This window comes from Coloeus monedula, assembly GCF_965178545.1.
Source record: "Coloeus monedula genome assembly, chromosome: 4".
Lineage (NCBI taxonomy): Eukaryota > Metazoa > Chordata > Aves > Passeriformes > Corvidae > Coloeus > Coloeus monedula.
In genome coordinates, this window is record NC_138784.1 from 19,283,404 (window position 1) to 19,388,373 (window position 104,970).

Sequence of the window (104,970 nt, forward strand, 5' to 3'; positions counted from 1 at the left end):
CAACCTTAAGCATGATGGCTTGTTGCAAGAGGCTGTTTTGGACTTCAGTGGAGACGCTGATTTATTCCTGCTGATGTACTGGCTGTTTTCTTACAAACTGAGCACAATGATAATCAGAGACTCATGTAGAAAATATTTCAGTGAAAGCTCTGCATAGACTGCCAGATTGTAGTACAATAGCATCTGGTTTTGACGTATTTACATTTTCTGCTGTAGATGCCTAAACATAACCTTGGGCATAATTCAGTTCACCAAACGTGTAGTCTATGTTAAGTCACTTAAGAGAAGCAGGTGCACCAAAAGGTGGTTTAAAGCAGGTAACCTACCGTGTAACCAATTATTTGCAACTTTCCACCCTGTTTCAAACAATTAGTTCCTTTTCTCACTCTCTGCTGCTGCACACCAGTGACTATAGCTACTGTCAGGGTAAGCTCTGGGTGCTGAGAACATCTGTGTTGATGGATAAATGGCTTTGTGGGACAGAAAACCTATCAGAGGGTTACAGCTGCAGAGGAGGAAGCTCCTCTGGGAACACTGGGAAGGCATCTTCAGACGGATGTGAAACAAAATCAGGAGGCAAAATCCTGGGTGGAAAGCCCTCCCGTACTTCACCTGGATCAGCTATCACAGTGACAAGTGTGACATCTGCTAAAACACCTGCCTGCATTATAAAGGTGCTTTATAGAGAATTGTATTGAAATATGAGAGAAACATGGCATAGGACAAGAAGATATTTTGTTGGAGGTCACCAATGGACAGGGAGCAGATCCATGATCTCCAAAGCCTGAGCTGGGTGTCCAGTGCTGCTGTTAAAGCATGCAACGGCGAATTGTTTGCTTTTGTGTAGTGCTGCATGAAGAGTAATTTTATTCTGATTTGTACAATTTTAAAGTCTCTCTGTCACTTCTACAACACTGAGCATGAGACCTGCTTTATGAGCAGATGACTGGGTACAATTCAGTCCCAGTGACCAAAAAGTTACAGCTCTTCTGAAGTCGTATAAAAACTTCATTTCAATACAATGTAAGAAAAAGGGAAACTCCTCCTAAATGGTTTTTGTATCATTTAACTTAGTTTTTTAGGTTGTCCAGATCAGGGGTAAGAGCAGTCTGCCATGTCTTCTGCAGACCTGGTCCTGCAAGTGTCAACATCAGAGACACAATTAACTCCCTTTTGGTTCTTGTTTTTTGTCTCCTTCCCCTGCACATCTGTCCAGGAGAAGGAAAGGGAGCACATGTCCAGCTCCTGTCCACTTCCACTTTCTCAGACACTGGAAGTTGCACCAGGGAACTGCTGCTGGCTTCCTCCATGTAAACAATCTACAGTAAACAAACACAAAACCCATGCTCCTTTTCAGGATAACTATATGTAGGGTTTGTAAAGCTGTTGGAGGTATCTAAATGGTCATGATGGCCATCATGTAGTCAACCTAGCCTTTTCAGCAAACCCTATTTTGCTCTTTGGTGGCGTTTCCATTGGAAATTTCATGTTTGTGTTTACCTGCAGCAGCTTTGAATTCCATTAATGAAGAACAGGTAGGTTAACAGTTGTGGGTCTATAGGGAACTTACACATTCTGGGAGGACAAAAAGGTACACAGAACCCTTGTGTACTCCAAATCCCAAGTGTACTAGAAATGAATGTGACACTAACATTTCCTGCCATCTGTCATCATGAATTTAGGTTTTGCATCTCTTTTCTATTTATTAGTGAGAGTTATTTGGAGAATAGTTTCTACTGTACCTGAGAGAGAGGTTATCACTACGGGAGTGTGGGACATCTAATCGCCATCGCCTCCGGCGCAGCAGAAAATTGACTGGAAAGGGGCAGACTGCCCAGGCGTCCTAACCCTCAGTTCTGGGCACGGGAAGGGACAGCTCATGATCCTGCTCAGCCCTCACCCTCACCGTTGATGTCTCATCACCACAGTCAGTGTCATGCCTCAACTGAGAACTGGGCCCCCCACTTCCCTGCAGAAGCCAGAGGATGGGAGAGCACTGGAAATGGACGGGGAAACATGCCGTAGGTGATACTTCTTGGAAAGGAATAGGGGAATCGGGCTGCAAAGAAGGGTGGCACGGGTGGCCCTTACTGCCGACCTCTACAGCACGGCCTGGCGATAGCGGGGAGCCCCCGGGCGTTCATGAGGGGGTTGGAAACCTCGGGCCCCGCGGGAGCCATCGGGGCCGCTTTGCGCCACTCCCGGAGGCCGCCAGGTGGCGCTGGCCCGGGCCGGTGCTGGGCGCAGGGGCAGTGCCCGGTCCCGGCTGCGCTCACGGCGCCCTGGCCATTCCCGGCTGCGGCCACGGCATCCCTGGCATGCCCGGCCGGAGCCGCAGCGTCCTGGGCATCCCCGGCTGCAGTCTCAGTGTCCCTTTCCCGGCTGCAGTTCCGGCGCAGCCCCGGGATCGAGCTGTGAGTTGCCGCGGCTCAGGCATCGCCAGCAGCGCTCGGCTCTCCGCACTGCACCGGCACGGCCGGCCCCGCTCTCCAGCCACAAAACCCGAGCACAGACCTCATCTCCGCCCTTCCTTGCTCAAAAGCGCAGGAAACTGGGGCTTTAATTGCTTTAATTTCATCTCGTCAAAGAGTTAATGGACACCAAAAATAAAAATTTAAAAAAAAAGTAGTTTTTACCTGGGCAAACACAAGTAATACCAGAAGTGGTCATGCTTGTCAGCCCGAGTAAATTAGTGTCATTGTCTCATCCAAGCCAGGTGGCACCAGATTTGGCCCAGTAAAAGTATTTGGAGACTATAAGAGATGTGCAGAGGACCTGCTGCCAGCGGGATCCCTTAGCAGGGAAAGCAGCTCAGTCAGTGGATGATGCACGCATCAGTCTGCTCTCATTGCTGCTGGAGCGCTGTGTGGTGATGTGAGAGCCGCAGCTACGCTCCTGGTGAACCTGGCCCGGGTGCTGCTGTTCTGAGGATGTGGCTGCCCTGCGAGGTTCTGAGAGCAGCTCTTTACTTGGCTGTCGTCCGCAGCAAAGTAGGGCACGGGCCCAGCACTGCTGCGGGCTGGGACACACAGCAGGCAATTTTCTTAGAAGCTGGGCTAGAGATGCTTCCCTGCTGCCAGATCTGTTCCCAAGAATTTAAACTGGGAAACAGCGTGATGCCCTCCTGGTTGGCAGTGCTGCACCTCATAAGTGTTTCACCTTCTGACATCTAGGAAGTAACTGCTTCCTGATTGCTCTGCCTGATCAAGGAGCTGGATCCTGGGTGTTTGCCTCCAAGTGATAATCTCTGAGCTCCTCTTCTGCCTGAAACGAGATGACCAGGCACCATGACCTCTTCCCCATCATATGTGACCGTAAGAGAAACAGATCTTATATCCACCTAGAGTCTTTTTTCAACTCTGCTTTAGGGAGAGCACACATCAGGTCACAAATCAGTAGGTGGGTTTTGCTGCTACATCGAGAGGCTCTGGAATTCTACGTAGCCCCATAGCTGCTGGTATGCCTTCTGTGATTTTTATCTACAAGAAATGGAAGTGCAGGACATGCACGAGGCACCCATGGCATCTATTACTTGCAGAGCACAGTAAGTATCAAGGGCCAAATCCTGCTCAAAGATGCAGACCACTGCAATTGAGTCAAAAGGCCCTGAGAACAGGTGCAAATCAAATGGCTGCGAATTTTACAGCTGATTTCCAGACACTACGTAATCAGAGTCAACAACTTCTGTTCCGCTCCAACGAGATTTCACATCCATGTGCTTCTGCTGCTCATTAACATTGCCTTAATTAGGCCATGGCATTCCACAGCAGTTTGGTCCTGTGGCAGAGTTCTGATCTAGTGGGAGGAGGTCTTCCACCTGCTTGAGAAACCTCACTAAGTAACTGGCAAAATGCAGTGGATTGAATCCAGGTGAAGCATCACAGGTCAGTCACTAATGGCTCCCACAAGGATTGCTTTCATGGCAAGGCTGCCTAGTGAGGAATTGGAGAGCAAACCCCAGCCTTTACAGAACCCTTTACAGAAAGGCTGCCACCTGGTAATGGTGACACAGGGAGAGTTCCTGAGGACCTAATTAGATCTATTGTAAATTATTAACAGTGAATGCAGCCTTTTAATGTCTGATTTATCAAAATGCCCATGGTCCAGCCCTTTCACACCCTGGGGCTCAGGGGACTCTGTGCCAAAGAACCCTGCTGGGGGCCTTGGCAGGGGTTGCAGTGCTGGGCAGGATGGCTGCAGTGCCATGTGTGTCAGTGTGCCAGGGAGGGATGCTCCATGTGTGCACAATTCGGTGTGCCTGGGGCACAGCAGTGGCATGTGTGCCCTGGTGCCACACATCCAGTCCATGGGCTCCTGCTGAGCCAGCCAGAGGGACAGAAATAGCCGGGGAGGGAACAAGAGGGGCAATTTTTTCTGAAGCTGCTGTGGCATGGAGACTACTGCAGTTATCCTATCTTATGTCTTGAAGGGGCACCGGATTCATTGTCCCCCTTTATGTCTTACTGAAATAAAACAGGAAAATAGGAGCCTGTTTACTCCTTTTATTTTTTTTCTTTCTGTTATTTTTCATCTTCTAAAGTTACAGAGCTTCTAGAAATTTCAAAACAGTCCTGAACAGAGGTCAAGGTACTCTAGAAAGAAAAACTGAGTAAAACCTAACCAAGTTATATACTAACTCTCCTAAGCAACATCACCTGCTTAGTCTGATTCTGCCCTGTTTTCTCCCTTTCTCTCGGCTTTGTCTCTTTTAATGTTTCCATCATTTTTGTCTAGCCTGTTGGATACACTTTTGAAGTCTGAGTGATAACTAATCGTCCTGGGTTTGCTGCTGACTCTGCACCTTTGGGGGTAGATGGCAGTCCTGGCACGAGTTGAATGTTTGAAACAAAGATCACATGGAAAACGGGAACAGAGAGTATCCACATGGATTTCATAGGAAGAATTAGCAAATGTGCCTCTTAAAAAGAAACAGAAAGTTTTCTAAATGAAGGAAAATATGTTTTTTCTAACTGTAAACAGTAGTATAATGTATGCTCCTACTGCAAGTGAGGAATGTGCCTTTTAGGAAGGGTCTGAGAGGATATGGAGATATGGGGGAATACTGAATAGAAGGAGAGCCGAGAAGCACCAGGACCCAAACAGCTCTTCAGCAGTGTTCACACACAGTAACCATCTGTTGTGTCTTGTGCTTCTGGAAGGTCCTGTCAGCAGCCAGGAGGCAGGAGCTTGCCCCCGTCTGCATCCGCAGCTTTCCATGGCAGACAGGCTGTTTGCTGGGCAGGCACTTTCCCCTGTGTGCAAGGCGGGCGAGTGAGGAGCCCACCCCCTCCGCAGCACCTCTGCTGGTTGACACAAGCTAACCCTCGGCTATTGTTGGTGCCGCTGTGAATAGCGCTCTGTGCAGCAGGAGCCGGCTCCCAGGCTGCCGTGGGAAGCTGCGGAGCTGCAGATGGCAGCCCGGGGACAGCGAGGGGCTCTGCCCAAGGCACGGATCCGCCGCAGGAGCAGCGCGGGCACAGCTGGCTTCCCACACTCCTCCCACGCTCCCTCGAGCGAAATCCCCATCCCCGGGGACCTGCGGACATTCCTCAGACCCAGTTTTACCTGCAGGCAAAACAGAAAGGAAGCGAAAACTAAACAGGGCTGATTTAATCTCCGTGCAGGAAAGTGTAGTGCAGAGCTTTGTAGGCTTTGAGGGGCAAGGGCGAGGGGGAGGTGGAATTTTTGCCATGTGGTTTGGAAGATGATTCTGGTGCTTGGATACATAGTGAGATTTGATTTTGATTTTCTAACACAAAAATCCCAGGAAAGTCATGCCTTCTCCTTTCACATTAGTGGCTTTACTATTTCCTACATCTCTTGAATTAGGTTAAAAGCAGCAATGTCTGTGAGCTGTGAACCATGAGGTAGATTTCTCCTAATTTTCTAATGTGGAGATGACATACCTATGAGCTGGCCAAAATAAAAGGGCAGTGTTTGTATAAGGGATTATGCTTTCTGGCTGCCTGTGGCTGCAGGGGAACCCACTCCATTGTCCAGGATGGGTGCCATCAGCTCTGTATTCTGTAATTAGTATGGAGAAGGTATTTTAAACTGTGTAAATTATTGCCAGCAGGAGATTAGAGGAGTTTGGCCAGTTACTGCCAAGTTATTGGCTACACCTAAGGAGAAGACAGTACAAAAATTATGCTGTCAGTTCTGCTTTTATCTCAACAAAAAAAGGTGAAAATTGCATCTTTTTGTTTCAGTCTTTTCTCTCATTTATAGTGTAGCAATAGTGTGTTATATGTGTATATGCATGAGATGGGGATTTACCCAGGCCCCTTGCTAACTTTAGAGTTGTCCCTTCCCCTTGGAATTTGCACCTAATTTCTATTTTTTTTAACTTCAGGTTTTTTTAAAAACACAAACAAACAAAAAACCAAACCAAACAACCCCACCAGAGCCAGACAACAAAACAAACATACAAATTAACTTGGATATTAGCTGACCATTACTGCTTGTTTTCAGCCATAGCCCTTATAAGAACACTAGTTATTGTGAGCCACCACCAAGCAACACAAAGGAAAATGAGATTTCTGTTTTTAGCACTGTCTTTCTGTCATCTCTGTAAGCTGTAAATTCATTTAAATTTTCAAGTTAGTTGAAAACTTATGTCCAACAGAATAAATGCAATGTTTGGCTTTATAAAACCCCACACATTAATCATCATTTCTACCTGCCTTAGTGTCTAGATAGAAATAAAAATAACAAATTATTCTGTCCTCAGTACATTCATTTAATAATTATAATCATTCACTGGGCTAAAAGGATTCAAAGGAAATTAAATGTGCAAGTAACAAGCCTCATGACTATGCAACAAAGTGTGAAATTTTCAAATCACGGTTTTAAAGCATGTGTATTAGTTCACTGTTCTCTATTATCTATTTAGAAATCACTGCCACAACTCTCTTATTAATGTATGAGGTAGAACCCAAATGTATAATAATTTCAATCAACTTCATAATTTTTTTCAAGCATTGCTTTAAAACTCTCCATTATCATATGCAAAACAGCAAAGTCAGTTCCACTTAATTTATTTCATATGTTATTCCAACAGCATCACAAACAGTTCATTGTTACGCATCTCTCCAAATAATGAGTTCAAGACATCCTTTCCTTCACACCACTTCATGCTGCACATTTCATCCTGTGTAATTGTCTGATGAAGAAGGGAAGCAGGTAGCCTGGGGCTAGGAGAAAGAAGCAGCATCAGTGACAAAGCGTTGGACACAGGTCTTACAGCCCCTAAGGACAATGGAATATTTGGAGGATAGATAAAAAAAGGAAACAGGATGAAACTAATCAACAGACGATTAAAAAACATAGTTTCACTTCCTTCCCTCATCAGAATGCTATCCATCATCACAGATGTTCTCTCCCAGGATGGGAAACTTCCAGACAACCACGAGATTCCCATAAAAGGTGCTGGATAAAATTAACTGAGCTCTGTCTGAATGCTGCACTTACAGTACTTGCTGGAACAATTAACGTGAGTCTAACAAACCACTTATTAGCTAATCAGTACACTTTTAAAAAGCCTAAAGAAACTAAAGCAAAAAATCACATAATGGTGTTAAATTAAATTGGAGTAAATTAATTTCTTTTGCACTTAAGTCTGTGCTTTGCTGGACTGGCAACATGCTAATCACATAAAATGCATCTACTTAGAAATACTCCCATTTCTTCTCAGTCTACAAAATGTAAACACCCACTGTTCCTACACACACACAGAGTGAAGCACATGTTCCTCTTCTCATGATTGTGATGCAAAAACATAGCAACTTCTTCTTCCTCTGTATATTTGGAGGGGCAGGCTGTTTGGAAGGTGGAGAAAGCATCTGGTCAATTTGCTGAAATTCAATCTGCTACTTGATGTATTTTTTTTATCCTTGATGCTGGTTTTCAAGGGAAGTTCCCATGTAAAGTTCTATTCAACTGCACCTGCTGCCTTGAATGGGTTCCTAATAGCAAGAGTAACATCATCTAAACAGGAAAAAAAGTTTAGAAATGTTTTGTAGCCCATTAAATTGCTATAATTTTTCCACTTGTAGTCTGTATATATAATTTCAGAGTAAATAATCACATAGTTATTTGGCTGTGAGAAGGGTCATTTGCTGTGAGGCTGGAAGGGCAGAAGTTTCATAAAAATATTTTCTCTAAGTTGCATTGGAAAGTTAGGCAACTAACTTTAGGTTCCACCCTAAGGTCATTCATAATTATTGGGGTTTGTTATATTGGATTTTCTCTGCTACATCCCACCATGTAAAGCAAAGAGCAAAAGAGGAGCTGAGCAGAGTTGTACTGCCCTGTGTAGAGCCATTTTATTCCTGGGAATGTTCCAGGTTTGTAGATCCCCTGTGTCACCTGAAAAAAACCCCAGAGCTACAAAGTAAGAGAGTCTGAGACTCAGCCTGAGATCCACTGAAGGAAGACAAATAATAACCGCCAAAAGAACAGATATAAATTATATTGGCCTTTCATATGGCCATCACACCTGAGTATCTTTATAAAATCAGGATGAGTAATGCAGTTTCTAGTGAATTTTCAAGATCCTCTGAGTTTTTACTGTATGTTGCCCTGCAGAGAGCAGAAACATCCACCTAACTGCAGTCAGGCACTGCTTGAAGGACTTTTCTGTGAGGATTCAATATACTTGAACTGCACAGCAAGAGAAACTTCTGACAGGAGCAAACTAAAATGCAAACCTGAAACTGGTAAACCTTTGGAAATGTGGAACTAACAGCAGCTTCGTGTGTAAGCATCATCACAAGGTAAGGGGGAACATGGATGGTTTTAATTTAAAATTTCTCCCATAAAATATATCCAAATATTCAGGGTGAGGGGTTTTTTGTTTGTTGGGTTTTGCTCATGTGTTTGTTTGTTTGCTTTGGTTTGGGGCTTTTTTGTGAGCACAGAAGTCAAATTTAGCTCTCCACTGAATATAAAAGTACAGTGAGAGTGAGGGGCAAAATACTGGCTGGCAAGAAGCCCACAGCAAAATTTCCAATGCCTTCAATGAAGGCTGGGTGATGTCTCATGGGACTACTTATGTACTTCGAGATAAACCTGTGTACAAATATGTACAGACCCCGGGGCTTTTGGTTTTGTTTTCAGAGTGGCTGGACCCTTCTGGTTACTACTGATGTCAGAGGGAGCTATAGGTGGTTCAGCATTTCTGGAAGTGGAGACTTTTGGCTATGGAGTTGTCTGCTTGGTCTAGGGCTACCTGGAGTCCTACCTACCCCAGAGGTCTGGAGGATGTTAAGATGGAATGGCTCCTGATTCTGCATCTGAGCTCTGATCCACTCACCAGTCACACATGGGAATTTTTTTCTCAGCTGGTGTTAGCAATCCTGTGTATCATCATGCTGCTGTCTCTTGAGTCAATCCAGGGCAGTTTAGTCTGTGAAACGAATACATATTTATTTATCATTGAAACATGAAGATAACCACATCTGTTCATGCTGCCTTTCAGCCTTACTGTAAGAGAAGGTTTGTGCTTTGTTGTGGTTTTTATAGTTTTCCTGCTAAGCTGTAGGATGGTCACTAAATCTCTGTCTCCCTCCCAGGCTCACTCCTGGCTCTTTGTTTTGTTATCAGCAGTGATAGTGGTGCAAGGCTGCTAGTCTAAGGATCTGAAGACACTCTGCTGCTGTTACCTTGTCTGGATGCTGAAGGTTCTCATTATTTCACAGGTTTTTATCTAGTGTGCGACCCACTGAAAACCAGGAAAATGTAATTATTCTCCTATATCCTGTCAAGTTTCAGAGATGGTTCTGGGATTTTTTTCACCAGAAAATGTTCCTGATATTCCATTGGCTCTAGGAGGTATAAGAGCAGTATGCTTTTGACAACATTTTTCATTGCTTTTTTATAACTACATGTCTGCATGCTCAAAGTGGTGCAGAAACACTAAGGTTTTATTTCTTTTTTTTTTCACTTTTAACAGGATCTCTGAACTGACCAGTATTCATAACCTCTAAAACACTGTCATACATATGCGTCTGAATTAGATGAATGAATAGTACCGAGAGTAAATAATTATTCATAAACACTCTAATTAAATTTCTTTCATGTAACTTTTTCATTACCATCCTAATACTGACCTGGAAAGCTGTCTAGATTTTTATCTCAAGGAAGCACTTGCTGCTTCCCTTTAAGAAGATGAACCATCTCACTAAGATCACAACTCTTGTGAGCAGGGAAAACAGCAAAGGCAAAAAACCCCATGCTTTTCAATATGAATTTTTAATAAAAATGAAACTTTTATATAGTCTTAATGAAGTCAGTGGGATTAGTCAATTGCTCAGAGTTAAACATGGGCTTATGCAGATGGTTAATGAGGGTCCTGAATAAAAAAAATAATTGGCAGATTCAGCTGCAGCTTATACCCCCTGTGGTTCCATGTTCTGACACTGGTGTGAATGACTGCACTTACATCAACACAGCCAACATAAAATACACAAAGCATTTCATCAAAAAGTATGAAGCATACTTAGATTTTAATCAAAGTTGTTCCAAGTGAAAGCTTCCTTCTTGTGGCAAAACTTAATAAAGTAAGAGAAAACCAGATTAGTTTCTATGCAGACATTTTAAGAGGGAGCTTTTTCTGTAACAGATATTGAGAGTAAATCAAAATGGGAGTTAGATGAGGCAGGGGTTTCAATCAGTGGCCACTACTGAATAATTTTAATAGCATAAAAAATACTAAGACCCAGCTTGTCAGAATCCCTGGACAAATGCATTCTGCTCTCTGAGAGCTTTATGAAATTGCTGGGATGGTTTCAGCCCTGTTAAAAGTTGTCAACAATATTCTTATTTCTCATAAAAATCGATGGCTTTTTTTTTAAACATACTGATAGATTTATGAGCAATTTATTTGCTGGTGAGTTTAAGAAAATAATGGTTGCAGGATAAGATCTTTTTAGAATATAAATTAATGAAGAGCCTGGATTTTTTTTAAAAGTAGAAAAATGAAGGGCTATTATCAAAATTGGTTTTCATACTTTGAATTCTGCAAGGAATCATTGGAAGTCTTGAAGAAAGACAGGGCCTATTCTATAAATTTTAAATGTGTTTATTTGCATTCATGTGATCAGTATTGTTTTATATTGTGACAAAATGGCCAAAATAAAATTAAACATATGCACTCACATATTTAGAAAACACTTCTCTGCTTTATGAAAGTACAAGAGAGATGTTTTGGGTCTCTGCTTTATGACTTTTCCCTATAATTTCTATTTACCATGCATGTTAAACTTTTTTTAACATCTTCCCCATATAAACACCACGTTATTTCATGTAAAATTTAAGTATTTACAGGAAGACAGATAAATGAAATAAGCTATCTGATAATAAAAATCTCTACAGTCTTCAAGCTTTGTTCACTAATAATTTTGGATGTTTTTTTTCCTCCTGAGTGAATCTCACAATAGCACTTTGTGAAATTGCTGAATGTTGCCCCTCTTTTTATTCAATTACATACAGATGCACAACATTTTGCATATTAAATTGCTCAGAACTTGAAGAAGGAAAAAAACGAAGCCGCAGAAATTGAGTCCTGAATTCAGGTCACAGAGAGATTTCAGGAATGTCAATTGTCTACCCCTCTTCCTTTCTTCCTAATGAGAAAAAAATATCAGAAAGTGGGGCCTATTTTTTTCTTTCCTCTCAACTTATTGCATAATGATGCAGAGGAAGCTACCAAATTGCAGAGATAGTCTGCAATGGTCTGAAATCAGACTTTTAAATTAAGTTTAATAGAGTCCCAGAATGCATCTGTGACATAGTAGGATTCAAAGGGAAACACAAGTGAAAACATTTTTCACAGGTCCACCTGAAAAGCCTGAGATCAAAGGTGTTTAGGTGGCAATGAGAAGGAAATAAATCTGTCATTAGCTTTTCCCTGGGAATAATAAAAATCCATTAGCTTCTCTGGAGGAGTCAGATTATTGGTTGTGGGATAAAAGACATGAAAACTGTCCAACTCATTACTATCTAAACCATACTTAAGATGATTAACTGGATAAAAACCCCAACCAAGTCAGGCTGTTATATTTTTAAGACTTATTTGACTTAAATATTTCTGACTCATGCACCGTGGCTGTAAGGGTACAGCCAGTCTGAAATTCATGTTTGTGAGATGCCAGGAGATCCCTGTTAGACAGAGACCAGAGTCATGAGCCATTAAGGATCCTGCAGCTGAGTCAGCAGACAAGCAAACCAAACTCTGTGAGAAGAAAATGTGATCGCATAAGAACTCAGAAATCTGAAAAAGAAGGACCTGAGAAATGTTTCTAAAAACAGTTGAGAAGCTACTTTAATGGAAGTGAAAACCAGAGCAAAAAAAAAAAAAAAATAGTGCTCTAGCAGGAAAATAATAACAGAGAAATATTTTAATGGAGACCTGCAGCATCGAAGGGCTCTTCAGGGCTGCGATGGAAGGGCAAGGACACCGAGCAATTCATAGCTACTTCTTGGGAAGCAAAGAATCCCTGGACTATCTGGGTCCTGCCAGAGGAGCAGATGAAGGTAACACACCCAGTATCTCAGTATCATGTGGTTAATCCCTGCGCAGAACTGTGAGGATTTGCAGTTCTATAGTTCCTCTTTTCAATAAACTCTTTCCACCACAAAACTCTCCTTTACTTTTAGGAAAAGAAAACATTTTTCCACAGACTAACAAAACTCAATAATAACAATCTGCTTTGGAGACAGTGTTGGTTTCAAATGGAGAAATACCCATGGCAGCTTTTTTGTCAGCATTCCTGTGAATGGTGGAGGTGGGATTATCCCCCTTTCCAACAGGCAAAGGTCACAGATGCTACTAACTTTGAGTGCATAATCCAATTCCTCAGTCTCCAGGAATTTGTATTCAAACGACCATAGTGTGCTCAAAGCATCCCCCTTGTTTATACCAGTTGCAGCTGTGAATGCTCTGTACCTACAAGCAGATCCTAATTCATCTAGAAAATGAAGAACACATGCATGTAAAGTTCTTCAGAAATTTGTAGCAGAGATAGCTTAGTTTAGCTTAGAGGTCAATGTTCACTTGCATTATCCATAAAAATATCTTTTCCTGCAGTTATTTTGCTCATTCACTGTAAATCTTCTAAATACTGCAAAACGTAAGAATGTATCCTGAACTCAACTGTTTTAATGCACAGGCCAGCTTTGTTCTAAGGCCATGTCCATGCCAGGCACAGAGAAAGGGGAGAGGAGAGGTGTTGTGGAGAACATAACACTCTACACGTGTTCAAATATCAACGTATCAAAATGCCATCAGTTAGACATAGAACGAACTGAATTAATACCAGCTTGAAAGGATAGTTTCCTTCTACTGTTTCCTAACTTTTCTGTGCCTGATTTTACAGGCTTACTAATATTTTAACGTGAAATTTCCAAGGTTTCTTAGTCTAACACTCCTCTTCTGTCCCATCTTCCTCCCTTTATCTCCCCTGCATCTGAGTTAAGCATCTTCTTGCCCATCTGCTTGGCAGCAGAAACACAGAAAAAGTAGAAGTATGGTTCCTGTCCTGAAAACGAGAGCGATCCCCACAGCAGAGCACGGTGGCCATCCAAAGCCTGGCAGTCTGCAGGTCCTCTGCTCATAGACTCTGGAGAGAGTTTAGCTGCCCAAAACCCCTGATAAGCACAGGTGTGAGTTGCAACTTCCAAGAGTAGGCAAACTCTTTTCATAGGGTCAATGAAAGAAATGCTTCTGACACAAATTAACAAATCCACTTTCATGGACTGGTCCCTATTGCAAAGCATTTACAGGAAAACAACTCTTTAATCTCACAGCTGGAAATTAGTGATTTTAAAAAGACTTTTTCCTCATGCACACACACAAAAAGAAATCCCATATGAATGCCTGCTCTGCAACATTTCCCCTTTTACAACTGAGGTTTGATTAACTCCTAAGCAAGGCCAGAGGCATTAACAGAGGCAGGTGCTGCTTGGATCACATCATCTCTCTGCTCAGCTGGGCCCTCTTACTATTAAGCTTTCCCAGCACTTTTAAAATTTGCTTTTGCTTTAACACTTTTTCAGTTCTAAATGAACTCTTTCATTCTGGGTGAGTGCTTCAGACTGAGTTGAGCTGCACTAGGATTTGGATTAAGTGATTTTCAGATGTCCCCCCCAACCCCATTCATTTGGTGATTCTGGGTGGGTTAATCTTTTTCCAGAATGGGACTGAAAAAACAAGCAGTTCATGGGATCCTTTTTGCACTTCCACTGAAATTCCAGAAACCCACAGCCTGGAAACAGGAATTTCAGCTTCTGTCAGGGAGCATAACTCCATTGCCTCGCCAATCTTATAGGTGTTAGCATGGACTTTAATTAAACACATGCTGTTTAGCCTGGAGCTACATAGGTGAAATTTGGCTAAGCTTGTAATGGCTGCTCCCAGGCACAGTAACTTTCTGTGAAATTTTGTTGCTCCCTTTCTTCTTTCCCTCGAAAATTTTGGGAGAATTTTTCTGATGCAAACACAGAAAGTGAGTGGAAAAAAAAAAAAAGGAAAGCAAAATGAGAGGAATGGAAAGGAATCAACAGAATCTAGAATTCTGGTGAGGCAAGAAGTGAGCAAGGAGGCTGGAACTGGCTGGGAATTGGAAAGGGTGCCTGGCACTGGTTGCACACAAAAAGCAAGAACAGGAACCAGTTTGCTGGGCAGGATTGAACATGGAGGCAAAAAAAGGAGAGAAAGTTTCTATACGAGGAAACTGAAACCAGTATCCTGTGAAGAAAACACAGAAGACAAGGAGCTGTAAAGGGAGAACTGTATGTTTAAGAAGCAGTTCTAAAGTTAGTTAGAAATCACTGAGAGCATTGCCTTACACTGCAGCAGCTTGTGTAAGGCAGTGCTGGACATTGAGTGGAGCACCCTTTCTCCAGATCCCTTGGCTCTGAACAGCAGGCAGGCGGCCATAGGGTTTATACGTGAAAAAACTCCTTGCAGCGTAAAACAGCCTTGTAGCAAGGTATTTCCTCCAGGTTCTTCCAATAAATCGGGTTTAATTCTGACTAACAGTCCTCATTGTGAGCCCTAATGTATTCACCCCATGTTGAATCCAGAATTCCTCAGCCTTCCTGTCTGAAATATGTTCCATGACTGAAGCAGGCTCCCCTAGTCCATCGGTGGACAATCTGCAACACCTTCACTGTCTGTCTTTCTCTCCTAAAGTTAACAAGCAGCTGATCTTATTCTACACATTGACTTTCTGGAGATTCACAATGCAGTAATAGAAGGGATGGCAGGGAATGAAAGTGGGAACCTGGTCTCAGTGTTCATCACAGCTGGCTGTGGGTTGGTTCACTGCAGCTGGAGGGAGGCAGCTAATGTTGGATGCCATTGGGATTAGGAAGCGGTTTAGTGGGCTGGATAAAGAGTCAGGGGTGGGAAGCTGGAAGTGGTTGGGCAAAGGGTTGGAATTGTGTGCAAAGGAGCTACTCACTAATTCTTCTCAAAGGAGCCTGTGACTTGGACAACATGCACACCTGGGAGGAAAGACTGAACCTGGGGTTCAGGAGTGGAAATAGGAATCTGAGAAAAATGAGAGCAGGATAAACTTCTGGGACTGGGAAAAATCAGGGCAGTCCCAGTGGGAGGTGATAAGAAGAATCAGTCAATCATGAAAAAAAGAACAGAACACTTTTTTTCAGCCATTAGAGTGTATTCCCCTTCTGATCCTGGAGTAAAAAGCACAGATCCCCAGACTGAGAATGCTGAGTGTCTAGGATTCCATGGCTACGATCAGTGTATGGATAGATTATCATAACCTATGATCATCTATTTAAAGTTGATCTCACAATGGATCTGCAAAATGGCATTAAACTAATTAATTTAGGCTGTGCTTAATCCTGGCATTTCCTAACTTCAGTGGGCTTGACCTCACCAAACTAATACACTCTTTGCAGTGCTCTAGAGACCACATATATACTATAAATGTATACAGCACTAGTCTCAATTAGCTACTCTCTATTTTTTCAGAAATGAAGTTAAAATATCCTTTGATTTTAAATATTAATTTGGCTTGTATGAATTTTCCCTTTGATTTTTTCCTCTTTTATACAAATAATTGTAAAAGTGCACTATAAAGCAATTTGTCAGCAGTAATTATGACTTACAGAATAGTCCCAGGTGTATGAACATTAATTATGACTTACTATTAATAAATGCATTAACTGATCGTTCATTTTATAATTAATTTTCAAGGATCTAGCCCATCAGTGTTAGCTTTGAAAAAAACACACAGAAATCTACCAGAAGGACTCTCAGGGCACACTGCTGATCTTAAACACAAGCTGTGTCTTATTCATTAGCATTTCTTTTTGGTCAAGAAAACTGCCTCACAAAGTGACCTCATTCTAGGAGCCAGGGCTTTAAAAAAATGAAGAATTTTGAGGTGATTAAAGAATTTGACACATTGAGAAGTGGCAAGATTGTGGATGCTACAGATAGTTGCATACAGCTGAATCTGGTTCTGTGATACTCCATTAATTCTCCTTATTGTTTGAATCACTTATCATTTGCTTGTTTTAAATGCAATCTTTCCTATGTATAAGCCTTTCTTCCCCAGTTCTCTCATCCATCCTGTGTACTACATAAACACTTCTTGTGTTCTGTAAAACCCGTTTTTGCAATCCCTCCTCACTGACTCACTTTTCTCTCTTTCAAAATGTCTCTATTTTTGTTACTTTCACAACCTTCAGGATTGCTATGAACTTGCCATATGGTTTATTTATTCTTGGTGGTAATGGCCACAAAAAGAGAAACACAGAAAACAGAATTCCAGCTTAGTCCTCTGATCTTTGGAAGGTCTATTTTCCCTAGTCTTCCAGCCTTTGATACCTTCCATGGCATTGATTGCTAGAGGTTATCGAAGTTTGTGATTACTTTATTGTGTCTATTCAATTAAGTGCTTTTCCTAGTTATCAAGAGTTTACATGGTTGGGTGGCATTGGGTTGTCCTATGGACAGTGGCTGAGGGAGCTGGGGATGTTCAGCCTGGAGAAAAGGAGGCCCCTTATCACTCTCTACAACCACCTGAAAGGAGGGTGTAGCCAGAGGGGAGTCGGGTTCTTCTCCCAGGTAACAAGGGATAGGATGAGAGGATAGTCCTAAACTGTGCCGGGGAGGTTTACGCTGGACATTAGGAAGAATTTCTTCACGAAAAGGGTGATTAGACATTGGAATGGACTGCCCAGGGAGGTGGTGGAGTCACCATCCCTGAAGGTGCTTAAGGAAGGACTGGACATGGCACTCAGTGCTTTGGTCTAATTGACATGGTAGGCTTCAGTCATAGGCTGGACTCCAATCTCATTGAGTCTGTGATTTTTAGAGGACATTCACATTTTTTGATATGTAAGGTGACGCACAGCCCTGCAAGTCTCCTCCAGGAACTTTGTACGGGCCCAGAGGAACCCTTCAGCTGGTTTACGGGCACAGACCAACACTTTTCCTTTCTTAAAGGAAAGTCAGGAGCCAAAGGGTGTGACTGAACAATGCGCTGTGAACCGGAGGAGGCCGAGGGGATCCCCTTGCGCTGGGGTGATGGAGCCCTTGTCGCGGGGCTGTTCAGGGAGAGCTGCCCAGCTGCCACAGGCTGACTGTCGTGAGAGGCTGCTGCGGTACCCGCGACGCCACAGCGCATCGGGGCTTCGCCAGAGCCTTGCGCCGAACCTCTCCCTCACGGGCGGCACATGGCCGAGAGCGACACACCTCACGTCCCTTCCCCACGAAGCGGGTGGCGGGGCCACCCTCCCCGGACGCCCCATTCCCCGCCAGGGCCGTCGCTCAGTTCTCTGCAGGAGCACCAGGTCCCACCCGAGTGACCTCCCACACCCTAGGAAACCCACATCCTCCCACACAGCGCTCGGGGGACACCCGGGCGGGACGCCCCGACCTTCACGGGAGCCGCCCCGCGGCCCCGCCCTCCGGCCCGGCGCAGGGCGGGCAGGTGAGGCGGCGCCGGCCATTGGGAGGCGGGCGGTGACCGGCGCGGGGCCGCCCCGCCCCGCCGCTATATGAGGCGGGGGGCGGGCGGTGGGGCGGGCCTGAGCGTGTGCGGGCACCGAGGTGAGTGGGGAGGCGGGAGCGAGCGAGCCGGTGCGGGGCTGGCGGACCGCGGGCCCCCGCAGCGCGGCGGGAGGCGGAGGAGGTGAATCACCCGGCAGGAAGGAGCCGCTGCTCCTCTTTTCCCCACTCCTCCGCCGCCGCCCCGCTCGGGGAGCGGCGGTGGCCGTGCCCTTCTCCTCCCGGGAGGAGCTTCCTGCTCATCCCTGGCAAGGACGCGATGGAGGGCCGCCCCCGGCTCCCCCGGCGGCGGGGGCTGTCCTGGGGAAAGGGAGGTTTTGCCCTGGTTGCCCGCCGGGGCGGTGCGGTGCGGCCTCCCCGGCGGCGGGCAGGCAGAATTGTGGTGTCATTGCTTTCCAGGAGCAGGTGTCCGTAAGTAGTTGAAGATGAGGGTGGCCGAGCATCTCTTGTAGAAACTCTCTGCTCAAGGTTACAGCCCCTCCCATGGAAGCTGGTGTCTTGCCGTGGCAGAGGCACGTCTTTTGGATGGGTATAGGCAGGGACCAGTTCCTCACGAGGAATGATGCTGTTGTAACTAAGCCGGCTTTTTGCTTTATCAAACGGGGCTTTTTTGTTTGTTTTTTTTTTTTTTTTTCTTTCTTTCTTTTTAAACTGAATTGTTTTTAAGTTCTCGGTTGGATTGCTGCGAAGGTTGTGAAAGGGTAAAACCGATTTAATGGGGGTGAGAAGAAGAGGGGCTATACCTTCAGGCATGCCACTTCGAAATCTTCATTCAGGCTGCAGCCCGGATGCCAGGCTGGCGGCGTGATTTGCAATTGCTTGCTTGCAGTTTTTTCCCCTGTGGGTGATGTGTGCAGGAAACCTGCCTAGTTTTATATGGTCACTATATTGGGTTTCTGGAATCATCCCCTGTGCTGTCTAATTCTGCCTATGTAAAGGATTTTTGCTGTCTGGATGGGTGGGGAGGCTTCGAACAATACGAAGTTTGCCTTGCTTTGAAATTCTTGCTGCAGATATTTTGAAAGGGAGGGAGGAGAGTGGAAAAATTGTGGTTGGTACCGAGGCTCAGTTTTGTGGCTACACGTTCTGAATATGTGATAAGAAAAGATGTAACTTGAAAAGGGGGAGCAGGGTGTGAGAGAGCTAAATGAAAGAGTTTCTTTGCAGCTCCATCCATTTCAATGGTGCAGCTTTCCCAAGCCCCTTTCCATCGTCCATCATCACCTTCAGGCCGGTCGGAGGAAGGGGAGGAGAAGAGGATGAAGGCGGCCAAGCAGCAGGTGACCCCGGCTGGGGAGAGCCCGGCTCCCGCCAGCCCCCTGCAGTCCGCGCTGAGCACGGCGGCCTCTCCTTCCCAGGCGTATGAGACCTACATCGACAACGGGCTCATCTGCCTCAAACACAAGATCAGGAACATCGAGAAAAAAAAGGTAACTCGGTTTTCTTGCCGATGGCACCTATTTAAGCTGTCGATAGTAAAGCTCATTGCCTTTTAAATAACATTTAATGTTATTTCCAGTATTTTTAATAGCTGGAATAAGGTTTTGTGTGTGTATATAGAGATGAAATATTTGTTGATCAAAACTGAAGATGCTTCTCTAGACCAAATTAGTTCAGAACAAACTTGGATCTGATTTAAACACGGTTTATAGTCTTGCAGAAATATTTCATCAATTAAATGCATCTGATATTAATTTAGATGTAAGTTGTTTGTAAAACTGCAAATTAGAAAAAGTGTTTCTTCTGACAGTGGAAATGTCAGATTATATTAAATATGTATTGCCCTTTACTTCGCATAAATATTTGACTTAAATATTTTAAATACAGGAAAATGTTACTGACTAGGAAAACTTTTATGCAGAAATCATCCAAAAGTTGATCTCTCATTTTGACCTGTTTTTCTGAGGCTGGGGGTACAGAACAGTGTTAGTAAGAATAATTGAGATAATGATACACCTAAAACATTGTGGCTGTGGCTAGTCAGACTTCAGTGTTCTAAGGCTTTTCAGTTGATTGGCAGGTGACTACAAGGCTTTGGGCTTGGTTTTTAATTGAGAGAATGTTATTTTCTGTAGGATAAAAGAAATAATGGTGCTGTTGCTTTCAGTGCTGGATCAGGATTACAAGTAAAGCAATTGTCTGACTATGTTGTGCTACTCTAAATGTCTGGAGAGCTTTTAGTTATGTCTGAAGGCAAGGGGAGAGAGTAGATCAGACATCTGGCCATGTGCTTAGGGGACTTGATCCTCCTGCAGGAGATGCAGTATTACTGCTGTCTCATGTCATGCATCATGCTGTAATTTTGAATAACATCAGACAAGCATGTTTTCTTTGTGTTATTAAACAACTTTGTATTGTATTCTAATTCTGTCCAAGGAAGCTTCTTCTTGTGAATTTCTCTGATACCTTTGATTTTCATGTGAATGATATTATGGCTTTATCAGCAAATAAGTGTGACTTACTAAAATGAGTATAAAGTATTCCTAGTCCTGTGCTCCTATAAGTGCTGTGTCAGTGAAGCTCTAGAGACACAAATGGAATAGTATTTACTTCATGGCAGTGAAGTCAACCTTTCTTTTCCCTAAAGAAGTTTGCAGTACCAAATAGCTTAGTCTTGTATTGTTTACATCAGCACTTAAAGACTGTTTTGGTATATTGGAAATAGATTTATTTCTTCCCTGAATATACTTGTCCACTTTCTTAGGGAACAGGGCTACAAGTTTTTGATACAACTGAAGCCAAATTTTGGAAAGATATAGCGAGGATTATTCAAAGATAATAAAACTAAATTCCAGCATTGACCTGGAAAAACTATACAAGCCTAACTTCAACAAGGACTCTGGATGTATTTGGAGCCCCTTAAAGAACTTAGATCAACGCATTAGCAGTTCTTACATGAAACAAAAGTAGCAAGTTAGAACTGAAAGATCAGCGGTAGGGAAAGGAAGTAGACAGTCCTGCAGACTGAAATTGCCAAATCAAAGGTATAGCAAAACTTTGTGTTCCTTCCTCCAGGAAAAAGAGGAAGTAGGAGATTTTCTATTCAATGTTACAGTATTTCACTCATACTCCTTATTTAATTTTTATATTGATTTTGGTATAATGTTTACTTTGAATTTTCTGCAGCTCAAACTGGAAGATTACAAAGATCGGCTGAAGAAGGGAGAAGCCCTCAATCAAGACCAGTTGGTAAGCTTGCTTTAAGCAAGAGTGGAGGGCCTCAAAACCTTGTGATGTGTCAGGAGGGATGGGTTGGTGAAGGAGATGAGGGTATTGTTTTTACAGAAGCAGTGCCTACAGGCTTGTAAAGGTATTTTTCACAAAATCAAATTAACAAATTATTGGTAATCAGGCCGATGTTGAGCCCACAAGCTCCATCTTCTGTTTTAACCTTCATGTTTCCTGAAGTAATAGAAGGTCCCTGTTTATCTTTGATCTGTATACTTTCAGCTTCAGTGCTCCTGGACCTGTTTCTTAATGAGGTGTCTGTGTGCAGCTGATCTATGTGGCAGTGCAGTGTTAGAACCCAAGCCTCAAGAATTGAGGTGGCTAATTAATCTTCCTGATTTCTTCATTAGCAGCTATTACTTGAAATTGCCTGTTGTCTGCACAGTGCTGTTGGTTACAAGTAGCTGTTAATATAACTGACAGTGCTGGCTTTTTTTTTTTTCTCTTGGGCTGGAATGAATTCTAGATCTGAAACCAAGCTTCTTTAACTTGAAAGTTTTAGCAGATCTGAGTAGCAGTGTCATATAATTCAAAGAGTTTATTGCTCTAGTAATCTAGGAGTCACATTTTTAAAAGGTGGTGGACACTTGCTAAAGAGTAACTGTCTGATGAGGACTACTGACACTTCAGTGATAGTGCTGATCCTACTAATGAACCAGCTGGAAAAATGTCATTGATTGCTAATTTTATCACAGTGCAGCAGTCTGAGAACACAAATTCTATTTTCTTACTGTGAATCATTTGTAAAAGAGTTAGACATAAATGGGATAAGATGGGAAAATGGTAATTTCTTAGAAGTAGAGTCAACCTGTTGGAGTAAATCATCATTTAGTGCTTAACTGCAAAATCTGGTGTGGTCTCTTTCCATTTCAAGTGCAAAAGTAAATGAATTAAATCTGATAGTTTGAAGTAGGTTGATGACCTTTCAATTCCTCAATCTGGAATCAGGTGGGCAAGAAACTTTTGTGTTTAGATCATAGGTGTTCTTTACAATCTGTTTGCTGCCATGAACAGTGAGACTATTGAACAATGTTCTGTAAGTTGGAGTGGTCTTAAATATATGGACTACTTCGGTATATACCCTGGACTGCAACAAGCTGTTAGGTGAAAGTGTTTGGAAAATGGCATTAACTTGCTTACTGGATTTTAGTATTCCTAGCTGGGCTTCACTTTTTAAATTTTAGTATCTTTATCCCAGTTTCTGGGTTTTCTTAGGCTACCAAAATGAAGAATTAGATTTAGTCTTCATAGTGAACTGACAAGTGGTAGTCAGATGGTCCAGGTGACTATTGTAGAAGCACATATATGCTCAGTATTTAATAGTGAAGTCCCCTGTTTCAGTGGTGAAGGTACAGAAATACTGCATTTGTAACTTTCAGATGCAAGTCTGTGGTGTGTATACAAACTGAAGCTGGAGTGGAGCTTAATAGATCTTAAAAGCTAAAGAAACCAACTGCCTGTAACACAGTGGTGCTCTAATACAGCTTGATGTTATCTATAGTTTTTATTTTCTCACACAGAGGAAGAAGTGCATGTCTGGTGATGAGCTAGTTTTGCAAGCAATTTGGATTAAGCTGTAATTACTCATGGTGCATGCCTGCCAGACCTAATGTGTGCACTAGCCTTGCTTTAGGAAACATTTGTTTCAAAAATGAGGAGCTTCCAGCAAGTTAAATGCTCTTACTGGCAGTATTGTGCTCTTTTGCAAGCTGAGCAGATTTTCCTCAGTACTGTTCTTCCAACATGCTGTTAATGAATGTTAATAACAGGTGTGACAGAAGAAAGCTATTGCTTTCCTGTGGGCTGAGTTACAGCTTGTCAGGAGAGCAGGGGTAGCTGTTTTTGATGTTTTCAGGTAGGCAGTTTTACTCTGCAATTTGTGTTGTTAAAAGCACAATTATTGTAACCTGACTGGTAAATTGTTGGTGTTAATTGTGAGTCTTCCTCAAATGTGTGGCTCTAGAGCCTTAGAAGTCATTCTCTCAAGTGTTAGGTGAATTGCTAAATAGTACTTCAAAGCTGCTTGGTAAATTGTGTGAAGACAACTTAAACTACCAGGTGAGTGCTTGCACTTTGTGTTGAGTGGCATTTAGTCCTGGTAGTGTCTAGTATAGCACAAACAAGTGAATAAAAGTAACTGAGCAATCAAACTGAACAAATGAATGTATAACTTGTTTTCCAGTTGCTTAGGAACACATGGAATTTGCAGATGTCCCAAGTCTTATTGGAACAGTAGATTAAGCTTTTGTCAGTGCACTGATGAAATGCTTAACACTGACACTGCTGTGAAAGAGCTTTATATTGGACTGATGGGCCTCTTCTAGAGAAACCTGTGATATCATGTCAGGAGCATAAACCAAACTGAGTGTAAAGCACACGTGAACAACTGGAATTAAGCTTGTTACTTCCCAGGCATGCCTTGTGGTATGAAGATATGGGCAGCATGTCTGAACTACAGCATTTTTCTGTCTTCAGAGATGTCAAGGGAACTTAGGGAAATTAACTGATTCATTAAAATGCAATTAATAATCTACTGCAATTAGTCTTTTTGAATACTAGCCAGTAAAATACTGGTTAAAGCCATTTATGAAGACAAGAATGTGGCTTCTTCTGTGGAAACTAAATTGGAAAGACTTTTTTCTGAAGGTATGGCTTGCCTTGTATATTTCTAAAGTTTGTACAAATTTTCTGTAAAGGCATTCAGTTAAGCATGAGGGTAGAAGATCTGTGCTGAACTTCTCCTGTATTCCTTCCAGGCTCTCAGACTGATTTTAAATAGCTCTTTGCCTCTGATTGCCAAGACCTATATAGGCAAACTTGTAGGATATCTGTCTGGTGGTGTGAGCTGGCTTTGAGCTGCATCAGAGACAGTCACGGGTGAATGGTATTTACAACTAAAGTTAAAGTACCAGCTACAGACATAGTATCTTTAAAAAGCTACAATTTCAGAAAAGGACACACTAAATGACTGCTTCACAATGAGAATTTAAGTACAAGGCAATTGAGTGCAATGAGTAGTCTTAAGTGTGAAAAATACATTTTTATCTATTGCTTTGTAGGAGGCAGTAGAGAAATATGATGAAGTAGTGCACAACCTGGAATTTGCCAAGGAGCTTCAGAAGACTTTTTCAGGACTTAGCCAAGATGTAAGTAACTGTTCTTCTCTGTATTGACAGGAGGTACCTTCAAAATTTGTGCTGCATCTTTAATGGCTACACTTCTATTCTAGTACACCCCATACTAAGAAGTTCCTGTCTTGTTTCTCTGGAGTAGTGAAGCCTATGCAGAGACTGAGGAGCAATAGATTAAGGAGAACTGATTATTGGTACTTGTTAACCAGTTTTCTGTTTCTGACTACTTGGTAGGCAAAGGGTGGAGAAGCTTCAGTGACTCCAGTGGTGGGTCTCTGAGTGGCTGGGGCCTGGAAAATGAGACCTGTGAGGAGAGCCTGGAACTACTGGGCTTGTTGGGCCTGGTGAAGTGAAGGCTTGCCAGGAGATGCACTATTATCCTTCAGATCCCAAATACTGAAAGGGTGGAGGTGGGACTTTTGCTGAGAGATGTGGTAGGAGAAGCAATGATCAGTAATTGAAATAGACTCCAACCAGGTAAGAGGAAATGGTCACTCGGTGGATGATTAAGCATTAGAAGCAGGCTGCCTAGGGAAGTGGTAAAATCTGTCCTTGGATTTCTTCAGCACCTGACTGTGCAAAGCTCCAAGCAATCTGGTCTTGATTCAGTGTAGCCTTTCTGGAGGCCTGGCTAGACAATGTTCCAAGATCCCTTCCCAAGTGAATTTTTAATGTTTCTGGTGAGGGAAAGTGCTGGTGTTAAATCACTTTGGCTTTGATGAGAAGTACATCCCTCAGTAAAATTTAACTGAAGCTTGTGGAGTTTGCTACTTAATCTGCTGTAGCTGTTTCTAATTGTGGCAAGTCACAGATTTAGGGCTTTATTTAGGTCTTTGTTCAGGATTTAAAGCACTATGTACATTATTTTTATGTAAGCAACTGTTTTGTCTTTGGAGAAACTGGTCTCTTGGCTCAAGCAAATTCTACACTTATGGAAGCTTTGATCCAAGGTAGTGGTAGGGATGCTAAACATGATTAGTCACTGCTCTGGCATTATTTCTCTGCCTCCTACAGAATGCTGAAGGACTGGTACCTTGTGACCCAGTGTATCTTTGAGCAGGTGTTTTTTGTAATCCAGCATTAACTTCTACCGGCTCATGTTTGTTCTTGGACTTGTGCTGCATTTAAAGGCTAACCCACCTTGTTTTTAACCTGGCTCTGCTTCTGCTGGTATGGATTCTATAGCCAATAGCCATTACTGGAACACTAGGGGCCATTCTGGCAACAGCATCCTTGCATCCTTTGCAGTGTCTTGTAGGAAAAAAAAATTCATAGATCTTGACACCTACTGAGGCATTTTAAATTCTGCAGTTACTTGGATAACTTCTGCTGGGTAGTTCTATTAGTGCATGATGAGAAACTTGAATGCATATTCTGTATGTGTTCTATAACTCCTGGTGTTGCTTATTTAATGAGAATTCAGTCTTCTGCCAACAGAAATAATTGTTGGAGTCTGCTGTATCCTTTAAGCTGGAGTATTTAAAAGTGAAGAGTAGTTGTCTTACTAGGAGGAAGTTGAGACAATTTCTGCATCTCTAACTTTGTGGCAAATGTTAAAGGTCAGCTGGGTTTGGATTTGTGCACTGGTATCGATTCTATCCATTTCTTTAAAAGCTGTTACAATAAAACAACTGAAAGTTAGATGTGTAGAGAATTAGTAGATAAATGGGGAGGTTTTCCAAAGGAAGAGCTTAAAAGATTCTGGATATCTGAAGAGTTAGGAGTTTGTTATCTAACCAAAATTAATAGTTGGTTTCTTCATTGTAGGATAACCAATACTAGAACTCAATGTTTTATCCTAGAATTTTGTTACTAAACAGGATTAAACACACTAAATTGTGTTTAATTGTTGAATTTGTGCATTAAAATAGCTGCTGAAAGCACAGAAGAAGGCTCAGCGGAGAGAGAGTCTACTGAAGCTTGAAGCAGAGAAGAAAAAGCTGCGTACAATACTTCAAGTCCAGTACGTGCTGCAGAACTTCACTCAAGAGCATGTTCAGAAAGATTTCAAAGGTGGTGTGAATGGTGCAATATACTTGCCTTCTAAAGAACTAGACTACCTCATAAGATTTGCAAAACTGACGTGTCCAGAAAGAAATGAGAACTTGAGGTAAGTTCAGGGGTTTTTGTCTAATTAGTATGCTTCATTCATTGTGCTAAATGTCTTTTGTTTGGCACTGCCATGTCTTTAAATACTGTGTTTTGGAACATTAATTAAAATTCTCTTCAATCCAATACCATCCTGAGCAGGGAGGCTGGGGATGTGCTGCTTCCCTGAGGTCTCACTGTTCATGAAGTGAAAAAAGTGCAGTAAAATCAGAACTCTTCTGTATTCCATTTACATTGATGATTCAGATGTGCATCTTTATTCCAGAGGAATGTAAGATGGTGCTACTGAGGTGCTCTTGCTATTAGCTTCGAAGTGGTTTTAAAAAATTGCCTGAAGTTTTTGGTACCTCAGCACTAAATGTCATGCATGTTACCTGGTTGTCAACAGAGATAATGTCAGCATCAGTGCTCATGTGGCACTGCTCTGGTGCTGCGATGGCTCATGCTTAGTGTGACAGCCTGTCTGGTAAGGTAGTGCAGTAAGAATTGTATTGGAATATGGAACAAGTAGTTATTATATGGCAAGCTGAAACCCTTTATCCATAAGTCATGTTTGAATATCGGCTAATTCTTTAAGTGCCTCAAAATTCCAGTCACTTGTCATACACTAGAATTGCCTAATCTTCGTTCTTTAGTTAACTTCCAAAGAACAGCTGCTTATAAAAAGCTACACAACAGGAGTGTCTCATCCCAATGAAGTCACGTCGTTTCTAGGTTACTCTTATGGTATTACTTCTACAAGAAGCATAATCCTTTCCTTTGGGATACTGTGTTTCATTGCAGTGGACTGCAAATTTGGTCTTCTGGAGGCGGTGGATCTTGGACTTCTGGCAAAGTTTCCCAGTAGCTGCTAGTTAGAGAATGGCAGCTGTTGTTGGTTGCACCTGTATGTGTTCATCCAGTAATTGTGACCAGCTGATTAAACAGCAATTGTTGCCCTGTTTGGGAATCCTGGCTTGGAATGAAGTTCAGCCATATGGTCTTGTGGGGCAGTGCTTAGGATCTTTATATTGACCAACAAAAGAAATTAGGTTTGCTAGGTTAAATCCTGTGCAAACAGAGATAAATTGCTTCCAGTGATCTCAGGGCTTGCATTCACTTGGTGTATGCAGCCTTGGTTTGGAAGGGTGGACATTAGTCAATGTCATAAAATGGGGGGTATTGGGATAGTGCAGCACTTGATCTTGGCTATGATTCTACCTGGTAAAACTGTCATTTGTTTTAGTGTTGAAGACCAGATGGAACAATCATCTCTCTACTTCTGGGACCTTCTAGAAGGAAGTGAGAAACCTGTGGTTGGAACAACATGTGAGTGTCTCATCTAGAGAAATAACTTAAAGTTGTAAAATTTGTGTGCTTGTTAAACATCTTAAAACCAGTGGATACACATGGAAGGCTTAAACACTTTCAAGAGATGTGTGTATCTTGATTATACAAGGATGAATAGCTGTTCCTGGTTCAGTTAAGTACAGGTCAATCACAATGCCACATGCTTTTGTTTTCCAGTCAAGACTTACTCTTCTACCAGTGTACTAGCATATTTTTGAGGAATAATGATGGTAGCAATTCAAAACCTGATGCATGAATACCTTACAGAACAGTGGGAAGGTTTTTGTATGGTTATGTGCAAATGGGTTAAGCTTAGAACAGTACCCAGCCACGAAATGCTTAGTTGGGTACACTGATGTATTACAAAGCTTCATTGGCCCTGGGCTGAAGGTCCCACGGCATTGAAGAGTCTGCTTTCTTTGTTGGAATTTTAGACTCATACCTGTTGTCTCCCTACAGTGCAGGATTCCACACTAGGGAAAAGGGTAGTCATTAATAGAACTTGCTGGGATCTCTCATCATGCACAGTGCAGTCTTTCTGTCTTTTTTTGATGTAATGCAAGTGTCCTTACTTTTCAAGCATACCAAAATCTGTGGGACTCTGTGGCATAGTTCCAAAATCCCTGGTTGTAAGCCAACATACACATTGTGTTCCTATTTACAACTTGTTTGTGAGGAAACTGTCCTTAATTGAGTTGTAGTGTCTTTCCTATTGCAAACAGCCCTTGCTTGTTGTGTTTATGCTGATCTTGTAGCAGCTGTGTGGCAGGAATCTTTCATTTGTTACTGACAACAGTGCTGAAACTGTTAGACCAGAGCATTAGAGTGCCCTGTCTAACTTCCACATATGGGTAGCTGAACTGAAAACTAGGTGTTAAATCTTTCCATGTAGTTCTGGACAAGCTGCAAGCTTGGATTGCTGCAGGCTGGTAACCTTAGCCTTGTATCTGTTGACATGAATAGATTGTTTATTAGTATCTCTATCCCTTTGGTGTCAGTCTTGGATCCCTTTCTATGCAAGCTAGATTTCAGATAAAGCTGTTAGGTTGTTTTATTGTTCATTGCCTTGGAAGACAGTTTTTTTATAGCCATATTAAATTCTAGCTACAATTCTTGTTTGTGTGGTTGTCACTAGTAGGAGTGATCTTTCACTGAATGTTCCTCCTGTTCTCAAGGCTGCCCTGTTTCCAGCTCCTCTGAAACAATTTCTAGAATCGCTGTTACTTCTGAGGTCTTACTCTCTACTCGAAGCTGCTGTCTCTTGTTTGCACAGAGGAGCAAACTGGACAGTGCTTCTCAGAGTACTGAGAGTACACAGATAAGCTTTTGTTCAACCATGTCAGCTTTGAATCTTTTCCAGCTTCAGAGGAGTAAGTTCAGTCTGCGAACAGTCCCTTGCATTTCCCTTGCTTGTTTCTGTAGTTCTTAACTTTTCCTTCTGAGACACCGTCCTGTTACCAGCAAGAGGGTCTTGTAGAGTAATTCCATTGTGGCTGTTTAGCTTTCCCTCTGTTGCAGTCTCACCTAATTTTAGTGTTGATGCTGGCTAGCTTTATACATGGTAAACAAAGCCCTTTCTAAGCATGTGGGAGACCAGGTGGCTCAGTGTTTACCTTGTGGACATTTAAACACAAGCTGCAGTCTTGCCCTGGGATTGCAAAGATGTTTTCAACTACATTAAATTAAGCAGTCTAATAAATAATTTCCTTTACTAAAACATTTTATTGCTATAGCTTGATAAGATGTGAGAAACTGTAGTTCATATAAAGGGAGGAAGTACCAAGTCTTAATCAGTAATTTGAATACCCCTTAATTTCAGGTTTTCCGATTTTAACTTTATGGACTTTTACTCTTTAGATAAACACATGAAGGACCTGTTATCCAAACTTCTAGACTCTGGCTACTTTGAAAGTATTCCGACTCCTCGCACCACTGTGCCAGTAAAAGAATTGGAAGAAGTAAATAGAAAACCTGAGAAAACAAGACAGATGTCAAAAGGAGAGTCTGTCAAAGAACCAGGTGGAATATTTCGGGGTTCAACTTTTATATCAGTGTTGGGAAAGGCTCGAACTGAGCACTGACTGTGCGTAGCTTGGTGCTAAATCTGATGCTGTGCTGTTGCTTACTTGCAAGGTAGTAACTGAAATGGAACCTGCAGGGCTTGCAACCCTATTCTAGCTAATAATGTAGAAAAAACATTAATTCATAACAATATAATGCTATTGCCCTCTGAGCAAGCTGAAGATCTGGGAACTGTCTGGTGTGTAGAGAATGTTACATATTAGGATAACAAAATTATGAAGACTATAAAATGTTTGTTTAAACTACTGAAACTGTAAAAGCTAGTCATAAAGTAAAAGCTTGTCTACAAATAGAATGGCAAGCTCAGCTTTCAGAATATCTGGTTTAGCAACTGGTACTACTATTTAAAATAGATTTAAGGAGTTGCTACTGTTTGATCTGCCTTTCTGCATTTGATCAGTTGAAACAAATTAACATCCTTTCTCTAGAATCCATTATGGAGCTTATGAAGTCTGAAATACAGCCACAGGAGGTAAGATACTCTACTGTTAATTGCTTGCCTTTAGTATTGTGATTTATCAGACACATAAATGCTGTTTTGCAGCCCTTTTTTAAACTTAAAAAGGGAGTCTGAACAGCAATCTAGGTGTTGCTGGATGTAGGAAGTGTTAAAGACTTGCTTACATTTCCATTTGTAACCCCAAATTTATGGCATCTGGGATATTTTGGGATAAATGGAGCAGGATTATATGAAGCAGTATAGTACTTTAATGCTCTGGCACTTTCCTGAATAAAACAAAGCATCAGCCTTTAGAGTGGAAACACTGATCTTTTGTGTACTGTGGAATAGAGAAAATACACATTTACTAAAGCTTTCCATAAAAGCTAAGCTTGTTGCAGTAGGCTTGATATTGGTGGGGTTGAGAATGATGCTGGTCTTACTCTGATTTGTCAGGAAGGTAGGAAACCCAAGACAGACTTGTGTGCACAGGTTGTGTAGACCTGTTTCAGCAGCTCTTCAGACTCCCGTACTCAAGCTTTGACTGTCAGTAGCATAGAAATCATTAGACCTGGTTCAAAAGGTGGGGAAGGGTGTCTTTTTTCCAAGTGGAAATACTGGTTCTTAAAATGCTGAATCCTTGTTTCCAAGGTGTCCCACTAGAGGGTGTACTCTAGAACAAGTCTTTGTAACTTACTGGTAGCACTGTTACCTAACACTCATCTGATGTCTAGTCAGAAAAAAGATCTCAGCCAGTGAGCCTTGTACATTCTTCACTTCATGTATTTATTTCCTGTTCATGACAAAGTGGTAACTTAGAAAAACTTAAGACATCATCACTGAACTCTCAGACTTACTGACACTAAACAGCCTGCAGTTGAAGTCCAGTGGTACTAAATCTGAGAATCTGGTGACATTTTAGTATTAAAACTCCACTAAGATTGAGGGTTATACTTGGTTACCGGGTCTAATATTTTGGGGCACTTAGCAGAATGTCTAATATAGTACCAAAGCTTTGTAGGTGCTTAGAAGGAGAGCTACCTTTATAAAAATCACAATTAAATATAGTATTGTCACTGTCTAGGAACATCAGGTAGCACTGAGAGTAAGGGCAGTAGATTCATTCAGCTGGGTTTTACTTGTGCTGTTCAGCACTGTTCCCTGTTTCTCTGTGGCATGCCAAGCAAAGCTAGTCTGCAGTGTTGCAGGATAAAGCCATGGCTGTCCACACGGTTTCTATGACTAGTGCTTAGACTGTCTAGGTTCTGCTTTTAGTCAGCAGTTTTCAGTAGCTGGGTGACCTAATTTAACTGACCTGAACTGTAGTAGCAAAATGTATTCTTGGGAGCCATTAAGTTTCTTTGGTCTATATAGTTTCTCAACAGGCGTTATTTGCCTGAGGCAGAATACTCTGTCAAGAAGAAGCCAGAAGAGCCCAGATCTTGGGAAGCCGAGTGTGCTAGAAAGCAAGAACCTCCAAAGTCCTGGGAGATGCTTGTTGATATTGAAGAGCAGGAACAGAAGCAGAAACAAGAGATCTTAAAGCCTTGGGAAGCTCGTGTTAGACAGCAAGAACTAAAAAGACCAGATTCTCCAAAGCCTTGGGAAGCTCGTGCTAAAGAGGAGGAACAGAAGCGTGAGTCTGCAAAGCCCTGGGAGACCCGTGGGGAGGAGGAACAACAGAAGAAGCTGGAAGCTCCAAAGGCATGGGTAGCACGTGTCCGAGAGGAGCAGGAGTCTCCCAAACCCTGGGTAGCAAAGGTTAGGGAAGAGCAGGACCAGAAGAAACAGGAATCACCTAAGCCATGGGTAACAAAAGTTAGGGAAGAGCAGGAGCAGAAAAAGCAGGAGTCCTCAAAACCTTGGGTAACCAAAGTTAAGGAAGAACCAGAAGAAAAGCAGGAATCTCCAAAACCTTGGGTAACCCAAACTAGGGAGCAACCAGAACAAAAGAAGCCAGACCCTATGAAAACATGGGAAGTGCCTGTTAGGGAAGAGCCAGAGCAAAAGAAGCAGGAGCCTGTGAAGGCTTGGGCTGCACATGTTAGGGAGGAGCCAGAACAAAAGAAGCAGGAGACTCGAGAGGCTTGGGAAAAAGCTGACAGGCAGCAGCAAGTGTCATCACCGCAGTTACAGAACCCTCCGAAGTCCTGGGCAGCTGCCAGTATGGGGCCAAAGGAACAGATGGGGCCAAAGAAGTTTGATATGGAACCCAAAGAAGTGAGTTGGCATATGTAGTATTATCTGTCATAAGCTTTTGACATTAGTGTATTGGAATAAAGCCACCTATACACCAAGCAGAGGTGTATAAGGTGTATTTTGTAGACCAATATTTAGACTCCCATTTCATTCTTTCTTGGGGGAAATAATTCTGGCGGATAAAGTTTATATTTGAATAGCAAGATGGTCTGCTTTGTTTTTTACATCAGCAAAGTATTGCTGTGTTTGAACCTTGAATAACTGCTTTATGCATAAGACAGAAGAATTAACTTCGTTCATCTGTAGCTATTGGCTCTGTCCACTGTTAGCAGTACAAAGCAGGTATGACTCATCCAGGGATCAAATACTTTGTGGCTGCATGCAAATAACACTTCAGTAATTTTTAGGCTTTTGATTAAAATAGCTGCTGATTCAAGAGAGATCTAATGTCTAGATCAAGCAATACCAACTGTACAGGGGCTTAAATATGTATTTCCAGATGAATGCATAAACCATACTGCTGTCCTGGGAGTCTAACAATAGCAGAGTGTTAGAAATGTAAAATGAAAGCCATTGCATGGCTTACAGCTGAGCAGGCTGCTACCCTTTGGGCACATTACCTTCTTTCTCACCTGAGCTTGGGTAGCATTGATGCTGATCACTGTAAAAACAGGTAACTGAGCTCTGCTATGTCTGCCTTAGACACTAAGAAGTGTTACTCTAAAGGTAGACTTGAGGAAGAAAATATGGGGAATTGAGCACTTCTTTGTGCACAGTGTTGTCACCACTACTATCTTCCTGCAAGAAAGCAGGAATCAGTATGTCCCATGTTTCTCATGGCAAATGATTAAGCTTGTATCTTGTCAGTAAACTTGACTTAACTGAAAAATGGATATTCTTGTGCCTAGAGGCGAGACCGCAAACAGAAGGTTGAACCCGAGATTAAAAGAGTATGTAACATGCAGCACTGGGTAACAGCATGGGATTATGGTGTTTCAGCTTGATCCATCTTTACACTAAGCTATGTAGAATCTTGTGTCCACTGGTGGTGGTGGTACAGGTAGAAAAGCTGGTTGCCTCACTAAGTAACTCTGAGCACAAATAGGTGTTGTGCACCCAACTATGCACAGTATTCCTGTAACTGAAACTAGGTATTGGAATAGTCTCAAGCACTTGTAAGGTGCCTTGGAATTTCTGGTGTCAGATTACCTTAAATGCAAGATGCTTCCTAATGAGAAGATACTTCCTCTTGTTTTTGTATGGGATGGATGGATGGCTTAAGTGGTTGAGAAAACTTTGCTGCAGCGAGTAAAAAAGGAGGGTTTCCAGTCATCTGAAGAAACTTGCAAACGGCTTCAGAATCTCCCTGGTAGTGTGCAGGTGTGCATATACTGGCAAAATTAAACGAAATGCTGGAATGTGAGGTCACTGAAGGGGGATTGCTGAATTAAGTAAACAAAGAGTGTTTTATAGTATTCAAACTTGGATTTACATAGACCATAGGAAAGCATCAGCTGGCTTTATTTTTGCTTAGTAGCTATTGAGAAATCCTAATATCAAAAGTATATTCAATAGAGTAGAGAACAGTGTACTGTCAACATAAATAGTTTCCATAACCAGCTTTTTAAAAAAGACATCTTTGACTTGAGGTCCATAAAAAGAACAATTAAAATCATGTTAAACTTTTCAGATAACGATTTTTCTTGCACTTGCTTATATAAAAAAGAGGCAATGCAGTGCTATAGTTGGATCTGTTTAACTCTGAGAATCTATAAATGCTCTTGTGCAAGGATGTAGGCATGTCAGATAAAAGACTTGTGCCACTGCTGCTGCCATCTGAGCTGAAACTGTTAGAGCTCCGAGGTCTTTAAAAAAACCTATGTTTTGAGGTATTTAAATATGCTTATTTAACTTAATGTACCTTAAGGTGCCATACCTAAGAAGCTGAGCCGAAGATAGAAGGGTGAGCTGATGTGCAGACCTGTTTAACTGTTGTTCTGTTTAAATGTTTGTGCAAACTTGGTTAGAGCTGAATTTGTGGCCTGCTACAGGAAAGCAAAACAGTGTGGCTTGTGCTGTCATCCAGTGTGTCATTTAATTCACACGTGCTGTGAATGCTGCTCTGAGTAGTAAGCAGATTTTAATTGTGTATCTACATGGCACAGCTAGCAATAACTGATTACAGCTTAGGTATTTCCACCTCATTTAGTACTCCATAACCAACAAACCTAAAGAGGAATTGAAGTCCTGTCTCACAGAATGAAGTTTTACTAGTAAGTGAGATGGTTGAAGTGGTATGTTAGTGGTGCATGTAAGCAGACCTTCAGTCTCTAAAAATTCCAGCTTTAACAGGAGTCCTTGGTATATTGGCGCTCTGACTAGCCAAATTCCAAAGTGGTCATTGGTTTATTTGCAATGGTTTAATGGGTCCTAAAACAAATTCTAGATGTTTCACCTCTACTTTCAGTCAATTCTCTGGATGTAAGGCAAGACACTTTTTGCTGAATGTATAAGTAGTGTTGAAGCTAGGTTTCAAAAACATTTCTTATGACAAATTAGACCCTCAATTTACCAGTGCTGTTAAACTCTAGTGGTTCAAGCAACATTCAGGTTAGTGTTAAGTGATCTTAGCATGTACAGGTTTGATCTGAGCCAGACTAGTAGGTCAGAATCTGCTGCTAGTTTTTAATGACTACCAGAAACAATAGTAGGCTAGAAAGAAAACTTGGTTTAAAACCATCTTAAATGTCAAGTGCCTGCTCTTCTTCAAAGCATCTCTTTATAAAAAGGCATAAAAACTGAAATACTTTAATTTCCTGATACCTTTCTGTATATGATCCTATATTGCACTTAAGTATTGTAGTTTTGAACTCCTAGGTACCAGCAGAGCAGCAAATCAATATGAGGCTGCTTCTGGCTGGTGTATTTTAATATATATATGAACTAGAAAATAACTTCTATGGAATGGAAAGTCTGTGTTTCAGTCCTGGTTTAAAGCCCTGATACCATATATGTAACCCTGCATTCTTGTACTTCTTGAAGTAAAGAATGCTACCAACATAATGCACAGAGTGTGAGCTGGGGAAGGAGATAAAAACTCTGACAAATTGTAGAAGCATACAGGAATTTTATCATCTTTGGAAGCAATGTCACTTTGAAAAGTGACAAGTCTTTTCTGCTTCTGTGCTCTTGGGGCTTTTTCAACTTTTTTTTGTTTAATGTACAAGTCTTACTTATGTAGTTAGTGGACTACCTTAAGAGCTTTAGACCCTGCCAGACTTGACCTAGTTAGGTGACTTAAAGGTGAAAGGCTTCTGTTACCCATTTTCAAACATACAGAGCCAGTTTGGTAGTGTCCTTGTGTCTTAGTAGAGATGGTAGTGAGGAGGAAGAGGGTAACAAAAGCATGAATCAGTTTGACCCATACTGGATTTACTATGACAGCGAGTGCTGTGAAATTAAGACTATTTGCAAGTGAGGACTGAAAGTGATGGACAAAAAGATTCAGATTGCCAGTAACTTAATCTATAACTCACTGAGATTAACTTTATTCAGCTGTGTCTTTTTTCCTACACTAATATCCTTAAAAGCTTTAGTTACTGTTCATTATTGGAAGCTGTAGCAGTATAAACTTGTATTTAACGGGTAGTCAAAGGTAGTGCTTGTGCAGCAGAATTTCTAATTAAGATAGAGCTGTACAAAGATGCACTCTGAACTGTAGAATGAAGTAAAACTTCTCACAGCTGATCACGCAGCTGTCATGTGGGCCACACAGATACTAGAGATGGAGTCCTCCCAAGTTAATCATGTGCTGTAAGCTTCTTGCCTGTGCGTGGTATTGGAATTTCTGCGAAGGCCAGAGATTAGTTTCAGATAACTATTAAAAAGGAAATGCAGGAGTGTTCTTAGGCTTGTCCTAAAAGTGGACAAAGAGCACTTCATCAGTTTGTTATGGATTTAGTGTGGCAATTGTCATAACACAAATAGCCTTCTGCTATATATTTTCCAATGACTTCATGCAAATGCTCACTAACATGCCTGTACAATATATTGAAGTAGTAACCTCCTGTTAGAAACACAGGTGTTGAAAATAAAGGCTTTCACATATTCCTGCGATCTCAACATTTGGGCCAGTTGAAATAATGCAACTAAATGTCTTCAGATTTGCCTCCCTCTAGCTGCACAGACAAACATAAGAACAGCAAAACTTTAGAGAACCACAAAAAGTTATTGGGTTAAAATACTTCTAACAAGCCTGCCTCTTCTCTGAGCTGCTTTCAAAAGATGTTAGACTATCTAGACAGTCTAAGATTATTGTCACCCTTTAAACAACAGGGCTTCTGCTACTTAAGGAGCTTACTATTATAATTTTTCTGTTACCTTAGACTGACTTGTTCTCTGACAAAGCATTTCCCTCTTTTAAAGTGGAGTGAGAACCAGTTGGGATGAACTCTTAAGGAACCAGCTGAAATACTCAAGGAGTGATAAAGCCCTGCAAAAGTCCGTGTTAGGTTCTTGTGTAGGAGCACAGGTATATTTGTGCCAAATTTGGATGTAATACTTTCTGCAGGAGCTGGTGCATTGAGATTATCTGGCTTTTTAGTAGAAACACTTTGGTCTCATCCCAAGTTACTTGCTTGCAGTATGTCTCTTAGGTACAGTTTTTACAGAATGTCTGGAAATGCCATCCTAATAAAAGATCTGTACTTACTGGTGTAGGCTCTCTTGGGAGGAAGTAAACCTTGAGTGATGCAGCTTTGATTTTTAAGTTTGCTCTGTCCTTCAAATTAAATGTGACTGTCCTTAGATGCAAGTGCCTAATTTTGCACTAGACGCAGGCAATTTTACATTAGACTATAAGAAATTGAAGTGAATTCATCTAGTGAAAGGTGTTCCTGCCCATGGCAGGGGGGTTGGAACTAGATAATCTTCAATCTCTCTTCCAACCCAAACCATTCTATAAAATATGTGGCTTAACTAGTTGTAGCAACAGGAAGATGACTTTTTTCTGATAAAGTGAAAGCTTGATTCAAGAAATATCAATAACAGCACAGAATTCCTTGGCCCACAGTGTCTGACACCTCTTGGTTGCTCTGGAAGTGTATTGGATAAGGGAGCTTGTCCTGCTTCCAGTATTAGCTTTAATATAATTTCTCCTTATTAGGTGCCTAAACCTGTACATCAGCCAGCTGCAGAATTTTGCTCTACTTCAACTCTTCCAAAAGATCCAGTATTGAGAAGGGAAAAACTTCAGGATCTGATGACTCAGATACAAGGGACTTACAACTTCATGCAAGTATGTTTTTCTGTGCTGTTGTAGCACAAAGCTCCAGTTCCTACTGGGTTAGGGAGAACAGTGCTGACAATGTGTGTTGGCGCTGAATGAATGAATTTACCTCTAATTAGCTAACAGCAGCTTGTCAAATGAGAATGTTTCATTTGTATCTAGACTTTAATTTTTTTTCTACCCAATGGTGATCTTTTTTTGAAAGGAGTCCATTCTGGATTTTGATAAAGCTTCACCAAGTGCCATTGGTTCATCTCAACCTCCTTCAGTTACTCCAGCAAGTAGTCCTGTAGGTAGGTGATATTATACGTGTAAATGGTATGTAAAACTTTGCAAGCACTAACAGGGTTTGCTTGGGCTGTAGATCAGAAGGCCTGGTGAAGACAGCTTCTTTAATTATAAAGAACAGACCATGCTAAAAGACTGGGTAGATCTTGGGCTGTAGATCTCAATTACCCAGTTTATTAATTTTTTTCTTAATCTGGAAAGTGGGTATCTCTTCTGTGGTAAAAATATTTTTATCATTGAATACCTGTCCTCTTTTACCAAAAACCTGAAGTTTTCAATTGGGTGTAGTTTGCTGATGCTAGGTTTAAATATTTGCAGTCCACGTGATAAAAATAGTTTGTATCTTCACATACCAAATATTTTAAAATAATAGAACTGCACACTGAAACTATTATGTAGTGTTTGAATTTAAAAGTAAATGTTGCTTAATGCATTCTACTTTTACAGCTTCAAAAGAGCAGAAACTGCCAAGTCAGAGTGATTTTCTTCAACAGCCCCTTCAGGTAAGTTGAAGTTAGGGCTGCTCTGAAGAGGCAGATAGAAGTTATTTACCAGCATGGACTTATACTTGAGTTGTTTTTCTTGTCAGTTGCTTTGTATTTCATACAAGGAAATAGCTTGTGAGTCTAAGATCACTCAAATGCTGACAAAGCTGGCAGCTCTTCTGGTTGAAAAGGGGCAATAAATGCTTGGAAATTCTTGAAGTATGTTGAAGACGTGCTGAAATAGCTTGCATATTTTACCTATAGATTCAGGTCATAGCTAGTAGTTGTGTGCAGAAGAACAGCTAGTTTCTTTCCTAGGTAGTGCATGTTTCCATTTTCAAGATCCTTACAGCAAAGATGGGTCTCAAGCTTTGGTAATTGTGGTTAAATGAACCTTAAATTGACTCGCTGTGCTTGCATGTCTTGTGACTTTTGCTTTTAAATGTTTCCTTGCCACTAACGAGAATTCCTAGAAAACTGACTAACTGGTCAAAACACTTTGGTCCCTGCCTTATTGTGAGGCTTACTTGGACGTGCTCATGGTGTGAGTCTTAGTGAAACCAAACATTTACATTTGATATTTTCGAAACCTTATTTCTGTCTTCTCTCTTTGCAAGCCTGCTGCTTCATCCATGGCACTGCATGGTTCAAACACTTCCCTAGCATCTGCTGATCATGCTCTTTCTGGCTCTGAAACTGAGGACTTGGTGACACCACAGGTACCATACCCTGGGGTTCACTGGCATTCAGATCTGTGTGACATCCAGCCCTAACAGAAAGCTGAGCTGGGGCCCTCCTGAGTAGCTGTACTTGAACAACATACAGGGACAGAATGCAAGTGGCAGCAGTAGTATAGCCTGCAATCTGGAATACTTAGATGGGTGGAAAAGTCTTGCTAGTACTGCATGAATGCAAAGTGAACAGTCTGCTTCTTGACACAGGAAGGGTGTGGGATGAAAAATGCTCACTAAAAAGTGTGGTGCACATTCTTGTGGGAACATGGGAGCAGCATAAATATTTGCTTTGGGTACAGTGTAGAATATTCCCTCTAATGATGACCAAGGTTGCATAAATTTGGGATGGGTACTGTCATGAAACAGCAGAACCTGTGTGTAACCTGAAGACTGAGATGTTCTCTCAAGCACTAACTGAAGAAATACTGGGAATCTGACTTCCTTATGTTCAGCTAAGACCTAAAACTTTGCTTGCTTAATTGCATTTATGTGCAGTTAAATCTTCAAATAACATTCAAATAGTGTTTAGAGCTGAGAAGTTTCAATTTATGAAGATAACTGTCTTAAAGATCTCTTGTGAGTTGTATTGCTGTGTTCAAGAACACAGCTGGCTCTTTCCTGTTGGACTCTAACTCAGAGTATGTAGATCATAATGGGAAATGTTCTCTTTACATTTTTTTTGCTGATGTACATGTTACCAGCATACTGTATATGTAGTACTTACTTTATTTCTCAATATTCTATATAGCTGAATATAATGCTCTGACAGGGCTATTAGTCTTGCTACCTCTTGAATCAGCAGTTTTGTCACAATTCTTGACACCTTCTCTCACTTCTACAGTGCCATGAGACTCCTTGTGCTGAGAAGAATTCAATGATTTTGCTGTTCAGTATGCATCCAGAAGGCTTGTGCTGTGCTATAAAGTAGAACATCTGATTTAGTAGAATGTTCTGAGATTTCTTGCAAACTTATTGTTTGGAATTTGGGTTGCTTGTGCCCAGCCTATCTCTAGTCCCTTCAGCTTGAAGTCTAGTGTGTCTTTCTTTCCAGGGAAAGCAGTAGATAAGTTTTTGTTCCAGCACAACCAGGGAATACACACCATGGCGACAGTGCTCCTCCTGGTGTGCAAGTACATCCCAGTGCTGTCTGAGGCACTGTGATGTGTACATGGTGAGCACAGGACTGGTAGTCTTTAGCCCTAGGCTCTGTATTTAAGTATTAAGCAACTCCTAAACTTTACAAGTGAGCTAACTACAGAACATGCAGGCTTTGCGAAGCCTTCTTTGACAGAGCTTACCAGAAGCTCAACATATCTTTCCATTTGATTCAGTGAGACAGGTGTGTGTTGCAGGCTTCACTGTAAGTGCTTGTAGTAATCTGCTGTTCTTAAAATGATCTGACTTTGCAGGGCTAGTTGTACAACCAGTTGTGTAAGAAGAGTAATCTAAATTTGGATCTCTAAAGGTAATTACTTGAAGCTTTGGTTAAGATGACTGTTTAGTACTTTGGCTTTGGACTTAATGTTTGTGCTGGTCTTTCAAAATCTATTTGTTTCAACTTTTCCACTGGTGTTTCGTAGCTTTACCAGAACTCTGTAGTGCTGCTTGTAATAGCAGGTGCATTATGGCTTCTTCTAGGCAGCAACATCACTTTCTCAAGAGAATGAGAAATACACTTCCCAGCCTCTATATCAGACAAGTTCACGTATTTCTGAGCCACTGATACCTAAAAAGATTGAAATTGCCCAGGTGAGCTATCACAAGTAAGGTAAATATTTAAGTTGCTGAAATGGTAAGGCTCTAGATGTGGTCCTTTTGACTCCTGACTGCCAAAAATATTGGTGTTCTAAATCAACATTTCATTTTGCCATCTGCACAGCTGAGGCCTAATGCTGGTTAATACTTTGTCTGGACAACTCAGCATTGTTTCTAATCTGAAGCATAATTAAGTGGGAAAGGGAAAAAAATCAGACCCTCTAAATTTCCTAAGTTCCTCCAGAAAAGAGAAGTAATTTTTAATATCAGCCAAAGAATCTTCTATTAATAAATGGAACAGAAAGCATTCTGTGTGTCCTTAGTGGTAGGGAAAAATACCTAATGTCTCTTTATTGTGATATTATGCCAAAGAATGGTATGTATAGTAGCTCATAGGCACATTTCACTTAATCAGCAGAGACTGCAATAGAAGTACTGTTTGCTGAGGATGCACAGCAAGATTTGAAATTGTAAGCAAAAGCTATTTTGTAGCTCTACTATGTCCAAATGTCATCCTGTAGAAACTGCTGACTTCTGTCAGGCTAGGCTTTAGAACAAATTAACTGCTTCTGTTACTGCCTGATGATTATCAAGTGACCTTTCATTACATTTGTTCTTCCCTCAGGCAACTATTCCCCTCCCAAGTGAGCCACAGTCACCATTGCCTACTTCAAGCACCCCCATGCCATCAGTGCCACCAGCGCAAAGCTTTCAGTCTCCTCCAGCAAGCAGCAGCTCTGTCACAATAACAGCAGCTCCCTTTCAGGCTATGCAGACTGTAAGTATGCAACACGCAGAAAGAATTGACAGTGATGTAACTTGGGACTAGCACTGAGGAACTGGCTCCTCTTGGAATAGTGCCAAACTCGATAGATCGTTTTGTTTCAACAATAAAACCTAGATTAGTCCTCTGGTTCTCTAATGCCTTCAGAACTTAAAACAGATCAGCTAAGAACAAAGATCCTGGAAAACAGATCAGCTAAGAACAAAGATGCTGGTTTTGTTCTGTATAGTCCCCAAAACACTAATACTAGGATATTTTAGTAGCCTCAAGGAACTAAGAGGGAGAAGTCAGTCCTGAAATTAACAGATTTATAACTATGCCCTAAAGTAAGGTTTGATGTTACAGTTTTCTTGGGAAAAGATTTCAAATTAAACAGACTTCACTGGAGAACAGGAATCCTGAAGTATATAGCTGTTAGGACAAAATGCTTTCAGAAGCCTGAGTTTGTCTTGCTGCTTTTTATAGTGTTTGTTTCAGTGGGGTAAAACTCAGTCCAATGGAATTATGGAAAATGTCTTTTTGGTAAAACTGGTGTTGCTCGTTATCCTAAGTTGTTAACAAGCAGTCAGTGTACATATCCAGGAAACAGACCAAACAGTCTGAGATGTTTGCTGAAAATATAGAGCATCAGTAATGGTATATGGCCTCAAAAAATAGTATCAAACATTGTTACTTCCTGGTAATCTGCAGTGCAGGCTTAGAGAGGTTCGGAGGAAGGCTCTTCATTTCATTAGGTTCAAGTTCAGAGAAGGTAACATTGTTTACTCCTCTGGTACGTTCTTCAGAAGATGATACAAACATTCATTTAATGTTTTCCTCAAAAGCAAGCTTTAGATTCTCCAAAGGCATTCTCCATTTTAACAGAAGTACCAGTGCAATTCACAACTTGCTGGATAATCTGTCTTGGAGTATGGGGACATATGTGGTAGGAGCTGGTGGAAGAAGGTAGCTAATAGCCTTTCAAATCACAGGAGTCAACAACTAAAACATCTGAGACATCCTGCTGTGGTCTGTAGTAAAACCACTGCATTGACTTTTTCTGCTTGGTTTTCTGTATTTGTAGAAGAGGTTCAAGTAGAACCTACCTCAGAGGCACAGAATTGTGATACACATTACAAATAAGTGGTAGGGAGGTGGGTTTTTTCTAAGCTAGATATGTTTAAGTTATGTGAAATGGCTAGGTGGTGATTTTCTCCTGAAAGTGGAGAAGTAGCAGCATGCTATGATTGAGGAATCCAGAGTCTTTTGGGGTCCCAGTCTATAAGGTAAGGGTCTGTCATGGTATAAATATGGAGTCTTGGTCTCAGTCATTCTGGTTATGTCGGAACTCGTCTGTGTTCAGAGTGCTTTGATCATAACAATACCACTGAAAGTTCACTTGAACTAATGCCATGTTTTCAGAGATGTTAAATGTCCAAGATTGCTCTTGGGATTTTTGGGTAAACCTGGCAAACATCTGTCACCAAGTCATGAAGATGTTCATTCCTCTTGTAGTGGTAGGAATCTTTAACTTTGCAGTGCAGGGTTCTCTTCTTCCCTACATTGCTTAGATTCTCATTGCTGCCAGGAAAACACAGCCATTGGACTTGAGTAGATAGCCAGGATAATTCCTTGCCAAATAGTGGTATCACAGTGACAGTAATGGAAGTATGATTACAGGTCTTCAAACATCCTATTGCTGCTCTTGTGCTTATGGAAGCTTAAAGGCAGACTTGGCCTGTAGCCCTAGTCCTTGATTTGAATTCCACCTGTAACCCTCACTGCAGGAAAAAGCAGACCACTTGCTACAAATACTTCAGCATGCGGGTGTTGACAGCCTGACTGCCCTGCGTTCTCAAATTTCTTTTAGAAAAAGGATTAGCTTTGGATCACTTTATTTACCAGATGAAGTGATCAAAATTTAAAAAAAAACCCAACCAAACAAAACAAACCACCAAAACCAACAAAGCCTGGTTTTTTTTACAGTGGTTCAAAATTTATGCTCAACACTTCAATATCATGAGGCATTTCCATGCTGCCTCTTAGAGGCAATACTGGGTTTCATGACCCTAGAAAAAGTATTCATTTCTTGCTTTTTAATTAAAGGGCATCAGCAAATGGGAAGAATTGTCAAGCTGTGAAGCTGTTTCTTGCATCGTGTAGCTGTGCCTTTTGCCCAAGTCTGTCTTCAGAGAGTTTATAGTCTTGGAAAATGGTCAGATACATGTGTAGACTCAGTACCAGTAGTGCTGACAGTTCTTTATGTGAAATTTAGAACCTTTTAATCAAAATAGACTTTGCCTATTTGATGTTGATACTAGTTGTCACTTTTAACAGCATTATTTCCGGTGATTGTGTTATTGGCTATAAAGTAATACAGTCACTGGAGTGACTGGAGTCTGGTTGATTAGATTTAACTAATATCTGCTCATCATTGTACTGCCCAGACTATAACATTTGAATGACAAAGCTCATGTAGGGTAAGTGTTTACTCTTGGGGAATTTTTAATGAGTAGAAAAGATGAAGTTGACTTTACTGCAGGGGCAAATGATGTCTAATATGGTGTCTGAGTGGATAGCAGTGTTACATCAGGTTCCAAGACACATATAAGCACCCAGGTTGTTCCTAAATGGGAATATCTCATCTCAATGTAAGCTGTCCCAGCTTCAGGTTGAGCTGTAGGACAGGTAGTCAGTGGATTTCCCACAGAAGGAAAATAGCTTGTTGTATGGTAATTCTTCTGCTGATAAGAGTACAGTAGCTCTGCTGATAGAGTACAGTAGCTATGGTCAATCAAGCTGTTCCTTGGGTACTAGCTACATAAACAGGAGTGTGTTCTGTGAGTTTACTGAGAGAGAAAAGGATGGGTTGATGTATGGTGTTCTTGATTATTTCTAAGAAACAGTTGGTGTTCTAGAAATGTTAAAAAGCATATGGATTTAAACCACAGCCTAGCAGGGTGGTGGCATAGGTAGAGACTTTAGCTGGTAGTGTTAAGCACTCGTTTTCAAATATGTTGTAGGTATTTAAAGTGAATGCACCACTGCCTCCACGTAAAGACCAGGAAATTAAAGAGGATTCTTCATATTCAGCAGGATATAACCAGAATTTCTCCACAGCAAGTACACAGACTCCTCCTCAATGCCAGTTGCAATCTTCTCATGTTGCAGAACAAACCTCTCTTTCACAAGAATCTCTGTCTTCAGGTGAGAACTGGACTTGGATCTGTATTTCAAGTAGTCTTTAAGTATGTTCTGTTTATATTAGTATTTAAATTCATTATCATGTGCTGTTGAGTTTTGAGTTCTTCTAACCCAGTGAAATTCTTAACAGGTGCTACATAAATGTCTAACATTAGGCATACATCAATTCTAATGTAGTTGATGGTATGTAAACTTAATTTCAAAACTGCTAGCAGGATGAAAGGCTGGTTCAAAGTTGTTTCTATATTAGATGAACAGACTGTTGTCACTTACATGCCTGAATTTCTCACCAGTAGGTGAGAAATTCAAGTATGTGGTGATACTTGCCAGTCAAACAATCATTTGCTTGGAATAGCAGCAATGATGAAATACTCTTATTTAGAACCATTAATCTGGTCTCTGGTAATAGTGCTGTCAGTGCTGGGAGCTGCTGAATGCTAAGTAAGAAAGCTGGGATAAGTTTTCAATCTGACCTGAGAAATACCAAACTAGTAAGTGGTCTTGAGCTGTTGCACTTAACACAAACCTGACCTACTTGACATTCAGGTAGTGCACCAGGTGGATTTGTATAGCTGGCACTAAATTTGACATGAAACTGGCCCCTAAATATCTTGAGGTTTTAGGATGACAGAAAGTGACATCTAGGGATCTGTATTCATAATGCTGTCTAATGAAATGGCTCAAGGTCATTTAAAACTGCTGTTTTTCTGCCAGAGTGATTTTCACAGGTCTTAGGCTAGAAACAGATTGATAGTGTATGAAGTGAATGAGACATTAAGAACTCAACAGTGTAAGAGTAGCAGTCAGGAAAGCATGTTTAGCTTCAATGCTCTTTCTCATCTCTGAGACTACAGGTGATAAGCATTCTGTACTTTTTTTACAGAAAATTGTGATTTTTTGATTAGCCTTGTGCAGTGACTCTGCACAGACTTCATGTGCAGAGTGTTTATGCTGTTGTTTTGGATCAATTTTAAGCTTTTTGGATTGAAATAAAGCATGGTCTTGTGGAAGTACATTCATGGTTGCAAGGTTTGTATTTAAAGCTAACCACTCACTCACCCCTGTGAGTGAAAAGCATTCTTTAATACATTTTGCTTGGAATTGAACTGCCTAATATGTGGTAGGAATGCCTGTTGAAGGGACTGAACCCAAGTATCTGCTTTCCGTAGCCATCATTGCTATCTAGCTGTGGTGGTTTGTCTCACTGTTTCAATGGATGTCAGTACTGAGGTGACCTAGTTTATCAGTGAAAATTCTTAATCAAATGTTATTTGATTTTAACCTAGATTGGGTTTTTTCATGCTGCTGGCAAGCTTGTTCTCACCTATGCTACTGACTCTTGTTGAATGCATTAGGGACTTACACTGAGAGCCTGAGCTGTCCACAGTAGACTTTAACAAGCATTACACTTTACAAAACCAAGGGAAGGATCCAATCACTTAAATGAAGTAATAAAGGGACAGAAGAACAGAATATTCAGAGCAGCTTAATTGGTCTCTGAATGTCCTAATGCTGCCCTTGCTTCTATGCACGGTAACTTACTGCAGTTATAAAAAGCTTTGAATTCATGTGTGCCTTCTGTTTTTAAGCAGTGAACTATCAACCTGATGGAGCTGTTCCTGTTAGCAATGGTAGCCTTGCCTTTTATCCAGCACAGGCTAATGTTATTCCCAGACCCCCTCAGCCTTATCTCAACAGTCGTGGGTCTGTCAGAGGATCTGCTAGAGGTGGAAGGTCGCTGGCTAACTCGTATCGCTCCCCTGGTGGATACAAAGGTATGTCTGTATTTACTATCATCCTGAAAAAGATCTAATGTACTACCGCTGGAACGTGATTTAACACAACACAGTATTAAATTCATGTTCTATATATACGAAACATCTCAAAACAAGGCTGTAAGGGCAATGTGCAGAGAACGGGGCCCTCTGTTGTAGAATTTAAGGAAGTTCATTCTGACTTTTATTTGTGTTCCCTGTACTTGAGATGTCAAGCCAAATGGCAGAGCAATTTCATAGCTTCCCTAAACATGAAGATAGGAACTTTCAGTGACAGGTTATTAGATTACTCATATGGACTTTTCTGTTGGCAATTTCACTTGCTGTTCTGAACTTTTTACCCACTTAATTCTTTCTCCTGGCATCTTGCTGACAAACTGGGCAGGCATCTTTCTTTTCAGATATCACTTGCAGTGTTTGCCCAAAATAAGGTATTTTTTGCTTAGCACTGCTCACTTTAATATTACCAGCAGAAACCAAGATGGGGGAGAGGTTTCCAATAGTGAAGAGCCCTTCTAGATGAATTACAAACTGAAGAGCTTTTTAAGAGGAGGCTTACTTGGTCTCTGCAGACCAGTTATTCTTTTGCTGCTAGCTGAAGTACTACAGAGAGTTTCAGCTGACTTTAAGCAGTTACTAAATTAAGGTTGTTGGTAGCTACCAGCTGCAGGTTGTGGCCTATTCCCCTTTGAAGTGGAAGGGCATTTAGTCTGTGATAGGTGCTTCAGTTGTTGGGCTGAGCCTGCTCAGTACCTTGTAGGAACATGTACCAGATGATGAGTTTTATAGTTGTGACTTAACAGCAGTCCAGGGTTTGGTGGGGTCTGGTATGGAATTGCTTGCAGCTCTGCTTTGGTAGTTAAATTATAGCTTAAGTTAGTAAGCTAATAGCTAAAAAGGCAAAAATTATAGTGACACCTAAATGTATAACAGTAATAGCTCAGTGTATGTAACAGCAAAAGAAAATGTTTCTTAATTCTACCTTAAATCCCATTTCTGGAGTTAGGAAGCTTTTCAGCTGTTCTGGGACATCCCATTAGTATCACAGGCAATGGATAGGGTCTGATATTAATATTTTTAAACATGCAATTTTGAGATAGCCAGTGTGTAAGTTATGAGTAGCTAATGAAATGCATTTGTTATAGGAGTAGCAAGGCCCCTATTCAATTCCAAATTTAAGAATCGCTGTGTTACTGCATAACTTAATGTACATAATTGCCAAAAAAAGAGTTATAGTTATATTCTGGACTTGTAATGTAAATCAAACAATGAATGATACTGAATAATCAACTCTATTTGAACAGGTTTTGATGCTTACAGAGGTTCACCTTCATTAGCTAATGGCAACTATGGCCAGTTACAATTTCCTGGTAGAGATTATGCTGGAATGCCATATTCTCAGAGGGTAAGTATTGACTTTATTTCCAGTAGCCTTCTGCTGTACAGGAGCCAAATCTTCTAACATGGTAGCCTTTCATTATCTTAACAGGTGAACTATTACTTACAAGCTAGAGGTTAGTTTTGTTTCATAGACAAACCCTTTTGTGGAATGGTAGACAGCAGCTGAAATAAGTCAGTTCAGAAAGGTAACATTGCTGTATAGCAGGTTGATTTTAGTCTGAAAGGAATCTTTGAAATGCAAACAGATGGTAAATAACATATTGTATGAGTCTATTATTTTAAAAGTTGGTTCACTAAAATGCCTCTGTAATGTAAAATAATGAACTCCTAAATGGACTGGCTGAGAATGTGGTTAGGCCAAAAAACATGTGCCCCCCCCCCCCCCCCCCCCCAAAAAAAAAAAAAAAAGTAGGAAGACAAAGGTTCCTGGTGTGAGGAGGGTCTGTCAGTGTCTTCTGTGCAGCCTCATGGACTTTGAACAGACATGAGATTTAAGGGTAGTGCTCATAACCTCAACTGAGTCCATAGTTCAGAAGCTAACTTGCTAAAACAGGCATCAAAGTAGATCTTTAATTTCATACAAACTACTATAAAAGTAAATTTTCCATAAGTAAAGCTGTTTATCTGCATCTTGTTTCTGAGCTCTGTCACTGTCTATGTAGAGATTTGAATAAATTGAGCAAAAAAAGTGTATTTGCCTCACTTGAGTTCAGATTTGCTTATAGCCATCTTCCTAACACTTCTCTTTAAGGATGTTAATTACCAGCAGTGCTATAAACGAGGTGGGATAAGCAGTGGTCCTCGAGCAAATTCAAGAGGTAAGGCCAACATCAGTGGTCCAGTATGTGCTTGGGCATTGCAGCTGGGGTGTTACTGGGAGCAGTGTGAAAAGCAGAATACCATCACTCACCTAACAGATGGAGCTTGGTGTAAGTTAACCAAGCTTAGGTGGAGGCTTGAGTGCGGTTCTTACACAGAATTGCACAGCAGAAGATTTAATTTTACTATTCTTAGTCTGGAGTCTTCATGACCAAGTTCTGACACAATGGTACCTTACTGAATGTCACAAATAACCTGATTAGGAAAATGCACTCAGGGCAGTTCCCTGTGTTCTAGTTGGAGTCCAAGCATGAATAGCATGTGTTTTGAAGAGCTGGAAACAAGATGATTTATTCCTATTCTGTGTGCTGGAAAAAGAGGGACTTCCAGTGCTACAGATGAGAAGTGAGATGAAGAGTAGCTCTAAAATTACTATTTTAGAGACTGAAGGGAAATTACGGCATATCGTGGAAGCTGTTTTAGGGTAAAGCAGGTCATATCCTAGTTTGAGGGATGATTCATAGAATATACTTCAGAAGAGAACTAAATATGAGATCATGGTGAATTAATAGCTGATAGAAGTACTCATTAGCATCAAGATCTCACAGCAACTTCACTTATTTTATAGTTTGTTTTAAGGTGTTGTTTCCCAGTGGAAATAACAATGGTTTGCAACTTGAGTGTGACTGCTCTAAATTTCTCAAATTTTTTAATTTTTTCATTATAGGCCCTTTTAACTTGAGTATTTGAAAAGATCAACAGCTTTAATTTGGGGAGTGAGGTGCAGAAAACTTAAAAGCAACTCTAGTTTGTCAGACTTTAAATATTCTAGCATCATAAGTTGGTAAGGTCTACTAGAAATGCAACTACAGTGAGTAACATGAAGTGAAAATTCAGATCTTGAAGGTGCTGTGGCTCTCACTTTGTCAGTATTTTTCAGCAATTACATTTTATTTCCCCTCAGAAGTTAGCATATGCTTTTTAAGATGACATATGTGACATACTAAAGCTAAAACGATTGCAACCTACTGCCCTCTCTTACTTAGAAGTATAAGAAGTAATTGTTCATTGCTCAGTTATGTCCCATCCTGCTCAATGCAAGTGTGATGAATGTAAGCCCACTTCACAGTTCTGTTCTCACTGGGGTCCTTTGACAACTTGCTGTGGCTGAAAGATCAATCTGCTGCAAAGCCTGTGTACTTGCTGCTTGAGATTATGCCTGCAGGCTTAAGGGTTTTAATACTTACCGCTGCTAATGGTTCTTAACAGCAGGGTGGAGTGACTCCTCTCAGGTGAGCAGCCCAGAACGAGACAATGAGACCTTTAACAGTGGGGACTCTGGGCAGGGAGACTCCCGCAGCATCACCCCTGTGGATATGCCAGTGACGAGCCAGGCTGCCACCATACTCCCAGTGCACGTCTACCCGCTCCCACAGCAGATGAGGGTTGCCTTCTCTGCTGCTCGAACATCCAACCTGGCCCCTGGAACTCTAGACCAGCCCATTGCGTTTGACCTGTTGCTCAACAACCTTGGAGAAACTTTTGATATCCAGCTTGGTAGGTTCAACTGTCCCGTGAATGGTACCTATGTCTTCATCTTCCACATGCTGAAACTGGCTGTCAATGTCCCGCTGTATGTGAATCTCATGAAGAATGAAGAGGTCCTTGTGTCAGCCTATGCAAATGATGGGGCTCCTGACCATGAAACAGCTAGCAACCATGCAGTCCTGCAGCTGTTCCAGGGAGATCAGATCTGGCTACGGCTGCATCGGGGAGCCATCTATGGAAGTAGCTGGAAATACTCCACCTTTTCGGGATACCTCCTTTATCAGGACTAAAATCCAGTGCGATGTTTACAAAAGAGCTGCTCCAAACACCTTGGTGAGGGGGGTGGGACTAGCTTTGCACTTACTACTGACTTTATAGAGGATATGTGGTTCCATTATTGGGGGGAAATGGTGGTCCTGTTTTGCAAGGTGAAATCATGGAGTTGGGGTACTGAATCAGCACTAATTTGGCACTTTATCAGTTGTGATGTAGCCTTGCTAATAAAGCTGTGAATGTATATTGTTTGCACTTACCCTAAACTGTATTAATGTCCAGCTTACTACACTATTGATTGCCTCAAGTATGGGCTATTCACAATGCCTTGTTGTGCCTCAATAAAACAAGTTAATATGCATTTTAGTATTAATTTTGCCCGTGGTTTTAATTTTAAGACATATCACTGACCTTTTTCCTGATTTGGTCTGTACATAACTATTACACAGAACTGGTGTCAAAGTTTCAATAATTTAGGGTAATTTGTATTTAACTGGGATTATTTGGTTTTGTTCTTGCTTAATGCCATTCTCAAGAGTGTTACCTTGATCAAAATGAATTCAGGATTTAGTTACCTTCTTTCTTTTCAACTGAAAGGTCAAGAAATTACAAGTGCAATGCTACATCCTTCATTAGGACTACTTCTTTTAAATACATACCCTGTCAAAATCTAGCATGGTCATAGCCTCAGTGCTTCAGTAGTGATGTAGTTGAAATTCTTAAACCTGAAAACAGTCACGGAAGGGGCTGGCTTACACTGTTATTCAGCTGCAATATATTTTAAAGTTAAAATTCAACTTTATGAAGCATAAATGTGTATGGCTTCCCCCTGCATGAGACCTGAATCAGATTTTTTTACAGGTTCTTTCCTCATTTTAGAGAACTGCTGAGGAACTTGGTATTTGTTGTTGAAGCCTGGTGCTTGCATTTTAAATGAAACCTGAATACAAATGCTAGGAAGCATTTCTGAAATCCCTTTCTTACAGCTCTTGGGCTGTTTGACCAGCCTTCAGTACTCTTGTGGCCTGAGAACTGAACAGCCATGATGTATGTCCTTGTCGAAGCTGCAGTGTCAAATACTATAAATAGTTTCAATGTTTAAAATGGTAATATGAACTAGTAAGAAGGTAGGTCACTGGCTCTCTCATTTCAAAAGCTTCAGTAGATTGTTTTAGCAGTATAAAGCACTTATCTGAGTGTACTAAATTAGCTGGTGCACAAGCCTGACTGGTATATCTAAGGCTGAAGCAGAACTATGCAAAGTGAAAGCAGCTGAGCTATCTGCTTATTTAAATAAAAGTAAAAACCTAAACTGAATAAACTTCAAGCCTAGTATAAAGCTGCTGTTTCTTGTTAAGTGGTTTCACACCTTCCAACTTCAGTTTGCCCTTACTACCATGCAGATGCCACAACAAGTCTGGCATGACTTCATAAAGTTACTGGCATAAAGATCTTGATTTGTTCCAAGCTCAGCTTTTTTTCCATACAGATTTTTAGAGGGTGATCATACTTCAAGTCTTGGTTTATTTCCTTTGGCAAATTTTGAGAGGAGAAGTTGAGGTAGGAGAAGCTTTGGGGGACCTAGTTTTTACCACTACAAAAATGTCAAGCCTTAACTATTGTACACTAAGCCTGTATTTTGTAATTTTAAAAATGGTAGTTCTGACTTTAGCCAACAAAGAGGTTTATTTCTAGAACACACACTACAGAATAAGTAGCAGTTTAACTAGATAGGAGGTAAACATTTCAATTTCAGAGCTGTGTCTTGTAGAAGAGATTTTAAATTCCTAGCTAAAAGGAATTGCAGCCAGAATTGTGCAGATAAGATGAAATATGAAATCTAATCATACAATTCCTTGACTGTAAATCATGTAGTGGATGGGTTTTTTTTTAAAGTGAAGGTTTTTAGGCTTTATCAGCCTGAATCACAATCTTCTCAGTAGTAGCTACTTTAAAATAAAATGTCTGGTTTTGTCCTGCTATTTTTTATTGAAAAGAACACACAACTTGGAGAAGTCTCATCCCTTAGAATAACTAAAAAATATGATTGATTTAATCCTGTGGGTTTCTCACATAGTGCCTTTTTAGCTAGAGCTGTTGGTTTTCACTGTTTCTAGCCACCTTGTGAACACAGGTTTTAGTAATCTCTGTTACAAAAAGGAGTATAAATACAACTGAACAGGTACTGTCCTAAAGAAGTTTTCAGACTAGAAGCAACTCAAAAGACTGTTACTGAACCTTAAATGCTAAGAGTGTGTTTAAAAAAAACACAATGCAGAAGACCAAGCAAAGCACCTTTTTGCCATAGCCATAGCTGGCCAAAATCCACTGATAGCAAATTGCTACTCTGATCTCCAAAATACCTAAAAATGTTATGTCATATGATTTTTCCATGATGATAAACACTAAGGTAGGGATATCTCATTATGCTTTTAGATTAATAATTGTTTTTGAAAGCTTCCCAATGTACTTCAGTATATTTCAGTGAATTTTCTACTGACACAGTTTTAGTCTAGTCAGTGTGTCCAGACTAATTACCTAGTTTTTTATTCTGCTTCTGGGCAAAGCATTTAACAGGTGAGTTTCACAACCTGGAAATACTTCACTGTGTAGTTTTCATGTAAATACTGTCTGATAGTGTAAGTTGTCTTTACACTTCTTTTTTCTCAGTGATTGTTAAATGAAGTTGATTGGATTGTTGCATTAGGAAAAATGCCTTAACTATATGAGGAATGTAATCAGGTCTAATTAAACATAGAAAGGGGTGTCATAGTTCTGCTACATTTCCTGTTGCTGTCTGCTGTGCACATTGGATACCACCTAAATTCTCTCTGATTTACTTCTCTCGTGCAGCCTGCTGAAGACAAACTTTAAGGGTAAGAAACACTATGTTTGCATTTAGAGTGAGTAAATTTCTGTGTTTCCTTCTCTCGACACCAGTGAAATACTAGAAGGACCCTGAAATGGGGGGATGTAATGGTTTGGCTGGGAGAGAGTTAATTCTAATCAGAGTAACTGGTATGGGGTTGTATAAAACTGTATAAACAGTGTTGATAACTCAGGGATGTTTTGGTTATTGCTGAGCAGGCCTTGCACAGAGTCAAGGCCTTTTCTGTCTCTCACTCTGCCCCACCAGTGAGTGGGCTGGGGGAGCACAAGGATTTGGGAAGGGTTAAAGCCAGGACAGCTGATCCCAACCAACCCAAGGGATACCCCAGACCAGATGACATTGTGCTTAGCAATCCAAGCTGGGGGAAGAAGGAGGAGAGGGGAACATTTGAGTTATGGTGTCGGAGATCTTAAGTCACCGTTACATGTGGTGGAGCCCTGCTTTCCTGGAAATGGCTGAGCACCTGCCTGCCCATAGGAAGTGGTGAATGAATTCTTTGCTTGAGTTTCTGCTTTACCTGTTAAACTACCTTTATCTGAACCCGTGGGTTTTCTCACTTTTGTCTTTCCAACTCTTTTCCCTGTCCCGTTGGAAGGAGAGAGTGAGTGGCTGTGTGGGGCTGAGCTGCCAGCTCAGAGGGGTTCAACTCTGACAAAGGGTTTCTTAAAGTTTTCAAAATTCTAATGGACTTGCGACTTTTGTGGGTTTTTCCCAGGTCATGGAAGTGAGGGGAGACAATGAATAATCTCCCACCACTGCCATGGCTGACTTCCTGTGGCTAAGGAAACCTCCATCCTGCAGGCTGCAGTGGTGGTGCAGAGAATGTCACTGCTCTGTGCTGCTGGTTCAGTTTAGACACCTTTTCCTCCCTAACTGCTTTGTTATCTACAGCTGCTCCAACAAAACAGTCAGTGGGGGGGACGGCTTCAGAATTTTAGCTCTGATGAAGAGCTTGTGTCTGGAGGACTGGAATACATTTATCTGCTGCAGATCATCCTTGCTAGTTCTTTATTAAACCTATACATGTCTTGTGAAGGATATGAAAAGCCTGTTGTGTATAATAATTGGAGAGATGCAGTATCATAACCAGGTAAAAATGAATTAATCCTAGTTACACACTTGTTCACAAGTCTCTGATCAACTTAATTTTCTCCCAAGTATAAACAATTCAATTAAGAATTTTAAAAACTTACACATTAGTATTTGTGGACTGAATGTTTCCTGGAAGCGTTGTACTTGAAAAAATAATATTGTGAAGTACTAATCTGGCTGGAAAGTATTATGGAAAGTATTAGTTCATACAGTTTTTGGGCCCTAGAGTAAGGTTTAAGATGTGGTTGGTACAGAATGAAGGCTTTATGCCAAGTACAGATCCAATCACTTTGTCATTAGTTTACTACAATGAAATAGGCACTACATTGAAAGCAGTGGTTTGCTGTTAGCCTGTAGCACATCACACAGAGGAGCGCCGCTTGCTTTCTTACGCTTTTTCAGGAGTGTCTCTTATTAACAACTTACAGCCAGGTGCTGTCCTAAAGGGACGTGGTTGGCATGATGAGAGAGGGGTTGTTCTCTGCCAGCAGTGTGTTACAGGCAGCTGAGACCCCACCAGACTGCATTTCAAAGCCACCAAAAGTCAAAGGACTTATTCCAAGTAACCTGCAACATGTGAGGCTTTTCAAGTTTTTCTACACCTCCTAAAGTTCTTGAACTTAATAGAGTTGTCTTGATTGCAACTTTGTAAAGAACCTGTTTAATTTTTGTTCAGGTCAAACTGGTTACTTTGAAAATCCTTGGTTTCACAGCTGAGTTTTAAAATAAGATTGTTTGTTCTAAATACTTTACAAAACTGTTATAGCACACCTGGAAAGCTTTGAAGCTTTAAAAAACCTCACATCTTTGCTTTGTATTATTTCCTTATCTCCCTGGTACTGTCATTCTTTTATTTTTCCTTACTTGCATGCTGGTGCAACTTTGATTTCATTTCTTTTAGTTTCTTAATATCTCACTAGTCCCTTCACATTGGATCTTCTGTCACCAGCAGTTAGAGAGCCAACAAGAAAAATCTCTGAATTTTACCTCAGATTCTTAATTTGCAGAGTAGCAGAACAGATTTAAGGAACCAAACCCAACCATTCATTCTAAGTAGATGAAACCCCAAATATTAACAGAATCTTTGCTCTAACAAAAAGGCATATTAGTTCTTGCTTATAAGTAGTTACTTTCATCCTGAAGTTTTTGAAGTCGCGTAAAAATATTTCAATTAATTATTTTTAGAGTAACATAGTCACTGGTATCTATGAAGGTTCATGTTGTCCAGAAAGAAGTGTCAGGCATCCAGCAAACCCAGCACACAGGTAAACTACAATGCTTGCAACACTAAAAGTACCATTGTAAGTGCAAAAAAAATCTGAGAAACATTTTAGAAAGATGTTATAATACCCTTTAGGTATATTTTGTTCTTTATTGATATGTTTTACATCATTAGCTCTACAAAAGTTCTTCAATGAATAAATTTAATAACTTTTAAGTTCACCTATCATGGATGAATACACAGAAATGGAATGAAACAGAACTGCTCTTAAACTGTCCATAACATGGAATTTGGGAAAAGGGAGTAGAGATACACCACTACAAATCCTTTAAAGCAATTTGGATTTACTATGATATGGAATCCAAGATTTTTTAAATGGGCAGTTTCCCCTGGACAATTTATTACCTTAATCAAAATGGGAAAGCAACAAAGAATTACCATAGTTAATAATATATACTTTTTACACTAACACTGTTTTGGTTTTTATTTTATGGTTACTGAGCATACTCTCATCTGCTTTTAAGAAGAAATGGAAAGGTCAATGAAAGTGTCTACAATTTCTTGCTAGATGCCGTAGAGCTGCATTACAGGAGAAAGGAAAGATAATGATCAGGTGTTCTGCAACATTTCAAAAGGTGATGAAAACCACAAGAGAGCGCACGATCTCCAAGTGCCAGGTAGGTGCAATTTGTTGTGACAGCTAGATTCCTTTTTAATTAGAGGCAAAGTTACTAAGGGACATTTTTTTATTATTATTAAATCACTAGTGCCAGGTGCTTTAACGTTCTGGTTTATACTGTAATTACAATGAACAAATGACATATTGTCCAACTGTATTCTTAAGGCACCTATATAATGGGATGATCTTGTAATTGCCCTTGTGTTTGACTCCTCCTTAGTGCAGCAAATAGTCTTTCTGTTCTTCCTACCACTTAATCACGTCTTTGGTTTGTAAATGTTATGTAAAACATCACCCGCAGAAGTAACCAAAGGATTTGGCTCACCAAAACCGTGTTAGTCATGAGGTTTTTCTGGTCTGTTTACTGAGAATTACACCTTTGACAGACATCTTTCTTACAGCTGCACGGATGCTTAAATCTTTGGTTCACTTGCATGTTCTAGGATTTAAGAGGGGAAATAATGGGCGAGAGGTGGCGAATCAGGGTGGGGCAAGTGTTTTGAGTTTTGAAGTGTTAGAGGTGGTGTTTGTATATTCCTGATAAGATGAGGGGTAAGCCTCTCCCACGCCCTTTCACACACAATCAGCATTAAGATAAGCAAACCCTCTTCAGGTTCTACTAATCTACATAGTGATGAAGACAAGTATCATACAGAAACCTGCTCAGATGCAGAGTAGGAATTACGACGTGTGACCCAACTGTGCATTTTAGTAAGCTCCTTGCAGCAAATTTCTGTCATCCTGTATGTTGTCAGTCGTTCTTGTGCAGGGCACATCCCGGAGGCACCTGGATAACTGTGACCAATGTCAGTTCCCCTCCATGGACCTCACCTCGCCACCTCATCCAGCCCCCGTGTTCTTGTGCGAATGACTCGCGGGGTAACAAATACGGAACACCCAAGCCTGGCGTGAAAGCCTAAAATGTACGTAGAAAAATCGAGCAAACCATTAAGAAATAAAAAATGGGATTTTAAAATCCTAATCTAAAAACAATCCATGCAGGGCGCGGCGGGAGCCACGCCCAGCGCTCCGTACGGGAACATGGCCGCCCCTGTGGTACCGCGGCCTGCAAACCGCACCCGCTGCGAGCCCTCCCGGCTGACTCCTATCCGTACAACAAGATGGCGGCCACCTCGCGCCTACCCCTTCCCGAAGCCAGAAGGCGGCGCCGCGGCCGTAAAGCAGCGCCCGTTTCCCGATATCCAGCTGTCGCAAACCGGTGAATGGCTGTGGAGAGGGACCGGGGGGGGTGGGGGACGCGGGCCCGCGCTTGTGGCACGGGGGGGCGGCGGCGCTAGCGGTGGCTCCTCCGCGTCCTGCCGCCCCGGGAAAGCGCTGCCTACCGGAGGGGGAAGGCCAAGATGGATCCCAATAGGATCATCCAGGCGCTGAAGGGCACCATAGACCCCAAGCTGCGCGTCGCCGCCGAGAACGAGCTCAACCAGGTGAGGGGGGACCCGCGGGCGGCCCGCCCCACGCGCGGCACGGGGGCGTCCGGCCCCGCCGGCAGGGGAGGGGGCGCTCCCTGCTCCGCGCCGGGACCGCCCGCCCGCGGCGGGGGCCGGGGCCGGGGGCCGGGGCACGGGCGGGTCGCTGCCCTCGCTCGGCGGTGAGCGCCGTGCTGTGACCCCCGGGTAGGCGCTCCGGAGTGCGGCAGCCCGGCCCTCGGCGTGGCCGGGGCGCTGCCGCTCGGGGTGGGAAGGGATGACATTGATGTGGCGCTGCGCGGGTCGCGCCCTGGCGCTCACAGGGGGCAGGCGGCAGTGACACTCCGGGGCGCGCTCTGTCCCGTTCCGGAGCGCGGCAAGTGAAAGTTGGAGGAAGGCGCGTTAGATTCCATGGACAGTATATGTCATGGCATCCTACAGTTAATCACAGAATTACAGAATATGAAGAGTTGGAAGGGACCCATCAGGATCATCGAGTTCAACTCCTGGCCCTGCCCAGCACCATCCTCAAGAATCCCACTGTGTGTCTGAGAGCGTTGTCCAAACACTTCTTGAACTCTGTCAGGCTGGTGCTGTGACTCCTTCCCCGGGGGGCCTTTTCCAGTGTCCAGTCACCCACTGGGGGGAAAAACCTTTTCCTAAAGTAGCGGCAGTATGCACTGAATGAAACTGTGACCCCAGGCTTTGAACGTCGAGAAAAGAGAAAGTTCTTTTGCACAGCACTAGTAAAGCTTTGCTTTCCATGCTTTGATAGAATATTTGATCAATTCTCTTTGAGGACTCAGGATTTTTTGGTTGTGTTGGTGTGTTAGCAAAACGGACAATAAGAATTGGCTGTCAGGAATTATGGTACTTCAGGATTGCTCCTCCAGCTTAGTTTTATATTTAGGCAACTTAAAACTCCTTCTGAATTAGATATAGCTAATCCTTGCTTTAGCAGTTGGTAAGTTCCTTTAGTAAATCAGTGGATTAAGTGCTGGACATTGAGAATGCTCTTGTGAATATTTAGATAAGGATGCAAGGCTTTTTTTCCCTTTTTGGCATAGTAACTTTAAAAATCCATCAGTATCTGTTTTTGTCCCTACTGTTAAGGGCTGAGAGGGAAATGACAAATATTTGTCAGCAGCCTGTTGCACAGGGGTCAAAACAACAATACAGAGTACTGCTACTACAGTGTTCTGTTCAGAGCAAAGAGGCAGCTTCTGGGCTCCTAGGTCCTGCTCCTAATGCTGTCATCACCAGTAAGTACTGTGAAGCTCAGGAAAAGTCTTGAAAGCATTGTAAGATTGAGAGCTGTAAAAAGTTCTAAGTTTAAGCGATGGATAGTGCAATTCTCATGAAAGACACAGGTTTTAGATTCAAGAGTGCAAGTCGACTTATTGAGAACAGTTTGAGATGCAGATTTTTCTTTTAAAATACTTCACATGTCTTCTTTTTTGTAACTATTATGAAGACTGAATCCTGAAATCAAGACATAGCTATTTTTGTGTAGGCTTCCTGTTACTAGGTGAAGCATGATGTATCTGACTGACATAATGTGCTGATGCAGTGCTGGGTTTGACATGACTCTTTGGATAAGAGGAACAAAAGTGCTCCTGAGCAATGTTGCTTAACGTGGGACTTTGACATCTTGAAGCTTTTAGGTGCTTTTGAAGCAAGGCTTCAAAGCAGCATGTCAGACTCCCCTCCCATGTATCTGATGGTAGTGTTGACATGTCCCTGTGTTCCTGCAAGTGCTGAAATCCAGGTGCTGTTCTAGCATTTATCTTGTTCTAGCAAAGGAACCAATCCACCAAGCAAACAGAAAACTCTCTGGCAATAAGTACCCGAAGTGGTGATGTAGCCCATGGCCAAACAGAACGAGGGTCACCTTTATTCTGTGTCATAGTTACAGGGATGCTGCTCTTGAGACAGGCTTGGGGTGCTGAGGTAAAACTTGGCTGTATTAGCTCAGCTGCAGTGTACACTGGCATTCAGCTTGGTATCCAGGTATTGCCATGAGCTTCCCAGACACTGCAAATCCTACTAGTGCACCAAGACAGTGCCTCTTTGTAGGCACCTCAGTGCTATACCAGTACAGAGAGTCCTTTAGAGCAGTGTCATGATAGTCCTGACGCCATAGTTTGCTTACAATGTAGAGAGTGGGGAGTAGGGTTTACGTGAATGAAAGTTTTTCTACCTGTGAGAAGAGCCAGCGTGTTTGAAAATGCTTCTTTCTCCTCTGTATGTTCCTGCAGCTGTGTGAAGATACACCCAAATCAATGAAATTGCTGTCTGCTTTCTGGATTATCACCTAACTGCATTCAGAAATGGAATCTGAATTCCTTTTTTTTTTTTTTTTTCCCTTTTTGTATCTATTGGAAGGCTGCTTGTGAATCTTCTTCCTCTTGCAGCTAGAAACAAGTGTTGGTTTTCAGTCAAAATTAGTTTATGGTCCATTTATATCCATTTGTGCCAATCTTACTTCTTAACTAGAACAGGTTTCTTGGTACCCTCTCTGAACAGATTTGTCAAAGGCTGATCCCCTAGAGGCCTGTTTTTCTAGCCTCAGCAGGCTATATTTCCTTTGCCATATCATAAAACTGAATTTATGAAATCTAATAATAGGAGCACAGCTCTTCTCTGCACTGGTTTCCCATTGAATTAATCTTTCTTGTTCAATCTGGTCATTTGTGTTTGCAGTGTTCCAGAAAGTCTCGTGCTCCATGCCACTAATACCTCATTAAATACTAAATCTTCAATTATCTTCTTTGTGTCCAACATCTACATGGTTCTTATCTCTCAATATACTAAAGTCCTTTTAGTTTTTTATACTATGCTTGTTCTTCCCTCAGAAACCTCATGTTTTTAGGAGAAATTCTATTATCTTTGAGTACCTGACCATGTACTTTGGCCTCTTACCCCACTCCATTTTTGTTGGTGGCGTTCTAAAGATCATTCAGTTCTTAGTAGGATTTTTCTGGTCTTTCTCCTTGGTTGCTGCTACTTTCAAATCATCAACAAACTTCACTTCTCTCTGTGATCTGAACACAACTGTAAGTGTGGGATTTATTTGAAATCTGATTCTTGCTAAACTGGAGCAGTAATTTCCTGCCAGGTCAGTGTCTGTGTCCTGTAATTGCTGTCATTTCCCTTTTAGCCTCTTGGGTTTCTAAGTGTACACATCTTTCCGTCCCCCTCTTTCTCTTTTGCCCTCCTGCCCTGCCTTTTTTTTAGTTCAGCTCTGTCACATAATTAGCGTGCACTTGATGATATTTGTCACTCACACTGTACTCAGTAGAACAGTTCGTTATCGTACCAAGAAATATACTCAGTTTCAGTGCATCGTTTGTCAGTATCTGTTCCAGGCTATTACTCCTGTTACATCTGTCTCATGGACTTCAAGGACTTTTGCTGGGTTCATTTATTTATTTATATTATGGCTATATACCACTTTCATGTGCCAGTTCTTGGAGTGCTGTGAAATACACTGTCTGATTACTGAACATAGAGAGTCATTCTAATTCCAGTTCAGATAGGATTTCCGTACAGTTTTTATGCATTAATCTTCAGTGGCTCAATGTGCTGTAACACATTCCTTTGGCCTGTAGCAAAAGAGAAAAGAAGAACTCAATTGCAGAAATACAGTTGGGTTTTTTTAAATATTGAGTAGGAGTTACATAATTTGGCTTTGACAGAAACTGAGTAGCAGTGCTGAAAGAAGTGTGAAAAGATTACCCAAAAGCAGAAGAGTCCAGAATAAAGTTTGGCTTCCTTCCATATCTTTCCGCATCTTTGTTGAGCTGGCTGCCATAGTAGCCAGGGATCTTAAGGCCACTCTGTAAGTGCCAAATGAGCACCTCATGATACCTAGAGGGAGAAATCTCAGGTATTAAAGACCAATTTGATGAGGAAGTTGACTTGGATGAATAAAAGTTCTGTGGAAAGTGAAGTTTCTTTGATACTGGATGAATTTGGCTGCAGAACCCACAGAGGAAAGAAATTCAGGTGGGTTCTTGCACAAGCTTATTTTCACTCTATGTGAAAACACTGTGTGTTTTCACCTCCCCACATAGTACCTTTGCATATAGGCAGGGAAAGAAAAAAGCGTCTCTTGAAGTTCTAGTTTATTTTAACAACTGTCTGGACTGACAGTGTAAAAAAACAAGAGTGAAAATGCTATTAACGACTGCAGAAATACTCCTAAGTGTGCCAATGGAATTTCTAAGTATACATTTTCAGTACACAGAAAATAAAGTAAGACTTGGTAAACCAGGTTGCTGAGCATTTGGATCAAATGTATTTAAGCCTTAAAATTATATTTTTAAAAAGTTATTTGGTCATGAATTCAAGGTACAAATTTCTTCGGTGTGTTTGTTTTTGGAAACAAAGATGCAGTGCCTTGTTTTTTCAGCAATTTTTATGTGCCATACTTGCATTCAGAGGTAATAAAGAGTGATGTTTACTCATGGTGGAGAAGGATAATCTTGGCTTGCAGAACCTGAAGGAAGGCTTCCAGATTTCCCATATCCATTGTCCTAGAGTGTCCTGTTGTTTTGTGGGGGAAGAAGCACCTTTCAGTGGCATTCTGCACTTGGGCATTGTGGTTGCCATCACTACAGAGGGAAGGTTATTGGCAATTGTGGTTCTGGAGCAGTTGCTCGTTGTGGGCTTTAAATGCGACAGCAAGCAAGACGCAAGAATAATGCTTCATGAAATGGGTTTAGTAGTGTATAATGTGTGATAACCTGGGAGCCAAATCTGAACATTAGATGTGAAAAGTATTTGCTTCAGTAGGATCCATTTGGGAAGATTTTAATATATTTTTCCTACTTACTTCTCCTTGTATTCTAGTTCTTTACAAGTGATGGTCTTCATCTTGATGTTTTTCAGTGGCCCATCTGAAGCTCACTTGGCTGTCATGTGTTCTGTACCTAATCAAATGGAAAATAGGCAAAAAAAGATGTGTTTTCTGATCTTTGAAGCCTGGAGCTGTGATGCTGAGGCAGGGAAGGATACATCAGGCCAAAGCTGAAGGAACAGAGTGCAAAAAGCTGTGCAGTTGCAGTGTGTAGATTCCAAGACAGTGGACACGGATGGAGCAACATGCATGGGTCATATACCTGCATCTCTTCTCCATTGCTGTAAATTTACCCAAGTATGTCTTCCCAATGCTGTGTGCCTCTCCCAGTATAGCTGCTAGCCTTGCACACTTCTGTGTACCATCCTCTTAATCCCAGTGGAAATTAAATGAGATTCTTTTTTAGCATAAATGCTCTGATCTGTGATTCATGCAAGAACAGTCTCTGTTTTAGACAGCTTTAAAATAATTGCTCTTTGTAAGTACTCAGTGAAAGTTTGTTTTTCAAAAACTTTCACTTTCTCCTTCAAAATAAACACATGCCCCAACGGATCAGCACTTTCACAAAAAGTTTTACCAGATCCCAACAATGTGAGTTCAAGGCAGTGTTATTATTCACCAAGTGCACAAAGCACCGTGCTGTGTTGTGGGAGCTGTGCTGAAGGTCTATTCAGCCATCTGGTGCCTCCCTGCGGCTCCTGGGCACAGCTCTTCAAAATCAGCAGATAGTTTTGTGTTCCTTCTGTGGCACTGACAATATTCCTGCTCTCCTTTTGTTAAGGTGCAGCTGCAGTGATTAAAAGAACTGTCTTGTTGAACTCATCCAGCTCCAAGGTCTCTTCCATGTCCATTTCCATGTCACAGTATGCACCTGACAATTGCTCCGCACCTGCTTGTGCGATAGGTTCAGCTTTGTTTGCTGATGTCCGGAACAACACAGGGAAGGGACACATCCCAACATCACAATTAGCATGATAACTAAACAAACGAGAATGTGCTGGTACAGGAAAAATGTTGCTGCATGCAGCTTTTTAAAAAGTCCTCTGTTCTAAAAACTGCAGACAGCATGTAGTTTTCCTGACCCGGGTTTGTTGCTGCACAAGTGAGCAGGATGTAATTTGAGCTTCACAAATACAACAGAATCGGGTGTCTTGTTTCTAACGTGGGCTTACAGTCTCTGTTCATCTCTACAGTGTTCTTGTTTCTGATAAGGAGTAGTAAACAGAGCTATGTAAAAATGTGAATGATGGGCGTGACAATAATAGGGAACAGAAGGATTTAATGGGCCTGGCGATCTCTCTAGGGGTGGTGATGTGTGAAGTGTAAGGACACGCACGTAGCGCTGTGCCGGTGGCTATGGGACCCCCTCGGGGACACTGTGCCTTCCGTCTGTGTAACGGGGCTTTTGTCACTCGGAGTGCTTGCTGAGTGGATCTGGCACGGAGGCAAACAACCATATTTGTGCAGGTCCTGGCAAAACTTCAGGGAAAGCAGTTGTACACCAGCACAAGTGGTACCCATAAAGCTTCCTGAAGTAGCAGTGATTTTAATGTAGATCCAGTAAAAACTGTTTGGACAGGGAAAGGGAAATAATACTGTTAGCACCGTGTCCACTCTAAATGTGGTACTGGTAGGATTGCAGCAGGAAACCACCACCACCAAAACAACCCCACAAAGCTGCATTTTTAATCAGTGTGTTTATAGTAGTAAAAGCTTTGTAGATTGGGTCTGAGAGCAGTATACAGGCACTGTTGAGAACAGAAAGGGTGGTTAGAGTTCATGCGTGGTTTTGGTTTTCCGTGCTGCTGGGATTTCTCATGGTTTCCTTATCTCCCTGTAACTTGGGTGTTGACTGCTAGAGGGTGCCGCAGTCGACTGTGGCCCTGTCAGAATCCACCAATGTTGTCCAGTAGTGACTGAAGGGCGAGATTTGCCCTCCAGGATACTGGATTAAAAGGTGCTCTTTGGAATCCAGTATGGTTCAACCAGTTCAGCATGTCTCTAGATAAATGGACTTCCTGTGCTGGATGTTACAGCTTTTACTTTATTTGGAGCATTTCTTAGGGATAATTAAAGTTTATAGAGAAGGAAATTGCAGGAGGGTGTGCTTTTGATTTGCCACTACTGCTTTTATCTCAGATTACTCTATAAACGTTGAATGAGTCTCTGAGCACAGAGTAGGTTAGAATTACACTATCATTATAGTGAATAAAATGAGGGCCAGAAAGTTAAGTGATTTGGTAAAATTATCGAAGGATAGTGTCGCGATGCAGCTGGGACACTTAGGCATCATGAAAGCGATGTAATTTTACCTTGTTATGAAAATGTTAGATCAAGGAACTGGGGACATGAAGGGCAGAAAGTATCTCTTATTTCACAGCTTTCGAATGAGGCAGAGGTTATGGGAGGACATTCTATACCTGTGCTTAAAGCACAAGTCTGGAAACAACCACAGAACTGCCAGGCATAATCTAGTGGGAAGAAATACTATAAAAGGTGAAATACAGAAACCTGCTGCCATCTAACCCCAAGAAACCTCTCTCTTTGAACATAAAGAACATGGATCCAAGGGATGAAAGATCTGACCTGCCAGTACTGATCTGCCAAGGCTTAGTAGTAACTGCACCACGCTGAGTCAGCGATTCCTCGCTGGAGGAGCCCTGGTGGATGGCAGCAGGATAATGCTATCAGATTGTCACATCTTTTAAATCTGGTGTGCTTTGCTCAGAAGTTCACTGAGCATTGTTTTCTCTTTGAAATTCTTCAGCTGCATGGCTGATGCAGTGTTTGAAAAGTTCCCATGAAGGCTGTGGGTTTTAAGTGTTATCTGCCTACACTTGATTTTAATTGAAAATGTTTATCCTACTGTTTCCCCAGTTTTTATTGAGATGCACTATACATCTAGTTTGCTAAAAGATAGTTGCATATGGCTAATGCAGATGCTGTTTACACTTGAAAGCAATTTTAAATTGCTTTTGAAAATCTCTTTGCTATTGCTGTTCTACCACAACTATTTTGCAAATAAATGGCGTGTATTGATGAAGCATGTCAATATCCATTTGACTTATGGGGCTAAGATGAATAATTCAAAGACAGATATCTAGTGCTTTTCACTATGTATTCTTAGAATTATTTAAATATTCATAATCACTGATCTCCAATTGAGAACCTTTTCACATTACTTATTCTGCCCATGTGCTGTTACGTGCTTGGCTTTTATAAGTAATCATTTTGATTTCTGCAGATCTGGGCAAATCCAAGTGCTAAAACCTTTCATACATCATGAGGAGAGTGCAAAGTCCTTAGTTTGTATTTCCCATTCAGCATTAGCTGATACGGTCTTCTTTAAACATAGTAACTTACTGTGCTCTCTATGTCTTTCAGTCCTATAAGATCATCAACTTTGCTCCAAGTCTGCTGCAAATCATAGTATCCGATCAAGTTGAATTTCCAGTGCGTCAAGCAGGTGAGAAATTCCTCGTTCCATTTTCTTTCAGTAGAAAGTCAGTCTGTTGTTTGAGCAGACTCTTGAGCTGTTGCAGTGTAAGTCAGTTCAGGTTTCAAGGAAATGAAGAGGATCTGTCTTAGCTGTGTCTTTCCTTCACGAGGGTCAGGTAAGACCATGGGTATAGGATAGAGTCCTACTTTGACTTTCCCTGTGTGTATAGTGATCCCTACTGGATTGCTGTGATACTTATATGAAAAAAGCATGGTTTCCACTCAAAAGTGAGCACCCTTAGGTATTATGTCTCCTGATGGTGAAGAAGTAATGATGCTAAGGCAAGTGTGAATTTAAATATTAAAAAGTATATCACATTTGAATACATGTTTCTCTATTTGAATCTCTTTTCCCTGGAAAAATGAAAATTTCTGAAAAATGGAAATAACTCCTTAATCCCTAGATCAAGGGTAGCCACATACATTTAATCAGTATCTTGGGGACTACCTAAATACGTAGATATGAAGGAAGGCCACATCACTGATAAGTTACACAGTTACAGTCTGAGCATGTCTGGAAGGATTGCCCAGCTGTGTGTGTGAGTTCAGGTATAGTGGTGCAGTCAACTTCAGGGGTATGCATTTGTGGAAGATCAGATTCTAAATTCTCATAATCCATTTTAACTACTTGTGTATAATATTTTTGTCAGATACAGAGGCTGTTCAGGTTTTCCCATAAATTAATTAATACTGTTTTCTTCACAGCTTTGTTTTTATCCTATGGAACAGCATTTCCCATAGAAGCACTGTTGGGTTTTTTTGGTACAGATCCCATTAATCCCCTGAGTGCTTTGGGGTGTGCTGACATACTCTGTTTGTCATGCTGGCCTTTATTTTTTCAAAGATAATCCAACTTTGAATGGTGTTGTTAGTCCATTCTGTAGTAAAGTTTGAGGCTTAATCTAAACTCCATAAAGTCATTTTTTATAAATTAATCTCTCATTTCAGTATCATTCAGGAAAAAAACACAACTACGTAGAATGTAATTTTATTTTTTTTACAGAATAGGGGTGTAAAATAGAAAAGTACATGTAAGTTACATTTGTAAGCCAACAGATTTCCCTGGGAATTTTTTAAAAGCCAAGAATTTGTATAACAACAAGATCTATGGACAAAGTAGATTAAAGTCTTGGGCTGGTCTTTCAGGTCTGTTTCTTGTCTGACTAGTCTGGCATGTCATAGACAAAGAGCTGTTTTTCCTCTTGCGCCTATAAAATATTTAACAAACTACATATTTTCATACTTTGCAATTTGTTATCACAAAAAAAAAAAAAATTGTACCCAAGGATATCTTATATATACTTTAAAACCCTAGCTAGTAATCAACTAAAATAGTGTACAGGCATACGAGTTTATTAGGAACATTCCTATAATGCCTCACACCATATTTTCTTTGTTTCCTGAAGAATGCCTTCAGGCATTTTAGTACTGATGCATAAATGCTGCTTTATTTTCTGTTGAAGATTAACTTTATTTTTCGTGGTTTTTTTTTCATGTGAGACAGAAGGGAACAATTCTAAGGGATTATGGGAAATCCTAATAGTGAGATAAAGCTTAGGCAATTCACAACAAACATTTCTGTCTGAATAGAAGGTAGGCCACGTGCCAGTTTCATACTGGGCATTTCCCCAAGCAGAGGGTCCCATCTGTGTGTGCAGCAATTTGTTTACATGAGCCTTCCAAAGCTTCACTTACTGAGCTTGAGTAGCTGTTTTAGGGATGAGTGAAAACACAGATAAGTAGATTTTTGTTGGCTTGTTGAGAATGATGGAATATTATGTCCATATGGAAGAGTGCTGTAGTAAAGAATGTACTTCAGTAGATGCTGATGGAAATGTTATCCTGTTCTGTTCTGATCAGGCGCTTGAGCCTGATCTTGTGTGAAATCATGAGAAGAATGATTTTCTGACTCAGCTGTGCTCAGTGCCCATAATTGTTAAGAATTCAGGTGGTGGATTTAGGTGCCTTTTGAACTCTTTGTTCTGCTTTTAGCTGTTCTACGTGTTGAGCACTGGGCAATGTGTAAAATTAAACTATTCTTTCCCACTGTCTGTACTTAGCTGCCATTTACCTGAAGAACATGGTGACACAGTACTGGCCCGACCGTGAGCCACCTCTTGGAGAAGCAGTTTTTCCGTTTAACATTCATGAAAATGATCGTCAGCAGATTCGGGATAACATTGTAGAAGGAATAATTCGTTCTCCTGACTTAGTGAGGTACCTTACATTGCATAGAGATGTTTCTATTGCTCTGGTTTTCAGACCTAGCAGTGTGGATGTTGTTAGCATGAGAATCTCGATGTTTTGGGAGATGAGACAAGTACTTCTTTTGCAAAAGTAATAATAATCTGTTTACACTTACTTATGTGTGCCTGTTTTTCAGAAAAGTAGTAACCTGGCAGAGAGCCCTGTGATGTGGTTTATCCTCTCAGGGTGTTGTTCAAAGTGTCTTGTAACACTTGCTGCAGTGACAGCCCGTCTGTTTGGCTGATTCAAGGCAGATAGTATGTACAGGGCTGTCTGCAGTATAGAATTAACCATTCAGGGAAATATTGTCCAGGATTTGTTTCATTTTTTTCTAGTAGCCCTTTTCTTAATTACTTTGTCAATTTTTTTTACTTTATCCCAGTATTTAAATATGTATTAGGGTTCTTGGTTTTAAGGTGTTAAAAGAATGAAAATTGCAGTTCTGCCTTTGCTGGAAGAATAGTTAAGAATCACAGACATGCTACAGTCTGTGATTGTTCACCCCTTTAATTAAGGTGAGGCTGATAGGATGGGAACTGATATTTTCTGCAGGCTTTTTTTTTTTTTCATTGCTTAGCAAAACTAAAAGTAGTTCTCCACAGGTTCTAGTTCAGTGCTGCTCAACTTTTTTAGTCACACTTCAGTTTAGTCAATCAACAGTTCTGCCTTGCCTCACCATTGTGAGGGGTATCTAAAAATGTGTGGCAGGAGAGAAATGGTAAGAGGTTTTTTACCTAATTGGCTCTACCATATGCTTTGGAGGTTGAGAAAGTGCTGTTCTAGAAGATCCCAGGAAAACTGTAATTTCTTGAGGAACCTGTGGCTTGGATCATAACATAAGCCGTTATTCTTTAATGAAAACATACAGATTTGTGTTTTTGTGGTTGCTTTCAGCTTGATAAGCAAGTATAAACATTCATTTTCAAAGCACAAAGCTGGCTGGTTTCATGAGCAATTAATTCTTATTAATTCTTTTAAAATACTGCTTGATACATGTGGAGAGGGAGGAGGGAGGCAGAAAAGTAGCTAAAATGTTCTGAAATGAGTTTTTTCCTTAAAGTCAAACCCTGTGGGATTTATTTCTTGGTTTTCCTCTGCTGTTTCCCAAAACTCTCAGTGCTGTCAAAATATGTATGATACTATGACATAATATGTATAGTAGCCAATAAACTAAGATTTGGGATCTGTCCTGTAACTTAAACACTATGCCATGACCTTATTTGCTTATATTTCTTTTTCCCCCCTGCACTAGAGCCCAGCTGACAATGTGCCTCCGTGCTATCATTAAACATGACTTCCCTGGCCATTGGACAGCTGTAGTAGACAAGATAGGATACTACCTGCAGTCTCCAAACAGTGGGAGTTGGCTTGGGAGCCTCCTATGCCTCTATCAGCTGGTGAAGACTTACGAGTAAGTTGGTGTCCATCAGTGAATGAGGAATTGGTACTTTCAGTCTGAGCGGATTGCTGAAAATGTCATTCTTAAGAGCACTGGCAGTTCTACAAGGGAATTCAGATGGAAAATGGGAATGAATAATTATCATATGCTTCCTTTCCTGCAAATAAATGAAAAATATTCCTCATTAGTGAATTGAAAGCAGAGCTGCCAGCAGTAATCTATATGAATTTACTGAGATTTTTTCTTGAGGCTTTGTACTTTTGATCTGGCTGTAAAAACAATCCTTAGGTTTATAACTTCCTTTGTTTGAAGATTCCCCAAATTCTAGATGTATGAATGCAAATTATTTTCTGCTTTTATGTCATGACTACAGTGCTGTCATTGTCATATACTGCTATTGCATATTGTTACCTGTAGCATCTTCCTGATAGTCTAAATCCACAAAGCCTAAAATGGGAGCAGTGTAGTAGGGCTTATCACTCATTTTTTTAAATTACCTATTGTTAGAAACATATATATAAACCACACAAAAGAAATGTAAATGGAGAAGGAGAATCTTTTCCAAAGCAAGGAATCGTCTTTCCCTTTCAATGGCTGTTCACTCCCATTTGTTCAGCACACAACTTGGGTTTGGCATTGGTATGAGCAGCAGAGAAATTCAGGTCCCCTGCTCCTGTGAGGTGACAATTCAGTAATAAAGAACAGTAGTTCTTCCTCTCAGTAACTGTATAAGGTAACATTTGTTGTTTTCCTTTTTTTTATTTATACGTGTTTTTAGTGATTTTGCACAAAGGGTTCAGATGGGGGTTAGAGGAGGGGAGGGTGATTGATTGAGTGCTGGATATTCTTTTTTTTGGTTTTTTTAGGGCACAGAAATTAAGTTGTTGGTGGGGAACAGGCATTAGAATCTCCAGTGTGTAGATCCTGGACCAACACTTTTGTTTCCTTTCCAGATACAAAAAGGCAGAGGAGCGAGATCCTCTCATAGCTGCCATGCAAATATTTTTGCCTCGGATTCAGCAGCAGATGATCCAGCTTCTGCCTGATAACTCCCATTACTCTGTACTGCTTCAGAAACAAATCTTAAAAATCTTCTATGCTCTTGTTCAGGTGGGCATCTGTGTAGAGGAAAACCAAACTTTTACTTTGCTGGGCACAGTGACCCCTTTCAGAATACTCAGGGGTGTGATTAAATAAGAATACCCATTTGGATGGGAAAAGTAATGTACAATAAGCAGGTGTTACAGAAATAGGATATTTATAGATTTTTCTACTTCAAAGCTGGTCACACGATCTCCCAGATTAAATTTTTAATGAATGTAGGTGCTTCTGCACATTCTATCTGTAAGCTCACTAGAGAAGTGTTCCTATTTTTATGAAGTTGCACATAGCCTGATATGAACTGCATGGTTATCTAGACTGTGTGGTAGGCCTCTGAAAGTGTCAGTAATGGATATTGTAGTGTAATTGTCAAATGCTGCACTTCACTGGGTGGCATTTATCATTATCTGCTGAAGATCTGGCAGATACTGTGTGTTGAGGCACATGCACTTCAGAAAGATGAGTTTGGCTTTTACTGGGATGAGTTTGGTGAAGGAGTACTTACAGAGAATTGGAAACCAAACCAGATCCTTTATAAGGAGCAGTCTGAAAATTCTTACTGGGGGTTAAAAAGCTAAAATAGTTTGTTATTAAATGGGTGGAGGATTAAAAAGATACCAAGATCCTATTTTTCTTTTCAATAACTTGCCTGAATATCGTCACTTTTCTTTGGATTTTGTAGAGAAGTAAGATTTACTGGATAGTAGCTAGGTAGTAGTAAGGAGTACATTTTGCTTGCTAAAATGCTATTGGTTTGCCCAAACCCTGTAATACAGATACTGCTGTGGTCCTCAAAGTTACCTGGGCTGTTGTGAGGAAGAAAAACAAAGAGAGTTCTTAGACCAAGGAACTTTCCTCAAATTATGTCTGCTCAGAAATTCCTCTCCAAATTGTACCAAGAAGGTTGCAATTAGAGTAGTGTTGATATGTAACCTAATTGGTTTTAGTTTTACTTAAAACCTCATCTTCCTTAGTAATAGTTACAGGAAGATCTGCCTTTTACAGAGGAAAATAGTATTTCATACCTGTGTTTTTTCCCTTGTTGCAGTATGCATTGCCCCTCCAGTTGGTGAATAACCAGACTATGACTCAGTGGATGGAGATCTTCCGGACCATCATTGATAGAAATGTGCCACTGGTGAGTTTTGGCTTTGTAAAGACCTCTGATACCTGTGTGCTGGCGTTTGAGGAGCAGTCCGTGTAAAGATTTTCTAAGTGTTCTTTTTTTAAGATTTCTGTTTAAGATTCTTTTCCTTGGATTTTTGAGCCAAAGTGATGTAGTATTAAAGTATATCTGAGAATTTGCATTTTGTAAATTCGCATAATTTTGAAATTGAAGTACAGCTGTTGTGCAGGTATTGCGTGTACACATTATACTGGCTAATTAAGATAATTGAAAGCTCCTGGGTGTTATGTAACTGTTAATAGAACCAAAGCTTTCGTCCATGCTGTGTGTTTATATTAGTTTTCTCAGCAAGGAATGTTTAAAGTGTAATTGCTCTCAACAAGTGATGTAACTAATTTAAAATACATGTATTTGTTTGTAGGAGACTTTGCAAATTGATGAAGATGATAGACCAGAGCTGGTGTGGTGGAAATGCAAGAAGTGGGCATTGCATATTGTAGCTCGTCTCTTTGAACGGTAACAAACTGATTAAAACCAAATTTGGGTTACAAGTCTGTACCATTAGTTGACATGCAAGTAGAGAAGAAATTTGATCAATTAAACAGCTCATGGTCACTGAAGAGGTTTTCCTGCTGCTGTCCTCTGCCTTGCACTGGCACAATGGTCTCAGCTCCTAGTGAAATTATTTGACTCTCTTAAGATGGCAAGAAACTTGCCCCACAGGAAAAGTAAATCTATCTAAATATGTATTTATTTTACTACACCTGGCTACAAGTGTTTATATTCTCAAATATAAAGGCAGGGAAGATTTGAAAAGAAACATGGAAGTTACAGAGCTTGTGACAAAAAGTCAGCCGTGTTTACTTGAGTATGATATCGTACCTTAGGATAATTTAAGAAAAGAAAAGGGAAGTGAGGTGTTATGGGAAAGGGTGGCTTTAGAAGAAACCTGTGGTAAAGGTTTCCTTTGCTGATGCAAGACCACTCGGGGTCCTTTATGGTTTAGAAAGTACTGTGTTTTCCTGACGCTATAGACTTCTCACAGTGTAAATATCTGTGTCCTTTTCCTTTTAAAGATATGGAAGTCCTGGAAATGTAACTAAAGAATACTTTGAATTCTCAGATTTCTTTCTAAAAACCTATGCTGTGGGCATACAACAGGTAAGCACAGTTCACTTTTTGTGAATTGCATTATTTTGGCTGAAGAAATGTATTACTTTTTAACAGTGTGCTTGTATTGAGGTTAATTTATTAAACAAAATGAAGAGAGTCTGGCAGGTTTTCCTTTTAGTGATTGAGAAGTTCTTCAGTTCTTTAGTGCCATACAGCTGAGGTATAATAACATGAATTTTCACCAATTCAAAAAACCCTGCAGGAAAACTCTCAGAAAAGACGAGCGCTGATAAAATGGTGGTATTGTCGTGTATAAGCACTCTTGATAGAACTGAGAGGAACACTTTTGGTACAGAGGCCTCATTTAATGTATTTTCAGTCCTGTCTTTCCCAAGTGCTTTTGCTGCAAACAACTTAGGTACAGTAATCCAATGATACTGTTTTATTTCAGGAAGATACAAGCAGGTTAGAAGATGTCTGGAGAACAGCAATGAACATTATTTTATCCCTGGAAAACATATTATGTGAAAATGTAGCCTAAATTCACAGTTTGCAAGGAAATTATTTTTTGTTAGGGAATGCTAATTATTTGTGTTTAACATGGTGTGTGGAGACAGTTCAGTTCTGATAAAGTTGCTAAACAAAATTACTTTTCTCCATCCAGTTTGACTACAGAATAGTTTATCCATCAGGATAGGAGTGGTTGTGTAAGGCTGTAAATTAAATGAAAAGGGAAGCAGTCTAATAGTTATTCTAAATTCCTTGCAATGTGTAACTCCAGAGTGGAAAAACAGACTCCCATGGGCAGTTACAATTTTAAATACTTAAAGTTTGTCTGTTAAGGCATAAAACTATGTTGCAGAGGGGACAGTTTAGCTTTCAAGATAAATGTACTGGATGGTCTGCACACTTCTTCAATTTCTGGCTCTTAAATAGCGATTTATCGTGATTGCTTACGGAATTCTATTGTGAATATTACATTACTAAGCCTTTGTTGCTTACTCATCAGTTGGTAAGTGCTGACATTGTGCTAGAGTCTGTATCAGAAACAGACAATTCTTGTCCTGAGAACATGTCATATAGAAGACTTAACATCAGACTTAGTATTCCTAATGAAGGAGCTATATTAAAAATAAAATTTATTATCATGTTCTGAAGAATTAGGAAGCAGAATTGTTCTGCTAAAAGCATATGACTCACATTTTTGTTCTGCATTGCCCTTTATTTTTACTGTTATTCGTGTATATGCTACTTCTTTACACTTACTAATAATTGACCTGCCATTAGTGCAGATTAGTGGCTTGTACTGTGTTTTTTTCTTAGTAGAGCAAACCTTTATACCAAGGAAGCTTTGTGTAATAGAGTTTGTAATAGCATGCTAGGTGATACTATCTGATGGCTACAATAGGTAATTGAAGTTAAAGGGTTTGCATCTCTTCTGATTCAGAGATGTAGGTGAACCTATTTTTCTTTCCTGGTTTAGTATTTCAGTTCTCATCACTGTTCTTCCAAAGTAATTTGTCTTCTTTAGGGACCTGTCCTTAAATATGAACACAGACATCATTTAGCAGGTATAGAAGCAACCAGTTTGAACATCTCCCTGTGCCTTTTCCTTACCTATTCCAAATTTTGCTGAGGCCTCTGTAAACTGTGAGCCTGTGACTGTTGTAATATACCTTTGGTTTATAATCACAAGTGTTCATCTGGTAAGGCTGGTAGTAAAGGTGGACATTTGCATAAATGTTTGCAGGATTAGAACCTTGATATTTAAATTATTTATTATTTTTGGATCAAGGGCATTATAGTGATTTCTAATACTAGAACATCTACTGTAAAACTAATTTATCTGTTCATATATATTCGTTGAGGAAGTGCACTGCATGTTAGTGCATGAGACAGAATTTTCAGTCTTCATTTAAAAATACCAATTTGTCACTTCTTTAGGTTCTCTTACGAATCTTAGACCAGTACAGGCAGAAAGACTATGTTGCACCACGTGTTCTTCAGCAAACACTGAATTACCTGAACCAAGGGGTGATTCACTCTATAACATGGAAGCAAATGAAGCCACACATACAGGTCAGTGGATAAAACCCGATCTTAAACAGTGCATGCCATCAGAGGGATTAAAAAAACCTCACCACCACCCCCCCAACAAGTTCTGTGGTTTTAAAGAAGGTTTCATGAATCATTCAGCAATTGATCTGGAAAATAAAACAACATTTCTACACAAATGTGGTTGTGTTTTGCAATATATTGCTGCCTTTTGTTGCAGATACTGTTAACTCAATCAGGGATTCTGTTCCGTAAGTTCTTTGTTTTAATTTTTACAGTCTGCTAGAAAAGTCATAATGTTCTGGCTTTTATTAGTTGCTGGTGTTCAGAATTGTCAATAGATTTTTTGATTGTAGTGCAAAGATAGTGCACAAAGAGAAGATTCATGTAAGAGGAGCTAAAACCTCTTTTAAGGACATGTTTTATAAGAACAAATGAAAAGTGGTTTTCCTGCTCTTTTATTTTTTCATATCATAAGATCCTCTTTGTAGCTAGTTAATTCCATGACTTTTAAGGGGAAGGACTCTGAAATCCATTCTCTTGTTAGGTATTGCATTGGTGAGATCCTTCTGCAGAATGTAATACTCTGCTGTGTACAGACTATGTCCTGAAGTATATTTTGTGCATGGTAATGTAACATTATGAAGATAGATTGTATACTTACTGCTGCTGTCTGGGACTATTTCAAAAGGAAAGTACCTATAATACTGTGAATTTGTTTCTGTTAGACAAAATAAAAGTTCTGCTTAAAGGAATTTAACTCTTCAGAAAAATAAGTCTAATAAATTAGTCTGTGGTGGAGGGAAGCTGTACTGGAATTTTAGTTTATGTGTACTTATGTGTATTTGGCTTTTCTAAAATTAGACTATAACAGAAGAGGTGATATTCTCTCTAATGTGCTACAAAGATGAGGACGAGGAGCTCTGGCAAGAGGATCCATATGAATATATCCGCATGAAATTTGGTAATTTGGCTTTATTTTTTGCTTTCATTGTAACTGCACGCTGTAGTTCCAGTGATCAGCATGGTCACTGTAATGTCTCTCTTTACCCCCAGTGACCTGAACTCTGGGAAGAAGAAAACTTTTCTTAAATCCCACCAATCTGTAGTTAAAAGCAGGTGGCAGATCAAGTGAGTTTGGGCCATTTGACTGGTAGCTTCGAACTAAATGAATCTCAGGTTTTTTTCTACTTCACATGTGCTCAGAGCAGCCCAGACAGACTGGCTTGCTCACTTGTTAGTGCCAGTTTCAGAATCCTGACTTGCAGATGTGCCAGCTGCCTGCAGGTTCCTGCAGCTCTCACTTTGACCAGAAGAGGCCTGACTTACTCTTTTTCTGTTGAAAATTGTCAATGCCTTCAGCATTTTTCTGCCACTTTTTACTACTAAATTGTAAGGTAATTAGATATATATATTCTTTTAAAAGAGACAGTGCAAAATCTTGGGAATAACACACAGGGCCATATTATGAATAATTACATTTATTAAAAGTCTTGTCACTGAAAAGGAGAAGGGTACTTTAAAAGTACAGCAATTTTAGCTGGAAAACTCCTGTGAGCCAGGCACCACAGAGATATATATGCAGCATTTGGGAAATTTTAATTAGTTGATTTGGGATTAGCATATGTGAAAACAGAATTTAAATATTCATAGAATAATTTTAAAAGCTTGGGGAGTTGTTATGCAACAAATTAATTACAACATAGTGTTGATCACTGGGGTATAAATACTTCCTTGATTTTTGGTGTGTGAATTCAGTTCTTTCTGGGTAAGTAGTGAATCTTATTTTTGTGTGTAGCTGAGGCAGTTAAGTACAGATTCAGATTGTATCATGGAAGGTAAAAAAACACTCGAGTATCAAAGTACATTAAATGCAAGTTTAGTGAGGCAGTTTTGCATTTGGAGCAAGAATTCCAGTAATCTGGTAGTATTTCTTAATGATGTTTTATCTTAAAGTTTTCAGGAAAAGTTGGTATGTAATTTGGGTCACATTTTAAGAACACATTTTAAAATCTTTTAGTTTCATCCAGTTTGTGTAGGGATGTTTGGATTAGAACATGTTTGCAGCAGGTTTTTTTCCAACATATAAATTATACTTTCAATATGAACAGAGGAGGTTTACTTGCAGTGAATGAAACTAAAAAACTTGACCTTTCAGCAGATATAAAACAACCTCAGATCTAAGTAGTTTTAACGTACAAAAAGTTTCCCATGAGGTTTTAATAAAATGGAGTCAAAAATGTGTACACATGGTATACGGATGGTACTGGAATGTATTGTTGTTCTTCCTATAGGGGTTTTAATTTAAAAAAGAGATGGGATTTTTCATCCCTGGTCTATGGTCTCAAAAAAGCTAATGAATAAATAGCATATTCTTAATTAAGGGAATGAAGAGTGGCAGTGGATTTGGAAGGCAAGAAGTAAATGCTTTGTTAAGGTGTGTGACATAAGCTTGGGTCTGAATTTTTAACCATGAAGACAATCCTGTCAATAATTTTGAGGTTATGTATTCATCCAGATTTTGTGATATCAGAAAAACAAGATGGTTTTTAAAAAATCAATTATTCAGAAAAGAAAAAAATTTTGATGCCTTTTTCTCCCCATTTTTCAGATGTATTTGAGGACTATGCATCCACAACAACAGCAGCACAGAATCTCCTTTACACTGCTGCAAAGAAGAGAAAAGAGGTATGAAACCAGTGGCTTTTAATTATTTGCATTTTCCTTAATAATGTTATTTTCCCCTTATGTTTGAAGATGGTACAGGAAGCTATTCTTGAAAAATCTACTTGCTGCTACGTAGTCAAATGTTTCCTGGCTGAATGCTATCGATTTTGGGAGAGTTAAAGTATGGCATGTATAAATACTAAGTGGATTCTTCTTGCAGGTTTAAAATTCATCTGCCAGATACAAACTTGGTTGGAATAGATGTATTGGAATAGATTCTCCCAAGTTTACAAACAGCCTCTGTCACAGCTGTTCTGAGTATCACTAACTGTAGCAGGAGGGAAAGTGGACCTGATACTTACTAATTTTCACTGATGCCGTTTAAAAATCCTTCTTAACAGCAATGAAATTAGCAAGGACAAAACCCATTTCATACAGTTCCTCTTCAAATGAGGATGAAACTTTTCTGTAGATCCTTCTGTATTTACAGTGATCTGTGCAAAAATACCCAGGCAAACCCTGGAAAGCAGTTTGCTAAAACAGCAAATGTTTTTCTAGGTTCCATTTTAACATCCGGTAATCATGGACCTCCATTTCCAGGTGGATTTTCAGAGGAGAACACAGTCTTTACATTAGATGGAATATGACCTTTCTACTTCCTTATTGTCAAAACAGTTCTTGTCCACTGATCTTCCTTCTCATTTTCATAATTTGTATTTAGACCATCAAAATGGCGAATTGGAAAAGGACATAATGGGTGTGGAAATCACGTTCAGCTGGTTTTGCTAAGACACTTTTCTAAGTCTAGTCAACTTTAGAAACTACTGCCAAAATCAATAGATCAAATTAAGTTTATGAGGTTTTAGTCCAAGCTCTCCTTGAAAATACACATATATATCTTAATACATATATGTACACACACATATGTATTTATATTTATGTGTGAGACAAGCCAGAAAAGAACTTAAGGGAAAAAATGGGCAAGGTGCCTTTTCATCACCTTTTTTGATTTGCCTCAAGACAGTAACAAAAATACCTTACTTGCTATTAGTAATGCAAAATTTCAAGGAGATTAACCTAATTTTGACCAGTTTGGCTGAAAAGTTGAAAATTCCATAGTTCCACATTTTAACTATTGAAAGATGCTACATTTAGTACCTCACATTGCTTTGGCCAAAACAAAATTTCTTCTTGAAAATGTCATGCGTATTTTTTAAACGATGCTATTAAAATAACTTGACAAAAGGGGATTGTGTGTTTTCTGTCCTGCATAGGTATTACCAAAAATGATGGCATATTGCTACCAGATTCTGACAGAGCCAAACATTGATCCGAGGAAAAAAGATGGAGCTTTGCATGTTATAGGATCCCTAGCAGATATTTTGCTGAAGGTAAGTGGGTAAAGAAATGAAAAAGGTTTGCAATTCCTGCTATCAACTGTGATTTAAAATAAAATAGTCTTGCTTTATAAAGTATGGCTAGCCCTTAGCCATATTCATAAAGTCTGTAGAGAGATTGCACTCTGATTGCAATCAGAATATGAGAGTCTGTTTATTTAAAAATATTAACATTCTTTCCTGGTTTTTATATCACAGTTTTATACACAGATTTTCCTTCTCACGCTTTTCCAAAGCTCTGTTTGTTTGTTAGAGAGCAGTCCCCTGGTCCCCTCCTGATTTACTAGTTAAATGGAAGAGTTAAGAAATCAAACATGCATTCCATCAGCAACATTGCCTGTGATTCTTTATGAAATTCCCCAACAGCCTGCACTGTTATGGGCTTCTGGTTCCAGGAAAAGGTTTACTTAACATGTTGCAGGAATGTTTTGTCTAGCTTTCCAACTTTTTTACTTTGCAGTGTCTAGCTTTAAGTCTTACTTCTTCTACCAGTTCGGAGTTTTGAAAAAAGCTAGGAAGAACAAAGAGCCTTCCTCCATTATTTTATAGACAGCATCTTCAGAATTTTGAGTATTTTTCTGGAATCTGAATACAAATTTAATCCACACTGTTGCTCTCTAATTAATACTGATTACAGTTTGCCTGGTGCTTTTGTAGATGGTGGAGTCCAAAATATGCCTTTGCTCCATGTCAAAAGTACTTTCCAAATCATTATCATTTTAGCATGAGAATGGTGACCTTGTTCTAGAGGCTTCTTTTTAAAAGTAATTTATTATAGTTTGTCTGAATTGTCTCTCTGTGCAGGATGTGTCTTCCTATTACAAGCAACATCTTACCAAGATTTACCATCTCTTTTTTCACCAATGTACCAATCTGAAACATCAGTCACTTTTGCAGAATTTTTGTAGATTATTTTGGATTGTAAATGCCCTTCCTCATGCTGGAGTATAACAATGAAAGAGGATGACATTGTTTGTGTTGTAAGGAGACTTTCATATTAACATATTTATCTCTATCCTGAGGGGAAAAAGGAGGATTTATTCCAATATTCTGCTCCTATTTGAAATTTTCACTCCTGAAACATGAGGTTATATTTTACTTTATAAAAGAGTAATAACCCCAGACACTGCAGACCCCTTTAAAATCTGAATTTCTCGTGTTTTGAATTTGATACATAGCAACATTCCACCAGCTGTTTCCATATAAAATCCTGGATTTGTAAGTGCTTTCTGTCTCTTAAGCTGACTGAGGTAGAGCGTCTAAGGAGCTCACAGGCACAATAACCCTGCCTTAGCCACCTGGCTCCCCACAGCAGCTCCATTTCAATGCCTGCAAACTTCTGGCCTGTGTGCACAAAGGAGCATTATTTTCCTTTCTCTCTGTTGTTTCTCTGCTCAGTCCTTCATGTGCCTCTGGGGAATCAGCATGGAAAAAATGCTGTATGCATTGGTGAAATGAAGTGTGATCATGTAAGATACATGTTGTACTGAATGTCCCATTTCACCCTCTTCCTATATTAGCCACTGAATCGTTCCTTTGGATGGTAACAGCATCCCTAGTATGTATCTTTTCTATTATTCTGAGACTATAAGGAAAGTCTCAAATCTCCGTGCTGATTCTAGCTTCCTGTGAGTATCTTGGGTTTTGCTAAGGTTGGAATAATGAAGAAAAACTCTCATCCAGTATCCTTCTGCAGCTAAGGAGATTTCTGTCACAAAGGAATTTTCTTCAGCCATTAATAAACATGAAAAAAGATGTGATTTGTTGCTGTAGTGTCCAAAATAATACGTTTTGATACTTAGAGTAACAGTAGGTCATTTGAAACTCAGATCTATTCCATAGTAGGCTCATATTTATCTTCAGGTATGTATGTACTCCTTTCTAGGAAGAATGGAAGTACTAGGTTATTGATCCTAGTTAGTTTTTAAGAAAAATCAGCTGGAATTAATTGCCTTAAATAACATGGAAATTTCAGTTTACAGGTTGTAATGAATAATGCCAAGTTGAGTATTGTATGTACAGTTCTTTCACTTACCTGGTTTTGAACTTGCTATGCTTTTGAGTTTGTTCTATTCAAGGTAAGGGATTCAGTTCTCTTTGTGGGACAATGACTTTATTATATAGACAAATAATTGTATTTCCCATGGTTGATATTTGAAATGTATTATGGGCTAGACAGAAGTATGTAAAATGAACGGTCTCCAAAATTAATTTTTCCTTACTCCAACAGAAGAGTGTCTTCAAGGATCAAATGGAACTAATGTTACAGAATCACGTGTTTCCCTTGTTCATGTCTAACCTGGGGTATCTTAGAGCTCGAGTAAGTTCACTTGTTACATCAATTCCAGTATTTGCCATGGTTCCTTCCTTTGCAGTTTGATTTCATTCTGAATGTTGAAGAAAGAAATTAAGTAAATACATAGTAAAATTTAAAATAACACTCTTGTGCAGTATTTTTTCACTATTTTGATTTAAAAAATGGTTTTTCAGTTAAATGAATTGATGAAGGCTCTGTGTTGTATTAATGTTCACCTCTTCAATCAAACTTGAGAATTTGAGCAGTGATTGTGGCCATTTTTCATAGCAGAGCTCAATAACTAGAGTACTTGGATGGCTGTGAAGAATAGGCAGGATTTCTGCAAGTAGGTAATGTCAGTTTGAGTGTTGCTTGAAGAGAATCCCCAAGTGCCAATATCAGTCATAGACAAACAGTTTTCATTATTTTTTTTCTGATTTTATTTCCCCCAGAAGTACCAAAGCTATGAATGCCAGTTATGTGCTATGAATGCCAGTTATGTGCATACTGAGTTTATTGGAATTTGGGAAAGGAGAATAAAGAACTGCTTGAGTGCAAAACTTGTGTTACATTTAATGTATGAATACACCATAATTAAGTGGGGGGAAAAAAAAGCAGTGCATTCAAACAGGGAGATAGTTAATATTGGGTTTGAATCAATTAAAAATGCTTAAAATTACCATAGTCCCTAACTTGCTTCTCTTTTTGCTTTGCAGTCCTGTTGGGTACTTCATTCATTCAGTGCTCTGAAATTTCACAATGAGCTAAACTTGAGGAATGCAGTAGAGCTGGCAAAGAAGAGCCTGATTGATGATAAGGAAATGCCTGTCAAAGTAGAAGCAGCCATAGCTCTTCAGACCTTAATAAGCAACCAAGAGCAAGGTATGTGGCAGTGATTCATCAGCTGTATACACTGATCTATTGATTTTTTTGTAGAGACGAGAAGGTTGGTGCAGATTTATCTATTAAACATTTCTGCCATTTAAAGACAGATTTCAGAATATTTCATCATGTTTAGACAGCTTCACTTGCTCATTAGTTACTGTATACATCCCAGAATTCTGACTTCAAGTTTTTTTGGCACAAAAGAAATGAGAATCAGCATGTTTGTTTTAATAAAGTAAATATCACCTGTCTTTGGTTTTTTTTAGTGAAGTTAAGTAGTGTTTATGTTTATATATGAGAGCAAATATTTCCTCAAAACTGGATTTTAGCTGTAGATGGCATTGCAATATTACACAATTTACTTTGCCTACTAGCTATGGACTGTAAAATTGCCTTGGGTATGTTTTTTGGCTTTTTTATTTCTCTAGTGAATTCACATTAAAAAAAACTTACTTTGTTCAAGAGTAGTCAGCTACCTGGCAGTTTGGAGATGCTGTATGTATATTTGTGTTTATAGATAGTTGATTTCACCTAGTTCCTATTGGTTTTTTAGCCAAGGAATATGTGAAGCCTTATGTTAGGCCAGTGATGCAGGAGCTCCTTCACATTGTCAGAGAGACAGAAAACGATGATCTTACGAATGTAATCCAGAAGATGATCTATGAGTACAGCCAGGAAGTGGCTACTATCGCCGTGGACATGACTCAGCACCTGGTAAGAGCAATAGGGAAATAACAGTCCAGTCAGAAGTACATGCCTAATTTGGTAAATGAACTCTGTTTGAAGTGTGCACTGTTTAATCTTTATAAGGGCCCACCTGTAGTATTTACAGTATGGCTTTTTTCTCTATGAAGCATCTTTAAAACCTGTCGATTTTTCAAAGATACTGATTGGTGTCACTGGTTTTAATGAGCCAAGCTCTGACTATTTAGCATTTCAAATGACTTAACATAGTCAGACTTCTAAAAAAAAAGGAGATTTTAATTTGCTACGTTCCCCTTTCAAAAGTAGCAAGCATATTTTTCAGTGCTGACAGCTCTTACAGATAAAGCATTGCTGCTGCTGCATTAACTGCCTTGGTTTTGAATGACAAATTAGGAACACGGGTTCGCTCTTGAATGTCAAGTTGCTTGGTTTTGTTCACAGGCCGAAATATTTGGTAAAGTACTTCAGAGTGAGGAATATGAGGAAGTAGAGGACAAAACCGTTATGGCCATGGGCATCTTGCACACAATTGACACAATCCTGACAGTTGTGGAAGATCACAAGGAGGTGAGATTTTCCTTCATGCTTTTCTCCTTTCATTCATGGCAACAAGCATTTCTGTGTATGTTGCATCACTTGACATGAATATGCATTTACTCTGGCAGGATGGTAGCAAGCCATCTCTGACAGATCTGAATCTAAAGCCCAAAAGTTTACTTTTGGAATTTATTAATCATTGAGCTTTCTCAACTTCAAGGGAACTTACGTCCCAAGGGTAAAATTCTTAGCTCTTACTTGATAAATGCTTCATTGGAATGTGCTGGTTTTGGCTGGGGTAGCGTTAATTTTCCTCACAGTGGCTAGTTGTATTACAGCATGTTAAAGTATAATTTAAGAAGAAATATTTTGCATAAGGCTAGTTTTTTTTACAGTGGTGACCCATATCTATAGTTTACCCAGCAATTTCTTGGATAGAATGCCTGGGAATTGGTCTCCCAGTTGTGGTGCAATGTATGTCTACATATCACATATTCAGGGTAAAGAGGTTCTTTCTGCATCAGGGAGACCTTATTTCATAATTTTGCGATTGTTAATGCAGCATTTAAAAATGATAAAAGCCTTTTTCATTTGGAGAACTTCTCAGACTGAATTAGTAAAATACATTTGATTGCTGTAGTTCTAATTTTTTTAATAAGATGCTTTATGTTTTTATTTCAGATCACTCAACAGCTTGAGAGCATTTGTTTACAGATCATTGGCCTTGTTTTACAGAAACACGTTATAGGTATGTTTTAGAGATAATTTTTAGAAAAAAAAAAAAAGAATAATTTTTGGTGTAAATAAATTATTACTATCTTCCAGAACAGAATTTTATCTTTTTGTGTGTTTCTTTAAAGAAAGAAAGTTCCTACTTTACCATTGTAATTTGTTTCTCCTGATCTACTCTTGTACATTAGTCAGATTGGCTATTGTGTTTTGGAGGTCAAAAGCAGATGATGGTGTTCTGATTATAATTCTAGCTAATTATGTTAAAGGACAATGTCTACAATTACATTAGTCTCTTATGGACATGGTCTGCAATTACATTACTGCTTTGTCACTATGCTGCACTAAAAGTTACAGTTTTGTGATAAGGGCTTTCAGAAAAAACAATGGCTGAGAAAATAATATATTTTTCAGTAAATCGCTTAGAAGCATCATCTTTAATGTGCTGCTGATGTATCTTTTTGGTGTGTATTTATAGTGGAAAACTATGCATATCATTGTAACTATAGCCAACATAAGGCCTGTCTGAAAGAGTCTTTTACCATTTGTTTTATTTTTCTATGTATGATTTAGTTTCTAATTGTTGTCTTCTAGTTGTTCTATGTCTCAGGACTCGGTTTCAGATTTCAAGGTATTTGCAAGTTAAATTTACTTTGTGAAGCACCCTGCTTCAAATTGTTTGTCTTTTGCAGAGTTTTATGAAGAAATTCTGTCCTTGGCCTTCAGCTTAACATGCCAGATGATTTCACCCCAGATGTGGCAGCTTTTAGGTGTTCTGTACGAGGTTTTCCAGCAGGATTGCTTTGAATACTTTGCAGGTACGATCGCTTCTGTTCTATTGATGTTTTCACTCTTTGAGAATTCATCTCTAAAACCCATCCTAACAAGGGTCACTTCCATTTAATGTCTTGGTTTCAAATGATCATGTATTTGAGTCATGCCCTGAACGTCTGTTTAGTGTGGGAGTGTAACAGGAGATATTTAAGTAGGAGAAGCATGTTCAAATCTGTCAGTGTGAGTAGGGGTCCTGAACTCAAAGAAAGCTGAATATTCAAAATTAATATGAAACTAAAAATTGATTAATTAAAATATACTCTTACTCTAGTTCCTCTTCCTAGAATGCACCCTGCATAGTGCATTTTATGAACAATTCTTCCAGAAAAGACTTTTGCAGAGCTTGAATTTCCAGCCATATTCAAGAATCTAAACTAATGAATTCTCCTTTAGGACTACATCCTCTCTGCTTAGCACTTTTTGTAACTGTTTTCTCTTTTGCTCTCCCTGTTCTGCAGATATGATGCCTCTCTTGCATAATTATGTGACCATTGACACTGATACTTTACTGTCTAACCCAAAGCATTTAGAAATCATTTACTCTATGTGTAAAAAGGTAAGCCTTCTGATTCTTACTGTTGTGCTTATCACTTGTACATAACAATTAGAGTTGCTGAGTGACCTGAACATGCCAGGTGGTGGCCTGGCATTTCAGAACTAAGTGAATTTTGGTCTTGACTCAGTTCTGAGCACACACAGCACCTTCACACTTTTTAAGCGACATGCTTTAAAAAAAATACATGCAAAAATCTGTGTGGGAGAAAGTTGCTGTTCATCTTGACTCTCTTCTATGGAGAGCTATTTTGGTAGGTAGGGAATTAATGAAGCCTGATTTCCTTGGGTTATGTGTCTTGCAATTGGACTCTCTGGTAGTCAGCTAAGGTACAAACTCACTTGAAGTTCTTCCTACATTTATCTTCTTTCTCTTTTTTGCTGAGTCTCTCATGTATAATGAAGTATGAGATCATTCTGTAGTCCTCCTCTGATTTGGGGCATTAGAGAGTGCTAGGCATCTAGCTACCTGCTTATTTTTAAGAAACTTAGAGTATTTGAATGTGAAAATTTTGCTTCTTTTTGAGGTTTGATTGACAGTGGCAACAGGGTTGAAATGTACTGAGATGAAGCACTCAGTTTCATATGTATGTGCCTACACACAGAATAATTGCATGCATCTTGTTCTTAATCAGAAACTAGCCTAGACATAGCATTCACTTCACCAGGCTGTTAATCTGCCAGTGCCTATTAGAATTGAAGTGAAAAAATGGAAACACAATGTGGAAAACATTGGTAATTCTTACAAGTGACATTTCTTTCTAAAAAAGGGAAAGTGAGGACATACAAAGAATATAACATACTTTAAGAACTACAGCAGTTTCTTCTATTTCTTAAAATTCACCATTAGCCACTTGTTTATGTCCTGTAGAGGTGAATTATGTATCTCAGAAAATTTAGCATGAATACGTATGTATATGCCGTGTAGAGATTTTTGGATGTATGCAGGTACAGGAGCATTTGCTTTCAGTGTTGTTGGTGGCTACTGATAAATTAAATTGTCATTCTGGTTGTTAGGTACTGACAGGAGATGCAGGAGAAGATGCAGAGTGCCATGCAGCCAAACTCCTAGAAGTGATTGTTCTTCAGTGCAAAGGACGGGGTATTGACCAGGTGATACAAATTGAACAGGTTTTCTCTTTTATTGCTTTCTAATGATCCATAATTCCTGAGAGAAACAGCTGGAATTAGAGAATTTGAGAGAAATATAAAGTGGGGAGAAAGACAGAAAGAAGTAAATGAGCTCAGGAGAGTTTGTAAGGTTGGAGTTTTTTGTTTTTGAGACAAGATATTAATGGGCATGACTACAAAATGGATATAGACTGAATTATAAGGATATAGTATGTTGTGCAAGATTGTCCTTTTTTGCTTTCTCTTAATAGAATTTCCCTTTTGATGCAAAACACAGAGTTAAAACTATTGTGGCTGAGAGGTTAACTGTGCATATCCAACTACTATTGTTTCTCCAAGCTATAGGAACTTGGAATGTTTTAAGTACTTAGTGCATTTGGAAATGCAGATTTTTTAGCATGACTGGATTGTGATTGCAGGGAGAAACATAATCACAATTTTCCAGAGTTTCTTAGAACACCTTTTTCGAAAGTAGTCTTTTTCCTATAAAGGGCCAAGTTCTGGGTAATGAGCCTAAATTACCTTTACATACCATGTTTGATGTTGCCACAGTGCAGTCCATGGATATCAGTGATAAATTTTCAGGTAATTTTCACTGAAACCGATACAACTTTACTAGTGTAAATCTGAAGTAATTGAAGATAAAAATGCTCCCTGAAAGATTTTATTTTTAATGGAAATCTGGAAGAGTTTAAAGTGAATTCAATGCATTTGCATTGAAAATAAGCGTGTGGTGGAAGGCTTAATTGAGCTGTACAACTCTGTGAATTAAAATGGTTGCACACTGAACTGAAACTCATAAACCAAAACTTTCCTAGTGCTTCCCAAATTTTCGTAAAGTATAAATCTGCACATTGAAATATATACATGTTTAGAAGATGTTCATATCATTGTTTAGAAATTTGTGCATACTTGCTTTTATCAGAACAAACTCATTTTAAACTTTTTTTAAGAAATTTAGCATCACTTTACATATATTAGGAAAAACGTCTTATGTTACGGATTTAGATAATTCAATTTCTAATGCCTGTTAGTTTTGAAATTGTTTGGTATCTTTCTTTAAAGATGAAAATGTCTGAGTTTCTTTCTGAAGCTTGTATGCATGCTAGAACAAGTTTCACCAAGTGGCCCCAAATATTCTGTGCTCAGAATAACATTGCAATTTTTAGCTCAGAGAAGAGCTGTTTTGGGGAACATTTATAAATGTGTGATTGGAGGCTAGAAAGGGAATAGAATGTGTTCCTAGGTTCTATAGCTGAACTCCAGATAACTCAGGACATAATTCTGATAAAAGTAGTATAAAATTTCGTGTGATCTAGCAACATGTCTAATGATTATTTTCTCTTTTTTTTTTCCCTTCACTTTTCTTTTTTTCTCATTTCTCTTATGCCCAGTGTATTCCCCTCTTTGTGGAGGCTGTTCTGGAGCGCTTGACTCGAGGAGTTAAAACAAGTGAGCTTCGTACCATGTGTCTTCAAGTTGCCATAGCTGCACTCTACTACAATCCTGACCTACTTTTGCACACCTTGGAGAACATCAGGTTTCCACACAATCCTGAGCCCATCACTGCACAGTTCATAAACCAGTGGATGAATGACACAGATTGTTTTTTTGGGCAAGTATTGAAGTTGTTTTTTTTTTTTTTTTTACAATATTAGGAATTGATCAGCAAATTTTCAACAGCATGTTAACTTTTTATCTGAGATACTGTATACTGTACTTTCTGTTCTGTATTTTGTAAGTTACTTTTAACTGCTCTGTTTAATTTAAAAAGGCATTACTCTTTCCAGTGAATCCCACACTCTGATTTTAAATGGATCTTCACAATCAACTTGCATATTTATCATTGTGCCATTGACTGCTTAGCATACTGCTGAACTTAAACGTCACTGTGACCTCCCTTGAATGTGTGTGTGCTGCACTGGTGTGCACTCAGGCAGGAGCTGAACATTTGCAAAGTTAATGAAGGGGAACAAAGCCTGTCATCACCTAGCAAAGCATGTACTTGATGCTGAGCAGAGGTGAAGGCCAGTGCTTGCCTCTCAGCTGAGATGTGGTGTCTAACTGTGAGATTCAAATCCACTTAAAGGCAAAGCAGACAGTCAGATGTAGTTAACAGCTACCTCTCACCTTCCTGCTTGAGTTTTGTTTTGTTACTGAAGGCTGACATGTGCCTGCAGGTGTACGGACAGGCTTAGACCATGTCTTCCTGAAGTTGCTTCTTCCACACCTTGTGCTTATATTATTGTTAATTACTAAATTATTTGTATATCTATCAGCTTTAGGAAAGAGCAAGACATTTTAGGATTTACACATACCAATTTTCTTTTATGGCTGAAGCAAAGTTCTCAAGCTTCATCTCTTTGTGCTTTCATTTTTTTCTACTACATATCACATGCTGAATGCATACAGAGATGGTAGGAAAGAGGATATTCCCTACAGGTGGTAAACTGAAAGAGATTTATAGCCTAAAACAGTTTATCCTGGAGCATTCAGTGAGAAACTAGTCAGATTCAGAGAGGAAAAATGTTGAGGGTCTGACTAGGCCCCAATCTCAAATAGTACTGTGAGCTACAGCTTAATTTTCAGTTCTTCTGTGTTGCTTTTCAGAAAGCATCAGCTAAAGAAACTACTGCTCAAATAAACTCGTATTTAGATCTGAGACAAAGGCTGACAAAGGCTGTGAAAATGAAAATTAAACACGTGATTGTCATGCCCGTCATTCTGCCCAGACTGCACTTGAATGGCAGCAGAGGATCAAAAATCTCTCTTTGATCTGCTGCTGCCAGTGGTGAAATAATTATCTGTAATATTGCTTAAATTTAAAAGTCACTCTTCCTTCTGTGCTGTCTCCTCACTTCGTGGCTTGCAGGTGTAGGGTAGGGCTTTTGCTGTAGTACTGCTGGTGAGGCGCTGTGATGTGCTGCAAGGGACTTCCTCCTTTTCCTTCAGGAGAGCACTGCTTCTAGAAGACCATTTGTTTTCTTAAGAGTATTAAAGGAGCCCCATATTCAGAGGCCTAACTGAACAGGAAAAGACAGAAATGCAAAAAAAATCTGGCGTTCTTAAAACCCTTTCTTGGGTCCATGCCTGCCGAGTTCATGTCTTCATCAGAGAGCAGTGGGCACCCTTATTTGTACAGTCCTTTTTCTCATCAGCTGCAATTTGCTGCTTTGGTTTACATTTAGATTAATTTCCATTAAGAGGCAATTTTAGGCCCAAATTCAAATCATTTGGTTAACTCACAGATCCTGGAGAAATTGGGCAAGATCAAAGTAGATCCACCTCCAGATGTGAAGGACCAGGCGAATCTTGCTGTCATTTCTTGGTCAGCCATGCAGGAAATCTGGGACTTGGTAGTAACAGTGGCTGTTCAAGATGCTTTGTCCACATAAATCTTACACTCTTATGTGTGAACACCCCATCCCTGGAAGTGTTCAAGGCCAGGCTGGATGGGGTTTTGAGCAACCTGGTCTAGTGGAAGGTGTCCCTGCCCATGGCAGACTGGTTGGAACTAGATGACCTTTAGTTTAGGGTCCCTTCCAACCCAAGCGATTCTATGATTCTATTTCTTTCTTCTGTTCCTGTGAAGTCTTAGTCCCCATAGATCCTGCTCTGCCAGCTGTAGGGTTATGCATGGCTGCACATGCTCAGGCTGGAGCTAATGGTGTTTGCCAGCAGAGTGCAGTATTTCTGGAGCAGCACATGTGAACACATGAGATGGAATCCATGGGAAAAATGGATGGGAAAAGCAGTTATGGTAAGATCAGTAGCTGTTCTTCCATGTTATTAAAACCATGGAAACTATTGAAAAAGTGTTACAAAGTTGGTATATTAAAAATTAGCCAGGCAAGGAGAACTCAGAACTCCTTGTAAGACTGTGCATAAATTCAGTATGTCATGGTAGATACCACATGTCTGTGGTTTTGTGCTCATAGTGCCCATATGCTACAGGATATTGTATTTATTTCTAAATGTTTTCTACAATAACTTCACACTCGAAAGCCTTTTGCAGAAACATTTGTTCCTTACCTCTTTCTACCTTTTTCCTAACAGCTGAGGTTTGGGTGAAGCTTCTGCATGACTTATGCTTATTCTCGTACTAAAAATTCTTCTGTGGTAACTAGGGTGAAAGGAAAATTTAACTTGCTTCAAAAAACCCCTCAGTAAGTGATTTTGGGTTTTTTGAAGCTGCATAGGGTTATATATTTGATAGCAGTTTAAATAGTTAAAAATCCTAGGTTTCTCAGAGTTCTATATAAAAATCCCAGTCTTATGTTGGTTCCAACTTTGCAGCTAGAAGGAAATGGCTAATTATTTGCAGTTTGTCCAGGAACTAGATTGATGTAATAGAAAGAAACTTGATTCTCGCATAAAGGAGCACAGCAAACCAGTAAAAAGAGCAGCTTAGCAATTTTTCTCTGAAATACTTTCAGCTTGGTTTAAAATCCAAAGATTTTAAAATCCTTTGTGCTGTATTAGAAGAAAGTGGCTTAGCAAGAAGAGGTCCTGCAGGTTCTGAAGACCACACACAGCTTGTTAAAAATAGACTTGGCTTGGAGTCGTGCATTGCAGTGCTGTGTGTTGTGTGTTTAACACTCCAAGCTTGATAAACCATTGAGGAATAAGCGGAGTCCCTGATTGTTAGGGAGGGCTATTGTGTGCTTCTGAGCAAATAAGTACAGATCTCAAAGCACAAATTACTAAGGAGAATCATATCCAGGCTCCCTTGAGCAGATGGAAGGATGCTGAAATAATGAGCCTTTTGATAGCAACGGAATGGTCCTGAAGCCATTCTTTGCTATTATGAAAATATATAAAACTCTATTTGGCTTGTTCAGTCCTGTGGGTCCTTAATACAACTGGGGCATAGTAGAATACTGAACTTCAGGTAGGGCAGATGCTTTTCCTGCTGTTTGTCTCTGCTGGCAGGTGAAAGAAAAGGCTCTTTCTGGCTCAGGTTCACTAAAGATGGCTCGATGCCTCAATTTTTGCTGTCCTGCAGGGCCTTCTAATAACTTGCATATTCTGAAGACGTGTTCATTCTTGCAACTTCTCTGTTTAGCAGCTTTAAAGTGGAGCATGACAAATATGCTGCGGGTTTTGGTCATTTGGGCTGCTTCCCAATGTTGACTCCCTTTCAAACAGCAGGGCTTCATTCTTGTACTTTGATTTGCTGTCCCAAAAAGATAATTTAATATGAAGCTAAGCCATTAATTACTAAGATTTTTTTACCTTTTACTGTTGCATTTTGCAATTGGCATTGTACAATGGCAGCTCTTTCAAATGTATGATAAAAAATAGTGCAAAGAGTTGTTAGCTACTCTGTGCAGGTGGCTGAAATTGCTTCTTTGTACATTTGGGTCTTGAAGAAATTTCATGGCTTCCCAGTGTCAAGATGCAGGATTGAAGTCTTGTGCATAGATTACAGAGCTTTGGTCACACTTGGATGACAGTGCTGGCAAAAAGAGGAAGTAGAGATTTTTCCTTTTGCTCTTGCACTAAGGACAACTCTCCAAATAACAGCTATGCTTCATTTATAGGTAGCAGTATCTTTAGCTTGGCTTTTGGTCTGCAAAGTGTCAGCATGAGAGCAAATCGTTTGTTTTCAACATGCAGGAGTTAAGTCATTTCAGCTAAGAGGAGTAAGGGATTTATGTTGGGGTTTTTTTTATGAAAGCAGACTCTGTTCCTCTATCTCAGTCTCCCTGGCTGGTTTGTGTGCCCTCTTCTGTGTCCCATTCCACAGGTAAAGAAAGGATTATGGTTACAGGACACTCTTCACCTGATTGCACTTTGGTGCGTTTTTCAACACATGTAACGAAGCAGCCAAACCCAGTGTGACAAAGTGTGTCATTTGATATGCTGCTTGACTTTGTTTTTCTTGGAAGGTCTGCTGTGATCATAATGTTCTGCGTAGTCATATATAATTTATTTTTGTTGTCAACTACTCTTTGAGAATGAATCACTTCAGTAAATCCTCACAGGACTAACAATGTGGGAGGTGTCATAAAATCCCTCTAGATCTCTAACCTTGTTTAAACACAAGTAAAGTTTAGAAAGCTGCAATACAGGATCACTTGTGTTACTTAAAGGATATAATAGTTCAGTAGCATGTTATATAGGAACTTCGGTTATGAAATGCTAAGCACTTCAAAATTATATTTCTGTAGCGGTTTTTGAAATGGTGGATTGAGCTGATTGTCCCCCTGTTAGTTTTATTGCAGTCTGTGGTGCCCATCTTATTTCATCTCTCTCAACTTGTATTCTCTTCATTCCAAAGTAAAACTGATTCAGTAATGGAAGTATACCAAGAGTTTAGAGGATGGCCACTTTCTGCCAGCTCTGGAGGTTTGCTTGGTTTCTCTAGGTCTTGCTGGCACTACTTGCCCTGCAGAAGGCTTGCACAGGAGCCGTCAGCATAAGAATGGAGTAGTTCAAACAAAAAAAGCTCCTCTCCAGCCCATAATGGCAGAATACTGTATTGTTAGCCCCAGGTTGAATACTTCTGATGTTTCCAGTAAAGGAGAACCAAAAGAGTATCTGCAGAGGCAGTTGGAGACATTTTCCGTCTTGTTTGCAGAAACTTCTCTTTCTGGAAGTGAAAATCAATTCTTGTGTTTAAGAGCATAGATTCTTTCCCAGTTTCCTGACTATGGTCACATAAAAATCTTTCTGCTACTAATTTGATGAATTTCTTTCCCTTCAATTATCTGTAGTTTGTTTTACTGGAGGTCTACTCATTTGCAAGTTCCCACTTTGAGTATACTGCCAGTTATTCTTGATAAGGTGGAACTATTTCCCTGCTTTCTCTGGAGTTAGCAATGTGTCTCAAGTTAACATTAGAAATTGTATATTGAAATATGTATAAGACAGCCATTCTGATGGACTTCTAGTAATTTAATTTCAGCTATCCCTGGGGCATTCCATAAATACACCCTGCGATTCAATGCGTTCCTGCTTATCATTGCTCTTCACTAATAGTTTTTGCCAATTTCCATCCCTGAAACAGTACTGCTATCAAAGCCAAGGCAAATTAATTTTCCATCCTATTTAATAATGATAATGTATGTCAAATGATTTATTAAAGACAAGATATTCTACATAATTATTAAACAGTATTTATTTAGCATTACAAATTTTGCATTTGGTAATCAGAAAAAGTTGCTTCAGGAATTTGACCAGTGCTTGAAAGATATTTAATTGTTATGGGATGAGAACTTTCCAGTGGGAACTTGCATTCAGAAGAAAATTGTTTGTGTAGGATCTTTGAACATAGACTTTGAACATAGCATCTGAGACATTGTCTTCTGCCATGTCAAGCACCAGGACGTTAGTGTTCTCTATACATCCTTGCAGTGAAAATCTGGTTTTTGTCTAACAATTGTGTCTTGTTTCAGACTCCATGACAGAAAGATGTGTATAATAGGACTGAGCATCCTAATGGAATTGCAGAACCGACCACCTGCAGTGGATGCTGTGGCTGCCCAGATTGTTCCTTCAATCCTCCTCCTCTTCTTGGGCTTAAAACAAGTTTGCGCCTCACGAGAGCTCACAGAACATGAGGATCATGCTAAAGATGAAAAACACTTTGCAGAAGATAATGGTAAAATCTCCCCTTTTCACATTGTGGATTTTGTCTGGAATTAATTTAAAGGGGGTAAGAAATTGCAGTTCATTTTTAAGACTCATTAGTCTGCTGAAATAACTCAGCTTACTGGGTGCTTGAAATACCATCTTTGGTATTGAGTTGATTTTTTCCTCCCGAAGTGTAATCAAAATGTTTCAAGGTGTAACAGCTAACATTTTGTGAAAGGGTCTATTGGTTTAAGAGTAACTTGCAGGTCCACTCTTCTGGGTTGTAAATATTCTACTCACATAGGCAGCAGGAATTTGCCAGGACTCCACTAGGTATATTCTTACTTCCTAGAAAGGAGCTGTTCCTACTACCCAACTGTTTGAAAGATCTTTTTCATTGAATTTTTGAAGGAGATCCTGACAGGTCTTCTTTGTCCAAATGGAATGTTGTTTGCAAAGTGGGGTTTGAGACAGCTGAGGTTCCTTGAGCACACAGGCCTCTAACCTCTGTGTCTGCCAGAAGAGAAAAAGCATCAAAGAGTGCCTTACAGAGGGAATTATGCACAGCATTGCAGGCAAATCTGTTTGACAAGGAGTTGGAGATAGATGTTTAGAGGTGTGAAAATTAATTGGATGTAAGCAGATTATGTAGTCCACTTGAATTTCACACAATGGAATTACAGAATTCTTCTCAATGCATAGGAATACAGTATGGAAACAGCACAAATTTTCAAATCTCTGTCCTGTGATTCAGTCCCTGCTTGCTGCATCTATAGTCATCTTTATTCTTTCTAAACTGTTAACACAGGAAGAGCTGCAGGTTTGGAACTGAAGGGGTTTTTTTTAATCTTGATTATAATTCAGAAATACTTAAGTAAGAAAGAGCAGTATTTAGAATTGCACATTGTAGTTGCATTTAATTCAGGGGGTCATAGTTTCATAAGCAGAATGGAAGGTAACGCCAACTTAACGTGTTGGTTTAAGTTGTTCAAATAAGGGAACACTGAAGAGTAGAAGGCAGACAGTTGGTGTACAGATGGATTTCTCATGGTTTTATGTACATTTGTGAATTCCACGCAAAGTCTCTGTTTGTAATTTAAAAAGCAGAGTGATGCACCACTTCATGAAAGACATTTCCTTAAAATTTTTGGACCCTATAATTGCACAATGACTGCATAAATGAAAGAAGAAAAAGATGGCAGTTTCACATTCCTCAGGTCTGCGTAGAAACAAAAGTTTAACTGATCTTGAGTGTAGGAAATGTTTTAAAAGCTTCATTTTTCCAAGGCTTCAAAGATTTTGGGGAAAGCATGTCCCTTTTCCAGCCAAATCCTAAATTTACTAATTGTTTTTAATTCATAAGTCATTGTTTTCTTACAGTTTTTAAACTTTGTTTTGCAAAACATATCAATGCTTTTGCAGAAGAGATACCGAGTGATGAGGATGAGACAAATGAAGTGAGCCAGGCAATGCAAGAGAACCACGGTGGAGGAGGAGGTGGCAGTGCTGGAGGTGGAGAGGAAGAGGATGATGATGATGATGATGACTGGGATGAAGATGCATTGGAAGAGACTGCTCTTGAAGGGTTCAGCACACCTCTTGACCTTGAAAATGGTGTTGATGAATACCAGTTTTTTACACAAGCACTTCTAAGTATGTGTTTGCCGGTTGGCGGAATGATATAACATAGTGAAATTGGAGATGTTTATGGTCATCACTGGGAAAAACCCTTTTCTTTGTTACAAGTAATAGTTTAGATTACTGAAACTGGTAAATGTGATCTTGCTTTCTAATGTTAGTCCTAAGATTTTTTGGCTTACAAGTGCTGCAAAAAACAAATTGGTAGCAAATACAGCCAGAGATTAATTCTCTTTAGGTTCTCCCTCAGAATTTTTCAATCACAGCCTAAATAAGTGGGGCTTGGTCACTAGAGGGACTCATATAGAGAAATATTTGTCACCTTCTAGATGTTAATGCAGAAATTATTTTCTCCCTTTCCTGTTTGACTAATCCTGTTGCTTTTAGTTTTCATATGAGTTTTAAACGAGAAGATTCAATTCACATTGTCCATGAATAGTGGCCACACAGTTCACTTTCTGTTTCAGAAAGCAGAGGATGAAGTTAAGTTCCTCAAAATGGATTGCCTCTGTTCACAGAGTGGGAATTCTGTGTGATGAAAACCGACAGGAATACTGATCATGTTTTGCAGTGCAAACCAACCAGAATATCCATATGTTTCATTTTGTTACTCTGAAATGAACTTGCACGTAAACTGATGATCACTTTTCCTCCACCGCCGCTCTGACAGCGGTGCAGAGCCGGGACGCAGCCTGGTACCATTCCCTGACTGCGCCGTTGAGTGAGGATCAGAAGAAGCAGCTGCAGGAGATTTACACATTAGCAGAGCACCGGAGAACTGCTGCAGGTGAGTCACTTCCCTGGGCCCGTTCCAGCTGTTGCAGAGATGTTGGAAATGCTTCTAATCTGTAACAACCACCTCTGTGCTAATTGACGTTTTCTAGGAAGCGTGAGCAGGATATCATGATTACATTATTCCTTGCCTGGAAGTGTGTGTTATTCAGAGTAAGTTTACTGTTGTTTCTAATTAATTGCCTTTTCATTGACTTGTGCTGCTGTTAGAACAGGGTATGAACTAGTTTTACACAATCTGACATTTGAAATGAAGAACAAATTAAGGCAATATCTACCTGTCAGCCAGGTATTTGATGAGGATTACTATCAATTATTATGTGTTTAACAGCTTTGTAACTTTTTAACCACTCACATTGCCTTTGCAGTCAGTGTGAGATTTTAGGTGTATAGAAAACTTGCATCATGGAAAAAAAATTCAGATTTAGTCAAAAAGAATGCTGAACAGTGTAGCATAGACTGATTCTGTAAAGGATCAATTTTTAACTCTTGCAGAGGTGTGCACACTTATGCCTTTAGAGAAAATCTGATTGTAATTTATTCCTGTCATTGCATTTAGGGAATGAAATTTTGACTCAGGTGGGGGTTTTTTCCATAACTTTGCATTCTTAGCTGAGCTGTATTGTCTCTGACAAAGGTGTTCACTAGAGACTATTTTTCATATCCTTTTTCTTTGAATTCTAGAGACTAAGACAGTAGAACAACAAAGTGGCTACACATTTGACAACAAAGGACTGATCACAGCATTTAACTTTGCTGGAAGTACTCCCGGTGGCAACTGAAGGATTGGCTACAAAGGTCAATGGGAAGGGTCTCATCATTACATTTTCTTGAAATCATCGTGACTTCTGAGTGATAGGGGAGGGTAATTTAATGCTGCTGAAGGTTTTCTGGAAAATAGCAGTGTGCTTCCCCCACCAGAATGTTCTTTCTAACCAGCTACTGTAATGTACAAATTCTTGTGGTGTTTTTATAATTTGATGGACTGAAAGGAGATGTTTGTCCTCAAGGAACCAGAATGACCGGGAGGGGCCAGGCTGCATCTAATTGAGTTGCACTTCTCAGGTTTTTGCTGTGCAGAATTGATAGATTCATATGGATAACAGTGCCTTCTGTTGTACATGGATTGCCTGAACAAATGGATTTTGGAGTGCATTATAATTTTTTAAGTGTAAGGACATTTCTTGATACACTGTAAGCCTTGGTTCCATGTTTTCCAATCACCTGCTTTTTACTGCTCGGTTTAATTGTTTGTTGGTTGCATACAAATTGCTGGATTCAAAATATTATCACACCTTCCCTATTTGGTGCAGACCAAATCTGTAGAAGAAGGTGTCTGTTGGAGTTGCAAAGCATACAAAGGGTCTTAACAAAATGGCAGATTTTCCCTTGATGCAGTAGTCTTAACTTATTTCTCTTAGTCATGAATTCAACTCACTTGAGTTGCAATGGCTTGCCTGGCAGGTGGCTACCCTAAATCTACATCAATATTAGCTCCTGCCTGGACAAAGTGGTGTGGCCCTCTCACACAGATGTTCTACATGACAACTTATTTCTACTATTATTGATGAATATTGGATTATACATGGGATAATCTCTTCTGGTTTTAATCATTCATTACCATTCCAGTGGTAGTACTGAATAATGTGGTACAAAATACTTGCAATATTTTATTTATTTTGATAGAATGAACAGCTTCAAACTTACTTCTTACTGTTACACTCTGTGATTATATTTCTGGTCTGCATTGCAGTTGGTTATTCTTGCTCCATGCTGAAATTTATTTATCTGACAGACTTTTTTTCCTAAATTTTGGAGACTGGTTCCACCAGTGGAGGTTTAGACTAGATATTAGGAAAAATTTCCTCATGGGAGTGGTGGTCACACATTGTGACAGGTTGCCCAGAGAAGTGGGAAGGACAACATCCCTGGAAGTGTTTAAACAACACGTGGACGTGGCACTTAGGGACAGGGTTTAGAAGTGAACACTGGGTTAACAGTTGTACTTGATGATCTTAGAGGTCTTTTCCAACCTAAAGAGTTCTATAGAACAAGATGTTTGTGGGTAAGTTCATTTAGAGAGGAAGTGATAGCAGTACTAATTTGAATAGGTGCCCCTCCTTTAGGTCTATTGGGATGGCAGTGGTGTAGCACAAAGCAGTAGGGGTGCTTTAGAATGTGAACTTTGGATTGGAGATAAAATGTTTAGACCAGATTTTGTCTCTATGTGTTAATTTCTTTATGATTTAAAAATATTTACCAAGCAATTTTAAACACGTACTGATAATCTGTTTCTTTACAGCAGGGTCCCAAATAAAAAGTCAAAGCCTTTTCCATACACCATCAAATTTTCCATAACTACAGTAAATTACAGACTGCTGGCCCTGTGCAGTGCTGAAGCTTTCATTTGTCATTCTGGTTGAGTCTGATAAATCTGAAGCACTCTCTGCCTTGGCTTGTGGAAAAAGCCAGAGGATCTCAGCATGTTCCTTTGGGAATTTTCCTAGCCTGGCAGCTGTGGGGCAGAAGGTTCCCTATGCTTTCCTGTTTCCTGCACCTTTGTGTCAGACTCTATGGCTGTTCTGTGCTGCTGCTTCCTTTTTCTTTTTTTTGCCCTCCTCTCCCCAGCAGCTGCAGAATAAAGTTGGTCTGGTTCATGAAGGTTTTTCACTGATGCTACTTAGTCAATAGCAGCAGTGAAAATGTCTTGCTTTTAGGCCTGTTCCACATGCAGAAAACTGTGAGAATTCCAGGGTCTGTATTTCCAAAAGGGAACAATCTGCTGACCTGCACTGGACAGGCTCTTTAAGGTAAAGCAGCAAGAGGGCCAGGATATCCTTTATTTTGAATGTCAGGTTATGAAAATTACAGGTCACTTTTGCTAATTTAGGCCTTGGGGTGTATTGACTGAGACACTAAGTAGGAAAGCATTACAGCCAGTTTTTTGGGGAGTTTATCGGAAACCACAGAAGTTTTGAAATCATTCACAAATATAAGGAATGGCTTCTGGAAGTTAAGGGCATTGACGACTTCTATCCTACCTGTCTATTGCAGTTAGGTATTAGGCAGGTAAACAGTTTAAGCCCTTTATTATTTTATTAAAAGAAACAAAATTGTCAAGTGGGGTTTCTTTCAAAGCCCATTTGCCTTCTCTACACTGGCCTGCAGAGTAGAAGATGGATTTATTTTTCTTCTGCTAATGAGGTTGCTTGCACAGTCACTGGCTATTACTTAGGAGTTGATGTGTTCAAGGTAAAATCTGCTTTTGCATAGCATTATCTTGGTGTCACTCAGCTGAACTATGGCTGCTCCCTAGTTCTGCTTCTTGTGTACTTTTCAAATCAACTGCCAAGAAAATTTCAGCCAGATGTTTTGTACAAGAGTTTAATCAGCAGCGTGGAGTCGGGAATCTTTGTTGTCTATTTTGCAGTGGGGTCAGAGATGTCTGAGGGAATGGCATCTAAAAAGGTTAAATGCCTTTCCCTTCCCAGAAGATTCATGAGCAAATGTTTCTCCTGGCAAAAGCAAATGTTAATTATTTTATTCCTTTTTTTTGAAAAAGGTTTTCATCCAAAATGATTTATTGGGCTCTAGCCTCCACTTTAACATGTGGTTCTCTTTTAACATGATAAATACCCATTTGTACATGATCATAAATAGGTAATGGATTTTAGGTGTTTCTTTCTGAGCTGTGTCCAGCTTTGTACTACATTAAAGGGAGAGTAACACAAATATGCATTTACTGTCTCACTTTGAAGCCAAGGTAATCATGGAATATCAGATACCAGCACTGCCAACCAAGCATGATGTATTTGCCATTGGAAGGACAGAGAATCATGAATATATTGCAAAATAAAGGCTGATAACTGGTGACTTATATTGCCCTGAGCCCATATTCCCAAAGTGTAAAGATGATCCATATGGGCCCCACAGTGGCTTTACATATGAAATTGATGTTATGGGGGTTATAATCATAGCAACTGTGAACTTACATAAGCTGCTTTTCCAGATAAAATTAACTGATCCTGGGCATTGAACTGCATATGCTGTTTTGTCACTTGTGAAAGGAAAATAAGAATTGCCACATGTTTTGGCTGCCTCTTTTTGCTCTCTCTAGTTAAGCATTGAAGTACATGGCTTTCATTACAAAGCAGAATCTTTAATCACAATGGCCAGCTCCAGGAAGAGTGCAGAATATCAAGCTGAGGAGAAGGTTAAAAAACCCCAAACCTCAACAATCATTCAAAACCTACATGTGCACAGTCTGGCTGAAATAAATCTGCTTTGGGAGTATAAGTCAAAATATGTAAAGAATGCTACACAAAATGATATTGTGAGATTCTTTGCTTTAGGGAGAAAGGATGCCTGTGGGGTGTCAGGGAGCCATGAAATGCTCTGCTTTAGGATATGTCCTTTGCCTGGGAAGTCCTGGGAGTTTGTGGCTCTAGATTCCATCTTACATTGTAGAGGAGAGATGGTAGGACTGTAGAGGATTTTTTTTTTCTTATTAAAAAGCCACAGTCTATCTTGAGACTTTAGTGAGCCAAAGGAATTGTAGACAACATGAATGATTAACTGTCCTGTTTCCAGAATACTTTTCTGTCTTTCTCTTCCTTCCATTTCTTCTTTTGTCAGCCACAGTGTTATTGGATATTTCAGGGAGTTTTCAAAATACCTGAAAAGGTAAACCTTAAACAATTTTTATAAAATCTCTTTTTCTTGAAGCAATGCAATTTATCAGTTGCATTTCTCTGTGTAGAACAGTCTCTCATTGGACATACACAGATGATACAGAACTTCAAAAGCCCCTCACTTGTGCCTGTGGCTTGATGAGCCTCTTTGTGATTTACTCCTTAATACGGGCACTTTGAAATCCCCACACCTTGTACTGAAATTTGCCCAAAGGATAGGCAAAAATGCACTATGTAATGAAGTACCCAGTCCTCATTTTGAGATATGCCCCAGTCTGTCGTTAATATTTGGCAGTCTGGTGGTCAGTTCCTCAAGGATCTCTGTCTCTGATTGAGGACATTCTTCAAGTCCAAGAGACTGTCTCTGCAGGTGGACGGAGAATCAATTTTCCCTCACTGCAGGAAAGTATACAGCAGGCATGAACTTCTTGATCTTAGGAGTGAAAATACCATTCTTTTCTCTGGGATATCAGATTTTACCCCAGCTGGGTGTGATACAGTAGAGATGCATGTTCCCATTGTTTTTAAGGAAGCCAGACACTATTCCAGATACTAGAAAGTCTCAGCATAAAACCGTATCGTAAAGAGGATACATGAACAGATCAAGCTACTTGGTGCTTTGGACACTTCTTCCACTGCTACTACTTTTGTAAAACCAGTCAGGGAAAACCAGTGTAAAATGAAAGAAAATTAAAACAGTGCTTGGGCACTAGACAGGCAGAAACTTTTCTGGCCTGTGAATCCAATTCCTATACTCACTGCAAATACACTCAGATACTCCTCAAATATGATATGCATCATCTGTATGGATGTCAGTACTGAGACTCTGACAGCCGTTAATGAGAGGTGAAGACTTAATGTGATTTTTCTCTGGCAGAAATCAGATGCATCCCTTTAAAAAGTCTGTAAACTGCTTGTCCTGGCTGATATGCAATCACCAACATGAGATGCTCAGTGGGATTAGAATATTTCTTAAAGATTATCAGCATATCTCCTAAAGGGCTACTGAAAGTGCTCTTTGTCTGGGGAGGTGGCAGATGAACTACTCTTGGACTAGAAGAGAGAATCTGCAGACATATGTAGTGGTGATGAATTGGGAAAGGATCTATCTAAATTGAGGTGATGCACTTGATATGATTGAGATCTGCAGCATTCCCAGTGTTGCCTAGATCTTCTAGAGAAGCATCCAAGAACTTTGTCCCATGCCTTCCTTTGGGAAGAGAATGTGCTTGGGCAGCCCCAAATTTGGTGCGATGCTTTGAACTTGAGATCAGAAAACGATTTTGAGTACAAGTTGTTCATAACAGAAAAATGAGGTGGAAGTGTATATTAATGCTAGAATTCTCTTTGTAGGCTGTATAGAGATTCACAATTTAAGTGCTTGGCTGTGTTCATGGTGGAATAGGAGGTGAACTTTCAGATACATGCATTTCTCCAATGTGAATACAACAATGTCAGCTGCAGGATTCACCTGAGAGTGTGTTGGTCAGGGGCTGCCTGCTGGACCATCTGGATTATGTTACATGAAATGAAATGCAAAAACTGTGAAACTACTTGATAGTTAAAGCTGTTGAGCAACAAAAATTTTCTTGAAATGAAATTTTAATATTATTCTCAGGTATGTTTTAATTTTCATGTTTCGTGCCCTTATACAAAATGCAAAATTACTGCATAACTTCGAGGCCTGTTCCTTTTTCACTGAACTGTTTACCACTGAAGGTGTTGATCCAAGAATTGTTCCTCATTTCTGGGTATTCTCAATGTGTTTGTTAGTGAAGTTGCACATACCCATCTTTCACCATTTTTCATGCACAGAGATCTTGGAAATGAACTTAACAAAAGGAAGAACAGTGCTTTGAAAAGAGAAGACTATGCATAAGCAGGTTATTTTTAGAAACCAGAAGAACTATGGTCTCTGAAGAAAATACAAAACAATAAATACTTACACAAAAGTGCATGAGGTAAAGAAATTAATGTAAGACAATATAAGCAAGACACGTTCTTTGATCACAGCTGTAATGTTTATTTTTTATTTTTCATTGCCAAACAATGTGTGACACTTGCTTTTGATTGCATGTGCTGTTGGAATAACGCCTAACTTAAATCACATGAAATGTTTTGGGGGCTCAAAAAGAGACCAAAGAGACCATGCACATTTCTTTTGATATTAAAAGCAAAGAGATGAGCCCATGACTGCTGTGACTGGAGGGAGCCTGCTATGTGCTACATTAGCAGATTGAATTGCAGGATCATCACCTTTGTAAAAAGCCTGAAATACTAAACTGTGGGTTGGCTTTGAGGGCAAGAATTGACAAATGCAAAGCATGCATTGATGTCAAGAAGAACCTCTTCCTAGCTTAAAGAATTCTGTACAGTGTTCTCTTAAGCTGTGCTGAATTTGCTTTAAAAACAGTAATAAATCTTATTGCTTAGGTCGAATGTTACATCTGTTGTGCATTTATATGGAAAGAATAATATTTCTTAAAAAAATGTAACATGCCACCTACCAAGGAGCCAAATCTCATTTTATAGCTGCTTTTCATACAGCCATAAAACTTTTTTGCAAGAACACCCGAGAATTAATTTTAAACAAATGTGTGTGTTATCCAGAGTTAATGTATGCATTTGTGTAGCAGTGTGTTTGTTAATCCCTGACTCATGAAAGCAACTGTTCACTTACACACGTTGGCTGTGAAAGAACATAACTGATGGTTGAGGCAGAACACCCAAACGCAGTTCTCAGCATCTCAAACTAGTGACGATAGTCATCTGCACCAAAGCTTGGGCCAGTCTTCTGTGCATGGAATTCATAAAGAAGATACTTTTACCAGGCCTCCCCAGGACAAGAAATGAATCCAGCTGGAGCTGCAAGCCTGGTGTTTGTATCAGTGGAGTATTTCTCTGATGGTGAGTTGCTGAAGTAGCCTGTTTGC

General features: G+C 40.0%; 2 protein-coding genes across 5 annotated transcripts; both read left to right on the forward strand.

Moving 5' to 3' along the window:
- Positions 1-18,079: 18,079 nt before the first annotated feature.
- Positions 18,080-50,912, forward strand: CAPRIN2 (caprin family member 2; the record flags this gene model as incomplete). The annotated part of the gene is made up of 21 exons (XM_082279814.1): positions 18,080-18,088; positions 19,214-19,476; positions 21,173-21,235; positions 24,334-24,420; positions 26,277-26,515; positions 27,740-27,822; positions 29,701-29,862; positions 30,354-30,397; positions 31,739-32,584; positions 33,472-33,513; positions 37,728-37,859; positions 38,056-38,143; positions 38,586-38,641; positions 39,241-39,342; positions 40,996-41,106; positions 41,738-41,890; positions 44,899-45,082; positions 46,669-46,854; positions 48,159-48,259; positions 49,007-49,073; positions 50,344-50,912. The coding sequence occupies exons 2-21, from the start codon at positions 19,228-19,230 to the stop codon at positions 50,910-50,912; spliced, it is 3,564 nt and encodes a 1,187-aa protein (XP_082135940.1). The 5' UTR covers positions 18,080-18,088; positions 19,214-19,227.
- A 7,175-nt stretch (positions 50,913-58,087) lies between these two features.
- Positions 58,088-104,472, forward strand: IPO8 (importin 8). Of its 4 annotated transcripts, none has more exons than XM_082280698.1 (26): positions 58,088-58,223; positions 66,451-66,532; positions 68,625-68,781; positions 70,064-70,222; positions 71,164-71,320; positions 72,360-72,449; positions 72,859-72,953; positions 73,514-73,598; positions 75,495-75,629; positions 76,470-76,569; positions 78,217-78,293; positions 79,547-79,663; positions 81,900-81,989; positions 82,682-82,847; positions 83,404-83,564; positions 83,997-84,122; positions 84,774-84,840; positions 85,514-85,639; positions 86,114-86,211; positions 87,225-87,320; positions 88,733-88,953; positions 94,739-94,944; positions 96,339-96,569; positions 97,225-97,341; positions 97,439-97,499; positions 98,031-104,472. In XM_082280698.1, the coding sequence occupies exons 1-25, from the start codon at positions 58,140-58,142 to the stop codon at positions 97,459-97,461; spliced, it is 3,066 nt and encodes a 1,021-aa protein (XP_082136824.1). In that variant the 5' UTR covers positions 58,088-58,139; the 3' UTR covers positions 97,462-97,499; positions 98,031-104,472. The 4 variants fall into 4 exon arrangements, with proteins under 4 accessions (XP_082136824.1, XP_082136823.1, XP_082136822.1 ...); XM_082280697.1 differs by lacking the exon at positions 97,439-97,499 and having other exon boundaries at positions 98,031-98,144; positions 103,391-104,472; XM_082280696.1 differs by lacking the exon at positions 97,439-97,499.
- The last annotated feature ends 498 nt before the right edge of the window (positions 104,473-104,970 follow it).

What these genes read in the sequence shown, in the direction of transcription:
- IPO8 (XM_082280696.1), top strand. Translation starts at nt 58,140, where the DNA reads ATGGATCCCAATAGGATCATCCAGGCGCTGAAGGGCACCATAGACCCC. An exon ending in TTGTGGAAGATCACAAGGAG is followed by an intron (nt 84,123 to 84,773) that starts GTGAGATTTTCC and finishes TTTTTATTTCAG; the next exon opens with ATCACTCAACAGCTTGAGAG. An exon ending in TTTACAGAAACACGTTATAG is followed by an intron (nt 84,841 to 85,513) that starts GTATGTTTTAGA and finishes TGTCTTTTGCAG; the next exon opens with AGTTTTATGAAGAAATTCTG.